The sequence below is a fragment of the Styela clava genome, chromosome 14, assembly GCF_964204865.1.
Source record: "Styela clava chromosome 14, kaStyClav1.hap1.2, whole genome shotgun sequence".
Classification (NCBI taxonomy): Eukaryota; Metazoa; Chordata; class Ascidiacea; order Stolidobranchia; family Styelidae; genus Styela; species Styela clava.
Window position 1 is genome coordinate 10,092,220 of NC_135263.1, and position 134,444 is coordinate 10,226,663.

Sequence of the window (134,444 nt, forward strand, 5' to 3'; positions counted from 1 at the left end):
TAGTTGGAAACTTAGTTGCACTAATAGTATCAGTCGGCTTTAAACTATAATAAATAATTCTTTATGTAAACATTTTAAATATATGTATAAAGAAAAAAATGTATATACAGCGGATCAAGCGCTTCAAACAGCATGGCGAAAATTTGCAACCAAGCTAAGAAGTTATTGAAACTTAGAAATATAACTAACTTCTTTATCATTGAAATTAAAATAAAAAAATACTTTTCACAAAATTTATATTCAATCAAAAGAAAAGGACACAGGGGATCAGTGTAAGGGGCATTTTGGACTTTAATTCTTAGCCTTATTAGCATTGTCAAATGTTTGAAGATTCCACCAGAATATCAAAAACAGGATAGGATTTACATATTTATCCTGGGGGAGGGGAAAGCCGATAAGATGGCTTAACCATATGGCGAACCACTGCAGAATACTTGAATTTTTATTCCTGGAGTTTTAATAAATACCAATTGTGTAATCAGGGAGGTTGTATGCTTGATACATTTTTGCACACAGTGATATCAAAGTTTTTGACTACGGTAGTTGAAAAAGGGTAGATATTTGACATTTTCAAATATTTGCATCTGGGGCAACTAATATACAGTATAAAGCAAAAGATGATCATCAGTACATGTGTTATGTATGATAGATGTTGCTATTACAGACAAAAACATCGCCACTAATATTTCAGAAGAATTTATGGGCATTATTGATAATCATTAACAAAGAAATGACAAATAACTTTTATCTCCACTGTAACTTGCTAGAGACAAAAGCTGAACCATTATAAGACATGAAGGGCATGAGTGTGCCAGACACATAGCAATATTTGTACAGTAATTGGTGCAGCAAAATTGTGTAAAATGTAAAGTAAGGAGATATTATAAATGATTGGGTTGAGGAACTTATCCATAATACTGTAATATAACATAATTGTAAATAAGCAAATACTCAAGAGTTTACTGGAAGGCAAATTGAAAGTAATATGATTATCCCAATCAGTCATTTAGTTTTATTAACAAATTCAGTATCTTCAAATATATCAGATGCAACCAGACATTTGATGAAAATTAATGCATGAAAAAATTTCCAATTTTAATGGAATGTCAAAATATACCATTAGATGGTATCATTTGGGTGGATATTAAATTAAGTAATAATAGCAATTGTTAAATTGCATTAAATTTACATGCGAAGATGAAATTCGAGTGATTTCATTGTCACAAAACACAGTATAATTGGCAAAATGAACTATACAAAGTTACAAATGCTACATGTACAAAGGAATTTTAACACAGACTTAATAGGGAGCATTAAATAGGATTCACTGAAGTCTGTAATTACCATAAAATAAGGGTGCAAATGTAGAATATATAACAGTTGGCGTATAAATTATTGATGTTACAAACCATGACCCAGAGCACAAATGTAAAGGGCAAGATCTACAATTAATGGGCTATATGGATGACTATTAGATCAAGAGGACGCGTAAGATGGCCCTGAGAAGAAAAGAGCTATTAATCAGTTTATATTTGTAAAGACGAAGATGCATACCAAAAATACTTCAAGACTGTCATAGTTAATGACATCTAAAATGGAATAGTTCTTTTTGAAACTTAAGGCATTGAAATTTAAACCTATAACGGGTGAAGATTCCGACAAATGCAAAACATTTTTTCCCAGACTCAATATTTATCAATAACATACCTCATATACCTAAGTTTAAAACATCTATAAGAAGATTCTCTGATCTCATCAGGAATACTATTCCAAATATTCGGACCAGTAATTTTAATGGAGTTGCGGGCCGAACTGGAACTGGTTCGATTGATAAAATATGCTCCTCTATCAGCAAGGCGAGTGTTGTATTCATGGACTTTACTGAAACTTATTTTTTCCTCGTAACACTGCACCTTGTACCGTACACTAATTTCTACTTGAAAGAAATGGAAACTTCATGTACCTATTGACCTACCTATGAGTCATGACAGTATGGCGCAAAAGTATCTCAATTCTGCAATTCAAAAACTGTTGTTAAAAATGCAGAAATGGTTAGTCAACGATAATGAGGGCTCATTTTCAAACTTTGCCATGAGCGACCTTTTACGTGCATAGCCTATGCCCCTGTATTTACAGTAGTAGCCTATTTGTTCAGATTGAGGTTTAGTGGGAGAGTGTGGAATGGGTTTTAATGGGATGGGAAACCAAGATAAAGAGGCGGAAAACCAAGAAAAACTATCATTTGAGAAACTGATTTTATTTGTATTGCAAAATTTAATTTAATTCAGTAATCTATAATGATTCCATACCAAAACCTCAATATTGCAATACCCGAATACGTAAATTTCATTTGACATTTCGACATCAGAATCTATTTGGCAAAAACTGAAAAAAGGAGTTTGAATTGCAAAATTATGGTAGCAATAGGTGTGCCTGGGAGACTGCAAGTATGAATTTACAAATACCATTCTGCCAGTGCCCAGTACTACTGTACTATACCTGCATACAGTATACAGCAGTAATTTCGCAGCTAACAGATTATTTTTATAATTTGAATAAATAATTAAAAGTTGATTTTATGGTTAAAGTTTTTGATGTCAGTTTATTTTCAGTTGTTACCAGAGTTTGGTTTCATCTAAAACATACTAGATCTATATCATAGTGGTGGTAGCGTTAATAAAGTCATATTAGAGATCTTAAATTGTGTCATTTTTCATGTTCCACAACTGCACAAACTTTTTGTTTGTTCAAATATAATTATAAACATTATTCAGTTTTATTTTTTAGTTACAATAGTTAATTAACTAAAATGGCTTCCTTGGCAAGGAATATTTTTAAAATGAATCAAACAAGGTCATTGTGGATAGGAGCTATTTTCAATTCAGAAACGCCAACCGTTAATAAAGAGAGCAGTAAAACGACATCAACGCCACCAGCTACTGCATCAAAAGATAAAACGACTTTTGTAGATCCAACAAAATACAATACTACGGAATATTATTCATACTCGGAATATTCATATTATGACATTGACAGCGATTGCATTCCAAGGCGCGTAAAACAACCAGAAGCACCACAAAAACAGATTTGAAAAAAGACACTGTGAAAAATTATTTATATAGAACTAGCTGTTTTTCATCAGGTTTCATTTTTTGTGTGACTTGTCTGTTATTCATTTATTTCAATTCATATTGTGCGTTCCAGTGCATGGGTTTGATATATTTATCATAATTGTTTCCTTTCGAGGGGACTTTTAGAAAATTGTTGTTTGGATATATTACCTACTTAACAAAATAATTTGCTGTATGTTGTCATACTTCAAGTCTATCAGCATTCAGGCATTGTATTGCTAGTAACCATTCTGCTTGAAATTAATTGTAACTCACAAAGTGTTCCTATCTATTTGTTGTTTAGTTGTTGCTAAAGGTACTCTAGGTGTAAGTTCTTCGTAGTCATGGCGGGCTCTTCTGAAAAAGTGCATTTCATGGCTGACAAAGTGCGGCATAAGAAACGTGATGGTGTTCTATATCTTATGTCTGAACGTATTGCATGGTGTCCTCAAGGAAAAAATCATTTTGAGGCAAGTCACCAGTATGCAGAAATAAAATGTCAAAAAATTAGTCCAGAAAGTAAAGCAAAAATACAATTACAGATTGTGATGTTGAATGGAGAGTCAAAAACGTTTCACTTTGCTGACACAAGTCAGGAAAAAGCAAAAGAACAACGTAATACAATCAAAGATATTTTGTCTGAAATGCTACCGCGATTTCGCAGGAAAATTGACAAAGATTTGGAAGAAAAGAATAAATTATTACAGCAAGATCCAGAATTATTACAAACATATAAAGATTTAGTTGGTTCGCAGGCAATAACACCAGAAGAGTTCTGGGCAACACATGCTGAAAAATTACCTTCTGATAAAGCAAGCCAGTCAAAGCAAAGTGTTGGAGTTTCAGCCTCTTTTCTTGCAGATGTGAAGCCGCAATCAGACGGTTGCAATGGCTTGAGGTACAACTTAACGGCTGACAGAATAGAATCAATTTTTCGTACGTATCCTGCTGTTAAGAAAAAATATCTTGATAAGGTTCCTGATAAAATGACGGAAAAAGAATTTTGGACAATGTTTTTTCAATCTCATTATTTTCATCGGGATAGAGTGAACCAAAACAGCAAAGATTTATTTTCAGATTGTGCAAAAAGAGACGACCAAGATATTCTTTCTTTATTAAAACTTGGCGTGAAAGATCCATTAGTGAACTTACTTGGTCTAAAATATGAAGATCTTTCCAAAGACGAGGGTTATGGGAATAGCAGTGGTCCAGCTCCACAGAATGCAAAAGTAAAACAATCAAGTACACAAATAATGAACAAAGCAATAATAAAAAGATTTAATCATCAAAGTACGATGATTTTATCAACTTCTGCGTCTAGTGATGACAAAGCTTTAAATGGAAATACCGAAAATGGTCAGGAGAATGATGATGGTAGTGTACAAGCAAAAAAGGCAAGATTGATTGATTCAACTTTATATGATGATTTAAGCGCCAGTAAAACTGCCACTGATTCATCTTTAAATTTACAAAATTCAGAACGATATAGTCATGGACCAACATTACTAAGTGAAGTTCATGAAGAACTTGAAGGCAGAGCTATATTGGATGGTTTAAGAGTAATATCAGACCAATGTGCTTCCTATAAACCAAAGCTTGGTCTAGCATTAACTTCAAAAAATGCGAGTTTAGCTCTGTCTGATTTATCTGCCGATGCCAGGTCAAGGGCAAGCATAAGTGATAGTTTTATCGACCAAATATTACCTGGTAACTTACGACTTGATTTGCAATATTTATATGCTTCTGCTTCTGAGCTACTGCGTCATTTTTGGTTGTGCTTTCCAGTGAATACTCCTTTTTTACAAGAAAAAGTTGTTCGTATGAACAACAGTATACACAAATTTCGGGACGAAAGACTTGCTACCTTTAAGCATTCTCTTGTCCAGAATAGAGTTGAAGTTAATGTTGCAAAACATCTAGAAGATATGCTAAACAATGCAATTAATAAATTTAATTCTTGGCAAACTCGTATGACCAAAAAGCGATAGTACATTTTTGAATTTTTTCAATTCGAAAACCAGATGCTAACTATAATCTTATCAAATTTGATAGAATCATGAAGGTTCAAATCATGATTTCTCGAGTCAGGTTTGAATACGATATCCAAAGTTAAGTTAGTATTGTTGAATGGCTCAATTCCTACAAAACAACTGTATTCATGTTATGATTTGTCTCCTGATGCCTTTGTAAAATTGATTTTAGCACATAAATTGACTCAAGTCTTGAATGGCAAATTTCTCACCTTGAAACTTTTTATGATGGTAATAAGATTTGATTCAAGTCAGTTGAAGTTGCCAACTTTGCATTCTGCAAACATACAAATACCTTTGACTTTAGAATACAATTAATTCAGTATTTGAAATTGTCGTCTTTAAGCTACCAAATGTTCAATGTGTGTTTGAAATGTGCTACATGTGTCATTGATGCATCTACAGTTGTTAAATTGGTATTATTAAACAGTTGGTTCGATTTTCTTCAAAAAGTATTTCGTTGAAACAGTTTTTCTTATAGTCAATGAGTTTTTGAGTCAAAATGTAATCTATAGCAAATTATTATGAGTCCTTTTCATGTTTTATTTTATCTATTCATCTGGATAAATTATTAAGACAAAATGTATAAACTGAATTCTTTTCCAAATTCAATTGTAATTAAACAATTTCTTTAAAAATTTTGCAATAGAGTGTCTCCCAGTTTGATATATACTTACACAAATGGCAAATACGAGCTAGACGATATGTAGATGTTTGGAAATATGGTGGTGTACACCTACACTGTATCACATGTATTTCTTTTGTATCATTTCCATCAAAGTTTCCGAGTTATCCCATGGTCATAGCCACTAATATTCATGGCTTAGTTTATCCTAGCATTTGGTAATTTATATTTGTGCTTGATATCTTTTGATACTAACAGTAACACGGATGATATACAAATCTCCTCATAAAATGTAACTACAACTCTACATTGAATTCCATATTATAAAAAATAGAAAGTTGTCATGGCTTCTCGTAGTTCACAACAGCCTGGCCTGTCGTCTCTTGGATTGCAAGATCGACTGCTTGAAGTTGCTGTAGTTGTGGGAATGGATGAAGAAACTGGGCTACATGTCAGGAATATGAATGTATGTTAATGATTTTTGAAATCGCTTATAAGTTCTCATTTTCAAGAAGGTGTAGGTGCACTTTTATGGGTCTCGAATGAGTTTATATTGACTCAAAAATTTTAATAACATCCATAATATCTATTGTTTCATATCTAGAGGTCCACAGAAGGCTCTGCTGAAGAATTGTCTTTATTTGAAACTCATTTTCAAGGTCATTTACTTGACATCTTATCAGGACCCCAAGATGCCACTGGAGGTTTGTTGGTTTCTGTATGTGGTAGTAAACTCTTTCGCTATCTTTTTTATCTCTATCCTTATTTGATGTGGCAATGGTTTGAAAAAGGAATGTCCAAAACTAATTAAATATTTTAATTGATTCATAGTTAATTATATGCGATATAATTAATATAGATGATTTCAAGAACAAATTGAATATTTTCATTCAAAATTGTATCATTATAAACATTTTGTAGCCGATGAATAGACATAAAATATTTATTCACATAGGCAAATTCAATCACTATCAATAATGATCTGCTTTGTGCAGCTAATGGTGGGAATATAAATTGTATTATATAAATAATAAAAAAACTGTACTAATAAACAGTGATTAGAATTAAACAAACCTGGTTAAGATTATTGCGAACTGACTTTGTAACGAAATTGTGTAATCGTAACAAGATTTTATGATTACCCTGTATTACAGAATATATGTAAAATGTAAATGATTCGATTTCAGCTAATCTTGGTTCAAATTTTAATTTAGCTATTTTTGTTCAATATGTATTGACTTAATAAACAAATTACAATATAACAGAAGTACAGAACATGACTATTGTGTACAGTTTGTTATAATTGCCATAGTCTAAAGCAGTGGTTCCCAAACCATATTTCCTTCCGACTTCCTTTGGATATGTTCTAATATTCCGTGACTCTTTTAAATATATATATGAGTTTAAATTAAAACTAGTTGGTTCTACAAAAAAGAATATTAAACTTTGCGCGTTTTCTGCAAAATAGGTATCTTGAATCAATTATTTATTTTCCTGTTATCCATAAAATTGGATTTTTTATAACTGTCCTTAAGCGCCCTATCACTACTATTGAATGAGCACAGTATTTCCTGGCTATAGAGCCGATTTTCTAGATCTAATTTTTTTAATTGATTTACTGGGGTCGTATTTTTTGGTGGATTAGCTTTCGACCAAAGAATTACAGGAGTCAAAATGCATGACTCGTACTTTCATTCGACTCATTTCATAGAAAGTTTGCCTTCTGTAGACTTTAAATTTTCAGATTAACAATTGAATTGTATTAGAACAGCGTTTCCCAACCTTTCTTGGTCGCGGAATGTTTTCTTACCGGCGAAAACCTTTGCGGACTCAAGGAGCGTTTATTGCAAAAGTACTCTGTGTGAAGAAGCAATAAAACCGAACACAACATTAAAATTTCAAAATCGAAAATTCGCCGCAGTTACGCGTTCGTTAAAAGAGCCGACTTTTTTAGTGTATATATATTGACCATTTCTGTCGCACAATATTCAGTCCATGACAACGACGAGAATTTAAAATGTCTTTATATTTTAATTTATTGTGTTCATGGTAACTCGCGGTTGCGTCGACTTACAACAAGATGAAAGCATTACTTCTTTAAAATGCCACGGCAATCTGCGAACATAATGGAGTGAGAATATATTGCCCGATTATATTTAGTTTTGATACATATTTTTTGCGATCTTGCGAATTTGTTATCGTCGTTAGAAAAATTCTACTTTCTGCTGTAAAGTTCCAGAAAGTACAACTTGATTTAGCACTTGTTAAAAATATATTTAAAGTGTATTAGTAAATCAAAAATACATATTCATCGCCTTGCTTTACTATTAGGTTAATTGTGATGATTTTAATCTGCAATTGTGTTGACGAAATAAAAGCAATACTACTCAGAAAATATTAATATGGTAAAGTGCCCGATTATATTTTGTTTTAATTCATATTTCCGTGAATTCGACAAATCTGAGCTGTTCGTACAACACTTGCGGCGCTCCGGTACTGTACGTACCAATGTGGAGACTAAGGCAAAGAATCCTAAGGAAAAATGCCCTGGTGCGTGGGCTATACCACGGTAGCACCCGAAATTTTGCGATTTGCAATGTCAAAAAAACGTTTCCAATCGGTTGCGGACTATCATAAAACAAAACCTATGGTGTTATCCGTTTTATTTTTAGTATTTTGTATCGCCGCAAAATCTGGGTTGCCACCATTGACACCTACCAAAAATAAAATCATTCCTCGTTGTTTGAACTCGCGAACTCTATCGAAGCGTATGCAGACTCGTGTTTTCGTCGGAAGATGTCTTCGTCACCTGTTACCAAATTTTCGATTAGTAAATTGGTATTCTAATAGTTGAATATTCGAATATATGCCTGGTCCTACTCATTAACCAGTAGTTATTGACTCTAATAATGTTTTGTGAATAAACTTGTCTTTTATGTTTTATGTAAATTCTAACGTAAATCGTAACATGGCTGATAGTTAAGATTTGCAAAAACTTTTGCAGCCCGCAGTGAATTTCTGGTTCGTTGCGGACTCATTTAAACGCTTCGTGGACTCATTTGAGACCGCGGACTCGGGTTGGGAAACCCTGTATTAGAAGATGAACACGAGAGTCCTCACAATTGCGCAATTTACACGCAACACTTAAGGCAATGCTTCCCAACCGGGGTAGAATTCTGCCAAGGGAGAAATAGCCGTTCTAAGGGAAGAATTTTTTGGTATATACCTATAGTAAGCACTTCACATTGGTAAAGGGGAATATTTAATAAAAAAAGGGTAGGGAACCACAGAAAGCGAAATTAAAATGCGTGCTGTTAACAACTAAGATGTCATGGTGGTGAAAGTGTTCTGAAGTGGGAGACCGTTGTTTGATTTTGGTATTGATTAACCTGAATCTTTAAATATTGGTTACCATTGTTTTTTGTTTTTAATTTTACACTTATGAACAAATCTATTTTTTCCACCACTGATTGGAATGAATTTTTCAGAAAAAATTCGTACGTAAAATTATCTTGTTCTGCGAGCCCCTGAAATGTGCTGTATGCCATGACCCCCAGGTTGGAAACCACCGGTCTAAATGAACCTAGGTTTATATTTTCGAAGAATATCTACATAAGTTTTATTCCTGACAAACTGAAATATTTTAATTTTTTCTTTCATTTTCAGAAAGTAGTTCTTGGAAGTTATCGTTGAAGATCCCAAAGAAACCAAACAAACCTGAGTACGATCAAACTTATATTTTTAAAAATTTTATAGTTTGAGTGCAAAAAAAAGATCTTATTATTGATTTTTTAAATATTTTATTGAACTTTTTTTTAAGTAAAATTTTTTCCATTTTTTTTTATATATTGGGCCATGGAAATTTCTGTTTTTTCCTGAGATTATATTGAATCGAATATATCAAAGGTAATTAATTATGAACGAACAATTGATATCATTATGCCATGCTTTGTTTATATTTTTTATATTCTACATCTACACTATAATTTCTTATATTCTCAGTAGCTCTTACATTTTAGTGGTCGTCCCTGACTTCGATCAGAGATCAATCTTTGAGTAAATTTTCTTAAATTATTTTTGATCAAAATATTTCAGCTCTCGTTTTAGATTTTGGTATGTATTGTAGCATTGTGGTATTCGTTGCTTGTAAATTGCAGTGCTGCCTAGTTTTTTATTGAATAGCGTGTGTTTTGCATTGTTTTCATTTCCGGTATATCCTGGTTGAATAGGTCTAACATATTTCCAAACATGTGGGAATGTTTATTGAGTCACATGCTATTCCCTATTGTTCATCCTTGTGTCACATAGGTTTGTATGGCGCAAATATATGCCAAAAATATTTATATTATGAAGGTGTCATGTTTGTTTCCGATTCTATTTGAAAAATGTTCACATCCTAGAATTAAATGAATGTTGTTGAATTTTTTTTATTAGTGCCAGACGGCCCAGAATACATCCTAAATTACGGGAATAACATATAAAGTCCTGCTACAATGAAAATTTCAAATATAGTCATTCATTTTATTTTAATCAGTTTTTATTTATGGCCTATTCTCCATTTTAGTATTAAGAATACTAATTACTGTAAATTTAGATAATTTTGTAGTTTTATAATTTGTGCTGTTAATTGGGATTCTGGTATAATAAAAAACCTGCAAACCTTTTGCGAATAACTCTCTTTAAAATTTGTTTCTTGATTTGACTTTGACAATAATGGGACCTCTTGCTGGGACTGTGTTGAAGGATTCTTTCTAACCTAAGTTTTTTTAAATATCGTAGTTAGTAGAAGACATCAAATTCTTCGCAAACTTAGTTAATTTCATTTAAATTTAAATTCCGAAGTTATGCTTCACAGCTTGTTAGGTTTTCCTAATTTGCCGAATATGATTTTAAAAGGACTTCCTAATTTGAAAACCCCAAATTTTATATTTATCTAATGCATCTGAAACAAATAACAGGTCGACTATAGCCGTACCCGACATGGTTGGGTAACCAAATGATTAAGCTGTCTTATCCTCTTTTCGCTCCCCGCAGGATTAAATTAAGAAAATCCTATCCCATCTGTTTGTATCTACACCAGGGGTCACCAACCTTTTCGAGGCGGAGGGCTACTTTCTGGGTACAGATCAAGCTGCGGGCTACCAGTTCAATGTACACTTCTAAAAAGTCAGTTTGCTCGATTAAGCTTCAAATATTGATAATTACTGGTCATACTGGATAGTTATTAGCGCCGTTATTAGGCTTAGTTTGGAACAGACCTGCGGGCGACACGTATGGTCTTCGCGGGCGACTTGGTGCCCGCGGGCAACACGTTGGTGACCCCTGATCTACACGATTGTATTTTTGATTTGGTTTATGATAAAGGCTGCATCACCTCTTTCGCTGTATGATAATAGAATATCGTTTATTGTCATTACAGGCCTGCTAAACATTTAAAAAGAGCTGTGTCTGTGAGACAACTAAGAAAAAAAGCCAACAAACATGAAGAAGTTCCCGTATCAACAGATTTCCTCAGTAATATGCCCAGTTTGTGTCTCCCAGGTGAAGAATTCTTATTTTTGGTGCAATTTCAAAGCAAAAGGTATATTAATACTCCATATAAAAAAATTATGATTATTTGCAGGAGACTCAAAAGTTTATTCAACTCAACCAAAACCAAGGATTCATTCTACTGTTCTGACAGATATTGGGGGTGATCGACATTATGCTTCCATTCTTACTTTCTACAATCAATACTTTGCCATCAAGGTATATGATTATTTTTACTTTTTAAAAATATTGCTATTTATTAATAATTAGTATAGTATATAGCACCAGTATGATATGTTTAGTTAAGTTTACCAATCCTATTATTTGAATGGAAAGAAAATGACAAAAAAATGTTTTCTTATCGCATTAAACTAAACTCGATTTTGCACACCTGAAAAATTTTAAAAATCCCATTGTTGGAAAGTCTGTATGAAAAATGAGGGATGCGTGGAGAGATTATCATTATAGGCTAATTTTGAAGGAATTACAATTCTATATATTTCTGTACCATTTTCTGTTCCTGTTATTTCACTTGCTTCAAATATTCATATCCCAATTCAAAATATCAATACTGTCCGGTTACCACTTTATGTCGGGTGTGGGATTAGACTACTTACCGCGAGGCCTCCAGTAATCATCTTGCACATAATTATATCCCACATGATCAGAACTTATGAATCCGCGATCATCATGATCATATTCCCATCATCTAGCACGATGTGTCTTACCAAACTGAAAAAAATGATTGCAATTCCTAATCTGATCAATGCAAAGTCTAATCTATTCATCTATGCCATCCCTACCCATCCCTATTTCCATCTGATTGCTTATTCTTCTTCAATCATACTATTTCCAGGGGAAGGATAACACATGGAATCTTTCGCTAAAAGAGAAATCACATTCTAGTCACGCTGAAACAAATGGAGATGGTTCTAGCATTGTACAAGTTTGTTATGTTCCCTGCTGTGTGTGCTTCGTCTCTTTAAAACCATATTTCACTGTCTTGAAAGATACATTATCTTGGTGGGTATTGAGAGTTGGTCTACTACAACAGAAGTATCCTACTTTTCCACATGAATAACGCACTTTCATGACTAAATTTCCAAAATTTGGGAATAGTATCATGCATAAGTGTAGGAAAAAAGGCATTTCAAAGATGACTTTCGGCTCCAGAGTTGACAAAAATGTTAATTTGAGATTCTGGTTGTCGGCTTCAGGTCATAAGAAATTTTTACACTGACTCTAGCAATGGCCTATGTGAAAATCAAATGTTTGATTTTGATAACAAAAACTTTGACGTATGCAAGCGTTTTTTATTCTTAAAGTCTATTGTCAAATTGATGCTTTTTGAGTTTCTGTCATAAATTTTGACTTCGATTATCATCATTGAAAGTCTGAAAATTGAACTCCAGGGAATTTGCAAATACGACTCCAATTCCAATATTAATAAAAGCATGCAAAACGCAGACTACAGACTTTGTCTGCACTGCTGCACAATAAGAATCTGAAGGCTGAAGCCTCCTTTGCTTTTCTATCAGCTTCTGTCTGAATCAATCAATTTCTGAGGAATATAGTCATTTTTGATATAATTACTAAGTAATTTGATGACATTGCATATAATGAGTAAACAAATGAAATTAGGAAAATGACATCTTTATGATTCAGAACATAACTTGATTTTTCAAATATAATTTACGCAGCACTCAGTTTTAGCTCTTCTTGCTTATTAATTTTGTGAAGTACTATTTCTATATTGCTTTCAAGTATTCACTGTTAATTCATCACTGTATTCTAAACTTATTTTGCAGTTTTTATAAAGATTTATCCCTGTCTGACAATGGTTTGTTTCGAAAGATTTTGGAAAAATATGTAACAAATTTATCTGTGGTAGTGTGTCCTCCATCTTTTATTAAAGTGGTAGGTATATATTTGATTGAAAAAAAGTTCTATATTTGTATTATTAATTTCATTTGGGCAGAAACTATTTTGGTTATTGTAAAAATTTAATAATCATTTATATACTTTCTTCAGAAATTCAATATAGTTACTTTGCCTATTGTTCTCTTGCCTCCTGATAATCCAGTGAAGACAGACCAGATAGTTGACATTGATTTGAGATTACCGCTCCTTATATTCAAAAAACATCCCGCAACACTACTCAATGTGAGTCTTGTTCATTCTTTCATATTGGTTTATTTTATTACCCTGTACTGTACATCAGTAACAGCTTTGAATTTCAGTAAAAAACAATTTTCTTCAATAAGTTATTCATTATTTTTTTTCTACTAATTTCATTGCTTAGTATTAAGGGACAATTTTATGAATATATATATATCGATGCATTGTAATGATTATTTGATAGTAGTAATAATAATTCCATTGTTTCGAGGTTTTGTAAATGGACTGAAATAAAAACAAAGTCTGTTTAAAAAATTAGGGCGGTGGAAATTTTAGACCAGTGAGACCATTTTAGAAATTTCAACTAAGATACCAGCTCTTGGCCCCCAGAAAACCAAGTTTTGACCACAAAAAAATATGGATTCGGACCACTAAAGTCTCCTTCGATTATCCATTGAGAATGCTTAGTTAGCGTTATTCGAATGTCTGAAATCCTGACTTCTGGTTATCTAAAATTCAGAATTTTTGTTTACGTCCCGACTCCGGACTATGGAGAGATATGAAATCTCACTGTAATATAAATAAAAACAACCAATTCTGGCTGAATGTCTGTGATATAAATTTCAATATTTTTTAGGTATTGGAATGCATTATGCATGAACAAAGGATTGTCTTCTTTTCTTCTGATTATTCATTGCTACCTTTGGTCATGGAAGTAAGTTGAGTATAAAATTTATTTTTGATTTTTCTAGTTTGAGCCAGGCTTTTTACTTAGGTCTTATTGATCATTCACTTGTGATATTGTTACATCACTTGTGTTAATACCATTTAGCCTAAGCAAGAAAAAGTCACTTCAAATATATAGGTACATCTGTCCAAATATGTAAGCTTTTTTATATGTCTTGTAAGATGCTTTTGTGCGAGCAAATTTAAATTACTCTATACTTATAATAATCAACTTCTTTAATTTAATTGGACCTATTTGTACAAAAATCTGTCGCATATAGATACCAGTTGAGTTTTCTCATGTTGTACTGTTATTTCTAATGTTAACTCATTTAATGGTTTGGTAACTTCCGTGAATATCTGTCCGATGTGTTATCATTTGTTCTCCTATTGTAGTATTATGTCTTCCAAACTTTTTTGTTTCAACACTTTACTGCCTGCTTGTTTGACGCCATCTGTTGCATTGTTAATCATAATCGTTATGAATAGTTTACATTATCATTCTCCAGTGCTTTCGATCATATATTCGTCCAATGGAATGGCATCATCAGTACATATCAATACTGTTTTCTGAAATCATGGGTTTTGTTGATTGTCCCGGTATCTTTATGATGGGATGTCATTCAAGCCATAAATCAGAAATTGAAAAGGTATGCATTTTGTAAGTTGTTAAATTGTTTATCTCATTTTAGGTTTTTTTTTTCATTCTCTATAGTAGTTTTCACTGTTTTCCTCTTCTCCTTGCCTTTATCGCTACTTTTTTTGAAGCCACGATCAATGGCAAAAAAATCAAGAAGGAGTAAATCACAAAAATTTTTCGAATCTTGTTATCCCGCTAACGTTCTGACTTGAACTGATGCTTGTTAAACGGTTGGGAGGCAGCCAAGCTGCGTGGTTCGGGTGGCGTCATCTCACCCGGCCGCACGCTCTGCTTGGGTGCCCGAGCAACGAATTTCAATTCAATTACCACATCATTTTCGTTTCCAGTTTTTCTACCTTCGCTTCATTACAATGATAAATTCACCTGACTAGAAATCCTAATTTCCTGTATCGTTTATCCGTTCAAAAATGCCATACAATCTTCCTAGATTGAAAATGATCTTTTTCTGGTTGATCTTGACAATGCAAAAATATATACAACTTCACATTCAACTACAAAAAGTAATGAAGATTTAATGGGACAATTTGCTCTTCGGATGCCTGAATTGGCAGCTTCGAATCTTCTTCGAAGGTAAAAAGCATAAATTGGTCTGAATACTGAATGGTCATTCAGCTGTAAAAAAACTTTTGTTCAGCTTATTTTGTCAGAAACAAAAATATCAACCACGTTACTTACCTTTCATGTCTTACAACCTGGTTCCATATCAATTTTTCCAGCCACAATCTTGCATCGCAATAAGTTTACAAGATAATCAATCGTATATTTTGAACTGGTCATCAAATGAAGAGTCATAATTTGTTATATGATTGTGTCATTGCATCCTCTACACCAACAGGAATTAGAAATTACATTGATTGCCCTGTTTAGAGCAAAAGACCCATTTAAGCATCATACAAAAAAAAATTGTAAAATTGTAACTTTAAAAAAATGTAAACTTTTCCCAGGCTTGGAGAATTAGAGCTCCATAACACTGTTTCATCTGTTTGTGAAGTTAGTCCTGTATCACTAGAAGAAATGAAAGAACAGAACATGCGTTTCCAAGCTTCGATCAACAAAGCCATTCAAGGAATTTTTACAGAGTTTATGGTCGACATATTTGGGTATGCTTCTTCTTTCCTACCTGTATTATTTGTGTTACTCATTGTTCGAGATAATTTAAACAATTGTCGATGTGTTCTCAAAATCATTTCTCATTATTGGGTAAATAGGTTATATAGAAGAGTTGCAGATCTGTGATTTTTATTCATCAATCAACCAGTAGATTTTTCATAGGATTCACTCTGAGCAAGGCTTAAAATATATGTTTAAAACAAATCGAATATTTGAATCTACTCAAAAATATTTATAGTTAATATTTTGAATTCTTGATTTGTTCTTTGTTGAAAATGACCCAATTCAGAATATATTTCATATTCAATATATGATTTCATAAAATTAATATAATATAAATCATCGACCATATTGGACTAAAACCTGAGATACCTAAGTGTATCAATCTCATCACTAGGCCGCTTATTCAACAAAAATGGCATGAATAATCAGTTCTTTGACTATAACAAAGGAGTATAATGCATTGTTATGTTAATTATATATTTAGATCTACTTTGCAATACCTGGATCACGAACATCAACAATTTAGATTGAACAAATTTTTAGAAAGTATTCCGCACACAGACTCCCCTTTCTATATTAAAGTAAGCATTTCTATATCAAATAATATTGACTTTTATTGCTTTAATTCTTGCACCAAGCGGAATTTACTGGTGTATAATACACCACCATAAGTCTTTATTGCTTCAGGAGGTCTTAGCTTATGGATGTTGCCTGTAACTTTACTCAGATAGAAGTTTTCTGAGTCACTCTGAGAGAGTGAGTGTGACTTTGCTTTGAGTAAATTCTCTCAAAACGAATATAGGTACTGTAGATTGAATTGTAACTTTGCTCAGATATGAGTTTTTGGAGTCACTCTGAGAGAGTGAGTGTGACTTTGCTTTGAGTAAATTCTCTCAAAACGAATATAGGTACTGTAGATTGAATTGTAACTTTGCTCAGATATGAGTTTTTGGAGTCACTCTGAGAGAGTGAGTGTGACTTTGCTTTGAGTAAATTCTCTCAAAACGAATATAGGTACTGTAGATTGAATTGTAACTTTGCTCAGATATGAGTTTTTGGAGTCACTCTGAGAGAGTGAGTGTGACTTTGCTTTGAGCAAATTTTCTCAAAACAAATATAAGTACTGTAGATTGAACATTTTTTTTTACATAGCATGAGATTCAAATGATTGATTAGAAAATTTTGAAATATATTCAAAACAAATTACCACAAGAAACAAGTTTTATTATGCACATTCAATCAATGCGATACTTGAGCTCATTTTTGTGCACATAAATCATCATAACCAAATGGTTGAAATAAACAACCATACTTCGCTAATGTTGATTTCAACAAATTCAATCATTTTTGTTAGTTCAGAACGCGAACTGATAAGAAGTAATTTTTTTAGAAAATGAACGCTTAGTTTGAAAATTACTGTTATACAATGTTTGATAATTAATTTCAGGTTGCAAAGTCGTACATGTTTCGTCGATTCGTAAAACAGAGATTGGCTCAACGTACAGATGATTTCAGTTATCTTGCTCAGTCAAGATTAAAGAGAAGAACAGTTTCTAGAGGAACTAGAAGGTTTATCTTGATTGTATCTGATTGATACGTTTATAAAAAAGCAGATTCGTTATGTTTATCTCTGGGACTCTAAGTTTGATAATCTGTCCATATTGTATGGCGAATGACCATCTCACATTAATTGATTGAAGTCAGAATAATTTTATGGAGATTGGGAATTTCTGTTTTTTCTTTGGTCGGAGAAAGCTGTAAATGATCAAGGGTTACCAGAACCAGGTTGTTGTGGCAAAGAATGCAGCAATCTTCTCCCACTGGATTTACACTTGCAGTCCACCCCTGATATTCTGAATGATTCATTCTTGTAATAGGTAGGAATCCATACCATCTTGGGTGAGGTACTGCACATGGGTATTGAATTCTAATAACTTATTACATCAACGTAAATATACACTAACCCAGTAGGCTTATGCAATCATGCTCTTGTATTTAGATATCTACTTTTACAGATGGATAATTAGCAATTTTTTGAAGCATGGACTTTTGTAATTTTTTTTTCTCAAAAAAGTAATCCGTTATAATATGCTTTGTAATACATCTCTAGGGTTCGAATGAATACAGTAGGATCCCCTAATTCTAATGAATGGGAATGGGATCTCATTGATAAGAATGAAAGCATACAGAACAAATCAAGCTTTGATGATCCAGAGGATATATTTTCTGATCCAAATCTTCAATCAGATTATTTTGCGGATCATGATACCGGTCAGAGATCAACACCAAGACAATACTCGTCAGGTAATGTAAAAATTATTGTTTCAATCAAGATTTAAAGAATTGGGATTTATGGGATAGAATTTTTATGCCTAGACTAGGTTTCTACACAGCAATATTCACTGTTCAGTAAATATGAGATACTATTTTATTATATTATTTTCAGTATATTATTTACCGTAGCTAGATTCAATACTGAGTATATCTTGGTACATCCATGACCACAAAACCAGTCTCACAAAACTCTTTCCCTGCAAATTACATTTCAAAAAAAATATTTTTATACGAAAGTCTATTCCATCAAAACTACAATAGCCCAAAAATCCGATTTTGCAAAAATTTTTCATTAGGCTATATGAAATTTCACCTTTTGGCGGTAACATATCGTATTTATGTTCAATGTGTTCTAACCCCCAGGCCGGCCATCACAATATTTTTTTTATTTCAGAAACTTCTGAAATTGAGAATTCATCAGCAAATGACATCTGTGTAACAATACCTTGTTTCCCTGTGCAAGGAACAAATTTCAACTCAAGTGAGATCAAAATATTTTAATATACTTAAAAGTATATTTGTGTTATGTATTGATAACAAATATTTTTCCCCGGGGGAACATTAAATCCGTGTAAGTATTGTTTTCAATCATTCTGACTAATGTCCGCTTTTTTCAGAGCATTTCTATCAGCGATGTGTTGGGAACATCAGTAATGTTTTGGAGAAAGTGAACGCTGATACCAAGATATCACAATCACGTAGATCGAGTTTACGAGCCGGTCTTCTTCTACTTCGTGGATTTTACAGTCTTGCTGCGGAAAACCTTGTTGCTGGTTTTCGGGATCTTCAAGCTACAGCAAAAGAAGATGCAAGATTTTATCCCAACTCGTAAGAATGTTTTCTTAGTCTTCATAGTGTGAATTGATCTACTTTATGGAAAAATTGGGTAAATTAAATGAAAATTAATTAAAAATGAATTATTTGGAACTGGCAGTGGAAAATAAGACTTTCACAAAAAATACTTTTTCTTTAATTACTTCAAAAGATAAACTTCTGTATATCCTTGAATTTCGATTTTTTAGCATTGACCCGCCAAATCTGATCCGTTAGGTAATTTAATCTGGCCCACCACAATCGAACTAAAAGAAAGTTTTGACTTTAGGCTTGTTTTATTCCACTATTACTTTTCAACACTGAATATTTTTCATAAAATGAAACATGTTACGTCACACCTACATGGCTCGCCAGTCTAGGTGGGCAAAATTTTCTGCCTTTGGTCTAAAAACCTTGCCCAACACTGGAATAAACTTTAATTTATACACAGAACACTGAAGAAAATTCACTCAACACTCAATGAACATGAGCTCAAATTACTTCAACAAAATGCTTTGTGCACAAATGTTCCTTCACGTAAAGTTGCAGCTACTCGTACACAATCTAATATGTCGATCAGTATGAGATCGTACTTCACTGACGATAATGTAGCTTTGTATCCTTTAGGTAAGTTGACATGCTTATTTATGTACCATTGAGTCTCACGTTAATCAACATTTACTAGCGTGCAATTGTACATTATGGTTCCTTACAGTCTCAAAAGCTATTCGCATTTTAACGGTCCCTGTAACCTCCATTAGAGATCAATCACTCTAGTTTCTGAGTGAGTGTGCGAAGCCTGACTTTGAGCAATTTCGTATAAAAATGGCTATTAGACTTTATTTCGCTTTTACTGTCAGATGGTTAGAGTTAAGTGTCAGATTGAAAACACAAACTTAAATAAATCTTATTTTAGCTCTAGGAAATAGGAATGTTTATGTCCAAAAGGCTCTTTTTTTTACTCTGCTTTGGAATTAATTTTATGAAGAAGATACTATCTTTCTTACATTAAAAATTCCTAGATTTCTTTACTTAGTCCAGTGGTCACAAACTTTCATCTGTCTGAACGATTTCAATAGTCCGTGGCTTTCTGCCCTTCAATATAAATACCTAGATTTGCTTTCATATCCTGATGTTATTAAGCTGGAATTCTTATATTTACCCAGCGGAAGAAGGATTCAGGATAAAAAGGCCTAATGATATGGCGAACCACAGATACTCGCGCGGTTAGCAGTCCATGCCATGGTTAACCGGTCATTCGTTTCAGATATGTTAGCGTCCAAACCTCTTTTCCGTTAATTCCCATAAATTATTGTTAAGCTTCAATATTTTATTTTTACAGAAGTGGAACCATTCACTTTCATGCTTGAAAGGAACGATGTAACAAACAATGAAAAAGTTATATCTTTGTTATATGAGGCTCTTTGTGATTGTTCAGCATCTCAGAAAGTTGATCATGAATGTTTTAATGCTTTTTTTCAAACATGGCAACAGGTAATAAATTTGAGAACGCCAAGTTCATTTGTCACCTATTTTGAAATTGCATGTTACACACCTCTGATTCAAACCCATCCACCCAAATTGTAATAAAGTGGGCAGGCAGTGTTGAACTGATAAAATTCCGGTCCTTTCAAGAAGTACTTACTCCTCGAATATTGTTAAATATCAGTGACTGCTTGTGTAGGGCTTTGTTCAGAGCAAATGGTGTAAATAAGCATTAAAAAAATATTCGCTTCCAGCTGAAATGGCCTGAACTAGTGGTTCTCAATTGATGGTGCGTGCCCATCGTACCCAGGGGGGGGGGGGGGGGGGGCATAGACAATTTTATGAGGGGGGTGTGAAGCTAATTGAAATTTGATCTTGCACGCCTTATTTTGGATATTCACATTTCTTTATTTTGGATATTTACGTTCCATCCACGTATTTTCACGTGTTTTTTGAATAAAACATACTTCCGCTTTACTATCTGTTATTTGTCGCTTATTGTTAGCTAGTTATTTTTGAAGTGGGCCGCGAGACTTGACAAGTTCTAAAAGAATATTGAGAACCACTTGCGTAAACTGAATAATCTACTATTACAAATACATTCTGAAATATATCAATATTTTCATGTAACACAGAGCTTCTATGGTCCAAATGTTGTCTCTGTGATGTCACAATATCTCTTATTTCTCACTTTTTTTTTAATCATCTTTATCGCAGTTAAAAAACGAATGTACAAAAACTATGAAAAAATTGAGCACTGAGGTACGTTTGCAACCTGATTTGGTCACTAGAAGAATGTCTGATGCGTATGGAGGTAATGATAAGTATTTAACGTTCCATCCAGACGAAAAAATTCTGAAAATATCTGGAATCGAATTATCAAGTAAAGGAAATGGAAGACTTGTTCTCACCACTAGGAGGTATACTCGTCACGTATGAATTTATGATATTTTTAAAATTGGAGCGAATTATCGTTCTTTGCGAATGCGTACTTTTTAAGAAATTATCAGTTGATCTTTATCCTATGACACACGCTTAGTTGGGGGTAAGTTAATAGAATGGGAGTCTGTTGACTTTGTGTTGGAACTGGAAAGTTGTTGGATTCACAGTCAAAATTTTGAAATCTTTGCATTACGAAGTCCCGAGTCAAAATTTCCTCCTCAACACATCCTCTAGTTGAGAGTTTGGTTAAAATTCAACTCGATTGGAACAGTAGAGTTCTCATGATTAAAACAGGAGTTTAAACCAGAAATGCGGATTCTGTGAAAATTTACACAAGACTCCAAACTCTGAACATTTTAAATATGACTCAGACTCATTTTGAGAAACAGCACTCAACCTTAGGGTGAGGCTATTTTCGATTCCAGCTCCAAACTCGAAATTCCAACTTCAAATTTCAACCACTCAAACAATGACTAAGCTTAAAATAACAAATCCCGACACCAGGGAGTTTGAAACCATGAATTATGCTTCGAATCTGAACTCCATTGATTAAAAGCTTTTATTATGAAATCGCTTAAACATTCAAAATCCTATTGTTTTCAGGTTAATTTTTATTGGTGCTGGGAACGAGGAATGCAAGTTGGTGATTCTGCTTAATCAGATTTTATCTGTCAAAGAAGGAAAAATGAAAAATTTTTTGTCAAGCAGTGTAGCTGTGCACATACATTATCAAAGTAGGTTATTACTTATCGATTTTAATCGGTAAGTATGTTGATAGGTATCTGTCTGTCTGTTAGATGCACGCGACATCTCACGAAAGCGAGATTGAATCTGCTCCAGATTTTGCATGTGCATCTATAATATGTCGGACCAGAAGCCTATTGATTTTGGATGAATTATGTCATATAATTAGCGAGGTATTATTTACTTAGTGATGGGACACAAGGTGTCACTATGGTATGGAGTAAGAGCGCTGTTTTGGGGATCCCCTAACTTTCGATCGATAAGTCTTCAGTCTCTGACCGATATTCTCGTTTTGTGTTTATGGCATATGGTGTACTTTGTTCATTCAGCTATAACTGAACTGGACAGTATCATAAATACAGGATCGCGAAATTTTTTAAATTGCAAAAGGAGTTCATGAATGCCTTATATAATTTTGGCCCCACGTGTGTATTAAATGAAGTAAAAAACTTGAACAAACACTTATAAAAATAAACAAACCTGGTTGAGATATATTAATAACTGACTTGTTAACATAATTGTAATGGCCCATCTTCATAAAAACATTAAATATAGAGTCGTGTTTTTTTTTTTCAGATACCCCATCAGAAAGTAATGCTCCTTTTAAAATTGGTCTGAAATTAAATTGCGGAATATGGTTGGCACTTATTAATGAAATGAAGACAGGACAAAGCATATCAAGAGGTTTGTATTTATTATTTCAAATCTGCCAAATAGGACATAACAGAACCTAGGTAATTCGGAATATATTCTAGTGAGAACTCAACTTTTGTGCAAAGCATTCCAAACATACACAAACAGTTCAAGTGTTTTATTTATTTTTTCTGCAATTTCGTAGAAATAATTGAAAAATTTATGGGATCTGTTTTTTTTTTCATGTCCCCCTGTATATAAAATCTTTTTTCGTTTTTTTAAAATACAGAACAACGGGATGACAACATTACATTAAATACTGCGGCACAAAATGTAGTCGTTGCTGATGCTTTTTATGCTGCCACAAATGATGAAGGTAAGAAGCTAAACAAATGTTGCTTCAGCCATATATTGCTTCTTTTTTTGTTATTATGGAATGTGGGGGGAGGGATGTAAACAGAGCCAGTGGAAAAAACGACTCTGACTACAAACTCCTGGTTCTTATAAATTCAAATCCAGCTCACAACCTTATCAAAACTAAATTCTGTCTACAAAAATTTTGATGTTTGCGAGCCTTCTTTAATTGTATGTTAAAATGAATAGTCACTTTAATGCTCTTTTAGTTTTTTGATTTTGATACTATAAGTCTGAGATTGCGATTTCAGACTCTTAATAATGTTAAATGTCTACTCTGACTCCTGTAGCTTTAATATCGATAAAAACGTCCCAGTTTGAATGGTCTGGTTGCAAAATGTAGCAAAGCAATATTCAAATTTTTTTTTTTCCTAGAATTAATGAAACCAGATAAAGCATTGGAATGGGTGAACAAACTCTGTAGATTTGAATCGCTGAGACAAAGTGGAGAACTAAAGATGTTTAGTCTTGAAACTCAAGAAGTGAGTTAATTTTTATAATTGAGAAATTATCACAAAAGTGGCAAATTATCAGTTTATAATGTTGAAATGATGTAATAAAAAGTTCCTGTGACCTCATCAATGATGAGAGTGGTAATCGTTTTCTTCATATCTGTGAATGCTTGTCTAAATCCCTATTTATAGCAAATATGTAAAACGCCATAAAAGAGGCAAAGTCATTTAAGGTTTTACTGTCTGTAGATGTTCCATCAATCAAATTTCGGGAATTTCGGGCTTTGTTAAATTTTCGATTTTCATAGGAAAAGCTGTCATGATGCTTACAAAAAAAATTAACTGTACCAGTATATGAAACAGTAGAAATAGTTTTTATTGTGATTGAATTGGAGCGTGGTGTTGTTCTCTACGACCACTGGGTGGAGGTCAGAGGTCACATAATTTGACTTTCAGAAGGAGTGAAAATCTAGAATTTTATTCTGTTATTCATCTGTCTTTTCCAGAAAGTAGTAATGAGAATGGATCCATCACCAAAGGCAAGTAAGAAGCCTGGAGTCTGCGCAATGTCCTACTCATCTGGAGGTATGTAACAAACAAAATTTGAGGTAAAATATCAGGCCCCGCAAGGCTCTGAGAAAATTTGAAAAAAAAAACTTAAGAAATAGCATTCTAGCTTATACCATTCCTTTTTTTAAGACTGAAGATTTGAAATTGATTTCTTCATTAGTTGCAGAGAAAATCGTTTTTTTTTCACAATGTTCCAACAAAATCCCCATATTCACTTTATATGACAGGTATTGACGAAACACCTCATGTATGGGTTGCACTGGCTTCTGGACAAGTTCGATCCATCGATACCACGAGTTGGACTCTCGATCCTCAACCTATCAAAGACTGGGATGCAAACATGGTATTGTTTTGTGAAATGTATATTGTATTGTTCAGTACATGAATAGGCTGAAATGTATTGAGTCTGTATTCTCCTAAATGAAAAATCACTTGAAACAAGACACTCACTTAAAAGTAAAGGTGACACATTTTTGAGCAATGTTATGGGCAAGCACTGAAACTTCAAGATCTACTGAGATACTATAAAGAGTTGTTGTTAGGTGTTGGGGTGTAATGCATTATGTGCTAGTAAATTCCAAAATATGTGAGACCGGCGAAACCGTTCAGTTAAATGGATAACCATGACCATAAATTGCTAACCATTCATTTGCTCTGATCATTCATACTTCATAAAACATGAAGGTAACTCATAATCACCCTTAACTCCGCTGGAATAATGACTAGTGATTGTATCAAACACCTTACGATTACGAGTTGTGAGTAGTCTAGCAATTCTCTCCTAATCATCTCGCGTTTATTAAGGCTCGTCAACTTCACATAGGTCAGACATAAGTCAGTCAACTATTGAGCTATTCTTTGTTGCATGGTGGCCTAGTGGTTAAAGCTTTACACTTAATTATGATGTTATCGCAGATTACAATGTCGAGTTCAAATCCAATGCTCACCACCTCACTCAGGGCGTAAAAAATTGAGTAGGCAATGCCGGACTGGGAAAGATTTGGTAACTCCTTACCTAGCACTGGCTTCTTGTGCAGAGCCTTCTTAGGAGCAATCATCATGTAAATACGTCATATAAAAAGGGATTCATAACACATCTATAATTGAATATATTTTCTTTGCTGGTATCATTATTAATTTTCTTTTAATTAGAGTTTCCTCTGTGTATTCTTAGATTTGTCTGTGTGTGGTAGAAGGCAAAGAATTATGGATGGGATCAGAAGATACAACTATTTATATACTTTCCATTTCTACAAAGAAAACAACGAGGATTCTAAACGATCATATTGCTCCTGTGAAAGCTATCGCAAATACCGAAGAGTAAGTCATATATATTATTATTATTTTTAGCTACTTCATAGCTATAAAACAATGAAGTGCTGACTCTTGAGTCTGGCTGTATATAAGCAGTCACTGGTATGTAAGTAGCTACTCTTTTTTAAAGAAATATTTCTAGTTTGCAATTGCGTAATTTATTGCACCTGGTGTGAGGCATAAGATTGACCCCAGTATCTTGAAACTTGAATGAAATTGAAAACCTAGTTAGTCCAATACTCTTCAACCACTAGGCCAATTCCTCTCAGACTTTCATGATGAATGACTCAAAGACATCCCATATTCGTTCCACCCTGCTACAATTCATTGTGCATAATTCATGAAGGTTCATGAACGCCACAAAGAATATTTTATGTCATATTAATGAAAGTTATAATTTTAGATTTAACTGGTGAATACTTAATATTGTAACTCTTGCTGCCTTGCGATAGCCCGACTCCCGGAAAACCGCCTGGTTCCCCTGAGGCCCATTGTGAAAAACACTGCACAAGACCATCACGCGCACATAAATGATTACTCTTTCAACTATTCTTCTTTTCAGCAATTCGGTTGCAAGTGCTTCTCTAACTGGAGAAGTTATTATTTGGACTCTTGAACCAACTAAGATTCATTATAAGTTCAATGCCTTCACAGATGGATCTAATCTCACTTCTTTTGTTCCATTCAAAAGTTATCTGTGTTGCTGTGAGTACTTTTATCTTCAATCTTGAAATAAAATCGCTAAACAAGAATAGGAACTAATCTAATGTGTTACATTAGGCTAGACCAGGGGTTCCCAAACTGTGGTACATGTACCCCCAAGGGATACATTTTTTCACTTTTTAAGGGGTATATTAGATTAAGTATAAAATTCATCCTTTCATACCTTCTAATCTGTCTTGAAATATTTTATCAACTAATGAGAATTTGGAGACCTTAGTTTAGCAACTCTATAGAAAGTCAAATTTTCATTCCAGTAGAAGTTTAAATTACAATTACAGTAACTACCGAGTCTACATTCGCAGTTCACCTGACTTATTTTGTTCAACCACAACATGCAAGGCAATTTTGGGGGTACACGAGCGATCTATGAATTGTCCAAAGGGTACCTTATTAACCTTGTGCTAAACTCTGTACAAACAGCCTGCAAATGAAAAAAGCTACTGAGTTTGACAAGGACCAGTACCTTTTTTTTGTCATAAATTTTTCAATTTTTCTTCCTATTGTTAAGGTGTGATAGGTTCGGGCTGACCAATAGACCTACGAGGACCCCCATTACTAGGATCTAAGTGTGACCATTGCGAGAGAATCTAGTTTATACTCTCTTATTTTATCTATTTATGTTTGAAACCAACCTACGTTCATTTTTCAAAATATTTCCAGGTTCTGCACAATATATCATCATATGTAACCATGAAGGGAAACGTCTGCAAAGACTTGAGCTTGGTCAATTTTCAGCTGTTCCTCTCAACCCTAATTTAACCTGTTGTTCGTGGGGATATAACGAAGACAATGAAGTAAGATTTATCATTCTTCAAAGTTTTTTTTATGATTTGCCACTTTCAACAAGGATCCATGCAGACAAAACATTAGGGGTTCTAATGGGTATGCTGGATTCGGTTTTGCAAGTCTTCACACATTGTGTTAATTTTTTTCATATTGTGGTACACCGTTTTTGTTCCCATATTACGCCAGACCCTTGCCCACAAATATCCCTTTATTTTCAACATAAAATGAATTTTGTTTGTAAAGAATATTATCCTTAACATATACTTGCTTCAGATATGGGCTGGTGATTCAAATGGAGCCATTTATTTGTGGGATGTATCATCTCTTGGCTCACGGCGTACTTCTTCATTGACGTCTTTCAGTAAAGTGAAGGATATAAATGTCTTGAAACCTAAATTATCAGGAATGATGAGTGCTGGTCTTGCTATCACTTGCATGAATAATTGTAACAAAAAGGTATTTATATATATTTGTGGAGTTTTTCAGAATTTTATTTTGTGAGTATGTGAATTGATTGGAACCGGAAATTTTTTTCCAAATTACAATGATAGTTTGGATTGGAAAATCAAAAATGAAGGTAAACATTGTCAAAACAAACATAAATTTTGTCAAGAATATATGAAAGTATTAAGATGGTATTATAAATATACAAATATAGTATTTGTTCAACATTGTGGAAAAATATTTTTCGAAACAGAGTATCATTCTAAAAATGATTGAATCAAGGTTATGGAGTTTGAGTCGGAAGTACAAGTTTGGCACGTTGTCGCTGGAGTCTATATGTCAAAATTTTAAATTCTCCAAAGTCTAAATTCTGTATTTTCATTGATGATAATAAAAATCAAAATTTTTTTCATAAATTAAAAAGGCATCAAGTTTGATAAGTTTTCTTAACAGTTTATTCAAGGATGCTCCATATGCCAATCTTTTTGCTATTAAAATTCGATTTTCTCTGAATTTGCAACTAGAATCGGAATCAAAATTTTATTTTCAAATAAAAAGTTTGATGTCATAGCTCAGATTAAAATTACTTGATTATACGAGTCTTCCAATCTCTTTCTGGTTAATAAAGTCTGCTTTTCTGTTGACTTTTCTTAGCTCTGGTTAGGTAACGGAAGAGGAGAAATCATGATATATAACACTAGTGAACAAAAACAAGAAAGTACGTTGAAAGCTCACGATGGTCCTGTTACATCTATGTGCCAACTTGAAAACAGGTATGTAGTTTATAGATTAGTTGTAAACAAAAGTATAGAGAAAAATTCAAACTGATTCAACAATGCGTGTTTTTTTGCATAAAAAAATTTCCTGGTCTGGTTATATTGGTATAAGGGGTGATTTCTAGCTTAAATGCTCTAAGTCAGTAGTTCACAACCTTTTTTCTTCTGTGGCCCATTTTCATTGCACAAAAATTCCCCATTATCTTTCTCATGCAAGGGAAAAACAACTACAAGAAAAGTGAAAAATTGTTTCTGCTAAAATAGACACATTCACTTCAATAATTAGAATGATGATGAATGCCACCCTCTAACAAAAACATTATTATAATTCATTACTACCGACATCAATTTAGCTAAATTTATCAATAACTCTAGCAATCTTCAATAGTTTTGTGGCCCATTTGAATATGTTTTAGTGGCCCAGCAGTGGTTGAGAACCGGTGCTTTAAGTGTAAGCATCCTAACTTTCATCTTTTAACAGATACATGGTCAGTGGATCTGGTGGCGATGATGGTAAAATGGTTGTTTGGAGACAATGATATCAGAGTTGAAACTATTTCTCTATTGGTTTACTGATGGAATTTCATTGATCTTGTTGTTCCCTTTTTGGGATTATGTGAATAGTTCTAATCTTATTGAATTGTTGTGTGATTTTTGTTAGCAATCTTCCTTTTTTTTCAAACTTTGCACTATCTCTTATTCTAATCACTGATATCTAACTGTAATTGTTGCATATAAATATATAATAATTTGACAGAATATTTTTTAAATATGTATAAAATCATGCTCTTTTATAAGAGTCAATCTTAAAAACAATTTTTTTAAGCTGAAAAAATTACAATTTGAGTAATTGGCACTTGTTAAAATTTCAGTGTAGCCGATTTAGATCTAAATTTCTATAAATAATTAGTGATGTTGGTTTTACTGAACAAATTTCATTTATTTTCATATTGCAGCAATGAAGTTACCTGTAAACAATGTTCATCCTATTTTGATGTCAATTTGACTGAGGCTTCTAAATCATAGTCTTAAGTTTGCATATTGCATAATTTTACGCCTTCGAAAATTGTATTGAATTATATGTAATTCCCACTTTTCTTGTACTTTTTTCATTGGTGTCTCAGTTTTTTTTATTTGTCTTGATTAACTGCATGATGAAATGTTGCTGATATTTCTTATAAGAGCTGTGTTAAAAAGTTCATATTTTAGTATATCTGAAAACTTCATTATTATTTAGGCCATCCTGATTGTAACCTATTATGCACAACTATATTTTGTTAGAACAATCAATGACCCCGTTTTTAATTTAGCCACTGGCATATGCCTAGAAACCTTTGTTGTAAGATATGCAACTTCATAAATTAGTCAGATTCTTTATTGTGTAAATTTCCTCATTTTTATTCTGTGCATTCCATTTTTCAAATAAAACCAGTACGACTTATGATTTGTTGCACAAGTACCAGTAGACCAAACAAGCTGTTTGAAGTACATAACTTATTTCCACTATAATTTAAAAATTACTTTGTTTAAATATAAAATATATATATCTTGTATGAATGACAAGACATATAGAAAACAATTTGACAGAATGGATTGTTATTATTGACACCATTAGTGCCTTATGTGTACCTTATGTGTGTATTATTAATGCCTTATGTGTTGTAGAAATTTCTTCTTGCCACTGTGTTTGTGTTGTCAGTACTTCATAGTTCCAGAAACTGCTCCTTTCGTGGTGGTCAGCTGACTGTCGTCGAAATTTGGAATGTAATACAACTTTCTCAGTGAATCAATATATTTAGCAAGATAGCTTTGATTTTTCATATCTTCCAAATTACTTTGACCTATCCAGTAACTATGCAGGATCCTGCAAATTCCCACTAGCATTGCCGGAATAAATTTTGCTTTTTTCTGTAAGTGTTTATGCAATTATTTTTGTTCAATTCTGTAACGATAATATATAAGATTTAGAAATTTTCGTTGCATTGATTTGTTGGCATTGACTATGTAGTTGACTGATCCTGTTTTACTTCTAGCAAACTTCTTCACTGTAGTTCCGTCCTTTCTTGTTGCAAACTAATAAATTAATTGAACTATTTGTGTTTTGGGTTTGTGGAGTTTCTTATCCAAGTCAAGAGTAGCCACCTTGTTGACAAATTGAGTTGATTTTGAAGACTAAGAACTGTTGAACTATTGCGATTTACAAATTCCGAATATATTTATTGCATTAGGACGTTTGAACCAGCCACCTTGTTGACAAATTGAGTCGATTTTGGAGACTAGGAACTGCCACCTTGTTGACAAATTGAGTCGATTTTGAAGACTAGGAACTGTTCAACTATTGCGATTTACAAATTCCGAATATATTTATTGCATTATGACGTTTGATTCAGTTAAAATCTGGTATTTCAGCTCAATGGCATTATTAGGTAACTTAATACAAATTAAAAGTATAATGGCCTCAAACACTAAAATTGTTTGGTCGTTGCTTGAAATTTGATGCGTGGAATTAAGGTAACTAGGGTACTCAAAAATTTTGGCGTACTACTGATAGGGTTGCCAAATATGTGTTAAATCATTCCGGGACACCTTAATGTCTAGAGTTTGAAAATTGATGCAACAGAAGCTTTATTAACAGCGTTATTTTCACAAACTCCAAGCTCCAATAAATAATTTTGTCATATTCAAAGAAACTTGTAAAATGTTGAATCTTTGAGGTATAAATGTAAAATCACTAAAACAGAGAAAATGTACCATTTTTACTAAGTAGATTTAATTATATAACAAAAAACACAAAAAATCAGTCTTTCTGGTATTTAAATTCGTAGTTTTCTTGTGATTTCGGCGCTTTATGAAGATTTGCCTTTGCTGAAAAAATCATAAAACTCATTGCGTGACATATGAAAGTTCAATGCCATCATCAGTTCAGCTTCGACGAGATTGAAGATTAGTTTGTTTCGACTGTTGGTCCAAAGCGTATTCATAAAACTGAACACTCATTCACAATTCGCGTCGTTTTCATTAAAAAAAAAAAAGATTTTCGTGAATTACATCCGTATCCAGTTTTGAACGAAGCCAACACGCTTACATGGCTTTCTATTTTAGAATGTAAAGTAAATTCCGGCACAAACGTAGCGCAGCCCGGGATACGGGACGCCCGAGGTCAATTCCGGGACTGTCCCGGGCATTCCAAGGCGGTTGGTAGCCCTAACTACTGACCATAAATAGAAGAGATTTAACATTTTCGTGTGAACTTTTCATCAGTAGACCTACACTTGAATACGCCAAAAATTATTTGCCATCTATGATAGGAAAAGACGCATTAACAGCCCGACTCTCACTAGTCACCACAACCACAGAACGCGTGAGCAGTGCAGTGCACCAATGTTATACAAACGATTTTACAGTGAAGAACTACCAGCTAAGCTTTTTGTCAAAGAAAAGAGGACTGATACTATAGTATAAAGCAGTGTTCTTCAACCGGGTATACGTATACCCAATGTGTATATGCTCATTGGTATACTTAAGTGTATCCCGGACCATAATTGGGGTATACACCTGATCAACGGTATACGAAGGGTGTACAGCCTAAGTCAGGGATTCTAAACTCTAATATAATAAATATTCAATTGGAGACAACAATGCAAACAACGGCGCGCATAAAATTTCATTCACGCAGAACCGGCGTGTGAGCACATTGTCACATCACAAATTATGGTGGTAATGCAGGCACGTGTCTGGGTTGATGATTCCGGCTGTCGTGCACGTCGCTTGATTTTAGTTGGACAATGTTTTCGTTCAAAGTGACTATATAGTCACTTTGTTTTCGTTGGTGGGGCCGTCAGTCAAATTTACACCATTTACAACTTGCGGACAGTAGACCATTAGATTGCATGATGATATTGAAATATCGTCAGTATAATTTTTTTTTGCAATCTGAATGTTTATTTGTTTAGGCCTTAAATAAAAATTGGTATTTGTAAGGTATACAAAGTTCTCTAAAACTTGTAAAAGGTATACCACGGTAAAAAAATGTTGAAGAACACTGCTATAGAGGTTTAACATTCTCTGTTCTGATGTGCAGTGTGTTGGTAAAAGTTTTCAAACCGCGAGTTACGGGCCATCCCATTCCCAAGCCAGGTCGACTTGCAGCTTGTCCGGGACACAGTAGGCTATATTCCACAAATACCATTGATATGCATCAAAATAGGTTATAAATACAGAATTATGTCCTGACAACATTTGCGTCGACATCAACAGTGCCTAGTTTTAGGTTTTGCCGCAACACACTGGTAAAGTTTAGATTTTTTCAATACACAATTAAGCGGAAATCGTTTTTGGCCGAAATAAATGTAAAACGGCACGTCAGCACGTGCGACACGATTTGTACAAAAATAAAATTCCATCATCATCTGCGCCCTCGTCAACTTTGCGAACGTCAACACTGGTGACGGCATGAATGATTGACGTTTTGGGTGCACAATGAATCATAGGCAGAGCTAAATTCATTCGAATTCAAGAGACCATGGTGGTTGCATGGTTGGTACCATGAAAGCACCAGATATACGAGGGGAAATAGAATCATTTCGTAGTTTACCTCATACAGCTTTACAGGGCGTTTTTTTATGATAGAAAGCAAGCTGGGACACAGAAAGATTTTGAGGTGGACCACAGCCACAGAACCGGTAAAAGTTGCTAGGCTAGTTTTATTTATGTGACTATGGTTAGCTTTGATTGAATGAGTGGCAATGAATGATGATGCTGTTTTTTGTCACCGAGTGATAATTTTCATTCTAAATACTGAAATATTAAAGTGAAAGCAGGAAAGTGTTCCTAGTTTTACCCTAGCAATAAACAGTTAATGGGCCGCAAAAATTTTTGGCCAACAAAAATGGGCCACGAAAAAAAAAAGGTTGAGAGCCACAGGTATAAAGCCTTACAGCTAGCCTATACATTATCCTGTTATCCTATACCACCACTCTGTACCGTAATGGTTTTATTAGTTATGATTTTAACCAACATTATTCTGTTGTTCTGTGTAACAGACGCGAAAAGTCTTGAAATGAAATATGTCTGTATGTAGAGGGATAATCTGAATTTGTGCTTGTAAATGCTGAAATGATCTTGTAACTATAGAACAAAGCACGGTACTGGAATATCAGAATAATAGAAGAAGACGTTCTGCATTATCATCCCAAAAAACACATAAACGTAATTATGAACATATCATTAGAAGAGCATGATGAGAGAAGTTTCCATGGAACTTGGCGAGTGAGTAGAATAAACCTCTGTGCAATTTTTTTTTTTTGAAAGAATTAACTTAATTCGAGGGAACTAGGAAGTCAAGCCGAGATTTTGGCAAATCTATGTTGCTTATTTGTATTAGATAATATTTATTCGGTAAGTGTATCTAGGGAAGTTTATGTTACATTCAAACATATATATCTGTATTATTATATATTGTCTTCAACATGAAACTATTTTTGAAACTATCGAACTTAATAATTTTAGGTGAGTAAACACGTACCACTTCCTCTTGGCAAAACCTTCCAACTTATATTTTGTACGTTATAAACCTTATTTGAGGTTTCGTTTGCTCCCCTGATTTCATAATCAGTTTTTATTTATTTGTTTTTATCTGTCAAATGTATTGTTATGCTGATTATGGAGTCGAAATAAACTTATACTTATACTTGCAATGATATCTCATAGCCTCTAAGACTATACAGTTTATATTATATTATTGCTTTCTTCATGTGTAGATGATAAAATAATAGAAAATTAACTTGTATTTATTCTACTATTTCTATATCTAAGCTTTTCTATTGTGTAATTATAATATACCGGTATGTGTTTCAGCACCCCAATTTTTATGTGAGGTTTGAGTTGTTGGTAAACTTTCATTCCTGGCTGCTTTGAACAAATCCAAAATGAAAAAAAAAAATTCAACTTAATAAATCTTCGCGATGACAAGACAATGAATTCCTTCCTTTCTGGGATAAACTTTTTATAACGGCTTCCTCCACCATCAAGTCCATGTATTCTCTTAAAACATGTTTATGGTTTATCATTTTATGATAAAAGAAGTGGCAGAATATTTTCATTCAAACAAAAAGTTATTTTTGTTGGCAGGTTAACAAGTTTGAAGGATTTGAAGAGGGTGCTACCGCTAGAAACAATGAAAATGAAATTGAAGGGTGAAATTATGATAATACTTTTTGTATGTTCTTGTTGTAGTGAATATGCTCTTGACCTCACAGAAGTCATAGATAAAGCAGTTTATTTAGGCTCACTATAACAGTTAGAAGTTCAAAATTTATTACTGCTATCACAAGTAACAGGATTATATGGATTTAATAGGGTAGTATTGTACAAGGCATGCCCTGCCCAGGATATGGATGTTTCTCCGACCCTTGACCCCAGAAAGTTTTTTCCTATACTTTACTATTGCTAACAATGTCTTGACCTGAGTGTGAGACATCTAACCTGTAATTCAGACATAAAGCAACAGCCATTAGGTGATTGAACTCCCAGAAAGGTTACATTGATATTTTTAGGATTGTGTTAAAAAGATTTATTTTATAAATATTTGATTATGACATCACCACACAACACACCCTGTTTTCATTGTTTATTTTTCTCATTCTATTCTACTCTTGTTTTATACTTAAATTCAGTAATGAAGTTATTTTTGTAGACATTGTCGCAGTGGTATTAGGTTTTCAATATTTGATTTGGCTATATTCAGATATTCATCCAACTGCCCAACTTATTCGAACTGCCCATCATCTTACCTTGGGGTAAAAAATAGGGTAGACTGTGTTTGGACTGGTTACCAGATGAGATTCTCTGGTTTATAATATCATTAAAACGCAGCATTATTGATTTTCTTCTTTTTGATTTGTGACTTTCTTTGCAACCAACTTGTTTTGATGAAATTGTTTTAGAACTGAGTTAACATTGGATGAAGGATATGATGTCAGATGGAAAATACCGACCAACGTTGAGGCAATCCCATTGTTTTCATGTGAATCCTATGAAGTAAGTTATCTTCATTCAAATATCTCCTGCCTTTAAAGGATTGACCTATGAATAATATTCTTACTACGGTAAATTGTATGTCAGGTGTCAACTATGTGGCGCCGGTGAAAAACCAGTTGAATTCTCATGCACCTCATAAAGGTCATTATAATTGAATAGAAATGATATCGATCGTTGCAAAAATGAATAGATAAGGCCATTATAAAATATTATAATACTGTACCTTAAAAATTGTATCATTATTGGACACAAGATGGACCTATGGATAATTTTTCAAAATTTTCCATTTTTAGGGTTATTATTGTAAATAAAATCACCTTTCTTTGCAAATAATGGGGTTATGTCGATTTCAAATTTTGAGTGCCTAAGAGATGGAAGTCTCTATAAAACTAATAATTTTTTTTTCAAATTTTTAAGGGGCCCAAGGTTTTACTCAGTCTTTTACTGCTCAGTCTTTCTAATTCATGGAAACACCTTTACATGAATTTGGTCAAATTCTTTCAACGTTTGACTGAAATTTTGTTGATGTCGTGGTGGCCATATTAGTCATTTGACCTTATTGTCAACTAGGTATTTGACCTTATTCAAACCTTGCTCTATTGTTAAATAACCATTGATTGCCCTTGAATTGTCTATTTGTCCGAAAGAATTCCCAACTTTTTCAAATTTCTGCATTTGAGGTAATTAAATGAACGCATGTGTCATGATGTCATTTTATTTTTATTTTTCTTTAGGTGATATTGACAAATCCAGCCCAGCTAACTTTTGTCAGTAGTTCTGTTGGTCGAATCGGTCCTTTTGCTGCTAAATTTGAAGAAGATGAACTAGAGTTAACCTATGATAAGGCTTTCATATTATATTGCGTAAAGGTTTGTCAAATAATATAAATGATATTTGATTCATTTCTACTACCCAGTTTTCAGAATGCATTGGGAGGGTTTGGTGGCTTATCGGGTAATGCGTCAGACTTTACTATCAAGACATTACAGGTGAATACCTCAAGCTCAACTTTCATGCCCACCACCTCACCCAGGATGTAATGAGTTAAATAGGCGATTCCGAACTGTACCTATTCTTGTCTTTCTAAACCAGTGGTTCTCAACCTTTTTTCTGTTTGTGGCTCATCTTTGTTGCACAAAAATTCTGCAGGCTAAAACTAGGAGAAAAACAAATAATTCCTCCCGTAATATAGTCACTTTCACTTTATTGATTAGATGAGAATTTCCACTCTGCAGCGAACAACAGCAGCATCATTTATTGCTACTGCTATCAAAATATAGTGATACAAATGAAACTGAATTTATCAATAATAACTCTCGCAATTTTTAATAGGTTTGTGGCCCACCTGGAAATGTGCCCGTGGCCCAGCAGTGAGCCATGGCCCACTGGTTGAGAACCAGTGTTCTAAACTGTAGTATCTACCTACCTAGCAAGCAGGCTGCTTGTGCAGAGCCTTGTTTAGAGTGAAAGGTTACGAGAGAGAGAGAGAGAGAGAGAATAAAATAAAAAAACTATTTTATAAAATACAGTGATTTACTGATAGATAGTTATGTTTAACAAATTAATTTATTTTGAGTCTGAAAACTGTCAAGTGTATTTTAATTAAGAATTCATGAAACATATTGTTTTGGTGTAAAAATACCTATTTTTTTTAGTTGAATTAAAATTCATATTAAATTTCACTATGTGGTACATTTATAGTTGCAGTTAGTGCAAATGCATTTACTGAGGTATAAGCAGGGCTGCCATCGATATAAACTCAAAAATAAGTAGGTACATCAGGAAATCATTGAATAACAAAGAACGAAATGTAATAAACAAAATGTATTCATGCCAGTGCGACCAGTATCTAATCATACTTTGCGCTAGAAAAGATTTGCCCCAGCAGTTCTTTATTCTTAGAAACAATCTGTTCCATGTCACTTTTAGGTTAGCAATCAATGAGGTTGTAGCAATCAATGAGGTTGTAATATATCATTTCTAGCAAATCAATCATTCGAATTGACCAATCTAAGGGCCTGGTATTAGAACCTCTTTCTTAGAAAAAAGAACAAAAACAAAGGCTTTAAAATAAGGACAAATTTAAGAAATATGGACATTATGGCAGCCCTGGGTATCAGCGATGACTCTCTCAGAAATTCTACCTTTTAGGACCTTACCTTAACCTGTGGCAAAAGCTGACTTTTCTATTGGTTTCTTTATTTTATCAGGTACCTCAATCAGAGCAAATTCAAGAGTTGCCATTCTCATTTCAACCTGCTTTAGATAATGGGTATTTTTCTGATCTGATCATTACTAGTTCATCAGGAAAAAATGTGAGTCATCAGCTATTTATAGGTGATATAACACTATTGTTGGTAAAATCAGGAAATGACAGGGTCAATAATGTGTTAGTTCATTTTACATTATTTACCGGTAGATATTCGGCTATTTTGATTCGCACCTCTCGATTTGAGCTTATAAACTTTTTTGTTAATGAATAAAACGATCGAGGTACATTCAGTTCTCCTGTAAACTGGTTGTTTTAATATATTAAGTCATAGTACGAATAGTGAAATTTTAGGAAAGCCATTTTAAAAAAAAATGGAAGTAAAAGAATTAAAATAGAATCTGATGATAATTAACCAATTTATTTTTTATAACAACAGTAATTTTCATAAATTTGGTATTTTTCATTATATATCGATAAATCTGAATTGTATTCGAACCAATATTAAATATTCAATGCTATGAAAATTTCATTCATTCATCAGAAATATAAATCACAATATATTGATTTTTGCTTACTTCGGTGCTATCACCTGAATATCATATGTAATCGCAGGTTACACGTATTAGTAACTCATATATATTATTAGATATCAATAACGGGTCCTTGTTTAGAGCAAAACAGTCAAATTAGCCGTTAATTAATTGTACTAATTATATCGCCAGCAAAGGTTTCTATTCTTCCTATTTGATTCAGCGATTTCAATATGAAAGAAAATATCACTGTATTTTCCAATCGCCAACATTTTTTTCGATTACAGTACCCAGCCCACAGAGTAATATTAAAGTTAGGATGTCCAGAACGATCATGGGAATCTCATAGTTCAAAACAATCATCCTATCAAGCCTGCATTCTTGATGGATTATCGGATTCCGCACTCTCAACTGTTCTGCATTATTTATATACGGAATCGTTACCACCTGGTCTCTCAGAGATTGCTTCGAGAGAATGTACCGATGCAATATCAAAGATTTCAGGACTGGAAAAATTAAATCAACTCTGCCAATCGTATTTAGAGAACTATGCAGTACGAACAAGTAAGCAGACTTTGTTTTAATGCGATTAGTATGAGTTGGGATGGAAATTTATGATAATATTTATAGTAGAATGATGATTTCATTTTTCTCTGGAATAAGAAATCCATATTTGATGTTCATATACAGTTTAACATAGTATAAATAAAAAAGTTTCAATATTACGGTCATTCACACTTTTCACTCAGAACTAGGACTGGCACAAGCATCCATGATGCGTGATCTACGATGCATGATGTGTCTGATGATGCATGAGGAGTTACTATTTTTAGAACGACTCGAAACATATTTATACGCATACCGCCCTGAACAAGGCTCTACATCAGTAGCCATAGCTAGGTGAATAGCTACTATAGTTTTGGAGGAACCTTTTTGGTCGGGTTTTATCTTCCAATTTTTTACACCCTGGGTGAGATTGTGGGCATGAGATTTGAACCCATGATTTTAACCCGCGATTCCGTCATAGGTAGTTTAACGCTTACGCCACTATGCCTCAATTTTTCATTCTGATTGAATTTTCATTTCTAGAAATTGAGCATTTATGTGACGAGCTTGAAAACTGTGGTAGAAAAATCAACCAGTTTATTCGGTCCAAACCTGAATCATCACAGATTCAATCTGATTCTGCATCATTGTGGATTGGATTGAAGCAAGCAGTTCGAGAATTTGCTGTCGGTAATATCAACATTTTATTTTTGAGTTTTGATTTTTGTGAAATAGTACAAAATCACTGATTAAATATAGATAAAGAAAGAAGAGCTTAGGAATTATATACCGCGTTTTCTGGTTTGACAAATGAGGAAATTTTTTCTCTGTTTATCCCCATATAAGGTGGTTGACTGTAACACTGAAAGAGAAATATTATCATACTGACCCCATTCCTAACCTGCCTGACATATGTGTATTTATCCTTTATTTCAGCGATTTTGATCGTGCTCCAAATCTGCAAGTTATTTTCGGATCATCGGAATGAACTTTCAAGAGAGGAAAGGCACAGGATAATGAAGCATTGTAAAAATAGGTGATATATTTTATTTGGCGTGTAATAATGGTAATATTAACACATAAATGTATGCAGAAATAAGAAACCGCATTTTAATAAATTCATTCAAACAGATAGACATGTAATACATAGTAAAAGAACACAATAATAAAATAGGTTCACTTGTGACAGAGCAACTCGGTTAACTAGGTTAATTAGACAGTAAACAATATAATTAATTATTTAGTGCTAATTTCTGGGACTAGTGCTTAAATTTAAGTTGATGTGTTTCATCTTGAAATAGTGAATCAAGAATCAACCTGATGAATTGTTGTCTAAAACAGCACAGCGTTCACGCTAATAATTCATCATTGGATATTATATTGTATAAATAATTTAACACTTTTCAATTGAATTAACTTTGAAGATCTGAAATTCTCATTCGCTTTGAGGTATTAATTCTTGAAGTTGAAAAATTAGAAATATTATACAGGTGGAGAGTAAGGCTGACAAAATATCTAGGCAAAAAGCAATAAAGCTTATTGGGAGTTTAAGAAGTTAATTAAAACATAACTGTGTTACATGTGTGCGTTGGGATGGTAGAAATGACTGGTGTCTTCTTTTATACACACACTATTATGACATCATCTCTACACACACCTTTGCATCTAATGCATGTTACTTTTCAGTGCTATAAAAAAAAACTCCCCCCCCCCCCCCCCCCCCAATGAAATACCCATTTCGACACCAACTTCCTTGACAGAATCGAAAATTCTCTGTGATATATAAATATCTCTTCCGATCTGTATGTGGCTCTAGTCACAAAGGCGATTGAATCTTTCTATATATTGTATATTTGGCAGTTATAGTTTTACTTTAAAATATTTTACAGAATTCCCAGTCTGCTTATCTTGACATCAGAATTTTATGAAATCGTGTCTTCTCATCTCAGTAAACAGACTAGTGAAGATCGAACTGAATTTGCATCTTACTTTCTAACTGAGGTATATTAATTATACCAAACTTAGGAATATCAACATTTAATAGCCTTATATTTCTATACTTTTTAAAAGTTAAAATGTTCTAAAAAATAGATTTGGTAGTTAGTAATTAATAAAAAGGGGTTTCAAAAGATTGTGTTATTGTTGATTGCGGCCCAAAAATCACTTTCTTGATTACTTTCATCCTAACGAAACATAGTCATGTGTTTTTGTATTTGATTGGATTGTTTCAAAGTAGCGATTGTGATAAAAGAAATTGTTTCGAGCTTCTTGTTCTGAGCTAGAGCTACTTCCTATCATCAGGTTCATGTCGTTTTGACCAATATTGTTTAATATTAGGATGAAATAGGATTGTAATGTTATATTTATTCATTAGGGAGAGGAAAAGAGATAAGATGGCTTAACTTAATCATAGGGCAAACCATGGCGTCTTGTCTGGTTACCAGTCCAAATCAAATATCAGAAGAATTGGCCATTATTTCTTTCGGATTCATGGATTTTTTTTTGCTCCCTTGTGTTTAGGTTGTTGGATATTTGAAGATATTTATTTTTAATCGTTAATAAATCAATTTCTTAATTACAATTTTGTTTGTTTTCAGGCTGAACCATTATTTGCTGAAGCGAATGAGATCATTTCTGAAATTCGTAAAGCTCTTGAGGTTATCATCAATTCTGATACTATCAACAAACATAGACAGAAGGAAAGCATCATTGCAAAAACCTTGAAAAATGTAAGGAATATAGTAGTGAATACAGTGGCTCCCAACCTTTTTCGATAAATTTCTTTGTTTTCCTATTTTTTGATTCCCCTGCTGTGCATAAAACTAATTTTGTTTGTTGTGCAATCTTCTTTATGAATCTTTAGCTAGTGATGAGCATAACTCGTACTTTTGGGCAATTGAAATAGTTCATGATAGTCGTAGTTGTCATGGATTGAATATTTCATGTGACAGAAAAGTAATTATACACTGGAAAATTCAGCTTTTTCAACGGCGACTGTTTCAGAAGGAATCTGAATTTTCGATTTTGAACCCCACCTCTCAAAATCCTGGCTGCGCGCCTGGATATGTGCACATAAATATGTATTGCAGCAGCTTAAATAAGTAGAGAATATGAGATTTGAAAATAATAGAAATTGAAATCACTGTTTATACTAGCCTGCATATTCCAAACTCTAACTTATTCAGTGAAAATTGACTTTTAGGTGTTTTTCGTTGAGCATGCCGAATTTAAAATATCTTCAATATATAAAAATATTCGACATTTTACCAACAGGCGGTACATATCAAAGAATTGGCAAAGTTACGTCGGGTGCACAGTAAAATTGCTGAATTCATTTTCAATCTTTCTCTGAAGAAAGAACATTTTTCTTCATTATCAAGAGAAGATAAACTCAAAGCTGCTTCCAATGTCATCGAATGTACAACTGATGAGGTAGACATGTTAAAGTGCTTAAGTTCAGGACCCAGTTGGTGCACAAGCCACCCAAAGTCCCATCTAGGGCCCCATCAATTGGGCTTGAACAGAGAAAATTTTGTCATTTCTATCCCAGTATGTGTAAATTCCCTCTTACTTAGACTAAGTCTTGACGAGAGGGAAATTGAAGGAATTTAAAATTCAATATCAAGCATCATTGGTGGTTATTGAACATTGCCCCAAGACTGAGGTGTTAGGCGCCGAGCCTATGATTAAAGTGTTGAACTGTTCACTTGCTGATTTCTTAGATTGACTTCAGTGGCCCCCCTCCTACAACTTCATAAATATTCAAGAAGTTGCGTATTACTAACTCTTTCCAGTCTGGAGACGATCAGGAACCTGGGGGCCATCGAATATCGTCCCAAGACCGAAGTGTTAGGCGCGGAGCCCATGGTTAAAGTGATGGACCGTCCCGTCGCTGATTTTTTAGACTGACTTCAGTGGGACCCCCCCTACTTTACTTCTAGTGTGTGTCTAGTAGAATAATACAAATGAAATATATGTTTTTTTAGTATATCTTATCAAAATCTTATTTTATTAACATTTTTCTATTCAGATTCCAGTTTTTTTGGACAGATTGTCTGACTGGCATGACAATCTTGATATGAAATTATCATGGACAAGATGGAAATATTTTTTCAAAATGGGAGTTGCTAAAGTGGTCAGTGTAAATGTTTTGTGTTTTACCTTATGATATTAGTCTTAATCAGTAATGCGGAGACCGTACATAGCATGCAGCCGTATCGACATTGATTATCGTGTTGCTAAAAATGTTTCGTTGATAATGACAACTGTATAGCACTTTATCTCCGCTCTAGGAGAACCTTATTCTTGGTCGTTCTGTCTGTCTGTGTGTTCAGCTCCAACGTCTAAACTGCTATGCTGATCTAGTTTAAATTTCTCTTGTGGGTTATGCTGTCACCCTAGTAATGTCCGATATCCATATTGGTGTTGTGTTTCCTTGGCATCAACGAAAAAAGCATCTATCATTGAGAAATTGTCTGTTGCCATTATCTCGTAAACTACCCCGAAAACTAAAATTTCAATATCGCTATCCTCCACAGAAATAAGTATGCAATTTTCCATGGGTGGTAACAGTTGGAAACAATCTTTTGATATCAAGACGATACATGAATACTATATTGATATATTATTCATTAGTACAGTTCTGAGACTTGCAATAATAATTTTGTAGAAACATACTTTTTTATTCCCAAATTTCAACAACTGGTATCTGCAGGATATTATGCTAAAAGACGACACAATTTTACAGTTTTTCTCAGAAAACTTTCAATCTTCAATGTTTCCTTTCTAAGTTTTTATATTTCAAAGGCATGGTTCATAGAGAAATCTCGGTACAGCAGACAATCAATGTTAAAGGCACTTGATTCAATTCGTAATTTGGTTCAACGTGAAGATTTTGATGCTGGTCTCGTTTCACTGGGTTTGATTGATAATGTAGAGAAAGCATCATCTCGATGCTCTCAAGGTTTGGACAAAACGAAGGCGCAGCAGGTAGCATTTGCTTAGTAAGATTTGCTAAATGTTTTTGTGGGTTTCTATTAATTTAGCATAATGAGTTTTTAAAATATTACTTATAGAAGACATTTTTGTGAGCCGAATCTTTTTGGTTCGGCATGGCCAGTTGTTTTCTTACACCCTGGGTGGGCATTATCTGTAAAATTTGGTTCAGATCACATTTTTATTTCTAATATAAACAAATTCAAATAAAGTAATCTATTTGGTTTATTCAGATTCATAGAACTACATTCTTTCCTTCCAATTTTTTTAATCTATATTTAATTTATATATTTCATTTTTTAAATTTTTAGTCTCAGGACGTGGAGTCACTGTGTATATCACCAGTACCTCGTGATAGCGTGCTGTCATCTCATGCAAGTCAACTGTTTAATTCTCTTGATTCTGCAAATAATTTCTTGGACATGAAGTTTATTGTTCATTATTTTGAAGGTACGTTATATATATTTCTTGAATATCAATATGGACTATGTGAGATAGTTTGTATAGTCAGCCTATGTTTACATAAATATAAAGAATGATTTTATATATAAAATAGTCACTTGCATGAGTTTAGTCATATCGCCCAAGTAACCAAAGTAGATTATGCAACATTTCAGAAATATACTTTTTTCCCCTTCTGTCATTATGCTCCAAAGGGGCATCTTTTGGTCTTCATCTTTGGTTTCAATGCTGTCCTTTTTTTAGTTATGATTATAGGTAGTGCCTTATGTCCATTTTTATATTTGGCTGTTAGAACTAAACTAGCCTATCTTGGTTTTGTCATTCTCTATTATAATATCTAAACTTACAGATGAAAAACCAATGACAAAAATATTGAAGGCACATCGGGTTATCGTATCATGCAGATGTGATTGGTTCAGAAGAGCATTGTTAAGTGGAATGAAGGAAGACATAAAACGGTTGGTAATCATTCTGACTTTTTTTTAAAATAACTATTGTAAATTATGGTTTTTGTATTTTTATGCTGTATTTGATCACCCAAATTAAGATTTGATTTCATGATGATTTGTGATATTTTTTCATTACGACCCGCTTGGCACGGCCAAATTTTATCGTGACCCTCGTGGAGTAAAAATATGTAATATTTAATAATAAAGAGAATATCAACAAAAAAATCATAACATTGATAATACCTCTAATAAGACTGATGTGCTCGCATATTCTCTCGCAAAAGATCGAATCTTGGTTCTATTTCGACGATGGTGGGTCTCAGCACTGGTTTCGAAATCTTCTCAAATCTGATCGATATTTTGTTTCAACTTAAGTTGTTAATTGACGAAAAAGATTTTACTGTGAACCCCATTGAGCTCTTCCACGACCCACTAGAGAGACGGGACCCCCAGTTTTAAGAACTCTGCCCTCTAAATAAGTATTACCTCCGATGTTGGAACATTTGCTCATTTGCAGTCCCAGTGACTCGAGTGGAGTCGTACTCTGAGTGAATCTAGTCATCTATACAAAATATCTTCACTTCAGACTCAAAATAACTACCAGAGTGAAATTAACTTACCGGTATATATAATTTTAGTGGCCCATGAAATATAAAAAAAATATATTCTGTTGAATACCATTCATCACGGTTAATATTATAGTGAAAATTGAAAATTCACCATATTATTGGAACAGTAGCTGGAAGTAGGCCATATTTGAGCTGTGCATAGAATACAATTTTCATATTTGTCAGATGGAGGAAAAAATTGATAAGATGACTTAATCATATGCTTAGCACAGTGCCGGTACCGTCCAACTCAGCTTGCAATATGGTGCTCCAGTCACTTACACGTTACCGTATTTGTGCCGTAGTTGTCATGGTTATCTGCCAATCGGCGTTCGGAGTCGTTTGCTTAGTGAGTCCGGAAATATCCGGTCTTTTTAAACATATTTCTGCCAATGTTAGTATTTTGGCGTCCGACTCCTCACTTTAGTACTGTACTTAGTTTGATTTTTGTTCTTGTATAACCCAATGTTAGACTATTCATAGGTGTCGTTGCTCGATAACCAATGCTGGTTTATCGCGTCCCCTTTCACCCTGAAATGCATTATTTTCCTCTGTTTTCTTATCTCGTTCTGTATGTACAGTGTGTATTTCTTGGTGATAAATAAATTACTGACTGACTGACTGAGCTAATCTCTCGTCCAGTTATTAGTTTATGATGATTATATATCACTAGTCATATTCAACATTTTTTTTCTCGTTTTCAGTGAAATCAACATATACGAGTGCAATCCTGATTTATTTGAAGATTTTCTTCGTTATTTATACACTGGAAGATTAGATTGCAATAATATAAGTGTGGATACATTGGCTGATATGATCGCACTTTCAGATCAATATGAGGTAAAACATCATACATATTTTTCTATCTCCGGATGTATTTACTTTTAATTACACAATTGTTTTTTGTAGGTGGATTCACTTAAATCTGTATGTGAAGGGGCATTGAAACCTCTGATAACGAATGAAAACGTACTAGAGTTGTTGAGTATCGGAGAACAGTTCAATGCATCATCATTAAGAGTATGTAGAAATTATTACCTGGTACAGTTGAATTACTGCCATGTATAGCTGATTTAAACTTGTAGTTTTACATTAACTATCTCTGTAGCTAAGTGTATTCTCAGTTGAAATCTCTAAGCAGAAGTGTGAAACTCGTCAAAACATTTCATTCTGGTAAATATGTGATGGATGTTATAAACCAAGAAAGTTTCAACTCAAAAAATATGTACTAATATCTTCGTGCTTTTGCCAATATTAGAGTTGAATGAAATTGAAAATAATTCCTTAATATGAGGTCTTTCTTGTTAACTCCTCATCGGCTAAGCCTTCATCAGTGATATGTCGCATACATATGAACAGGTTGAAGATTGCATTCATGAATATCACTTTTTATGTTTCCATTGCTTTCTAATGGGGTTGTGGAACTGGACAAATTTGAATGTTTTTTTTTACTCTGTGTTATTTAGGAATGTTGTATGCATCATATCCTGCTAAATCCCAATATACTGGAATCGGAAATATTCAATGAATTACCGCCCAAGTTACAAATCGAAATTAGAGATTTAACAGAGTGGAATCAAAGGTATGTAAACATCCACCGCCTTTTTGGTGGAGCAAGACCCCAATGAAATATTCAATAGTGCAAATGTTTAATTTAACTGTTTGAATTGTGAAAACTAAATATCTTATTTTCACTATTTTTTATTTCAGAATTATTATTTTTATTTATTCCAAAAATGTCTTTGGGCTCTATGTGGGAATCGTTTTTTTGTGTGCGATGATGTCAAAAATTGCGCACCTTGTGGCCGTTCTGCTTCGTGTTAGTGATCAGGCGAAGTTGTGAAAACTGCGATGCCAATAGCCCACTGTGACAGATTGCATACCCGTACTACCGTTTTGGCGTTCATGTCCATATATTTGAGCAGCGTTCTCTTGTTTTATATATAATTCACCAGTCTATCAATTTCCTTTTGTTGTGTTGATATGAATATGCTTTTATTATCTGAGTTTTGATTTTTAGATATATGATATGATATCTTGGATGTATATTAATATGATTGTTTTTTTGCAGAGATTTAAGAAAAAAATTGCCATCTATGTCAAGTGCTCAACCTAGAACAAAACACCGCAGTCCACTTTCCAGTCAACCTACATCACCTTCAGGTGCGGTAATGTGATATTTCGGTAATGTTGTTGCTGTGATTGACTCGTTACTATCCCTGAAGTTAGATCATTGGGCTTATTAGGTTAGAAATTTTCGGTGGAAATTCCATGCCACCACGTCACCATTTGAGACTAGCTGAAAATAGGCTTGCACGTAATTTACGGATTTACGGAATTACGGAATTATTTCGAGTTACGGAAGCGAAGTTACGAATTACGTAAAGTCGTAATTATTGGTCGAGCGCTTTCGCGATTGAAACGAGCTCTCTTCAGAGCAGTCGATTGTAAAAAATTAAAGTTTAAGTAAAAGAAGTTAGAGTTCCGGTATTCGCAGCCGTTTTTCTCTCTCTTGTTAGGCAGATGGGGAAGGCATAACGCGTCATTTACTGACCTATCGTCAACTTATCTAGGATGGCCAATGTACATATTAACCGTAGATAAGGAATAGAATTGTGTTGAGACCGATGGACGTCAACACACCCGGTTTCAACTTCTTCGGGTGAAATGACTAAAGAATGTAAGAGATCAACTTATAAAACATGATCTATTTGTAAATGCCGTGATAATTAATGTCGCGCGTATCAAACAGCAATATAAAGACGGAAGAGAAATTGCGTAATGAACAACGCAACTTAGTCTTTTCGGCATCGGTAAAGCGATTGAGACGGCAGAGAAACAACAATACGACGGGATTTCACGTGTTTATTCTGCGCGAGATCCATTTTATATTATAAAATCTTGATGTTCTGTTACCGATTTTATCGTTATATATCTGTCCTTGGCATTGCTCAATATGTTTTTCACAATGCCTCGCAATATGTCGGCCAAATATGATTACCTGTCTTTACCAAATGCGGCAAACTTATTTTGATTTATCGTCGACTCGAATACCACCGGCACTCGACCAAACTTGTGTCAATCTTGGCAAATAGGATTGTCGACTTGAGTTAGAAAAATAAATTAATATTTTCATGAGTGCAAAATAAATGTCACAAAATGCATTGTTTTGCGATATAACTTTGTATTTTCGGAGAAGGCATGTCATATAAGTACGGTATTTTAAATAATGCGCAAATAATTAATACTTGATTAAAATTTATCGCAAATAATGTTATAACTTTTAGGCCGCGAAATGATTTAATGTAAAATGAAGCATGGAATTCGGAATATCGTCAATAAGTCGGCATCAATAATTATTATAAAATGCTAACTAAGTAGTAAAGTCGGATATTGTAAAAAACGGTGAAATAACAAGTCTTCGTCGCCAGGCAAGCGAAAGTATAATCAAACGAGAGAATACGCTTGTAGTTGATTAATAAATTAGCAACCCGGAATTTTTATTTAATAAGAAAGTCGTATTAATACGTTCATACGATTTTAAAAAAGTGAACTATCGTTTCTTAAATATATTACCAGTGTTGGTAATGATAAAATTGATCGCATAAAATTTGGTGATATAGTGGATAAAAAAAATCAAAGCTAATACAAAAGATAAAAATCAGAATAAAATTATTTTGAATTCACTCCTTGATATTTGTCTTTAACATCTGTCGCCGGCGTGTAGTACTGCCGGGAATATGAAAACCAAACTTCGATGTCCCATTCGGAATAAAAGTGGATTAAATTGGTTGTTATGATAGGTTTAAATGTGTGAAAAAAATATCGCAATTACGGGGTCGTTACGTAATCGATTTGGCCGTAATTACGGAATTGATTTTTGTCAATTACGTGCAAGCCTAGCTGAAAACTAGAAAGTTTAATATGTGTAGGCTCTGGCCAGTGTGACAAAAAAGACATTTTAGTTCTGTACTTTACCATGGCTAGGCATTACCATAGCACACTAGGGCTAGGAATCATGTTATTTTATAGTTGTGATCGAATCCCTGCATGTTTTCACTCAAGCCAGGTCTTGATTTTGATCGTGTTTTTTTAATTTCAAAATAACCTTTTTCTTATAGAAACAGATGAAGACCTGCGTTCTGAAATGGAAATGATTGATCATTTGACCCACAGACTGCATTTACGACAACGAGTTGATAGCTCGGATTCCGAAGAGGAGGTTAGTAGTTAGATAGTGATCTAGTCTAGATAATTTGGAATTTTGATTTTTAGAGGGGAGCTAGGATATTGTATATTGAGTTGCATGTTTTCTCCTTGTTTACTTCCTACTTTGCATCCGTGTATAGCTGTTGTCACAAGATATAACATAATCTTGATTTGCCTGAAGAAGTTGAACTATGTTGTAAGAATACGATAGGGTTTACACATTTATCGCAAGGGAGATTGAGTCAATATACCATGGCCTCTCGTCTGGTTACGTCCATAATGGGTATGGGATTAGTTGGCCAGTTATTTATTTTCAGAGGCATGGACTTGTTGAAAGCTTACAAATATACACTCGAAAGAGATTATGTTATTCATAATTAGTAAGTGCTTTATATTATCCTGAGCAGTTGATGTTATATTATTAACATTGTTTTTCAGTTTAAGGAAAATGTAAGTTACGTTGAAGGACGCCGCTCTTGCGTCATCGAACTACAATCAATACTTGGGAATGAAATCCCGTCTGACGAACTAGAAAGAATAGCCATGGCTGCCGATTTTGACGTCAACAGAGCACTTAATTTTTATTTTTCCTCCCAAGATTGAATCGCAATATACAGATTTAAAATAGGGATTTAGCCATTAAAATATCTGTTAATATATTTTCCTTTTTGTTCCAAGAGCAGTATTCTAATTTTGTTTTAACTATTTTCAAGCTTGATTGGGTACTCGTAAAGTATGCGTACCAAGATGGTGGACACCGGAACGTAGTATGTGTACCAGTTTAGGGTTAAGCCATAATTTGTTTTCAATTTTCCTTATTTTAGTTCTATTACGAGTTCGGGGACGAGCCAGATGACTACCATAATATTTGTACCTAAAATTATGGCCTAACCCTAAACTGATACACATTCTACGTTACGGTGTCTGCCATCTTGGTACACATACTTCAGGAGCGCCCTTGATTGTATATGGCCCTTCCTTTACCCAGAGATGGAACCATTTCATTCTGTAATTTTTACATTTTAAACTTAGTTATTGTTTTGGTAATTGTTAATAGTATGTATTTTTAGTGAAATTTACAATATTACATTTCAAAATTGAAGATATTCATGGTTTCCACTATGGCACTGCTACTACAAATTATGACGAAAAATACATTTTCAAATTGCTGACTATTTTCAATTTTCTTTATACATCCTGTGTGTAACTCCTGTAACAGTTTGATTGCAATAAAGATTTTTTTCACTGGTGATAAATGCTGAAATATTGTGCTTTTCTAGTATTTTAGGGCCGCAGTACTTGCAAAAATCTTCAACATAAATGATAAAGAAATCGTACCTTGCAATTGCAAAGAATGTATATATACAGCCTCATGACTGACCCCTGGCCTACGCTACGAGATATTGATAGCCTGAATGTAATCGCACATTGTAAAAGTGCATTTTATATGAAATATACTATGTTAATGTCTACATGCCGTGACTGTGTCTAATACATAACTTTGGAAACTCCAAATTTAACGCTTGTTGTCAGCTGCAATGATGCAACGTCTAAAACAAGAACGTTATTGCGGGAACTTCCAGAATACCATCGCTGAATATGGTTTAATTTCAAAAATTCCCATATACCTTGTAAATGTTGTCATAGTGGTCTGTGGTCGGGCGGATCTTGCCTTTCGAGGGCCTTAAGCCCTGAGGACTTCAGTGCCCTATATATAAAAATGTAACTAGGGTTCCATGGATGTTTACAAGAAAATCGATTTCTTTGTTTTATTCTGTAACAATGACCAATCAGCAACGAGTTTACTAGTTCTAAATCAAATACATTAAAAGTCATTATGTCTTCCGGGGAGCTTTAGTTCATTTGCAATAATCAAAAATGAGTTCCACAATCGATGCAACAGACTAGCTCAACCTGTGGGTGGCAAATGATCAAATATTTTTGATGAAAATGATATTTTTGTACTCGTAAACCAGATTGTAAGCTCTAACTCTCAAAAACACTCACAAAATAAGACTAAGATTTTTTGCAAAAGGAAAGTATAGGGAGAATTTTTCTGGGGTCAAGGGTCGAGGTAGCGTCATTCACTACTAATTGAGGGCCAAGTTGTGATTGATTTGCAATAATAGTTCTCATGCCTAAAACATTTTTAGAGGTTTAGGGTGATAAAAATAGGCATAGTTTTATCTCTGCCGGGCCAATATTGTGGTCTATGTTGCTCGACCAACTCGAATTACCCCATTTAACACTCAGTCACCCTTGAAAATCCTATAAAAAATCTGGTACTTCCGAAGTATGCACACCAAAATGTCGCGTACCCTGAACCCTAACCTAGTATACAGCCTGAGTTCAGGTTTGCATCTTTTTCGCTGGGTGGACATTTTATTGATTTTATTCTGTTTAACATGCCATATCGATTTCTGACTTACCATTGAAATTATTAGTCATAATTTTAAACATTTATTCTTTCATTCCGAAACCGCGAGGACCATACATAAGAATATTTGTAAAAAAATATGTCTATTTTTTTCATTTCTCAATAATTACAGAATCGCTGTGAATAATTTATGGGAACTTAAATATGACGTCTCTCATCCTGTTGTCTTTCCTCAATCTCAACGGATATGGTTAACTTCGCTGAATTGGCCATTCCTAACTTAGGCTGTGAGTAATATGTCCATGATTGTTGCATGTCTCTGTACCGAACATTCGCTTATGGAATAACGATGAAAAGAATAGTCTAGACTCCCGTAGTAATTCAATTCTTTCTTGACAGACAGTAGGCTGCGGAACGTACAGTCGCCATTGATGATTTGATAGTGGTATAACCAGCAACAAAGTTTAATCTGAACAAGTCTCCATAAAGAGATGTTGGTTGTTTAATTCGATAAAGTCATACTCACCAATAATAACACTAACAGTGAGACGAAAAAAATAAAAGCAACTTTTTTAAAACAACAATTAGATATTCAATCCGCGAGTCTCGCTGCTCGATAACCAGCTTTGGTTTCTCGCGATACGCAGAAAAACTGTGTGCTCATTGTTTTATTGTAATTTGTGTACAATTGATTTCTGGTTGGTAAAAATAAAATGAACTTACTTGACATTTTATGCTTTTATTTATATATAAAAAAACCATACAGTGCAGTCTGTCTTGATTATAGTCTGCACTGGATAATACTGTAGTATGTGAGTTATAGCACAACTGACAACTGCACATATGACACTGTTGAAGGTGTCTCCTCCGAACATTTTTCCGAGTCGAATCTTAATATTCAAACACGCAAGAATCTAATTCTTCGATAATAATATATCCTAGTCTTTTAGACTTAGCTCGATTTTGCAGTGAGAAAATCTAATGATTTGTTACACATCCTTAATAGCATAAACATTTCCATTCAGTTGTTTTATATTTAAATATTTATAATATGTAAAATGTAACAATGAAATTGTAGCTTGGTTTTGGTCGTATCATATATAATATATCAATAAATAAAGGGGTATGTCTACTACTTAAAAGCAGGCACATATATTATATATGTATACTTATTAAATTAAATTGTTATATATTCTCAAAAGACAGGCAAAAACAAATTTATTCACATCTTCGAATTGTTGTTATTGAAGAATCTACGTGGAATTTAAAATTTGCTGTTCCGAATGATAATGTCTTAATGCATTTCGCTCATAGACGGGGAAAGAAGTGGTAAACTTTTGTTATATATAGTGATAAAGTTTAATATTTTATATAACTTTGAGGTTTATCATACACCAGAACAATCTATCGTCGCGCTGACAACAAGCAAATGGGGATTTACTTGTAGTCCTTATACAAAAATTCCATACTCTACGGTTCGATTTCATACTGAAACATGGGTATAAAATAACTCTGTACTGTAATATATATTAAATTTTCAGTGCGCAAGAAAATAAATAAATATTGGTCAAATATATTGCAAAAACGAAAATACTATATTTTGAACAGAGAAAAACCGTTTTTAGTACATCGAACGGGATCTGTCTATAAGTAGTGAATTGTTTTCAAATAAAACTCATTCAAATGCCGTATTGGAATTATACTCGGTACCAAACAGAGTATTCATCTAAGAGACAAAAAACTATAGTTTTGAACAAAATGACAATATTCCGTGTTTTACAAGACAAGCGCTGTCATTTTTTTCATATCGTCAGGAATTGTAAAAAAAAAATACATGAAAGAAGACCAATTTGTTATGGTCTGATAATTATACTATCGAGAAGTTCAGCTTTCCTGCGTTCCCTTTTATCCCATAAATAATATATATTTCTCTCCAAGTTCGTACACGCGTGTCAGAACATGTAGCTAACTAACCTCACCTCGGCCCCGTCGCTGTCTTTCTTGTAAGAACTTTATTTATTTTTTAATTTGAGAATGGTTCAGATCACAGGCTGAAGGTTCTACTCATGATTTGCTGTTGACGCTTCAGTTTTGTTTGTATAATTGGAATCCACACAATGCCACAAACAAGTAGTAAAAGCCCAATAGACAAAGAAACAGGCCCAGCCATCATGAGAATTTCGTATCCAGCAAAGTGCAGAGCAGCTAAAGCAATACCCACTGCAAATATGAATCCTCCCACAGACATTAACCCAATTGCTTTTGCGTAATACCTTTTTTCTGGGGCCGCATTTCTCACCCCGGCCTTGCTCTCAATTTTGCTAGCAGCCCCAATATTCGTTGTGGCAACACTACTTGGTGCCCGACTCAGATTCGAGACTGTCCGAGTCATGGTGTCTTTTATATTTTTCTTTGGACCGTTGCATACTGAAGTCGATGATGGCGATCCGACGTGTTTTTCAAAGTCGTACGAACGCGTACTTGCTGGCGTAGTAACGCTTTTATCCGTTGTTGGAGAAACTTTGTTCGTGTTCGATCCTGGAGGTGCCATATTTTTATCTGTGATCATAGAAGTGTTTTGATTCTCTATTTCGTTTGGATCAAACGTACAAGTAGGAACATCGGGAGAAGTTGTTGATACTGGTGCGTACAAAACCGTAGAATTGTATACTGATTTTTTCTGATAATTTCTATTATTCGACCTCTGCCGAGCACCAGACAATGCTGTGCCTCCGTTACTCCCAGACTTATCAGAACTTGAGTTATCGTTTCTCTGTCAAGAAAAAAAAGAATCAATAAAAAAGTGTTTTTTGTAACTCGATAACTATAGAACGAACCCAGTAGCAATATACAGATTAGTCCATTCAAACGGCGACTGGGACCATAGATTCACCCCTATTTCGATTTTTAGGCGCAATTTATTGTTTACCTATGACAATTGATCAATCCACTGCCGAAATAGGCGCAATATAAAACACACATGTATCCATTTAGAAATTACGTAGCTGACGAAATAGATATATACTTTTTTATCAAACTTTATTCGTGATATCATAATTATCTCAACTAATATGATTTTTATCGCCATTATCATCGTTACCAGCCAAGAAATCCTTTCCTCTCTCCACGCAAAATTAAAAAAAAATCTTATTCAGACAATTTTGCAAAATATAAAATCACATCGCGCGGCGACGGCCTGTCAATAATACTGGCATCAAACGCAATTGCAATACTTATTTTATCGACATGAAATGAGAAAAGAAATTGTTTACTAATGACTAATTAAATAAAAAAATATATAAATAATACACAACGGCCCAAGATAGAGAGTACAAAAACTCCATCTAATGATGTCACAGAATTTCCTAATGGATCTGACTCACAGCTGCAAAAACGAAAGAGGTTCATGTGGAAAATATCTAATAAATTATTCTCTGATTTTCGTCTGTAAGTAATTCAGCCATTTAATTAAATATTGGCATGGAAGACAAATTTATCTACTGTATGCAATTTACCTTCATTAGAGATTGTTTTGAATATAATCAAAATCGATGGGACTGCTGACAACTTATATTAAAAGAAAATTTATTCAATATTTGTGTTGATGGGTCGTGTGACGAACTGACTATCTTTCTAATATAAGCGACATAAATACTAATAAGGAAGATCAAATTACATCAAATTTGATTCTAAACTTCCATATTCATTTTAGGAGTTTCTAATGCCAGGTCTTTTGTTAATCATGTCGAAGGCGACCGTAGAAACGCAAAATTATTAAATTTTTGCCTAATGTTCGAGTTTTTTAAACAATCTAATCTAAAGTATGGTTTTATGTTCATTTAAATCCAATAAAAGCACAAAAGACGTCACTCACGCCTTTGCTAGGACGTTTCTAGGAAATTTAATATCATTACAAATGTGAATGGGAGGAACATGGCGCATGTGTGTCTTAACAAGAATGAAAAGGCGCCAAAATACAGGGGAACTCCCCAAAATGATCAATTATATGGAAAATCTCCATTATCTTGAAGGAATGCAGTATGCTTTGTCAATGTACTAAAATATCAAGAGCTGCAATTATCTAGAAGTGTCACTCTTCCACTCTGTGGGGGCGAAATTTGAATCAGTTCATCTCAAACATCCAGCAAATCATCTATACGAAAGATATTCCCATATAATTTTTCGATCAAAACTACCGACAACTCCATTTCAATTTTTCTCGGAATAATTGTAAGTGAAAACACATTTCACTAATTATTTGTAGTAAAATAGCATAATCCACCGTTTAATGGACAATTTTCGCGCTATATTCAGTCGCTATTTTCATTGCTCGGGCATTACGATCACATAAATAATTGATTTTTCGCAAACCCGGTCGAAGTTGCATCCCGACACATCGATTCTGTGAATAACACTGATCCGTGATTTCAGAATTGAAAATTATTTCTTTTTACTGGGTGGAATCGCTGAGCACATGAGTAAATCGATTCCCCGTGCGTGGTGAAAATACGATGATGCAATAAGATTCTAAAACAAAATAATAGGGGAATCAGGCCGGTGTGATTCGTATACAGATCATCCGTACATAGTGACAGCACATTTTTGCACGATGCTGATTACTTAAGGATCACGAACACTGGTCTAAAGGTTGAAATATAAATGATAGAAGACTTGCAAGCGATCACTATCACACCAAAACCTATTTATACATTTATTATCGCGACCGACGGCGGGTCATATTGGCGAATATCTGATTATGTGAGATTTTCAAAGCGTTCCAAAATTTTAATAAGCACAGCTCAGAGGAACTACACAAAGCACAAAGCACACAGATTTTCACATTCGCATGAATTTTGTCCGAGATCAGGAATATTTTGGGAGTTTTAAATGTGCACGATACAAAATGTACATAAATGGCTACTTTTTCATACTACTGTATTCTTCTGCGTTTTTCGTGACACATAATAAGAACCTTTTTATTTCGTTGGAAATAGATATAATCTGTCGGTATACACCCTGTACACTTTTCAGATATATATTAGGTAGTTCATGATTGCTTCTATTGGGAGTTACTAAAAAGCCATATTTAATGTAATTTAAAAATAAAATAAATATAACGAATGGAATTAAAAAATAATATATAGTATGGATTTATTTTGACTGACGTGACGAGTTTTATTCGATTATATCGGGCATAACTACTCGAACAGAAAGCATGGTGCATATAGTAGTAAAGCATAGTAAAGCATATAGTATGTCATCAACGTCAAAATTCTTTTTTTTCTGATCTTAAATAATAATTCATCAATATTGATCTATTTTATAATTTCGAACTGTTAACTTCTGATGATATCATTAGATATCAGCAAAATGGAATTGAATAAAGCCAATGTGGAGTTGTATTTTGAGAAACAGTTTCACTTATTCACGAGTAACAAGACCCTGTATAATTGCCACTGACATCGGCATTGCGCATCCAGCACCCTGAGTGATGTACATACACCCTGAGAGTAGACATGGGGTGAAAACCTCAAATAATTATTATCCCAAGAAAATAAGACAATCGAGATGACAGCAATACGCAGACAAAATTTCCTTATCACGTTACAATTTATTGCAAAAAATGGACATTTGTTTAAAATACATTTCTAATATATTATCATGAACGATTACCCCATTAATTGTCACAAATTTATCATCCAAGCTTACATTCGATTCAGATGTCCTTTATAACTGGGTGAACTATATTATTTGGGAATAGTTTTCTATTTTGATCAAACGCACACGCAAGAATAATAAGAATGGAAAAAATTCATAAACTAACTATTTTGCAGCAAATAAAATATAATATATATAACGGGTAAATGTAATGGACGCAACATTAGATCAATAAAATTCCGTATTTCTGGAATATCCCATTATGATCTTCTACCACGATTTTGTAAAAGCTATCTATATCGTAGATTTCAAACTTTCAACAAACAATGTAATAATAAACTACACAGCTGAATAATTGTGAAAGGACAATGAATACCAAACACATAGCTTTTGTGGACGCTGAAATTGAAAATTCGTGAACATCATTAAAAATTCATTTGGAAATAACAGTCTTACCCTCGTTATCAGCAAGATGCGACATTCGAAAATTTATAAATACTCTACCCTGTTGAAAACGCAGGTAAAATTGAAGCTTCAACACAAAGTAACTCAACGGCTGGCAGAACCGTATTACGATAACTTAACGCAATTTATTCTGAAAATGTGATTGCAGTTGTTACAAAAATTATTTTGATTCTAATTCAAAATTATCCAAGTAAGGCTCTGCGATGTCATATATTTATTCATTCATACTATTGACTTTTTCAACGTTTAGTGATTCAATTCCCAATAGGACGCTTGAAATTAGACATATCTATGTCAAAATGCGAAATTTGTTAAGTTTGCTTAAATTCGACAAATTTATAGCAATGATTCACATAAATTAAGATTTGTTTGACGATTGTTAGTTATTAGTTTCTATACTGACAATGGGTTTATGCTATAGATATAATCATCAATATCTCTGAGTTTGTAAACAATGGGCCTGAATCACTCTGACGCCAGTAAATGAGAATTTATGCGACTAAATGATTATTCAAATACCACAATGCCATATTAAATATATCATGAAAAGTCAAGATTACGTTAATACAATTGTATCAACCAAAGCCCACGAATGCTCTCAATCGGCAAAAAATAGCGTTATTCAGTTTGTTATTGGACACGAAATTTTCTTTTAATCTGCAGGAATAATTGCTTTCGAAGCTTCAGTAGTTAGGCTATTACTATTATTTCATTCCAAAATTTCTGTGGGCTCTATCGGATTCGTTTTTCACTTCAAAGTTTGGTGTGATGACGTCATCAAAATTAAAAACTTCACACCATTCTGGGATCTGTTGCTATGAATTTATTATTTTATCCTTCTATTTATTTCACTTTTTTTGTAGTCAATTCATACTTTTTGTATAACTGTATCTCACGGTCAAAACGTATTGCTAGCTTTCAATATCTGGCAACGTACTTACCTTGAAGCTCGATCTAAACTGAACCTGGCCGTCAACACGAAGCGCTTAATAAAGGCCTGGGCAACAATACTTTCAAAATGTTAAAGGAGAAAATAAGACTATGTAATTCATCAATGACGCGATAACCTATTACCCGTTGTCACTGTTCCCAGTAGAATGCTACTAATCTACTATGTCTCACGGAAACAATTCACTCTAAAAATGATACAGTTTTGAACAATTTGTACTGCAGGTCGATTACGCTCATGATGACCTAATAATTTTATAAAATACAAGCCTTGGATTATTCCGGGTTAACAGTTTAAACCAGATTCGACTTGACAAATGAGGCTGTCGAAAGGTCAGACTTCTGAATCGCTAAAAGGCATATTAACACAGGAGTTAACATCAGTGTCATTATTGTTGCTAAAATGACGAAAACTGCAATTTTTGAAAATCAATAATTAAAATAGCGGCAAAGTCTAACCATAAAAATACAGTATAACATTCATCAAATTTGGCGTGCATTTCAATAGCATGTTTCCCCGAGAATAGACTTCCTTGTTTACTTCCGTAACATCGAATAATCAGCAAGATGCAAAAAGTGGCGTAACAATAGACATTTTAGCAGTCGCTCAGACACTTTTTTCACCCGGTCAAATTTTCAGGTTTGTTGTAAACATTAAATCGTTGTCGCATTCATGCTATTTGTTAGTTTTTAGTAGTGGTTTAGTAGTAGCTTACCTTAAACTACCAGGAGTTAGAATTCCAATCGTTACTAAAGAATATTTCAAATTCGCGCTTTCCGATTGGATGAAACGTTACCTGTAGTCTGACATATTCGAATATTTATTTCCGAATCTGATTTTATTTAGTATAACATCATATTATCGTTAACTTTCTTTACGTATAAATTGTGATTGAATAGTAATAAGGAACTTATTGAAAAATGAATTGAGATGGTAAAAATAACAAACATTAAATGAATGCACCGAATACCTGATATATTGGCGCTGAGGAAATTTTTTTTGTTACATAAAGCTACACTCAGTTACATATTTACTTTTATCGCACGTATGTAGGGTGATGTAATTTTTCGAAAATTGGCCTTCAACAACAAATAAACGCTAGTTAAATATGCTTTACTACCAATTTCGCCATGGTTTTTGAAGCAGCAAATTGTAGTCCTATTGAGAGGAAGCATTGCTTATCTATGTTTTCAATAATGAATAATGTAGTTATTATTACAATGATGTTGTATAGGTACTTTAAAGAAACGATTAGGTAATGACTTGTTTCTAAAACTTAACATTTCAAGTCAGGGGTGCACAACCTTTTTTCTTCAGACGGACGCATTACCTTTTTGGTACTCCTGAAGTGCACCAAGTTGTCGCCTAACCTGGTACACAGCCTCAGGTTGTGCGCCATCTTGGTGCGCATACTTCAGGAGTACCAAAAAGGTAATTAGGCTGTTAGGCCGCGGTTATTTAGGCCGTTAACATGGATATATATTATATCGGTAATATTTTTCAAAAAGCTCGTTATTATGCGATCATCGGCATAGAGACGCTAAATATAAATAGAAGGGTGAATCTGCAACTAGAAATTTCCAACTGAAAATAAGGTAGTGAATATTAAGACTCTAAATTTTTTTTCATCATATTATGATGATATATACGCTAATCAGTGTGAAGTATGTTCAATCAAATTTCATTTTGTACTAAATTAAAATGTAAGTTTTGGAATTTTATCGTAGATCTTCGGATTTTTTAACGGCGATAACGAATTCGCAAGATCGCAGGTAAAAGATTCAAAACTAAATGTAATTGGATAAATTTTCCACGTATACCAATGTCCGCTGATTGCCCTGCTATTTTACAGTAAAAAATAATGCTTATATTTTAAGATAGGTCGATTAAATCGGAAGTTATGTCGAACACAATTAAATTTATATAGCAAGATATTTTGAATGCTCGCATTGGTCGTGGATTAGGTATTTTGCCTAACGTAAAAATCCTTATCCACCGAAAAAGTTGGCTCTTTCAACGAGTAGCGTCATCGTTATATCATGTTTCAGGAGCTGCCGTATGGAAAGTTTTGACTCCGATTCTGGCTGGCTGCGCTTCTGGCATTTTAGTGACATGGAGCGATGTTTACAACTGTTACTTTTTATAATCTCGTGTCTAGTTTATTTTCCATTAAATACGTAACAGTCAAGCGCCACAACATAGTATGTTATTAAACATATGTTATTTTACAGTAAAACACATACAACAGCACGGCCGCACATTTCACCTTCGAAGGCCGCAGGTTGTGCACCCCTGTTTTAAGTAGTCGAACAGAATTGAGCGAAACCAATGGTTCCTCTAAAGATGTGATCAATATGAAATATAACAATCCCAAGAGTGTTATGACTTATGAAAAGCTGTAGACGCAATAACGAAAAACGAACGCTTTTAGTTGATGCTGAGACAACGCCGAAGCGTCGATATTTTTTTTTTGAATAGAATCAAGCCGTTTTTTTAAAATTGCTTCGAATTAATGTTGATTCAAATCGCTCCTGAAATTTACATCCCTAACTTGTACACAGCAGCCTAGCTTGCTCACGTTGTGCTGTCTTTCAAATTGGCTTTACGAAGACTCGCGTAGTACTCAATAATACAATTGTTTTAGGTAAAAATAAAACAAGAATACTGCGGTACAGTACTATTCCAGTTATACGATCTCTATGGATGTTTTACAGGGAAAATTATTCCCATACATTACTATTGCAAAATTTCTGATCCATGTTTTTGACTTACAAACTGAATTACATGTTTTATAGCCATCATTAGGATTCTTTACATTCAACTACCTGCTACCGTAGATAAGTTCGGCTTAGTTCATAGCAACTTTGACCGATTAAATTTTAATTACTGCAACTAAACTGAGCAGTGGAGTATTATACTCAAATTGCAATAACACAAATAAAAACTGACGAATTACAAGCAAAACAACAACAAAAATCAATGTTATCAACCATGCCTGAAACTCTGTCTAAGTGAAAAGGTGTCCAAGCAACTGCTAAAATTTCCATTCTTACGTTATCATAGACATTTCGCCCATTGGACGATCTTACAGAAATAAACGTGAAAGAAAAAAGTTTACAAAAAAGGAAATCAATGCTCGGAGAAACTGGCAAAATTCAAGCATTGTTTTCAAGATCATGGCATTTCTCCTCCATCTCATAGTTCCTAAATGAATGAAACGAAAACAAAATACACAATCACATAGTTTCAAATTGCACTTCTTCAGCCTTTTCATTTTTACTCACGGAAAGTAGAGTTATGCGTAGCCTACCGCCCTATCAACACGTCGTTATCGAAGATATGCATTCGCGATGAGAGCTATATGGTCGCTGATGAATAAGTAATTCGAGTGCAAGGGCCAACGTTGCCGGAAATCAATGAAAGCTAGCGTATGTATCAATCATTGTCAATTAAGAACTTTCTATCTAAAATAAGATCGACGTTTTTAAATATACAAACATACATACGCGTTCTTCAATTATAACAATAATAACGTAACGTTACTTTCAGAGTACAGTACAGCAATTCGACATGCTCTAATTGTGTGTGATCATTAATTATCAATTCCCACTATTTTCCTCAGAGCAAGATAACACGAACCTACTCAAAAATGAATGTAACTCATCCACAATTAGAGTCACAGATGAGGTGTCAGAACCACAAAGTAGCCTACTCGCGAGTATTTTACGTAGCAGCTAATCATATGCAGATTAAAGTGAAATTTAAAACACCGTTGCCATTTTTTCTAGGTTTGTACAAGGCCAGAATATCAGATGAACAGTTATAATACATAATATGAATTTGTTATAATATCTTATATTAATCAAAGAAAATGTTATTCTGTCCACATTTAGCCACTATTCACATCAATGACAGTGCATCAAAAAATCTATCTTATTTTTGTTTAAATCACAGCCTATATTAAATTATTATGATTTAGTGTGCGTTACGTCCGGTAAGATCATTTACTTTTTCCGCTTTGAAATTGGAAAAATTTCTTTCTCAGAATTGCATTTTCGGCTGAGTATATATGAAACAGTAGAAAATGGATTGAGGAAGATACAGATCCTAACAATTATTACAAAATACTGAATTCTTTTAGAAAATAAATAAAACTTAAACTGTTCTACTAATATTTTTTCCTCCTCTTATATTTCATGACTCTCGATTTGATTTTAAATAAACTTGTATGAAAAAAACTCCATTCTTAAGAGTGTAAAGTAAAATGTTTAAAATAAATACCGTCGTTATATTCTAAAGATAATACTGTTTATATAATAACACTTAGTTTTAAGGTTAACAACGACGGCCTGATGTCCTAAACAAATAAAATAACGTGATCTCGAAAATGTAAAAATGATTTCAAATACGCCTGTAATAAATATATCGAAATATACGATTCAGCTCTCAGCTTAACACTAAGCTCAAACAATCCTCCTAGATAAAGCAGTTAAGAGTATCGAGTGCCTAAATGGGTTTGTAATCGGGCGTCAAAGCCGCGACGAAATTCATGGTATTATCGCATAGGACAGTAGATGGTCGCTATCTTGTTTTCCTTAATTATTTATATCCGTCAAACCTGCGCTTTAACGAAAGTCAAAAATTGATCAAAGACACCCTCCATTAGGCACACATAATTGAAACGACATGGCCAAACTTGGGCACCCTTTTAGTTAAAATGTTGTCGAGAGAAGCAGAATTGAATTAATCTTTCAAATTCGAACAAATTTTATACCATTATACGGTAAGTTATTGATGCCTTAGTTGGCATGCCTTTGCTAGCGGATAAATTTAATGCTGACCCCTGAATATATAAGGAGGCGTTTGATATATATATATACAAAAATGTTTAAGTTGTGTTTTGTGATTAAAATATCTATATATATATTTAATTATTTATTCGCGTTATTCGAGCGAAGAGCTTTTGTTATGTGCTATATATGTAAATTGCAGTGCAAAGGCATAAATTTAGAATTCTAAGTTAAAGTACCTCGGATTTATTTATTATTCTCGCCCAGAGTGGTACAGGTAGATTTAAGATCGGGCCCGAAAATTCTAGCCCGGCCCGACCCGGGCCCGTGGCTATTAAACCCGACCGGACCCGAGCCCAACTAATTAACTGGATTTGCAGGCCCGACTAAATAACTGGATTTACCTTTACCGGTACTTTTAAAAACGAGATTGTTGTATGCGATGAATTATAATGATGGTTTGAAACAAATACCCCATTTCACGAGTAACCAAACTTGAAATAAGCCCCGAACATTTTGCAATGGTAAAGTATAGGAAGAATATTTTCGGGGGTCAAAGGTCGGGGAAAGGTTCATTACAGCTTTTTCTCTGTTTTATTCAAATTATTTTATAACGAGTATTCCTTAGTTTAGTATTCGCACATGGTTTTGGTAAATATTTTTCATAGAAATATATTTATTTAAAAAAATATATCAGCGATAGACCCGACCCGACCCGAACGTAATGATTGACATTTCAGACCCGACCCGAATTTTAGGACGGGTCGGGCTCAGGGTTCAGATCTTAGCTCTAGTTACAGGTACTGGTGAATATCCTTCGCGGGCGAGAAAATATATTCAATCAGTAAACGAATGGAGACACAAAAATAAAAAAGGAAAAGTGAGAATTGTCTGGTTTTCATATTTAATGAGTTTCCAGTAATTTCAGTGGCTACTCGTAATTTTGCTCAAAGATGATCTTACTCAACGCTAGAGTAAATGCGCGTGAACTCACTCTGAACAAATTCGATTTATAAAATTCACCAACGAAACCCATAACAAAGATAAATATTACCATAGTAACAGATAATAATATTCATCTCCGTGGAGATCCCATGTCAGACAAAAAATGCAAATTAAGTGACTTAAGTTTGTTTTCAGTAAGTAATAATAAACAACGATGAAACCAATATGGTAAAAAGGCGGTGGATGCGTTCAGCGTGCGTGTTACCTAAAAGCGTATTCACTTATGAACCATAGCCATGTTCTCGCGAGGCAATAGTTCAAAGGTAACATCAACAATATTAAAAAAATTATATCAGCATTAAAAAAAAACAATAACATTTCTAAGAAATAGTCAAAACATACTTGCATTATCTTGCTGCTTTTCTGCCGACGATGTAACCTTATATTTGGGAACGAAAACTTCGTCGTCTGAGCTAAGAAAACATTGACATTGAGCCTCAGTCTACTCAACGGTATTTATTTCACTGCAGATCGATTTTAAATCAATTACAGTATATCTTTTTCCAACAAACAGTAAACTTTAGTCTCGGAAGAAATTTTAAAATTTTTTATTGAAATATATTGTTGAAAGACACTCGCCCATCATGTTTGACTTTGATTAGACAAAATGTTCAGTATATAAATATATGTAAAAGTTTGTCGTGTAAGCCTATTTTGTCGAGTATGCAAGCAGAAAAATTATTAAATCCTTAGAATTTATCACATATATATATGGTCAGAATTAATCAGCTTTGGAGTTTTTCATTTTTGTGACTCATGGAAATTGTTAATTTATTTTTATTTTGTTTCATATACTTACGCTACGAAGCACGGATCTTCAAACAATGGAAGGTATTGTTTGTAAGAAAGTGGGAATATATACAATTTTGTACGTTTTGTATATTTCATTGTACAATTTGTAAAAATGGATGATGAGTTCAGTTCATTACTGAGTTGGCACTCGAACATTGAACGCGGATTTTCAACGTTTTATATAAGACAACCGGGCAATTAGAAATATAATGCTATGGAACAAACAATATATAAATAATGTATATGTTACGAGCAAAATTTCATGAGAAATGATATATCAGGAACGGAATTGCGATATGACAAAGCGTACTATTGCTTTTCTGAAGTTGTTGCTTTAATGAACGCCGTGATCGAAAGTATCAAAAGTCAATATCTCCTTTTATTATAAAGTCAAAAGCAAGTTCTCCTCTCTCTGGATATCTATGTTTTCATTGTACATTCTAAAAGTCTAACGAATAAAATAGTCGTATTTTTTGTACATTTACTCGTGTTTTATTTGTGTTTTTTAACACCCATAGCTTCTCCCCGACTTTATTTATTATTTTGCGGCAAAGGATTTGAAGGAAATACCAATATTTTACTGACTTTTGTAGAACGTTTTTCAATAATGTTTCGCAAGACATATCGAAATAATTGAAAATAATATATTTAAACGGACTTCAGTTACTTCTCGTGAGAATTTGAAATTCTCCATTTTTATGAGTGTGGAGTAGAATGTCTAAAATAAATACCTCCGTTCAAATCTAAAGATGATACTGTATATATAAAAGCAATCCGACTTCAGTTACCAGTTTATCATATATATTATACACAAATTTGCAATGTAAAGATTATAATTTACTGTCGAAATAGGAGCACATATTTATACCGTGTTAATATCGAACAGGTAGAAAACTACAATATTACAAATGTTTACATTGCGCCTTCGCTTGACTCTTGGAAGTACAAAATACGTGGATCGATGTGATATGTCAAATCTTGAAGTAATCTCAATCGATATTGGATTCGGCAACAAAAACAAAAATGCAACATATTGACGTCGTTTAATACTTTTATCTTTTCCCCCCAATGTTCGTCCTGGCAATAATAAAATAACACATTATATAGCTCTCTGTCGCTCCCATGTTAAACAATTTCAGAGGCATTCTGAAATATTCATGGCCGCTCTAAAATATATATCGTTCACAACAGTGTTGTTCCTTCCCTTAGCTGCGATCTGACACCTGTATTAGCATTTACGTGTTGGGCTAAGTGTTCACTTTAAAATTCCGGCAATTATTTTAAATTAAAACCAGTATAAAGTTAAATTTATAATTTTTATATAGACGTGACTGCCTCAATGCGAATGATTTTTGTGACCTAACTGACTCAGAAGCACCCCGTCTTTGAACTTGGTACTTGTACTGAAATTTAAGATTATGTGGCAGAATACGAACGATATTGATAATAACAGGTTAGGCCACAACCGAAAGGTCACTCCCTATATGCAATATACAGGACCAAAATTGTAATTTTGGAGTTTTTTCATTTTCAATCTAATATGAAAGTTTAGAAGGTTATTATATTTCAATTCGTTTGTTTGTAAAAATGGTTGAAGCAGACCAATACAAGCACTCTTTACTTTAACGCCAATGGCTGAATATGAATACCTATTTACAATAAGCCTGAAACGTTATCGCCAATCAAAATTTATTTAATAATGTCGTTTATTTCTCCAAATATGTTATATATATACGATATATATTTAGATTTGGCTTTTTGAAATATCGATTTGATAATATAAAAAATCATTTTAATCGAAACCTTGAATTGTATAACCATAAAAGTGGTATAATTATGATGCATGGCCTCATTTATCGAAGCGAATGATATATTTTTGTTCTTTTCTTCTTTATATCTTTTTCTTCTGCATTGCAAAAATCAGTGTGAAATTTCGCTTACACGTAATTTGAGGTGAAACCACTTAATGGACAAAAATATAAAACCAGCAATATACAACTTTAAAAAATAAATGGATTTTAAAACATAGGTAGCCTATTTTTTAAAATTTACGAAGCATGAATACATATCAAGTATTTGCCATACGAGGCCTCGCATATAGCGCATTGCCCGACGCAATCGTTTGCGGCCATCGCGTGGCTGAGAGAAACATCGATTACAAATAGACAATTTGAAAACGCAGTAAATTGACTTTGACACGAAAATGACATTGCGGAGGAGATATTCGTAAAAAATTAATGATGCACCGGAAGACTACATATCGAGATAACAATATATATATAGAATGAATTCCCTTTCTGGTTGGCTATACGAAGAAGAAAATCGGATTTGGAATCGGCAAATAAAAATTTAGTTTGAAAACATTTCAAAAACAATTTAGCAGAACAGATATAAACACTATTCATTAAATAAGTTATCAGAGGTACTTGGACCTCTCTTGTCGTTTCAAATCACTGTGTTATTGGACCGGAGCCATGTCCAGGTAATGAAACAAAAACTGTAAACTTCTCTAACTTGTTGACTGGAAGAATATCAAATTTTGACAAGAAAGTATACATGTTCAAGTATATATTTCCCATAGCGAATCTCTGTGTAGCCGACCACTTGTTGATTTTACCTACCTAATTAGAGTTCTGAGTCAAACCCGATGAAAATCGATTTCTGTAACCTGTGATCTGTCCGTGACTGGAAATATTTTATGACCTTATTGTAGACGTGATTAATCGATTTGCTGTCGTAAACATTAGAGCTAAAATATTTTGTGCAAGTCTGAGTAACAATGTTTTTCATTCAACCAATATTTCATCCAATGAACAAAAATTTTTGATGAGCAATTATTTTCATTATCAGGAATATAAGATATGCCAGTTGTCATAGATTCCACAGAAATATTCACCTTCAACCGGAATGTTAATCTAAATAGTTTCCGTCTATAATTTTCCTTATTCATTAGGAAGATCAATTCAAACTATTCGATTTAGTGTAGACAAATAAATTCTTTGAGTTACAAAAAATATTTGAGACAGTATTACGACGATAGTTACAATGATGAGTTGTGAAATCGAGAATGTTGGTGCTGGAAATAGGAATAGAAATTGGAATATTCGAAACTAGAAAACTGCCGAAGACATTTCAGTCGTCATCTACATGTTCACCAAATCCCTATTTGTATTATTTCCCAGAAAACCCCATATTAAGAAAATTACCTAATCATAGATTTGTTGAATTGCCATTGAGTGTTTGAAAGAAATACACCTAGAACGACATGAAAACTTTATTCTTTTCGAAAAATCAGGCATTCACATTGTTCAGATGATATCCAATACATAAGGTTTGAGATTTACAGTGGATAATATAAAGCAATATGATTTACCGGTGAAAATCTTGATGCTTTCACAAACGAAATATACAGCGGCAAGCCATATGTGATGATTAAAATTTCCCTAAAGTTCCTAGAATTAAATCCTGAATGTACATATATGCATAGGAACCATGGTTTGTGGCAAAGGCACGCGTAATATTTGTCATTTTCAGTTTGAGTGTTCAATAATGTTCCCCCTAAAATGCGCTTGGGTCATTGTGGAAAGTGGAATCTAACTATTATATACTAATTATCATACACCATGTAATAATTTCATAACAAATGAGTTCAATTCAAAATTGTTTTACACAAAGGAAGATTTTCCATTTTTCGAGAATGTCGGATGCGCAGAAATCTGGTTGTAGTTATAGCGGTCGACAGTCAGAGCAATCAGACAGATTATTAACTTTAGCATAACGGAATTTTATGCTATAATCGGGTTCTACAGTCCACAGGCCTACATCATATTAGGGCGCTTCAAGATACCATACGGAATCGGTGATATTAAAATTGTCGATGAGTAAAAATGACTGACCCCACCCTATCAGTTCATCTTTAGCTTCTGCCTGAATGGTTTAATGAGATTTCGGAAACATTAAACTTACTGAAAGCGAAAGCCAAATTCTTCAAGAATATGTCCGAAATGTAAGTACCGACATCCGGGTAACCATTGCTCTGATTCAAATATGTTTTCGGATGGATCGACTTCTTCAAATCGCCATTTCTAGGTATCATTAAATATATGTCATATATATGACATATATACGCTTTTCTGACAATTGAGGCATTCGTTGGGGGCGTTGAGAACATGAATTCACCTATAGTACACCAGCATCACGGGCGCACACAATGGCTCATGGGTGTATTTATGAAATGAAAATATCGACTCAAATTTTCACAAAATCACCCATTTAAATACATAAATATAATCGATAATACACTTATGAAAATTTGCTTTCTTTCTCAGTTATACCGAACAAATGTAGCTAGCTGAAATTTTGGAATAGGTTTACTTCGATAATTATCGGGTATATATATTCATTTTCATGTACCATGGAGTTTTATCACAATTTTGAATTTCTCACACAGAAGTTGTCAGACATTATTATTCTTTATTTGCTGTTGGTGTGGCTGAACATGTCAGAACTGGCACATTTAGACGCAATATATAAGTGCATATTTTGCTTGTACAAAATATGTTTTTGTAACAGGCGATAGAATCCAATATAATATGAATATCGATTTTAGGTGACCGTACATTTGAACCCACGCACATTTGAACCCATGTGTATATCCACGGGTTCAATCTATATGCGGGTGCTAAAACCCATGGGTTAGGGTTAGTATGGGTTCAACTATCCGAAAAACAAAAAAAAAACCATAGGTGCAATAGCATACAGGTGCAATTGTCATGGGTTCAAATGTACGTGGGTTCAAATGTAATGGAACCTCGATTTTATTATGCCAGAGCAATAATAAGCAGCATTGACAGATATTATATTGCAAAAGCGTGTTTTAGAATAAGTTTGACTGAATATCACCAATGTGAAAAAATTCAGTTAGTCAATAAAAGGACCACACAACAGAACAACGGTGTTTTCTAAGTGCTCTCGTGAGTCGTGACTCTAAAGGCGAGTCGCTAAATAGACCGAGGTAACATTTTATTACATTCATCTAAAACTTTCATATTACGGGGGATTTGGCGTCACATTCGTATGACCTCACGGCTGCGTCGTATTAAAAATTTATAGCTCAGAATTAATTCGATTATACGACGTCCCTTGGTGGATATTTTGAGACGTATTTTATTGACTCTCGAACACTCTTATTGTGTTGTGCCGGTGAAAAGTTTTTTGGAATCATGATGGAATAGCTATTTCAAGAATGTTCCAAATTCAGAATTCGGTTATACGTTTTTCATTTTTATGTACAAAATGCTCAACATCTTTAACAAAGTGAGTTAGTACCTGAACCTAAAGCAACTTGCAAATCTGTGGCAACGGCAAGCGGTAGGCTACTATGTTTGACGGGAGCTGAACCAGTCTATGATATTAGTAGGAACCGTTCAGGCTGAGACAAGCTTTGCTGTTGCCTACACATTTCCATTGAAATAATGAGACAAACAAGCCTGGCCTCATACATAATGGAGTTGAAATGCACTTGATAATGTGATCTCAGCCCCCTAAGTTTCCCGCCAAATTCATACCGAATTCCTAAGAATTCCTACCGACATTGACTACTACTAGACTAATCAAGTGGAAAACAAATCTGACCATGACCAATCCCATTTATCACGCTCAAGGCATTGAAAATACTGTACAATGTAATTTAGAACTCTATATTACTCATACTTTGACAGGAAAAGCTGAATATAACTACAGTATACTATTTCAACATGGAAGCAAACAAACAAACCGTTATGTTATGCTTATACAAATACCTACAATAAAGGCTCGCATTTTTTCTTGAATTATTATACTTCACACCAACAAAATATAAATCCTAAAATCAGGCTTACCTTTCCCAGCTTTCGACTTGCTGCTACAGCCCGCATGATGATGGTGATAATCTACAGATAGCCTCCCAATCTTGGCAACTCTTCACCGTAGATATTTCGAGGTGATAAATCCTGCCTTTTTTTCGCTATTATATCTTATGGTTAAAAATCTAACGAATCTGCTCAAAAATATATATTCATGCAAATGAAAATGGAAAACATCGAAACGGAACAAGGTTCGAAATACGACGAAATTTACTCATTCCATTCAATGTCATTACCTCGAAATAATTCAATTTAATACAGTTTAACTATATACAAAATCTGACCTGATTTAAAAAAAAGGAAATACTCCATTATGCACATTCCAACATGCCGAACTTCATGGTTTATTAGTCCGCTATTTCAATTTCATCGCCTTGACTAATTAACTGTAGCGTGAATAGCCTTCAATGAACAAAGTCATTTTGTGGAAAATCGATCGTAATACGTTTAATCCCGTTGCCTCTGTGAAGGTAATTTCATATTCTCTACCGCCCGTTCTAATATTGAAAACAAGCGCTGTCGGCGACGAGCTGAAAGACTTTTTGCACTTTAATATATTTGAAGTGAAGTGCAATGTGCATTTAGTGATTATATAATTTCTACAAGGGAACGTGTTCTCGCTTTGTAACGGTTTTAATTTTTATATTCGCAATTTTCAATTTTACCATTTAGCACGTTGCTTCAGACCATTTTCGGAGAACTATCCACTATAATTTAGAACGTTACAAACTTATTGGATTCGTCTCAATTAATGGTAAAATCGCTCATTTCAACTTTTGAGAGTATGGAGAGATTCTAGTTTTGCCTATTTCCGAAGCGAGTTATTTTTAGTCCAAATGGCTGTTTACGCTCGAATACTGTGTTGATTGACTATGTAACTGCTATTCTTCAAAAATTTGTTCGGAAAACGAAAAAAACTTATTTTGACCATTTCAACAGCAAACCATGGCGTTACACTCCTTCGCCAGTTAGGGGACAAATTCGCAACATAAGCACCTAGCAGTTGAGCTGAAGCAGCATTGAATATGTAGTTAATTTCTCCCGCTTTAGCAAAAACAGTGTGAGATTGTGAGAACATCATGCGCTGATAAAAGTATTTCACCAATCGAACGGAAATAAGTCCGAAAAGTACTTTGGCAAATGAGGATGATCACCATAATAGTATGATGAATTTTCGCATAATAATGGTATTTATTTGGCAATTCTTATCACATTTTGGATATTAATATAATACACAGCTTTCTCGGACGGTAAGACATTATGATCAGTTGCTGTCACCGGATGCTGTCAATGTATCATCTCTCGTACTAACGCTACCAAATATCGATTTCTCTCATTATGAATATTACATGCATGATTTATTCAGAGATATTAACCAATTAAATCGCACCTACAGTATTTGAGTAATACGACTAACGGAAACTACGAGCGTGTTTTCGTACAAACACTAACAAGGCATCTTAAACCATAATATAGTAAATTTCCCATCATTCGCGGAGTACGGTTTCGTTGTTTTCCGAAAAACATTCAAATTATTTTTCCTTTAAAATAAGGGGCTGTAAAAGTAGAAAATTTGAATAAGAAGTTCTTAATCTTGTTACGACTAAATTGCACAATAGCACTTATTGTATTTTCGAAAATATATTTTCAGAAAGTTTTGCCTAGTTATTGAATTGCTTTCGATTTACTTGTATGGCTTCCGTAGCGCATGACCTCTTGCGGGTGATTTTCGAGTGAGTTTCATATATTTAAAATAAAAACGTTGTCATAATAGTTATGATCAGTTATTTACTTTCATAAATTTCAACTAGCTAAACTATAATGTTGAAATCGAGGTAAATTCGAGAACAGAACATCACACACCATAATTGCGCGCAAAAGTTTAATCTTGATATCACAAAGTCATAAATTCATATTCCAATTTCGAACATTAGTAGATTATCGAAAATACGAATATAGTATAATCAACTTGACGTTTTCTCCTGCAGACATACTTTATGTTGATCGCGCTAAAGTTCAAACTAAGCTGTTGCTATCAAGGTTTAGTTGCACAGATTCGACTTTCTTGCAATAACTTTACGCAGGCATCTACCTCAGTTTTGTTATGTAATTTTCTCTGCACCTTCGCATAAAAATTGAGAAATGTATCATTTGATTTATGCCACAATTTGAGCGATCTCTCTCTTACCTTGGTGCACGAGCCCCTGACCACATAATAATCTTAAATGTCATTCGACGCGTTCCGTAAAGTCAGCCGAACACAATGAAAAATCGATTAGCGGTTATACGGGATATAGCATAAGCCAAAAGAGGAGCCAAAATTTATATAAATATTGGACTGTGGCCCGTCTTCGAACGTACGTCAATTATTTGTTCCTAATCTTTAGGCCGCAGTATGCGCAAAATATTCTTTATCTCCGCCAGAGAACGTACGTTTGATTTCAAAGGCGCTCTCTGCCCCGTTATTCATTAGGTAGATTAATATTTAAAATTTTATGAATCTGCCACAGCGCGCCGCGGAAACCATCGCGCCCTGCAAATTTTTTCTTTGTAAGTGTTGTATTAAAATTATCGTAAAGAATAATGGGTTTGAGATAAACTCTAGTTCACGTCAATCATGTCCCTTATTATTCCTTTGCAATAAATTTAGAAAATCGTATCAAAAACGTGTCATAGAAGTCAAACAATTCTCTACTTCTTGGCCTCCTGAATATAAGCTCGCGATATTTTTACATTGCACCAAGCAGGTTACGCAAATTTATTCAGCATTATCAGTCAGTTTTATTTTTGCTACATTATTGTCGTTCCTTTGAAAATTCGTCGAAAAGTGGGAAGCATTATAGAAAAATATTGAAAACCGGCTTGCTGGGCGCACCAACGAGGTTTGTAAATAACAAACTCATTTATGGGTTTATTTTTCAAGATAATATCATTAGGATCCAGAAAACTAATTAGTTACAGATCATCCGCATTTTTTAAATTGAATGATCCCGTCGATGGCGATTTTGCCAAAGGCGAATTGTGCTGTAGCTTTTAATTATATTTGGACGATAAATTTTTAAAATCATATTTACTGTCGATGTTGCTAATATGCATCGTTTACGAAACAAACACTGATATATTATTTAGTTTACTGGATAACTATGCAAGTTTAATTTTATCAATATAAATCGATCTAGTGGCGATTTTGGGGCATAAAGCTAACGGCCTATCTATACTGGCAATATATTTCACACTATTTTCACAAGAGAATAGATTATTGATCGACGCTGAACATAGATCCCCAACGCCCTGATGACAATCAGTTTGTTGTAAGAGTTTTCGACTCAATGAGTTTCAGCGTTCGCTTACTTGAAAATTTTCCATATCGTGAAATAAAGGTTACGGGTCGAACATGTTCCGATTGGTAGCGTCGGTCAACTAACTAAAAGTAATTGCTGATGTTTATCATTGAATAAAGGTTTAAATATACGCAACCTAATTTTATGTTTTTGATTGTCATGACAAAAATAGAATGATTGGACTGTGGCTGCTAGCAACATCTATTAATCTTCAAACGGTCACGTCAACGTGAAATGTGCATTAAAATAAATGCTGTGGCATTCAATACATCTAGTCGTGAAATTGTTCTGTCATAATAAGGTTTCATCAGATTGTTTTGCCACTTCGAGCTTGGTATGACAAAATCATTCCCGTTTATTTTTCGTGCGTTTACTATTCAATTTTAAAAATATAAACGTACGCACATAGTCTAAAATAAAAATAGCGTTGGACTATGCACTTGGGTTACACTCGTAATAAAGGTGATCGAGTCGATCCCCATGAATAATAAATAATTAACTAGTCAAAATTTTCAGCATGTTAATGAGCTATTGATTGCGCTTTACACTAATGACGTTGTATGAAAATGATGCATTGGAAAATTCTATATATATATATAACTTGTTAATTCACATGTTAAAGAGCAAAAACATAATTATTGATAGAATTCTATATATATATTTGTAGACTGTGATCTGACGGTACGGTAAACCGTACTGTACTGCGAACAGATGTGTCCATATATTTGGGCGTAGCTCTCTTGTTATTTATTCTTTTGGTGTTAAAATATGAATATACATATACCTGTAAAATATCCGAAGGAGCGTCACTAAGCGTACGATAGCGATCAATATCACAATTAACAAACTGAGCAATTAGACCAGTGAATTATTTATGTACCGTGCAAATCGCGAGATTGCGATCCCATGCATGATAGTATCATTTCAAGTTGTAGTGTATCCTTCCGCAGATGTATCGATTGCGATTTTTGCAATAACGCGACTGACCAACGTTACTGGTCATGGCGACTACGAGATTGCAGCCGTATATCAACGCGACATTGCTAGCTGAAACGTGTAATCGTAACGCGTTGGTTCTACTGCGATAATTGCTAATAAATCACCCGTTTTGCCAACAATCTTACTATCAGAGCTTATTCTAACTCTATACCCATGTTTTATACCGATTGCGACCCTGAACATGTCATCAAATCCAATTCACCTACGGGCGCTATCCTTTAATATTTCATGGATATTGTGTAATATCCATGTTCAGATTGCAATATAATATTTTCATGTAGCCATATACTATTATACAAACCCTCTTCTAATCAATTTGCTAGTTGACTCTATTGTGCTGATCGTGCTGTGCATTGGCGTTATGGGACTCCGATCACATCATGTGCGAGTGAAAATATTTCCCGCTCTCTCCTCATCCGCTGTAGAAGGCATGTCCAACCTTTTTAATGCCACGGGCCACTTTCAAATGAGGAAGCTCATTGCGGGCTGCAAACTTAAATATATATACCAGTTCTGAATTACGTTAGAATTTGCGCGTCGTGGAATCAAACGCTTGGATTGAACAAAGCTATTGCGAATATCTGAACACAATATGCACGCATTTTTATGCATTGAGTAAATTTCAGAAGTTTTATTTAACGCAAAAAAGCCAGTAGCAAAGATATTGTACAGTACACTTTTTACTTTACTGGCGAAAAAGATGATCAAAGCCTACACGAAAGATAATAATCATAATGAATTGAATTAGGGTTGCAAATTTATTCCTATATTTCCTCGACCAATGATCGCACAATAGTTTTCGATTTTGTTGAGCAAAACTCGCGCTTCTTCTAGAAATAAAAAAAAACATCGATGTCGACCAGAGCGCAAGATTTGGTACATGTGATAACGAGAATCGATATTGGGACGCAGATGGCCTGAACACACAAACCACAATCACGAAACACACCATGCCCTAATACACGGCTCGTTGTAAACGGAGGTTGAATACAACGGGCTGAAATAGACAGATCGTACATATCAGTGCTCACTAGAGCCGAAGTAAATTGAAAGTGATGTCTCTAAATCTTCATTAGTCATGTCTCTCGCGCATTTGAATGAAGAATTTTTTTTTTAATATTATTCTCCCTAATTTTTTATGGAAGGTGTCAATTGTAGCTCAAATTTGTGGGGGACACCGGGTTAAATTTAGTTTATTTAATTTCGGAAAATGCTACGCGGGCCACTCGTAACTCCACGACGGGCCACAAGTGGCCCGCGGGTCACGTGTTGGACGACCCTGCGCTCTAGGCTCGGATGCATTGCGCTTATGTCTGTTACCTTCGCTGTCTTCGCGTGTGAAGTTTCAATATCAATACCTAACCAATACGGAATTTCAGGTCTTATGATCTTGTGACCCCAGTACAACTCATGTCTGATATCCGTGATGATTCATTATTAACCATTTTTAAATTTTAAGGCTGTTCCAGTATTTAACCGATTTAAAATTGAAAAAAATGGCACTTGCTCAATTTTTTATTCAGGTTTATGATTCCGTTTGAAAGGTCAAAAATTAAATACGATTGAATAAATGACTGTCAATATTTGAAAAACTACCCTTATAACGTTAAAATGCACAATATACCCAATCAAACTACTTGAACAGTTTTACCCCAATAATTTTATTACTTCTTAAAAAAGATAAGAAATCGATATATACTGGTATGTCCACAGATTTATCTAGGTCTTTCTAGGCAACAACGAAGGAAGAAGAGTAGGGCATGGGGGCAAAAGCAAACAGGCGGCCGAAGAAAAGAGGGCAGAGCAAACAGTCGACCGAAGAGAAGAAAGGGGCACAGAGTATCGCAGATAGTCAGCGTAAGAGCACAGAGAGTCCAGGTAGAAGGAAAGCCAAGCCTCGCATCCCATCGTCCATATCCGGCCCAGCTGCTATATCTCAAAAGTGAATATCAATGTTATCAGTGGCGGCGCGTGATCATTTTGACAACCGGGGCAAGCTACTGCGGGACCAAGTCACCCCCATCTACGGGGACAGGATGAGCGCTTTAAGTTCTCCCATCATTTTATGAGTATAAAAACCATTCCATCGGTAACAACCAATCGGCAAAAGCGACAATTTTTAACGATAAGAAAGTGTCTTTAAAACCGGTCCAAGTCAAGGGATTAATAAATATAGACATAGTTTATTTTGAAAACTCTTTCAAAAGGAAAGGCAATATTTACCCAGATAAATACAATGTCATATTAACAGAAACTTCGGGAAAGCAGACAAAACCTAAAATAAGGTTTAAAACGTTACTATGAAGAGAGGAAAGGTAATGCAAAGATAAGGACATGCGTCGCTCACTCATAGATATATATGCTGCTAGACTTCTACTGCTTGAACATATATGCAACACGCCGCGGTTTCTTGGAAGCAAAATGCTCAATAACGCGCTGATTAAAGTCATGCATCCCAGAAATAACGTCTCTGTGAATGGATAAAACAGCCAAGGAATTTAATCTATCTTGCTTCATTGTGTTTCTGAGATACGTTTTAATACGCTTCAGCGTACTGAATGTTCGCTCTGCGTCGGCGGAAGAAATAGGCGTCGTCAAAATGATGTCCAGAAATTTTGCAGACGCCGCAAAGGTAGTTACTAGAGTGTTATCTATGAGGAACCCATAGAGCGCGCAAGTTGATGTGATGTTCAAAAAAGTTTGATTGGTGTATATACATCGCAATTCATTTTCCAATTTAGCCACGTTTATCATGGGGTAAAATTTGGAGACAGTAGCCAATAAATGGATGGGAAATTGACGTGCAAATTTTGCAAAATTTTTGGGGTTCATCAAAGAGAACGCGGCAGGGTGTTCAGTGCGCAGACGATCGTCTATTTGATTCACCAGAATGTCACAGCATTCCTTTGCAGACAAAATCAAACGCTGCGTTGTTTGCCCGCGGCGTAAAGAAGCACTCCATGTGTCGTCGTATTTTATTGTTTCCCGGATACGAGATACAGCATCGCAGAAGTCTGAAATACACGACTGCACAGACGCTCCATCCATTAGCCTTGACTGCAATGCGCCGTATAATACATCCACGTGATAGAATATTGTGGAGAAAAAAGCGAGAAAAAATGAAAACTCACCATCTTCTAGCAGACGCTTTAGACCTGCCGCCTCCCTCACAGAGCAGAGCGTTCGTCCCAAACCGGAGAGCTCTGAATGCCATTGAAACACTCAATGAGCTCAGACCTAATTTCGGACGCGCCCTGCACCACGCGTGATTGGAAGTTCCAACGTGTTGGTGCACAAGCTGGGAGACGGCAGCTACATATCTGGCGAAGGAGGTCAGAGCGCTTCGGCGAAACGGAAAAAATGAAGAAAACCCCGAAACATTTGCAAAAAATATACGGACGAGAGGGGGATCAAGACACATATTTTTAATAACGAGGTTAAATTGGTGTGCAAACAATGTAAAAAATGCGCATGAGGAAAATCTTCTTTTATATAAACTTGAACACCATGTTTCGACCCACTCATGACTGCCGCGCCGTCATAAGTTTGAGCTATCAATTTTGACTTCGCGTTGTAAGGCTGTAACACTTCTTTCAGTACAGCCGATATCCCGCAAGCCGTGCGATCAACGATTGGTACAAAGCTGTAAAATCTTTCGGTAGGTTTACCATCTTTCACAAACCGAAAAATCACAGCCAGTTGAGAAACGCACGTGATGTCAGTTGTCTCGTCAGACTGAATCGAAAGGAACTGGCAATTCTCAATTTCCAGAGCCAAATGTTGTAAATAAATTTTATACATTGAGTCGAGCAAATCATTTTGGATATCCTTAGATGTCCCTTTCGAAACACTTGCGGCATCAAGATGATCGATCTCTCAATACTGTATCTAGGGATGCGGTGTATTCCACCATATCCAAAAATACCCCTCTATTAGAAGAGCCAGCCCGTTCATCGTGCCCACGGAAGGACAGCTCGTGACAACCAATGAACTTCAAAACATCTATCAATCGACCGAGAACATGGCGGTTTTTCTCGACGTTTTGGTTGTGCCGACGAATAAAAATGGCGCGTCCTTCATCCAACTGTGCTGCAATATTAACATTTCCGAATGTTCGGTATTTTACTGCATTGTCCAGATGCTCCATAGAAGATTGATGATCCCTGGCACGCTCGGAAAGATGTTTAAGATCTCTAAAACCAAATTTACACCAACGTGAGTCACGAGCGGTAGCAAAAAGTAGGCAATAAAAACAAAAAAGTGCATTTTTGTCCTCGCTGTAACACAACCATTCGTGTTTTTTATACCAAGTTTCTGCGCAGAATGTACGCCGACGCTTTCCTCCGTCATGGGATTGTTCCAGTGAACAATTTTTTGGTTGATAAAGCCCAAGACGTTGTACCTCTAATTTTTGTTCCAGCGGCAGCTGCGAAAACGGAGTGCGAAGTAGTGCATCAACCTTATTCATTATGAGGTCTAAGGCAAAGAAATGCGAAGCCGGAAAGAAGTGAGGAGCTCAAAAGGAATGTGGAAAATCGAAAGCAAATGGACTAAAGGTCTCTAACTGATTCAAATAGCGAAACAAGCGACAAAAACGAAGGCGAGGAAACTATCAACTCTTCAAGCAACCAACGAACGAGAAGGAATGCGTGAATATGTCAACACGTTGTTGTAAGAAACGTCGGCATTGTGTCGTCATAATTTCGGGGCTAGCCCCGATCGGCCCCGATGATTTAGTAAAAGAAACAGAAAACAAACGAGACAAACGCGGCGAGTGGAAGATAAAAGAGAGAATACGATATACAATGAGCAACGGGGGCAAAATCGGCGTCGCCCCGTCGACGTTCGGCGAAGGCTTTGCGAGCGAAAAATGAACCATGTCGGGAGAATATGGCTAGTGTAGACAGTCTGTGCAACCGATATTGAGGTATTTTTCGAATATTTTTTTATTATACCGAAAAAACACCCGGGGCATTGCCCCGGTTGGCCCTATTGACGTGCCGCCACTGAATGTTATATTGGGGGTGTCCCGTGATAGATCAAATGACGACGAACTCGACGGCTAAAATATTTGGAAAACCATCACTGATTTCTAACAATTTTCACCAATAGGATTGAACAATCATATTTCGTTTTTCCTGCTAGTGCGACTTCAGTGATGCTGTTGTAGCGGGCAGGCTACATAAGAATAGTAGGATAGTTAGGATAAGGATAAGAAAAAAGATTTACATATCTATCCCGGGGATGCCATGTCGGGTATGGGATTAGTTTTATTGTTTGTCTTCGGAAGCATGGACTTGGTGGTGGAGTAAGCCGTAACCGACCAGCGGTTACGTTAACCCCCAACGACGGCGAGGAGTCCAGCGATCCTCTCACACATAACCATCCCTGCATGGGATTCGGACCTGCGAACCCACGCAGAGTAATTAGAGGTGCGGTGGCGAGCGTGTCCCTTACGCTTAGCCCGTTGAGCCACACCGCCGCGCCTGTGTATTCTAGTATTCTTCACCACATATTGTTAATAGTGCATGTTATTTGCCTGAAACAAGATCGTTGCTCTAATTCATTCCCTTTATGATATATTTTCCTTCGCTCAGTGCTGCTCGTGTTTATCGTGCGCATTGTTAGTTAGAAATTTGGTTTCATCATATATATTGGGGTTAAGGTTTTAAGTGTATTTCGTTATCTGTTATTTGGATTGTGCATCTAAATATACGAACATTTAGCATTCAATCTATTGTGTGCTTATTGACCTCTGAAGGAGTCAGTTGGGGTTTTACTCCGCTAACGTGTGTTTAATAACAGGGGGGTAAGAACGCGCAGATAGGGTCAACAGTCCCCTATACTGTAATAGGTATCCCTAACCCCTTAATGAGGATGTCCCCATGATAGATCAAATGGCGACGATCTATGGAGCTAAAATACGTGGAAAAACACTATTGACGAAGTGTCTAGTTTCGTGTTTTTGAACATCTTTAATCTTTCTTAATTTAGGGTACATGCTATAACTTGCTCACATGCTCAACCCGTGATAATAAGGTAACAATTGGCAGTAACTAGAGCGCAAGAAGCTAAACACTTGAAGTATTAAACGTACTGTATTAGTATTCATTTACGTTTCACCGTTAAACTATTGCACTAAAAGTCGGCGGGCCATTTTTAATCGTTACAAGTGCCGTAATTAACCCGCGGTTTGGGAACCCCAGGTTCAGGGGCATAACTTGTGTAATTTTTTTAGCTTCCTTTTAATCAGTATTAAGTTAGATCGTTTGTGAGCATTTCTGAGAATAAATAATGTGACCGTCTTTGTTCGTTTTGCCACATTTTGCGCCCTCCAGCAGCGTGCCGCCCGTGGATTTATCTACAAGATCCAATGGGTAGCTACGTCACTGCATCCAAACCTTTATTTAGAAGCCCATTTAGTACCTCGACGTAATAGCAGTTCAATTAGCCTGTAACACGAGCTGCGGTAATTTTATTGGTGGCGAGTTCCCAATTTCATCTACTAAAACGATAAATCCAACTTCCGTGAATAGGTGAGCGGTCAAAAACTGTAATATGCAAAGGTTACCTGTCAATAACCTTCATAAACAGTTCTCTCAGCAGCTAAATAAGCACCCATAAAGTAACCTGGTAGGCACATTCTGATACATTACTACAACTATATACAAACATTTGAAGTAAATGTAGATGATATAAACAATGTATTTACAAAAAGCGCTCCATTGAAATGGAAGCTGTAGGGTACCCACATTTTTGTAACAATATTGAGAAAGTATGAAAAGTGCCATAAGCAAATATTGAGAAGACAAAATTGGCAAATTTATAAGTTTTCAAAGAGTGGGGGTTGCAAGCGCGAAAATAACTTTGGATTAATTCTAGAATTAGATCTGACAAACTTCAAAAATTTTTTTTGTGACATAGCGTTTAACCTTGATTTGCGCTATTTTCACGAAAAGTGAGCGAATTGTATGCCTGTTCCATGATTGAAAATGTCTACACAAAAACAATGACGAGTTGTTTGATGGTGAAATTCTAGACAATTTTGCAGTATATACCAAAGTGGATAAATTTCAGTTTCTAGTCACAGATCCAACTGCCAATACTTTGTCATCCAATAAACACACTGCCTCTCCGGTAAAAAATTAAAAACAAAAGGAAAGCCATCTTGGATTCACTTTTTGTCGTCTGTGCTTACACCAAATTTAGCTTTCATCTTTTCCAAATTTTCTTGCTTCTTTTTAGCATCTTGTTTCTTGAATGTCTGAAAGTGTGTAATTGAACCAAATGTCACTTTTATAATTGGAAAACATTGCAATATAATAATATACATGATCCCAATATAATTGAACTAAATAAATTTGTTCACTGTTCTAATGCAAATGTTGGGTGATTTTATCTATATATTAAATATGCAATATAATATTTAAAGTGGAATGAGTTAATGACTAATAGTTTAAAGGCTAATATAATAAGTAGCAGATTAGAATAAATGAGATATCTGAAAGGTGACACAATCATAAATGATTCAGATATTAGTTCCCTTGCGACAATCTTACGTGAATGTAAAAATAAAGATAAAGTCAGTTCTTCAACCAATGTCATCATTGGTTAAATAAAACCAAACCATATTAAATTAAAAATTATATTATAAAGAATAATATGGATTCATGCTCGATTTCTGGAAGCCAAACGTGGAACACGTACCCTGTTTGGATTGTAATATAAAACTACAAGATATCTGTTGCAAACATTGAAACCAGATAAATGATCACAGGCATTCTTTGCATCAAATATATCTTCATATACAATATATGCAGTTCCCTTTGACTCAGCTGTAGTTCCCCTGTAATGAACAATAAAATAAATAGTCAGTACATTGAATGTTGAAGGGAATAGAAAAGAGAAGTTTTTAATTGTGACGTAATGGGCTGAGATCAATTCCTTGAAATGAACAACAATTACCTTAAGTAAAGCTTAGTGTTCCACACTACATCGGACATAACCATCCTTGGCCAAATATTTAGATTCTTTTTATCTCAATAAATGTATATTTTCAATAAAAATGATATCTTACATTCGTATTTGTCTGATTGCACCGTACTTTCCGAATATATCATACATTTCTTCAGCTGTGATTTTGTATGGTAAATTCCTGACATATAAAATTCTGTTAACTTCTGGTGGAAGTCTCACCTGAAATATAAAAAATATTATATAACAATTGTCATGAAATGGAGTTTTTGTTAATCAAAAATTAAAAAAATTTCAAATTAATATATTATAATTTTGAAAACAGTCATTTACACAAAGTATTCATAAAAATGAATAAAATTTGAAATTGTTGACAACAACGTGCTGATATTTATTTTCTACCTTAGGTGTGGGTCTTGTAAAACTGAAAATTATAGACATGAATGTTATTAGCCGCTATAAATTATAGAATCAACAGAAAAAAGAAGATATTCTTGTGGAGGTAAGAAGGAATACAGAAGGTCGATGTTAAAATTAAAACAGAGTTAACAGCACATTCGATAAATATTATTAAAATTGGTTTAAATATCCATTTGTGTTTGATGAAGCACTCGAAAAAGTTCTAGGGTAAAAAAAAATATTTTAGGTACGGTACCCGTATTTATAGTAATAGGCAGGCATACACAGCTATGCAATTTCATGTCAGTGTGAAAGTGCAATAGATTAAGATATAAAACTGCTTTGGCAGTTTGGTAACGATGGCAGACTTTCAAAATCACAAATTTAGTAGGCTAGTGTCCGAGGGTCGATAAATTATTATTTACTAATTTTACAATTGAATTTATTCATGAGAATTATTACAGTTAATTGATATAGGCTACGGTACCTTAACTTAATTCTGATGTGATAATTCTGTCATAATTCAGTAATTTAAATTCTTTTTGATGACATGGCACTTACTTCAACATTCAACAAAACTAGAATTACAAAACTTTAAAATCTGGAGTGATTGATGAAGTTGCAGTGGAGCTTATTCCAGTCATTTATTACAGACCCCACAGCTGAATGGTAAGTTAGGTCTGTAGGTACGGACACGGTACCGTACTGGTACCGGTATGTATTTCATTATAATTCGCGACGTCTTACGAAAACTATCATATAAAAACTAAAGCAAAATCATTTACAATTTAAAAACTTACATTAGCTCGCCTTGCCGCTTGCATAGCCATCTTGAAATTCAGATATTTGGAATAAACCAGCGAAAACACCTCTGTGAAGCCGAACAACAGACAAGAAATCGTCAAATAGTATTTATGTATAGAAAGATCCTACGCGTAAAATAGGAATGTTCCCATTTAAAACAATCTATTTCAATAGTGCTATAATATGACGCAATAACGCTGGGGAAACGTAACAAGAACGATTCGCGGATGCCCAATGCTGTTAAAAAGTGTCATAAGTTTTACCATTATGTTGTGGTCATTTTGATCATAATTGCCTTCCGTGGATATCGATATTCTAATGGGCAGCTTGTTTTTATAAATGCGTCGATTTGAATCTAATTTTTCCTTTAAACACAGTTGGTAAGATGCCATTTCTAATCTGTTGCCCAATGCTCAACAGGCTTTGTTTGCGCTTAACATCAATTTATTTGCTTGCTCATATTCTCGCTAGCTACTGCGCTTGATATAGTTTTCTCTGTAGTACTGAGTAGGGTTCCAGTAACAAGGCGTCCTGCAATCAATAATTCGGTGTTCTGCAATCTATTTTGGATTTGAAAGAAAATTTAGATCATGGACGATGATATCACAGGGGCCCAAACCTTGGCGGAAAGTCTGAAAGCACAAGTATGTATATGTGGGTTATTTATGCCAATGTCAGAATGTGTTGCATTCTACAGAAATAACAATACAGCAATATGTTAACAATTCTAGCGGTATGTCCAACATATTTACTGTGATATTTTCATGATTTTTTCGCAGGGAATCAAATACATGTTTGGAGTGGTTGGAATTCCTGTCATAGAGGTTGCAATTGCAGCACAGGCAGTCGGCATTCAATACATTGGAATGAGAAATGAACAAGCTGCTGCATATGCTGCTGGTGCTATTGGATATTTGACTGGACGGCCAGGTTCCCTTTTGATCTGATTGTTCAAATTGTTTATCAGTTTTCTGTGGCATGTTTGATCCAGTTTTTCAAAATTTTTGAGAACCAAATTTATTTTATTCCTTATCCATTTGAGTACTTTCAGATCCTTGTACTGCTTATTATTTCACAATTGAATGCATCTAAACAGATAATAATTTTGCTTTGAAAAGGTGGAATATTTATTGTGTGGATGGTACTTTTAAGATAAGGCATAGAAATATCATATTTTTACTGGAAATGTTCAACATTTTCAGTTCAAATAAAAGTTGCTGAAGCATGGAAAATATGCTTCTATTTACTACAGGAGTGGTGACTCCTCTACGGCCCATGGGCCGGGGCCACGGCCCATCTAATTGGGCCACATGGGCCGTGGCCCATAGCTTGATGGGCCGCGGCCCCATCAGGAAAAATTCAATTATCTTAACAAAATTTTCAATTTTTACCAAATTGTCGATATTCGAACCAAAAAAATATACTCCTGTAGTATGTGTACCAGGTTAGGGTTAGGACAAAAAAAATTCAGATTTTTTACATTATAGTTCTATTATGAGTTCGGGGACTGTCTGTGTTAGCCAAGTGAATAGTTTCTTTACACAACTTGATGGGCCGTGGCCCCGGCCCATGGGCCGCAGAGGAGTCACCACTCCCACTCTCTATTTAAGAATTCTAGAAAAATTAGCTATTAACCATAATTTTAACTCAAGCTCAGCGGAGAGAGAGTGGTGAAGAATTATTTGAATTTTTTATGCGCACTGATATTAATGATTTTCTGTAATTCACAGGTGTATGTCTGGTTGTGTCAGGGCCTGGTCTGATACACGCTTTAGGTGGAATGGCAAACGCTCAAGAAAACTGCTGGCCCATGATTACTGTTGGAGGTTCATCTGATCAAGATCAGGAACAGATGGGGGCATTTCAAGAATTTGCCCAGGTATATTAGGGGTTATCATAACAAGGTTATGTCACCATTTTTATAAGTCTAAATTTATAGCTATACTTGTATTTGTCTATGGATTTTGTTTCCTTATAATACGGATTTGGGACTTCAGAATGATTAGGCCTATTCAGTTATATACAGTATATATTTACCCCAATTTATCATCTCCAGGTAGAAGCAAGTCGGATGTATACCAAATTTTCTGCTAGACCATCTAGTCTTGAAGCAATACCATTGGTTGTTGAGAAAGCTGTTAGAACATCTATATATGGAAGACCTGGTGCTTGTTATATTGATATTCCTGGCAATTTTGTAAATGCTTCAGTGAGAAGGGGTGATTGTAGGTAAGCTTCACCAAATTTCTGATTGTTATACATCAGTGTGTAGTAACCTGAAATGAATATTTTCAAGTAAATTATTTTATGGACCATGCCTTCTGTATTGGAGAATTTTCAAGTTATCAGTTTTGGAAATACTCCAACCAAGTCACCGAAGTAGCAAAAAATTGCATTGAAGATAATTTCACACATTCATAGATGCCTTCCTAAAATATTGAAAAATTGACTAGCTTGTTTCTGCAATATGTCAAAATATGGCTGCATTGATACCGAGACAAATATTGTCAATAGATTAATGAATTCTAGTTTGATTTTCACAATGACATTTATTTCATATCTCCATGCCAATGAGGGGCATATTTATCTATATCATTGTTTTTATGAAATCTATTTCAACTCGAAACAGCAGTGACCCAACATGATTTGTGAATCGGGAGGGCAGTAAGTATCAGCTTGATTTGAGACTGATGACTTACTGCTCGCAACTTGGAGATTTAGCAACATTCATTAAATACTGATATTTATGCTTATTTATTATATTCAGACAGTTTCCAATGTGCCCAAATCCATCAGGCTTGAAAGCTGATTTGAATGTTATGAAGAAAGCATGTCAGACATTGATGATTGCTAAAAGACCATTGGTTATCATAGGCAAGGGGGCAGCCTACTCCAGATCTGAAAAAGAAGTGCTGGAATTTGTGGAGAAGCATTCGTTGCCCTTTTTGCCTACACCTATGGGAAAGGGTGTGATACGTGATGACCATCCATTATGTGTATCTGCTGCGAGGTCTAGGTAAGTTACCTCCAATTATTTGATTTTTCAATGGAATGATAGCAAACGAAATTATACAAAATGAAAATATTGGAATATTTCCAGGGCTCTTCAGATGGCAGACTGTATACTGTTGATTGGTGCAAGATTGAACTGGCAACTTCATTTTGGAAGGTAACTATTGTTTATTTTTCAAAATTGACCAACGTTTTTTGGTAGCGCAACCAAAGCACTAACAACAGCTGCAGAAAATTTATTTATTGCAGTAGTGAAACTAGACTTTCCGGCAGTGAGTTATATATAACCTGTCTATCTGCGTACAATTTTTACAAAAAAACGCCTAAAAGCACAATTTAATAATACAGATATTGCTTACATATGCTTCTCTAGACATACATCACAAAATAATAATTTGATTTCATTTTGTCACACTACTGAGTAACAATCCTGTTTCAAAATATATAGAAATTAATAGAATAATACGGTTTTTGCACAAATGCTCCCTGATGTGCCCAAATTGTTCAACTGTCATTACTTTCCAGTTGCCCGTAATTTTTGTTCATCAACCAAATTTGTATCCATAAGTACTGTCATATTTTAGGCCTCCGCGATTTGATGAATATGTAAAAGTGATTCAGATTGATATCTGTGCTGAAGAATTGGGGAATAATGTTCCAAGCAGTATTGGCATCCATGGCAATATATCAGATGTGGTTAAACAGGTATGTTGAAATTTATATATACATATATGCTGAAACTCATGTTCGCATAATACAAATAGCATCGGCGAATTTACTTTCTAGACACATTTTTAAGCATTTGAATTGCTATCCATTAGTTGTGATTTTTTATATCTCACCAAGCAAAGGCTGATGAGTATGTGACGTTTTTATCAGAGATTATTAGTATATCCGTGAATATCATTTGTCATTCAAATTAACTGTTTCTATTTTTTTTTGAAAATTTAGATGCAGCAACACTTTGTTGGAATTCACAGAGGTATCATGTGGAAACATCCAACTGATTCTAAGTGGTGGGAAGCTTTGAACGAGAAAATTGAGAAAAATGATGAGCAAGTTAAGGTATAACAATTAATCGTAATTTAATTCAGATAAATTTTGTAAATGGAATGAATTGTTTGTTATTCATGTTTATGTTGATTGATAGTTTTTTGTAATATATCTTACTTTTTCTTTGTAGGCGATGTGTGCGGATCATTCCGTACCGCTCAGCTACTATGCCGTTTATGATATATTGAACAAGTACTTGCCTAAAGATAGCATCATTATTGGGGAAGGAGCAAATACTATGGACATTGGAAGAACTATGATGAAAAACTATTACCCAAGACATAGGTTTGGAATGATTATTAGACTGTTTTGTACAAGGCAATTGTCTTGTATTGTAATAATACCATAAAATTGATTCAACATATGATTTCTCATAGGCTTGATGCTGGTACTTTTGGAACAATGGGAGTAGGGGTTGGCTTTGCAATTGCAGCTGCTTTATATGCTCAAGATTCTGCAAAACCAGGACAAAAACCTCAAAAAGTGGTAAGCTAGTTTCTTTGGTTTCTCGCGGCTTCCCATCCCCAGTAAAAATGTGTGGTGAATTTTATTTATTTTTCAATTTCGGAAAAAAATAAAATTGACTAGGACTTAGTGAAGGTTGAATTAATTTTTATTACTTTATTTCATTACTTCTTGACGACACAGTGCCAGAATCTAGTAGTTTGGCATTTTGCCTGGTAATCATTGATGAAGGGAAAAAATTATTTTCATTGAAATGTTTGAATGAATTTTAAAATTGAAGAATTAATTCTGGGGTATTCTATATAGGATAGTGTTTGGAATGTAACAGCAAGCAATATAGTGTATTCAACAAATGCATGAAAAGGGACAATTAGTGTCAACTTCAACCATACAAGAATTGTATGGGAATTGTCATGAACTCTGAATTGATATTTACTATTTAGGTATGTGTACAAGGTGACAGTGCTTTTGGATTTTCTGGAATGGAATTAGAGACTGTAGTACGATACAAACTTCCCATTATTTTTGTGGTTGTCAACAACAACGGTATTTACAGTGGTGGACCTAAAATGTTCTGGGATGGACTAAAAACAACAGAAGATGTTGCAACTGGGTAGGTGTATTGGTTTCTTGATGAAATAAAATGAACTGGCTAGATTGGTCTTGACTTGGATGAAAATCAATTCACATTTTCTCTCAATAAATTTTTTACTGAATTTCTTGAACATCTATAATTTAATTGTTAATTTTTACTTTGGTTAGGTCACTTCCGATGTTCTTGACTCCAAATTCTCGTTATGAGCAGATAATGAGTGCTTTCGGAGGAATTGGCTACTATGCAGAAACACCCGATAACTTTGATCAAGCCCTTAACAATGCTTTCAACAAACATGCTGATAATGGGGAGCCCTGTCTAACCAATGTTATGATCGATTTGACTTCTGAGCGAAAGCAGCAAGAATTTCAATGGCTTACAAGAAGTAAAATGTGAACCTAACGGCTGTCAACCAAGTCATGAATAATTCCAATTTAATTTTTTGTTTTAATATACAGAAGTGTTTATCATCTCTTCTATGCAATTGATATTAATTTTAAATCTGCGTTTCCTATTAAATCCTATTTATTATCATTGCAAGTGATATTATCTTTGTAAAGGGGGGGCATTACCACCTGTAGGGCTGAAACAACAACCGTTGATACGGGTGCGACTGCAAGGTATAATTTGGCGTTTTTGGTTGTTTTGCTGTTGTATAGACATTACGATAATAGCATGCATGCAAAAACGCGATTCATTTAAATACCTAGAGCTAGTTTGCCTTTCCAAATTTTTTTTTTACCAGAGCAGTGTTTTCTTGAAGGGTAAATAATTCACAGCTGTCTTGCCTTTCCTTAATAGGCCTGACTAAATATTTCACTAATCTTCTACACAAGCATCAATATATAGGCCCAAAAAATGTTCTAAAACAAAGGAAGAAACCAGGCCTGCCTCAAAACTGGTGATTGATATTTAGTAGCGATTTGAGCTAGAACCAAAAGGTATCTTGAATACCATGATACATACAACACTGTGAAACTTCAGAATGACTATATTTAAAGAAGATGAGAATGAATGTATACTTTCTAAATATTATTTACATAATTTGATGATGGTTCAGGTATAAACGGTCGATGTCGATTGTTTGGTATATTCCCATCATTGTACAGCAATTTGTACAAATATACATAAGCGAATCCTATATTTCAGCGAATTGAATTTGTACAATCTTATACTTGACCCAGTTCACTGTATGATTGAGTCACCACCTACCATGGATAAAGGAAAATTATACACACAACACAATTGCATAGCGGCAGTAGCCATAAAATATGGTATTGGAACTAGCTATCAGATTCATCAAGTTTTTTCTTCCTCTTCTCTTCAATCCAGAGCGTGATTTTATTTTTCAACTCTGTGTTTGGGATAACATCTTGCATTGTAAGAGAAGATCTGTTAAATGGGTCAGTGGGATCACTCATCAGATGTCTTGATATAGTAGATCTGTCTACAACCTGTTTTGATGTTGGTAAAGTCACAGGATCACGCATTAATGTTGACATTAAGGCATCAAAAAATTCATCAGGAGCATCCATAAACATCTCTTCTTCTTCCTCCTCTTGACTGCTAAAGAGTTTGACGCGTTCAGATATTTCCATCATTTTCTGTCGTAACTCTTCATTACCGATACGTCTAAGAACTTGACAGGCCATTGGAAATAACTTATTAGAATATGACCTACCATCTTTTGATATAGCATGGCAAAAATCATCTTTTACGCAAAGGTGGACATATATTTGGCATAAGTCCACTACAAGTACTTTTGGTTTGAACTGGTATTTGGAAAGATCTCGTACCCTTAGCGCACCCATTTTCGGCCCAACTAATTTTAACAAAAAGTCATCAAGCATGGCAGCTACTCTATCAGCCAGAGATGGATGACTAAAAAGTTCTTTGACTTCTTTGGCTTCTGTGAGATAAACCAAGGTGTCTAAAGTGTCATTTGATAATAAATTGTGATATTTTGCCAGCATTCCTAACTGTCTCAACTCCCCTTCTTTTTGCATTTTTTCCTGTTGATTCAATTCTTCCCATTCGCCTGCTGCTTTCTCACGTTCAAGGCCTTTTATTTGTGTCAAGAACCCCATGGCTTCATCCAATAAATAAATAGAATCATTGAGAAGCAGGTTCGTAAATTGCAAAAACAAAGGATGCGAAACCTCATCAATATTACTGATAGCCAATCTTACATGCTTCTTGATCATGTCATTACAAGATTTCTTCTGCCATAGATATTTTAGGATTTGATACAAGGGTTGCCTATAGTGAAACTTTTGCTCAAATTGATTTGGATCGCCAGTAAACTCTATGTCGACAAAAAGCTGAAGAGTAGCAACAGTTAAAAATGGAGAATGTGGGAAAGCATTGAAAATTTCTTCTTTGTTGCTTTTTGAATTATCATCTTCAGATAAAGGCATTACAATTGGTAACACTTCAGCAAGAGAGGCACGCAAATGTGGATTTGACATTCTACTTTTATTTCCCATGTAAATCGTAATAACAAGAAGAATGTCATGGATAAATGGGTTAAACAAGTGCGCCGATGAACGATCGAACCTCCAAATAAACAATAGCATATCGGTAAGGTTTTCCACAACATATTCAGGAATGCAGTAAAGACCTTTAGGCACAGTTTCGCCCTCAGGAAGGGGTAGAACAACTCGTGCCAGTGTATCATTGTTGTCTGACATGGCAATATGATTCAAGTATTGTGCTGTTGTACCATGAAGTCGAATGCACGCTTTGAGAAAAGCGGGCTCAGTTAACACTCCTTTTATACTCAAATAATTACGCATACCCGTCTCGAACCTTTTGACAACAAGAGCTGCGTGTCCATTTGGATCTTGTCCAGAAGCACGAATCTGACGATAAACATCTTCATCACGATTTAAACTTCGATTCAACTTATAAAATTTTTTGATAAGGCCATGGACACTGAGATAAATTGAACGGTGTGTTAAGAAAAAGCACTCTGTGATAAAATTATACGAGTCAGCTATAGTTACTGGCGCTGGTGTATTGTCTTCAGTTGATTGCAACCGGGTATCCTTGTGTAATTGAACGCCATGTACACCCTTGGCATGGGCATCAGGCTGTCCCGTGACATCAATATATGATGAATTAATTTTTAAAAACTTGGGAGGTGTTGATTTCGAGGACCCCTCTTCAATACCTTTTACAACAGTTTTTTCTGAGCAAAAGGGCAAACAAAGACGAAGTAATACGCTGCTAATATTAAGTTGTGTCGCATCTGGACCAAACACATCCATAAAAACATCGACGTGTTCGTGCGACCACATTTTTGCAAGATAACCATGATGAGCAATGGTATTACCAAACCACTGCAAAGTCTTAGAACGGGTAGACTTGTGTTTCAGAAACTGTCTAATAATAGAAAACAGTTGAGAATGGAACCCATCTGTTTTATTCTGAAGATGATATTCCTCATTTTCGACCTCAGTTGGACCCATCCTCGCAACATCTTCAAAAAACAAATACGCTTTTGTTTGTGGATCTGGAACAAGACACGACTTTCCGAATAAAATGTCAAGAAAACTTTTCTTTTGTGTTCCTTCCATAACCAACTTTCCATCTATTTTAGCATCATGATTCAAAGTAACAACTGCTAAGCCAGGATGCTCAGCGAACGTTGACAAAACAGCAAGATGAACGTGTAATCCGGCATCTAATAAATCATCAAGGCCGAGATCATTTGCAAGAACTTCCAGCAATGGTGCAAAAGCGGCTTCCATCAGATCAGGCTCATTCATTGAGAAATAATCAGCAACACTATACAAGCAAAGTCTAGGAGGGCTTGTGGGATCCGAACAATCATTCGATACAAGCATATTATAAAACTGTTGGTGAACCATTCCTTTTTCTTTTCCAATTTCCATAAATAATTCTGGGCTAATAAACGCAGTTGATATATTTCGAACAATCAGTTGACGATAAAATGATATTGTCGATAAAAGATTTGGTGGAATATATTTTTCTTCATGCATTAATCTGTTGAAAGATTGCAATAAATAAACAAGAGGACGATCCTCTTTTGCCTCCTTTTCTGTAGTTTCATTATGTTCTTCTGATCGCTTCACGAGAGATTTTTCAGGGTCTATTAACAAAAGACGGTTGAAGATGAGCTGTTCGACTGTTTCATGCAATGGACCACTTTCATCATTATCCAGTAAAACGCAGAAAGAAGGCAAATCTCTTTTCACTTCCTCACTGGTATTAAGGTGCTGATTATCAGTCAAAAGAAAAATTCTTTCCGCTAAATCATTTTTATGTTGGTTCAACTTTGAGTTCGATAATTCACTTGGAAAAGTCATTTGAGTGACATCTTGAGATTCTTTTTCGCTTTCGATGACTTGTCCCGGCAAATCAATTCCGCTTTCATCAATATGTGAATCAGTTTGAGTTGATAGTTTTGGAACCTCCATAGGTTCATTGCAAGAATTAGCTAGTAAAGCTGCAAATGGGTTGCTTTGCATTTCAGCATTACTACTGCTTGCTCTATTATCCATGCTATTTTTATATTACAGTATAATAATAACTAACAGGGGCTATTCATTAAAAAAGAAATAAAGATTGGCAATAATCATAAATAGTTCCGCAATTTATTTCAATATAATATATAATGGTGGGAAGATAGTTTTGTAAAATTCATACACCTTAGTTTCTTAGAGTAGAACATTTTCCTTATAATCGACATAATAAGATCATAAGAACAAATCACAAGACTTTTGAAGCAAATCATAGTACAATGGGTCAAAAATAACACTGAAGTAAGGTTCTGTTCCATTTCAAAAATAGATCATGAATTTGCCTATACAACAGGATTTTTTAATTCGGTAACACCATTTAACTATGTCGCTGTCCATGGCCTTTCGGCCATGTCAACTGAAAACTGAAGAAAGACAGTATTTCAAAATGAGCTGTTACTTTACAGTGCAACAATACAACTTGAAACATATTGCTTGTTCATTCTTTATCAATTCTTAAGGTCTGAATCTCTGATACAGAAATAGTTAACAGTCAATTGTGAGATGCATGGACTAGAATTCATATATAAAGAAATAGAGGTGGCAAATAGTGCTGAACTGAACAATGGCCTTATCCAAAAAATTTAAAAATGGCATCATTTTTTCTGACGTGCCAGTAACCATTTTTCATGTTCAGAATTAAAGCTGTCAGCATTATGCGGCTCCCTGCCAGATAGGATATACATCCCCCATACATAAACTGCGAATAATACTCCCGAAATAACGACCAATTCTGTTCCAATTGTTGATTTGGGGGGAGGGCTCATCCCTTCTTGCATCTCACCCCCTCCAAATTTTTTTGTATTCTCCCAATATTGTGTCCAAAATTCAGAGTCAGATTCAGCTTTCATGTCTCTGTATGCTTTTCCACCGCCATAAGTACTATAAAAATCACTCCAATCTGTTGAATCATCCCTATTTTTCCGATATGGGCTTTTATAATCCTTTGACCTCTGTATTAAAGGAGATGAGTACATCCTGCTTTTTTTCATCAATTCAAAATTATATGCAGACCTCAGGTTTGGATCAGAAAGAACAGTATATGCTTCATTCAGTTTTACAAACTTTGCATGCATTTCTTCATCACCGTAGTTCTTATCAGGATGATACTTTTTGGACTTAGAAATGAACGCAGTTTTAACTTGGTCTAAATTTGAATCTTCTGGTATATCCAATGTTTCATAATGACTTTGGCTTTTCCACTGACTTATACAGAAGCCCCTAATTGGAAAATATGGTCGGACTTGCATACATGCATTAAAGACGCTATTAAAAGACATGGCATTAATGCATAATGCCTTTATTTAATATAAAGACTTAAATACTTTCTGAGAAAATAATTATACATTTGACAGTATATTGGACTGGCTAATCAACTTCACAGTCTAGTCTAGAATATAATTTATTAATGGTCACATCGATTACTTCTGTGGGGCATTATTTGTTTGAAAAAACTGCCAGACTTCTTGGCATCCCTGGCTGGTTGAACATGACTTCCTCGTCAGTCGTCACCCATTGGCATGGTTTGTTGAATGATTATTAATAAGCTGTCACTTATTGACTGCCATTTTTCTTGGCATAAATACAAAAATTCTTATCTTATCATCAAAAACAAAAAACAAGTGCAATAGATATTTATATTTTTTTCAGCAATATTTGCATCAAGTTGAATGTGGGAGCACCTTGAGATAACATTACATAAATGGCAAAAACAAATAGGTCGTAGACTGAACTTCATTCAAACACTATTTCTTTCATATGTCTAGTATGAAAAGACTGAAAAATAAATTAAATAGGTATAATATTCAAAAAAATTTGATTTTGATTTTATAAAATAATTGGATATCTTTATTTGATCATTACTCACTTTCAGATTATTAGCAAATGCTACTAGTCAGAAGTAGGCTACATGGCGAAAATAAAGAGTAATTTTTTTTTAAATTTTTCGAGATTCTAAATAATAAATCTCAACTATGTGACATATCTATTAAATAGGAAAGAAATATTTTCCTAATTTTTAACAAACAGCATCGACCTATTTCAACATATAAACCCTCTTAGGCATCCTCTAATTTTGGATGCGCAATATTAACACTACCAGAAAATGCTGTTTGTGGCTCATTAGAGTCTGATGGTTCCCTTAATATTTTCTTATGTTTTATTAATTCTGTTCCCTCCCAATTGTCAATATCTGTCCTGTTACGAGAGATTTTAAAAGCCACAAAAAATCTAAAAGAAAGTAACCCCAAAATACATATAACAAACACTTTCATAAGAACATCTGGGTTTTGATTAGAGTTTAAATTAACTTTTCCAGCACCGTGACCTTGTTGTCTATAATAATGAAACCAATAATTAGTTAGTCTGTCACGAGAATGCTCATTGTAGTTCGTTTCATGCCTCCATTCATTTCGCTGTGTTCTAGTATAACGATCATAAGGGTCTCGATAGGGAGGTCTTTGATAATATTCCCAATGCTGATGTCTATTCACATAAGGGTTGTTTCGATATGCAGATGACCAGGCTTCACGTTCATGTGCTGTGTCGAAAGAGCGACGCCTACCTAGTTTATCATCATACTCTTTTCTTGTGACTGTATTACTTAATACAGTATAGGCATCACTTATCTTCAAGAATTGTTGAGCTTTAACTTTATTGTTTGAATGCTTATCTGGATGATATTCCTTGCATAGTTTGAAGTAAGCTTGCTTGACTTCGCTTTGTGTAGCTGTTTGTTTTATTCCCAAAATTTGATAATGATTTTGACTCAATAAACTAGAATAATGAAACATGGCATAGTTTGCTTGACAGCATTGTGATGTTCTTAACAATTTAGCTTTCCATTTACTAAGTTTGAATATCATCTGTAAACATACAATATAATAAACATTACTAACAAGTTTTGATCATTCGTTCATTTGATCATTGCAGCATTGTGATGTAATATTTGTCGTTTGACTGATTTAACTTCAAATTGCACGCTACCATTTTCATGCTAAAACATAATTTGTATTAATCATTGATAAAAACTTCCTCAACCGCTTAACAATTAAAAAAAAACTGTTTCGCTACAGCTTCTTTTAGTTAAATTTGGATCATAATTATTGCTAGCGAGGAGAGCCGCATAAAAACTCTGGCGAGACGCGGTTTGCCCACCATTGCAATAGACCTTATTCAACTAATTTAAAGGAGAATATTTTTAAACTAATACTTCAATAATAATGTAATATGCCTTCTTGGTTGTGCTGTCAGACTATTCTGGGAAGACAGTAATAATTTTAAATGGTGCTGCAATCAGCCTCGGCAGCTCGCGTACATGAAAACTGAACGAAATGGATAATCAATGAAATCATTTAGCTCAACTTTTGATTCCTACATTACCGTAAGTAAGAATACAATTCACAGTATATGTAAAATAAATAAAAGTACAAAATATAGTTCATAGTCCAGTTTACATTCATAATCCAGTTGTTAAATTAGGTTTCATAATTTTTCCAGTTTGTTCCATCAGCGATAATTATCCATAAGAATTATGTTATTTTAATAATTACAATCACATAAAACAATAAAAAAGGGGAAAAAACTTATCATGAGCATAATTTACTATTTTATATAACGCTTCGCATAAATTTTGTAATTCCTTTCCAAAGGGTTTGTTTACTACTGTGGAGTTTTCTATATTTTTTCTATACATTAGGTTAGGGCCATTTTTATCTGCTTTTCTAAGGAGAGCAATATCAGGTCTTTTAATTTCATATATGATAACATTCTTCATGATCCAAATTGCTGAATTGTATATCGCACTATTGATAACAAAAGAATAATTGCATTCAATTTTACAGTAAATATATGGATAAATAAAGGATCATTAAACTTCCATAATATTATTTATTAAACACTCATTCGCTAGGTACCATATGCCTGTCAGCCTGTACGGTACCGGTATCAGGATGTATGTACATCGGACATCGCACATGTCAGAATCAAAAAAGAGTTTGAATAAATAACGGATTGCTAACAAGTAACAAACGATAATGAATAAACGAACATAGAGTTTCATCAGATTCAGAGTCTTGAAACTTTTTATCTTAAAAAGAATGATCTCGTTTCCGAGGGCTCGCGTGCCAAGTTTGGCACGCGTGCCAGGGTTTGCCCACCCCCAAAGCGTATATATAATAGCCCACCCCTGGCCTACTGGCCTAGTCTATCACACTATCACAGCTATTTCTACACTAATTTTTTTATTACTGCAATTAAACTAAAACTCCTTGGAAGACAGAGTGATCATTGAATTATCTGTTTATATTTAAGTTTCCGAAACACAAAAAAACTAACGAATAGAGTTCAAAAACCGCGAAAACGAGGTAATGTTTACGACCACGCTTGAAAATCTGAGTGAAAAAAGTGTCTGAGCGGATGCGAAAAGGGAGCATTGTTACGTCACTTTTTGCATCTCGCTGATTGGCCAATGTCACGAAGTAAACGAGGAAGTAGTCGATGCTCGGGGAAAGGTTTCTTCTTCTTCACAGCCTCTCCTTTATGGACCTTTCCCCGAGCATCGACTTCCTTGTTTACTTCGTGACATTGGCCAATCAGTAAGATGCAAAACGTGACGTAACAATGCCCCATTTTCGTATCCGCTCAGACACTTTTCTCACTCAGACAGATTTTCAAGCGTGGTTGTAAACATTACCTCGTTTTTGCGTTTTTGAACTTTATTCGTTAGTTTTCAAATGTGTTTCGGAAACTTGAATATAAATCAGATAATTCAATGATCACTCTGTCTTCCTAGGAGTTTTGATTCAAATGCAGTAATAAAAATTAGTGTAGAAATAGCTGTGATAGACTAGCGTGAAATTCTTTACCGGTACTTTTAAAAAACAGATTGTTGTATGCGATGAATCATAATGATGGTTTGAAACACATACCCCATTTTACAGGCGCCAACTCGCAAAAGCATTCTTAAAATAGCCCCGAAAATTTTGCAATGGTAAAGTATAGAGAGAATTTTCTGGGGGTCAAAGGTCGGGGAAAGGTCCATGGCCCCTTCCTCTAATTTTTCCCAATGGGCTTATCAAAGCCGTACCAACCGCACTGGTTCCGAGTGGAATAGAGACTACATTTTGAACAATCGGTTCAAATCAACATGAAAGTAAAAGTCGACTTTCATGATACCAATCCGTACAAGCCAATTTTTTCTTAAATATTAATCATATTAATATTAATCAGCTAGCTAAAAAGTTATCACAAACCGTTGGTATTTTTTACAAACTGAGACACATTTTGAATTTTAAAACATCAAAAGCAGTTTACTATAGCTTGTTTCACTCTCGATTACAGTATGGTATTCTTAGTTGGGGATCAGCATATAGGTCTTCATTACAGCCAATCCAAGTTCTACAAAATAAAGCACTAAAGTGCATATCATTTGCTGAGAAAAGTCGCACAACCAACCTCCAACTTTATTGTCAGCACGCAATTCTACAGCTGTCAGAAATGCATACTATGGAAATAGCAAAATTTATGTATCGTCATGAAAATGGTTTTCTTCCCCCTGCTTTTGGTGATTATTTTACAAATTTAAAAGATGTACATAAATACGGTACTAGATCGAAGAAAACCAGGTCTTATTTCCTACCTCAGGTTTCAACTGATACTGGGAAAAAATCCTTAAAATATAATGTTGTCCAGGTTTGGGTTATGTCCCATTCGAAATAAAAAATTCCTCTTCATTACTGTTTTCTAAGAAAATGAAAAAGCCCTTTCTCACAAAATACTCAGAGTAATTGCCTTCTGACTCATTATTGAGAATATAATAATATAATGATAAGTGAAACATGTTTTATTATTTATGTGCTATATTATTGCTATTGCTATATTATTTATTGAACACGTGAGTGTACATAACGATCGTTTTGCGTTTTATGCTGGCACTTCTCTTCTTGTTGTTCCTATTTTAATTCTTCTTGGTATCGTTATAAAAAAAAAAACGCTTTTCCCATTGATTACTGGACCATTTGATTTGAAATTTTCAGTGGTTGAAGATGGAATTTTATCTTAGAAGGGTATTACTTTTATTTATTTCAAATATTTCGGTGAGCTGCATGGGATTCGTTTTTTTGAGTGCGAAATTTGCCACTAGGTGGTGCTACGTGTCCATATATTTAAGCGTAGCTCTCTTGTTTATTTATGTAATGTAATATAGTTCTAGTTCAGTTCAATGATTGAATCTGTGATATTCTTATCGCTATGCATGGGATTCGTTTTTTATTTTTTGAGTGCGAAATTTGCCACTAAGTGGTGCTACGTGTCCATATATTTGAGCGTAGCTCTCTTGTTTATTTATGTAATATAGTTCAGTTCAATGATTGAATCTGTGATATTCTTATCGCCATGCATGGGATTCGTTTTTTATTTTTTGAGTGCGAAATTTGCCACTAAGTGGCGCTACGTGTCCATATATTTGAGCGTAGCTCTCTTGTTTATTTATGTAATTTAATATAGTTCTAGTTTAGTTCAATGATTGAATCTGTGATATTCTTATCGCCATGCATGGGATTCGTTTTTTATTTTTTGTGTGCGAAATTTGCCCCTAAGTGGCGCTACGTGTCCATATATTTGAGCGTAGCTTTCTTGTTTATTTATGTAATGTAATATAGTTCTAGTTTAGTTCAATGATTGAATCTGTGATATTCTTATCGTCATATTGATTATTCATTTTTATATATCGAGACAGGTTTCTCTGGAAGTGAATAGTATTGTGCCAGATCACAGTGTAGTATAATTTTACACATGTCCTCTGAACTACATAATAAACATGATTATATATTGTCGAATCATAGAAAAAAATTATTAGTCGACTCGTTTTTCTGTCTTTTTATATATTTTTAAATTTTATACTGTCACAATCCGATGAATCCATTATTAAAGCTAAATCACAGTGAACAAAATGGTCGGGAGCCTCGGTGACCTGCTAAGGTCTTGCATACTGACCGACACAACTCAATGTTCAAATTATTCACTGCACTGTATTTCGATAAAAATCTGTAATATTGTCTGTTCCTTTTTTTTATTTGAAACATTGTTTTGTGGAAATAAAATCTCTCTCTCTCTTAAAAGCCATAATATTTGGTTTACCACATTTTCGTCTTGTGTGCACTTATATTGTTATTATAATCAAAATTATATATAAGACTGACTGTTCGACAGCGTTAATGTGAAGTTTAAACCAATATATTTTTGGCGACAGATATCTTATTTAAGGTTCGCACATCGTCACGCTAATAACCGAATTGCGTAAGTCTTTCTTGGCGAGTTTTTTTTTTATTAAATAGGTATTTATGTCATGCTGCGCACCTGTCTGTTAACTCAGATTTTATTTTAGAAATTCCGAAACCAATAAAAATTGAGATTAGTATGACATGCACATTTGTGCAATTGTTTCGTCATAATGAATTATCATTGTTACCAAAGGGCTATTGTGACGTCACAAAAGCAAAATAACCTCGGCGAAGTATTTTCTAGTTTTTGCATCTCGGATTCTAGCTTAACGCGTATTAATTTGAATTTATACTACAGTATAGGAAGGCGTACACTTGTGATATTCACTGTCCGAGTCCAATTCACCTGTGTTGGCTTTTATATTGGGTGCATTGCTGTTTTATACTTAATATTTAATCTTAGTCTTATTTCAGTGGGTGTGCAGAACGTGTTATATTGATGAAATATATATTTTTAAACATAAAAAATAAGTTTAATTGAAACTGATTAGCTATTTTGAGAATTAGACATTGTAGATACTGAGAATTACATTCGTTTTTGGAATGCTTAGTTTCAGGACTGGTGCATAGTAAAGTTGCAAAATTGCGTATGTCCCCAAGTCATAGACACATTTCTGCCTAAGTCACAGTGCGCCATTATGACGTCACTTAACTGCGTCATACAAATCAACTAAAATCTGGCTACGATAAAAAAATTGAACCATGGCATATTTTTGACTCTCAATGGCATAACAATATCATTAGAAAGGTTTTTACGTTTTTTCTCAAAACTGCTAAAAATGACTTAGGCAATTCGGTTATTAACGTGACGATAGGTTTGATGTTTACACGCATCATGAAATTCGCTGGCAAACTGTAGAGTAGGAAGAAAGACAAGCGTATTAGAAAGATATCAATGAGATACAGAAGCTTTCCGTTTCCGGACAAATGCATAATGATTTCTTTTAGCTTTACAGGCGCGCCCAAGCGCTAGACTTTGAATGTGCTATAGTTCAATAAGTATGAGGCAGGAGGTGGTAGACATAAGCCTGTGTAGGCAAGAAAAAGTGGAAAAGCATACGGTACAATTTCGACATCAGGTTTTACGTAGAATGTGGTCACAAAAGCATGACCTTGAATTTGTTGTAATTTTCAGTCAAATGACGCTTTGTTGTTAGGCAGATTGGCCTTTCTTTCTATAATATGAACAGAGCCCACTCCCGACATAGGATTAGCTAGCCAGATGGTAGGTTGCAGCGACGAGAAGTTACGCGAACCACACATCGATATTGATAGGTTTGAAATTTTTCAATATTGCTGGTTGCCGTAACCTATTACTCCTATTACTACTACTGCTCCATTATCCACATTCATTAATAGAAAACGATCAGTTGGCTACCTATTCCACGCCGATTGTCGCCTCATGCTATGAGACAATCAGTATTCCGTATATCGGGTAGCGGTATTCACTGTAAACGCCATTTCTGCAACCAGGGGCGGCGGCCTAAAGGAAGGGGCCATGGAGGCTGCAGCCCTTTGTAGGGGGCAGCAGATCTAAGCTGTAGAGATCGCGTTATTGAACATGTTTTTTATTATTATTTCAATTTGAGCTGACATTACGTGTATAATCTTTTGTGACTGATTTTGAAGCAATGGCTGACGCATTTCCCGTCTATGTGCTCGTCTGGTCATTGCGTGATTTACTTAGCGCAATAATACAAACATTTCACTCTAACTTGGCCTTCTCATGGATAACCACATCTATGATTTGTTCATCACCGAATTTTTTTGAGGTTAGGTAAAAGGGGCATCATTATCAGAAACTCGCTCTCGGAAGCAGAAAAGTTTGGCACGCCCCTGCCTGCAACATATATCTAAATGGTGATTATTTCGTCTAAATTAAAACATACACTCTAGATTTGTGTTTTTTTTTTTAAATCGTCTTACACAAGAGAACTTTTATTTATATTTATTATCGAAAATAAGGCAATAATTCAAACTTTGCCGAGCTGCGCAAGTTCGACCCTTTTTATTTTTCGGCACCCTGAAGTGAACTTTAAATGACAAAAGTCTATTGCGGTTAGTTAGAACATAGAACACAGATTACCTATATAGACTTGAGAAATTCAGAGGTATTGGTCGCTTGTTAGTACATTAAGAATTTGTAGTTGACATGATCGCCTGCTGACGTGACTTTTTATAACGCAAGATTAAAACTAGTATATATTGTATTTAAATTGAATTATTTTTGAATCTTGGGTGTATGAAGCAAAGCTATGTCTATAATGAGGTATTTATTAATTGGAGCGGTATTATGCACATGTGCAGGAAGCATGCCAAGTCTTGAAGACCACCATAAACTTCTTCTTCTTTCAATAGATGGAGTGAGGTATGTTAGGGGTGGGTATTAATATTACAGTTCAAAAACCAATGTAATATGACGGGCGTGTTTTACTTGCTCTTGCCAAGCCAATACCGGAAGACGCTTGGGGAATTCAACTTGCATGCTATATCCGTTACGTTACAAGCCTCTTTTGGGTTAGATCAATCCATTGTGAGCGTTAGAGCAATCTTAAGCTGCACTAGTAGGAATATGAAACTAATTAAACCTCAAAACAAATTCAAATTCCTAAATGATGCATAACACTCTTTTCGGACTACTACACAAAAACTTGAAGGTATTTTTGACGTTATTAAAATGTTAAGCAGCGTCTGAACGTGCCACAATTACTACCCGGCGGCCATTAGAAAATCTGTAGTCTAAATTCCTAAAACGAACGAGCGCAGTGGGCTTGCTTTTGTGATACGCATTATGCCTTTGCGATGATCTGATACAATGCTTGAACTAGGTATCTTGTTAATGACGTTTCAAACTTATTATCTGCAGGTGGGATCAAACAGACGATATGAAAGGCTTTCGATATATTCAAGAAAATGGTGTTCGAGCGGAGTACATGATACCGGCTTTTCCTTCACACACCTCTCCTTGTCACATGTCGATAGCAACTGGTAATCTAATACTATAAAAGCAGTAAGAATTATTTACTTGGCCGAATTATCGAAGCGATGAAAATGTTATTTTAATCAGAGTCTTAAACTCAACGGTCTCGAATGAGTTGTAACCTAAAATCATTGCAGGATTGCATACTGAATCTCATGGTGTCGTTCATAACGGCTATTATGATCTGAAAAACAACAGGACAGGACAAACTGGATTCCATGGAGCCCTTTTCATAAGCGAATGGTTCGATAATGGGCAGGAACCAATTTGGATTACTGCATCTTCCCAAGTAAGAATAAACCGATTCCAGTGAGTTTTACTTCCATTGTGTTGATGATATTAGGTGAAGGATAAAAAAGGCAGTGCGTAGGGCATAAGATGTATTTTGAGCGTTTTAAATTAGTACTCCTTCTGTGTTTGGTTTTGGGCCCGCGAGCTTACTTTGAACAAAGTTATAGATAGGAAAATTCTGAAAAAACGGTCCCAAAGCTCCCAACGCCTTTTTTTTTGTAAATAATCTTGTTAAAGTTTTTCTACACATTTGACTATTGTCGGTCATTTGAAAACGCACAACGTCTCTTCGCCTTTATAAGTTTGTTCGTTTTTTTTTAATAAGCAATAAAATTGAATAACAATTAACCAATGCAAAAATTCAAAGGGACTTAAGAGTGGAGGATACCTATATCCAGGTAGTAATTGTACGTACAAAGGGCGGGTGCCAACAAGATCAATTTTAGATGCGTATCCAACGATTCCGACAGAAAATGACTGGCGAAAGAGAATAGATGACGTCATATCATGGTTCAATGACGATGACTTCGACTTCATTGCATTATATTTAGAAGGGGTAAATATATAGTTGTTATATTAATAAAGAACTCACAAGTTTATGATTCACCATTTTCATTCGTTCATCGATGTACCTTACCGTACGATTATCGTTTGTTTTACTTCTTCGTCCAGCCTCTACTGAAAATTGACACTTGATATACAAGCTGTATATACATATACATTTCGAACATTTTAACCAAGGAATTTACACATATATATATAATAACACTGTTTTTAGTTGGATGAAATAAGTCACGAATTTGGACCAAATTCGAAAGAAGTTTATCATGAGAAGCAAGTGGTCGATCGATTTTTACAATATATGTTCAAACAAGTGAAGCTTGCTGGCCTCGAAGACGATCTAAATATAATCATTGTGAGGTAATAACACTGACCTGTTCTATGCAATTCGTCGCGATACCTCAGTGGCCGTATATGTGCACTGATCAGCTTCCCGATCTATACCAATCAGTAGCTCCGCACATCAACGTCACTTGGTTTGTCGTTTCAGGTTTTCAAGTAAAATATACCATATACATTATATTTGGTACTCCATTAGTATGCGAACCAAGATGGCGGACACCGGAACGTAGTATGTGTACCAGGTTAGGGTTAGACCATAATTTCAGGTACAAATACTACGGGAGTCACTTGGCTAGTCCCCAAACTTGTAATAGAACTGAAATAATAAAAATTGGAACAAAATTATGGCCTAACCCTAACCTGGTACACATACTAGGTTCCGGTGTCCGTCATCTTGGTTCACATACCACAGGAGTACAATACATTTTTGTGATTTCGAGGCATTTTACTAGTTTATTAGTGAAGTTCATCAGGCGATTTTTTAATCTCACGCACATCTTCCGTGATACTTATAAAAGTTCTGTTCTGTTCAGCGATCATGGTCAGTTGGACGTCGAAGTGAGCTACGTTGACGAAAAAGGAATCAATCTTACCAGATATATCGATCCAAATTGGATAACCTTCGTATTCAGTTATGGACCTCTTGGACTTATAGAGCCAGTTCCTGAGTTTAAAACTAGGGTCTACGAAACTCTTAAAAGTGAGATTATAGTTCGATCAAGAGTGACTTCGACCAGTTATCGCTAACTGTGCTGTAGAACGAACATATTTCTGATATTAAATTTTTAACAGCAGAAGTTCGTGACAAAACGTCTTTTTTCGTGGAAATTCAGCACCACCATTTTTAGGCTAGTTACATTACATAAATTCAACTACAATGAAAATTCAACATTTTTTACCTGATTTAACTTGCTTTCCTCAACTGTTAAAGGTGCACACAGTCACATGGACGTTTATTATAAAGAAGATATACCGGAACGATATCATTATAAAAATCACGAACGAGTGCCGTCTATTGTAGTCGTAGCTCATCCTGGTTATCAGATGTATGATGTAAGTATTAAATCATAACACACAATTACGGACTTGACTCCCCATAACGAAATACAAACTACGGGAGCAATGCTTCAGTTTGAGACAAGGAAGGTCAAATGACGACATAATGTTTGCAAAATTGCACACTGGAGACCTTGGTTTAGTTATAATTTGATCAAAATGTTTTCCAAGTGTTAAATCCACATATTCAAGATGAAAATTGTTTAATTGCACTGTATAACATACACCGATTGCGGGCGTAAACGACTTTGTGGAAAAAGTCTCGTTGCCAGAATCTTCTTGCTTTAGAATTAATTAATTCTAATTACAGGAACACCCTGGGTTTGAAGCTTTGGGAGGGGATCATGGATATGACAATAGATTGGAGCAAATGAGAGCCATATATTACAGTGTCGGACCTTCGTTTAAAGTGAGTAGTTAACGTAATTAATTTAACTTCAAATTTACAACAGTAACAATTGATATTCAAAATCAGCCCAGAAAATCTATGTGACAATGAGTAATATACTTCGGAAATACTAGCGGGAGTCCGTTTAATATTTGATTTAAAACAAATTTTCTAGTATATATCTTCTTCGCGTTTTTGAGGAAATCGAACCAAGATATTCTTTTTTTGATTCACATACCTAATATTAAATCAAGCAATGTTGTATTTCGTTTTGCATTTTAAATGCGTTATTACTTTCGTAGTGAGCAAACTTCCGAATTCTGGTTTCAGAAAGGAGTTCGTATCACGGAGTTTGAATCAATAAATGTTTATCCTCTGATGTGCTATCTTCTCGGTCTTGATCCTGCGACAAACAACGGAACACTGGATATTTTATACTCAATACTAAAAAAAGACGAAGAAGAACGAAAATTTGATATGAAAAAGACTCTGACTATTTTAGCCTTCACCTGCTTCGTATTATATACTCTTCTTTGATACCCATCTTTAATTTTGCCATGTTTTACTTCGCTGTGATGAACTTTTGATATATGCTAAAATATTTATTTGGGTAAAGGCCTAGATATCTTGACTTTAATAAAGACCATGCCAACATTAGCCAGATATTACCGAGCGTTTTGATTTATCACGCAGGTGTAACTCAATGGCTTGAGAAATACTTCGGCATATTGTCGTATTACAGTGATGGGACGATTCCGTCGTCTGTAACAGTACGGAAACAATATGTTACTCTGACAAAAAAAAATTCCCTATTTTCGCATTTTGAAATTTATTGTATTTTTCTTCCATTACTTATCGATCTTGATCGGTAAGTATTTTGATAGGTATTTGTTTGTCTGTTAGATACACGCGATATCTCACGAAAGCGAGGTTGGGTCTGCTCCAATAGCGACACCGCGTGTCCCATCGCTAATTAATTAATAACTCGCTAATTATACGACATAACTCATCCAAAATCAATAGGCTTCTGGTTCGAGATATGATTGCACATGCAAAATTTGGAGCAGATTCAACCTCGCTCTCGTGAGATATCGCGTAACATACGAAAGTGTCTAACAGACAAATGCCTATCATCATACTTACCGATCGAGATCGATAAGTAATAAACTGATTGATTGAAAAGGATTTCGGCGGTGTGTCGCGCATCCTGCTAAGCGTTGGGAACATGCTTGCCACTCTGAATACCCTGCTGTGTTCGCAGGTTTGAATTATGTTGCTGTACTCCTCGCCGCCGTAGGGTGGTTTACGTTTCAGCTGGTAGGTTATGTCTACCCCTACCATCAAGTCCATGCATGGATTAGGTCCAAAACCAAAAGAAGGAGAACTAATTCTATACACGTTATGGACTGGCAACCGCACCAGAGGTAGTGGTTTGTCATATGAGTAAGCCATCCTTATCGGCTTTCCCTCTTCTCGGAATAAACATGCAAACCCTTACTGATTGATGGAAACACTATTTGCTTAATTCAAAGAGCTTTTTGCATCGCTTCCTAACTTTACATTCCATTTGCCAGGAGTCAAAATTTACACAGAATCAATACAATATAGTAAAACATATTTATATTCAGCAGACCCTTGCTTGTTGAAACGTTCTTAAAAATTAAAATATACCGAGATTACCATGTTTCATTCTACCTGATAGCAAAAAAAAAGTGATACAAAAAAGCGATATTGCTATCTGTTTGTAGAATAAATTGATCGCACAGTCAGTCCTGAATTTACTCTTGCCGAGTTTCGTGAAAGTTCTCTTCTGGTTCCAAGTCTGTGATTTCGTTCGTCTGCAGGAGGACTGTTCAATCCTTCAGCTTCATCCTGTAGGTCTGTTACTTTGACCATAAAATCTGGCTTCCTTCGGTTGCCTCTTTCCAAAAATTGTCTATGGAATAATCAAACACATGATACAGCAAAATTTTCCAACAGTAATTCAAAAAAGTTCAAATTGTATAACAGTTCCAAATAAGGCTTGCATACGCTAAAATTTTAGTTATCAAAATATTGTATTCCAGGATTCTAAGTCAAAGTTTACTTCCGTGTGGAGTTAAAACCCATGCGGGGATGGTTATGTGGGAGAGGATTGCTGGACTCCTCGTCGCCGTAGGGTGGTTCACATAACCGCTTGTCGGTTACGGTTTTCTCCATCATCAAGTCCATACTTCCAAAAACAAATAACTGGCTAACTAATTCCATACCCTACATCGACTGGTAAACGGACGAGAGGCCGTGGTTCGCCATATGATAAAATCCATCTCCCCAGGGATAAATATGTGAATCCTATCCCAGTGATTCCCAAAGTGGGCGATATCGCCCCCCAGTGGGCGAAAACGATACAGAGGGGGCGATTTCGCGTAATCTGTTTTTGTTTGGCGCATCGTGCACCAAATTCTGTACTCTGTGTGCATTCGCAGTCTTGAATCATGTGGGCGATTATTACACGCGAAAGGATTGCTGAACTCGTCTTCGCAGTGAGGTACGGTAGTTTGCGTATCCCAGTGGTCGGCAAAATACGGCCGGGGTAAAATAATCTGGCCCGGACGATTCACTGAATGAACCTTTGACCGCGGAAAATCCTTTGTATATTTTACTATTTTTAAATTTTCGGTGCTTAGTTCAAGAGTGGTTTCGCGAGTTGTTGCCTGTAAAATGGGGTAATTGTTTCAAACTATCATTCTAATTCATACCATTCAACAATCTGTTATTTAAAAGTATCGGAAGGAATTCAGTCGTGCTACTATTGCTATCAAAACAACAAAATCGCCTTTTTATCAGTAAACGGGGTAATTTTAGATATAATAAAAAAACTCGCTGAGGAACACCGAGCTCATCCATCTCATTAAAAAACACTATAAGCTATGATTTTTCTTCCTATTTGGTCTGTAATATATTCGTTTCTGACTACATTTTTTTGTAGTGCCGGGGGGCGATGAAGTTGTATAAACTACTTTAGGGGGGCGATGGTCAAAAAAGTTTGGGAACCACTGTCCTATCCTATTGAGTAGTTCGAATTCGTAGGTTTCCTCTCCACAAAAATGGTAAAACAACTGATATTTGATTCCAATATAAATCAAACTAGGTGCAGTACTGATTCAAGCAATTTTTAAATATATCTGCGTAATTTTCTAAAAGTGTTATTACTTATCGATTTTAATCGGTAAGTATGTTGATAGGTATTTGTCTGAATGTCTGTTAGATGCACGCGATATCTCACGAAAGCGAGATTGAATCTGCTCCAGAGTTTGCATGTGCATTCATCATATCTCGGACCAGAAGCCTATTGATTTTGTGTGAATTATGTCGTATAATTAGCGAGTTATTAATTAATTAGTGATGGAACACAAGGTGTAACTATGGAGTACGAGCGCTGTTTTGGGGGATCCCCTAACTTTCGATCGATAACTTTTCGGTCTCTGATCGATATTCTCGTTTATACAGTTATACCTGAAAGCTTTGGCGCCATGAAGAGGAGACAACTGAGCATCCATTTCATCACTTTTCTTTTTAGATTCAGATTGTTCTCGCCTTTTAACTTCCTCTGGATCCTCAAGAGGATCCCCATCAGCCCTTGGGGTCCATGATTTGGGATCCAAATACCAGGCCCCATACTTGACCTTCACCCAGCTAGGCATGTACTTTTGATTTTCTGCTCCATACTAAAATATAGTTATTATATCTTTTTGAATTCCATCCCTACTGCTGCCAGATTTATATAAGGCATTGCAGACTTTTATTTCGAACAAAACCTCGTGACTGATGTTTTTAGAAACTTTTTGAAATCCCAAATGTTAAAATAGATATTTCTTCAACTGATTTTAAATTCTATTTAAACTAAATTGTCTGGACATCTCTATGGACATATAGTGTTTTTCACACTTATATCATCAGACCTGGATAATCTATGCTATGTAACTATTTTTTAGTGCCATATTCCAAAAAAAGAGAATAACAGACCTTCTTTGCTTCAGTAGATGAGGTAGTAGCTGCAGATGACAGAGCACTTTTTCTTCCCGATCCTATAGGAGATAACCCGGCTGATAATCTTAATTCCATTGGAACATTAGTTAATTCAACAACATGAATAGGAACTGACAATGCAGGCTGAAAATATACACACAAAAAACACAAATAGATATTATATCAAATCAACAAAGTATGAAAAATTGTGATCTACAATTATATTATCTTACCTTAGTCTCATAGCCACTGGCAAATAAACTCATAATAGTTGATTCTTCAACGTTATTGCTTTCTCCACCTAAACCTGCGACCCAATCGCAAAATTCTTTTGTGACCTAAAATAAATAATAAAATTGTTTCAAATAACAAATTCGCTCTTGTCTTGTTCCCTAACATGGATCAATGATAATTGTTAGATAAATGCTAAATTCATGGATGTCCTTTATGTGTTGGAAATATGGCTTGTGTATAAATAATATATGCTTTATTATAGAATCCCTAAAGGTAATTCAAGCTTAACATTAATAATTTAGATAATGTTTCAGATGAATTGGTTGTCATGACGCTATTCACGGATCAGTAGTTTCACAATAAAGTCAGTTGTCACAATAAAAGTAATTATTTCAAACACTAGAAAAGTTGCGCTCATTCTTTACTTCAAAATTGCAATATCTGTGAGTCTAAGAATATTTTATTACTTTGGTGCTGTGAATAATTTTCTCATACTACAACAAACTGATTGATGTTAAATAATGAAGGAAATTTCCATCAAATAAATATTATTATGACTAACTTTTTTAATATGTTCATCTTGTGATGGTGATGTAGGTCTCTTTTTTGAGCCTTTTTTGTCATCTTTTTGTGTCATGTTTCTTTGTAATATCCACTTGTATGGATTTTTTGGTTTATTTTTATCTTGTTGTAATTCAATTCTTAAAAAACAAAAAATTGTAATTTTAGGTTGTTTATGGATGACCATATTATACACAACCTGAAAAAAACTCAACACATTAGAAAGTTGTTTTACATATCGTTCGATATCAGTGGCTGCAAGTATAGGACATTGTACAAAGCGAATGGCGTGAAAAAGCGTCTTACAAAAAAATAGTATTGTTGGAAGGAACCAAAACACTATGCTACCAGTGTCTTTATTAATTAAAGTCCGAAATACGAGATTCCTATGAGTCAATATCTAACATGGAATGATAGTACCAATACTCACAAATCAAAGGAAACTGTGTGTTTGTCTTCTGACGATGTCATAAGGTCTCCAGCAGCACTTCCTTCAATTATTACATCCCTGAAAATGAATGAATATTAACGTTTACAATTAATCAAATCAACTTTGTTTATCTGAGTAAGACCTTGATTACTCTGTAGCCTGATTTACAGAAAAACACTTCATTTGTCATCTTGTGTGAGCCAGACTACAAAGGTGGGTAGTCTTGTTTTGCTATTTTGTTTTCATATCATGCAACCAAAGCTCATGGACCCATGGTTGGAAATCACTGCCAATGCAAGAGAATCAACATTTTTATTGGAAGCATATTCTTGAAGCTTATAATGATGCAACGTCACTCAAATAATATACAGAAATCAAAACACAACTTTCACCTTGTTGCACTGGTTGCTGTTGATTCCTCATCTGTTTCTGCTTCAGGATTCATCTCTGGGTCAAGTATGTTTACTACTTCTTCAAATAACTGAAATATAGAATTAACAATTTGATTTCTTAAGCAATCAGATGGCCAGAACAATCAAATAAAATAAAAGTATTTAACAGGGCGGCATCCCAAGAGAAAAGAAAACCAATAAGGAAGCTCAGTCATATGATGTACCACAGCCCCTAGCCCTATAACCAATCCGGGTTGAGTAAGAAAATGGATAACTATAATTTTTTCAAAAATCTCAGTACCTCAGGAGGCATTCCTTCTTCCAAATGAGGATATAATGCGAGTGGATGTTGAGCAAGTCCAAATTCCATCTCATCAATATAATTTCTTCTCTCTTCTTGTAGTGGGAGAGATTTACTGAACACTCTTTGTTCTTTTGTTAGTCTGCCCAAATACAATCTTTGTTAACTAAATATGCTACAGCAATACAATTTCATTGCTGCCAAAGTTAAGCATCCGGATAATCACAGGATTATTTTATAATATTCATTATATCAGGTATGATGGATCGTATTGAAATAACAGTAAAAACAGTTTCAAATCTTCAGACTTGGAGGCTATTTTTTATTTCTTTTCTGGGCCTATGCGGCCCAATATTTTGCAGTTTTATTTCGAGTGGTCAAAATACTGTTTTGACATTCATCGTTCATGTTCATTCATTTGAGATTCTCTCTCTTGTTGAAAATATCCTTATGTGCCAATATCGTCTACCAAATTCACTCATCAATCAAAGAATTTCGTTAAAGAAACTCAATTTTATAGCAGTACAGTTGGCACTTGATTATCAAGAAGCTTATTTAGTGAAATGCTACATGAGCTCATGGTGCATTATTTTTAATTCTCATTTTAATACCTTTTCTGACATAATCGGTTCATATCGTATTGTATGAGCAGAATTCAAAATTATTGGTCCCAAATTAACTAGTAATTATTAATTAATTTTAATTAATTTCACAGAATATTGTATATTTTGTGACAATACCTGGATTGCACATTGGTGAGGTTGCTGCTCACGGATCGTTTGCTATGACTGATAACAGGTGATATTCCTTTATCTCCCTAGAAATAGAATAGAAGGCTATTATTCATGACAATACAACCTAATATTCCTGTAAAAAAATACTTGAAAATGGAGAGTTACTGAAACTGATCTGAATATGTAAACATTTCTCATGTCATTGAAGTTTTTTTTAAACTTAACATAACTTGACTACTACGACCCACCTCAACTTCATTTCATACTGTCCCATATGATATTAGGGAAATTTTTACCTCCACAATGAATCCATCTCCAACATCTAAAGGTTTCCCATCACGAAAATCATCTACGTTACTTTTAATGAAAACCCAATTTCTTCCAACAAGATTATGCGAAGGATCATTTGGCTTTTTTGATTTTATATATTTCGTTCTCAATCTTTCTTTGTACCTGGAAATAAAAACTAGTAATGAACAACAAAACATAGAACAAATATTGTGTTTTTTGGGTTTGGTTCACATTGGAATTATTCAGCAGACTACTTTTAACTACTGTTTACTAGGGATGGGACGAGTCCGGCATTACAGAGATTCGACGAATCCGAGTAATAGGTCAAGGACTCGAATCGAATCTGCCGAGTCTGTGACGTCATAATGGAAAAGCAGAAAAATGTGTTTTTGACCATGCTACAGCATCGTGCGCCCACAAACATACGTCGTAGCTCATATTTTTTGCCTAATGGTTCCGCAGATAGCTGTTGAATCATTTTAAATATATATTTTTTCTCTTTTTTGGCGGCCATAATACAAACGTAAACGTGGTAAATGTGCGCCTTGGCTGTGAACTGGATTTCCAGCCCACCTTGCGTCAATTCTGGGCGGCTATTCAGAAATTCTTACATGCCAATAGGAACAATAAAAAGCTTTCGACTACAATGCTTTCCCATAATTCCAGATATTTCTAGCCGTAAATTTACTATGTCATGTGCGCATATGGTAGAGAAATGCCACTCGTCGTCAATACAATGTGGTACATCTGCTTGCAATTTAGTAGTTCATGTAAACGTTCTAAAACTCTCCATGCTTTCCATTGCCTTTTTAGCGAAAGGATTGCACGCAATAAACTCAATTTAAAAGAGGTATTGATGAGATTCCCCATTGGGTTGATCCAGAGCATGTTTCATTTTTACGCAAATCAAAAACTCAAAAATATTGCAATACCACATATTTTATTGTGTACCACATGTATACCAAAAAGAATAGATAGTTTGAAGGCGACTGGCGCAACATCATTGTTATAAGCGATCAATAGTTTTTATCTTGCATTATATTATCTGGATATCTGTCGTCGTTTTATTAGGAGTGTTTATAATGCACAGTGCACAAGAAGGATATTGTTACAGATCCAACCTTGAATTTTACCTAGTTAAGGTATGGAGTGGGATTTATAGAGGCAAAAGTACAAACATAGGCGTAAATTAGTAAAAACAGAATTGATTATGGACTCGGTAAAAATGACATGGACTCGAAATCGAATCCGAGTCCAAAAGACTCGAATCCGAGTCCAGATCCGAATCCCAGCCCATCCCTACTGTTTACTGAAACAATTTTTCATACATTCATACAGATTTTAAGCATGCCTTTTATATAGGCCTATTCCTTCCCAAAAATTTAGAAAAATATCCATTGGTGGTATAAGACACATACTATCCTAACCTATTCTTCAATAATAAGTTATTGATTTATTTAAGAATTGTGCAGATACAGAGATATCTTACCATGGCTGTGGACGAATTTTCTTGTCTCCCCTGCCCGGCACCAATAACAAATCATACTTATTCTGCGCCATAATAAAAGATATAACAGGATTACATTTTTTACTTTTACAATACAATAATACCAAACTATACTTCACATGATGACGAAATAAATCTGGTAAAATACACTGCTGGAGGACGTCATGCGAAACGGTATCCATGACGTCCATTATGCCTCACCAGTCACGTTTTGATCACTGAGTGTCGCTACAATCAAATAGCTTGTCGGTGTGTTATTTCCCGTATGTGCTGATGTGGAGTCTTGGACGGCTGCGTGGTTCACGTAACCCTTGGTCTGTTATGGCTCCCTCCGCCATGAAGTCAATGCATCTGAACAAACAACTATCTAACCAGAGCCATCTAACTAATCCCACACCTGACATTGATCGGTAGCCCACGCGTCGTAGGAATAATGCGCCTTATCGGCTTCCCTTCCCCTACCGGTACGGTATGTGAATTCTATTATTTTCTATAATGATAGACAAGCACAGCACCATCTTGTTTTATATTTAGTGAATTTGAGGTCTGCCCGTTGGTCTGTCAGAACGTGAAAAGATTGCCCTGTGTTTCGTCAACGACCAACATACTGTTTCGTGATTCGACGGAAGATGTCGGTATTGAGTCAACTGCAACCCAATAACAAAAGTAAATATCGATCGGGGCAATCGACTCTTAGTAAACTGATAAGGAAGGTGGTACGGTAACGCTGTGTGTTTGGCAGTGTTTTGAATTCTTTTGGCCTCAGCATTACTTCAGTTTTATTGTTTTTGAGCTATTCAGCATGGAAGATAAATCTCACAGTGATAGTTCGCTGTTTAACGTACCACTGAATAGCGAGTCGGGGTCTGGAAGTGACTTGGATTTTGGGGAAATATCGTTAAGTTCTAAAACTACAACATCACCTGTTTCATGCACCTCAATCAATGATGCAGGTAAGAGCTATATTAAATATTATGATACTATAATATCTGAAATGGATAACTGCAAAATCTAAAAGCCATATGATTTTGAGTACAGATTTACAAATATAATATGGTCACTCCAACAAAATTCTAAATCTAGTCTACGGTCAGACGGTATGACATTATTGAGTAATCCAGTTTTTCTCCAATTGTTTTGTATTGCACGATTGGGATGGTTATTTCTGGTTTGGTGCTTTTCACGATGAATGCCTGCTATAGCATATAGCAGCCAATCTTGGAATATTGCTCGGATATTTCACTCAAATACCGAAGTTATTCAAATTATTTGCTTACTTAGAGAAATGAACAAATGGTAGCAAGCGAGGGTTTCTCGGAGAATTAACGATCTTTAAACATATTTATTATAGACGGTGATAATCCTGATGAAGCTGCAGAAAAAGCAAGATTAATATGTCAAGTACTGGAACTCCAGAACACACTTGGAGATTTATCACAGCGAGTTGATTTGGTAAAAGAAGAAAACTTGAAATTGAAATCAGAAAACCAAGTATTAGGACAATATATTGAAAATTTGATGTCAAGTTCATCAGTATTTCAGAACACAAATGCAAAAAATAAGAAAAAGTAATCCCAACTATTTAAAATGTCTTTTGTTTTATCTTGATGATAAAAAGATATCAACTATCACTATCTGATTACAATTCTAACTGGTTTACAGACTTTTCGCGCTACTCCAAAATTTACTGAAAATCATAACTTGCGAGTCTTAATGCTGTTCTCACCTACAATCTTCAAGTTTGTATAAAAGTTGTTCGAAGAAGCAGGTTTTTTGAATACTGATATTTCTCGCTATGAAATTGTCAAATATGGTATAAAGTGATGGTATGGTTCTATATACACTCACTTTTAAAATGTAGAGACAATGAAGTTGCATGTTGATTGTGTATGAATAGATATATATGTAAATAATTTTCTTCATCTTTTTCCATTATAGTTGTATTGTTTGAAGCATATTGTTGTAGAATTTAGTGATTTGATGGATTTTTAGTCTAACTGAAGCTATATTGCAGTATCATTGTGTTTAATCATGTTAGTTTTAATTTTTCACCGACTCTCATGTGAAGCTATTTATTATGAACGATTAAATGTATTACTGTGTTTTAAATGGCTGTCTTGTGTGGTGGAGAGGAACAGTATCCAGATCAGAAACTGTTAAATGTAAGCTCTAATGATATGAATCATGCTCCGATGATTTTATCCAACTGTCATCCCGAAGTATTGGAGCTCTTGTGAGCTTGTATGTGCAAATGTTATATAAATGTTGGGTCTTGTACCTCAAGTACTTCAAGCGCGATCATTTTTGCACATGTCAATTGTAACCCCCACCTGACTACACCAACCAAAAATTATGCCACTGCGGCGTCACAATCACGTCATAGAACTTGCCAAATTATACCTATAATCGCCCAAAATGGCATCTGCACTGACGCTAAAGAACTCACTAACGGCAGCGATTTCTCATATCGGATCGTTGCAACAAGAGAGTAGCTTGCTCGATTTTGTGTGATTGTCTGCGCATCTTGGATGACAGTTCGTATGTGTTGAAGGGCCTTAATTGCATCACTGTGACGTAATTTTTGGATGGCGTAGTCAGGTGGAGGTTAGGATTGACATGTGCAAAAATCGTTATGCTACGCCCACTCGAACTACTTGAGAAACGAAACTACATGAGACCCTAATTGTTTGGATATGATCTTGTGAATCATGTTGGAACTAGTTTATATTCGGTCAACAACATCCAACTCTCTGTAAACCCAGATTACTTAGTACTAGCCGCTTTTGTACTCTTTTTCTGACCCTGTGCCCACTTGTAATGGGAGATGATATTGGCAGCAGAGCACATGTTGAGGAAATACGATGGATGGTTCCATACATTCATGGCAGCGTGATGTGTCTTACAAATGTTTATTCAATAGCTGCGACCAAATTTGCAGTTGCATCATACTGATACCGAAGAAATCTGAAATTCTCAAAGGCCTTCCTACAATAATCTGCATAAAAATCAAGAAATCGTATAATCCTAGAATACTTTTATCTATCATATGAAATTGAAAATATCTTTATCATTTTTTTCTATTTATTTGAATGACAAGCCTTTCTGGCAGGTTTGCTCACTAGCTGAAAAGATATACTTTAGATAAATTAGAATCGACAACAAAAATAATTTTGTTTTTATTTTGCCAGCCTCCACATTTGAGATACCGATGTTCGAGTGCTGTCAATATCACGAATATATGGAACACATTATAACAATATTATACATATTTATCGCCCTGTTATAACATAACTATGACTGGGCTAATCGTTTCTTGATTTCTGCAATTGCTAGACCAGGGTTGAGACCTTTTGGACAAGTTGCAGTACAGTTCATGATAGTGTGACATTTGAAAACAGAAAATGGATCATTTAGTTTTTGAAGCCTTTCTTCAGTGTAGTCATCGCGATTATCAATAATCCACCTATACGCTTGCATCAACACTGCTGGGCCAAGATATTTGTCAGAACTCCACCAGTAACTTGGGCATGATGTAGAACAACAAGCACACAAGATGCATTCATACAGACCATCCAACTTTTGCCTGTCTTCCACCGATTGATAATTTTCAACACCTTTCTTGCTGGCATCCTTTTGCTTCAAGTAGGGCTCGATTGAACGGTATTGAGCGTAAAAATTATTCATATCAGGGACAAGGTCTTTCACAACGAACATATGAGGAAGAGGATAAATCCTTGTTGTCTTTTTCAGGTTTTCATCAATTTTTCTGAATTATATAAAGGCAATATCATCCGGTAAAAATTGGTAAACAACAAAAAGGATAGAGGGGGGATGTTCAAAACAAACTAAATAATATTCAAAGGAATTTGAAATTATAGACTTTAAATTTTCAGAATAATCAGTAGTTTCATAAGAAATGATTGTCTTTTAGGATCTCTCACAGGGCGAATCACAGCCTCCCAAACCATTGCAAGCAAGGTCACCCTGTGTAAAGTCAATTTACCACTCATCAGGGTGGTCCAGGCCCACATGTGACCCGCAGCGTCATTATCTGTGGCCCCCGTCGCCTTTGCTGAAGGGTAATCGAAAATCGTATTTGGTGTTGTTTCGTCATAAAAATAACCAGAAAACTTTTCGACATCTTCAGTCACTAATGTCACTGAATTGATTAGTGTCACGGCTAGCTTAAGCAAGTAGCGAAGTTGAATAGTGTGCCTGGGTAGTCTAAATTGTTCACTGGCTTTCCTTCTTTTTGGTTGGGAATATATTTCAACAGTTATAATAACTAAATTTTAATGTTATGGCCTGAGAATATAATTTTTTCCGGGGATGTTTTGCAACCAACAGTATTTACAAAAATGCTTCTAATATGTTAGAAAAATTACCGTACTTTTCTGTACCTTACATTCAGTAAAATATTATAATCAATCATACAGCAGTTATGGCAAATATAGTCGAAAGCCCCATTTTGCTATCATGTGAGCAATGAGCGTTTCCAAATTTTGCTTTGAGAACCCCCATCGATGTTCGAGAGCGCTTACATTTGCGGGAGAACTTTCTCCGTTGTGAAGAGTTTGAAAATTTTACATTATATGTAGATAAATGTTTCAGCGATTTTTCTGGCGTATTTTGCTTGTTTTAGCTTGATAAATGACAAACAATGACTAATTGTTTGCACTATAAAAGTGTTTGTTTTGTATTGCCCTGTTTACCTATTTCTGACACTATTTCTGACACCCGCAAACAATGCAAAAATAATTTTGTGGCCCGCGAAGGCAACAACCTTGGACCACCCTGATATAAATCTTCCTTGTATCTCCACTGATATGATTAAACTTAATATTGAGAACAGTAAGTATTCTAGCTCTGTTATCAAATAAACAAACTTACGAAAGGCATGCCAGATGATTTCCACCATTGATGTTCATGGCACATGAACCACATATTCCTTCTCTGCAAGATCTCCGAAATGTTAGCGTTGGGTCAATCTCATTTTTAATTTTTATGAGAGCATCAAGAACCATAGGGCCACAGTCGTCCAGATCAACTTCATAAATCTGCATGACTGGTAGTTTTCCTTTTTTCTCAGGATCCCATCGATAAATAGAAAACTTTTTCATACGAGGGGAATCTTGGGTCTTGGCCATAGTAGCAGAAGTTCTCAGAGACGAGAATGACATACCAAGCAGGCTCTGATATGATTTTCGCATCACTGTGCGAGAAATCATCAGGCCAGAAGTCATCTTGACGATAGACAATATTATATCCAATATTTTATGTAATAGAACTGTTAAGAAAACAGAGTTCTTCACATTGAAAATAAAAAATCTTGGAAATCAAAAACTGATACTATTTTGCGCTACCGCCCACTCAAGCAAATGTTAACATGCGAAATCTTATGTGCCTTGCCTCATGTGAATTTGCCATACTTATGCTTGAACATAAATTTATTGGACATTTTATGAACCATGAATCCAACCTTATGGTTATCCGAATTCAAAACTTAACATATATATACAAAATCTCTCATCTAGAATATAATACTATCCTATAACATCTACATTGTGCAATATATGAAGAAAAGTTAAGCCATCCACTAGAATATAAAATAACATCTTCTTATAATGAGCTCACCAGCTCGGTAGGATATTTATAAATAATTGAATTCATAACATTCTGTCAAATAGCTGGACAATCAATTAGTTGAACAATCAATTTTAGTAAATTTGGGTTTTCATTTTCATTACAGCATAATCCTGTAATCAGTTCATACTTTCATAGACAGATTGGGAAAGATGGTCTGAGAGTCTGGAGCCCTGATGTAGGCCTACTAGGTATCTGTCTATACTATGGACACTATAAGATTTAACAATTAAATAGATTGAACACCAGAAACAATGAAACACACATCTGCACATGGTAAACACACACTCAAAATTTCTTTGAATGCTCTCACCAAGCCGCACTGGGACCTACGGTACTGGTACCGACTACCTGCATACAGACGACTACTGCTAAGTCTAAACCTTGTACTGCTTTATGATACAGGTAGCGGTAGTACCGGTATGGCACGGTACCGTACTGCTGTATGACCTTCTTATCATGCTCTATCCGTTTATGAAATTTTGTGCTCAGACACCATTCAGCCATTGTTGTTAACATAAACCACCACATCAAACAGGAAATGGATATTGGTACGGTAGCCTACCACGACAGCCATAAACTTATTTAAAATAATTGCTCTTTCGTCAGATCATTCCAGAATGCCATAAATGTACAATCAGGCCCATCGATTGCGCCTGAGAGCATCCTTAATACCAACCTAAATCAACACATATACTTTGGAATGTTGAAATAGGTGTCATTAGCAATTGTATAAATATAAATTCTGACCGTGAGGTGAAACCACCAGTTATCATCTATCAACTTAGCACTCCAGCAACCTACATTTTTACAAGCCGTACAGGTTACGTACGTCCTAGTTGTTAACACTTAACAACTATTAACGTCGATCGGATTTGATACAAAGGTGTTAGTTATGCAGGTTATGTAACACAACAAAGACGCACAATTTTTCATGGAATATGAAGGTTTAATAATATGTATGTATGTATGTTTATTCGTCTCGTAAAAGCAATATAAAAGAGTAAGTAAATATAAATACTGAAGACGGGATGTATGCACAAGACCATATTGGCCTAAAACACAGATGTGAGGCATACACCCCTTTTGATATATATAAATTATAATAGGGTAAATCAAATATGTACAATATGCTTCTTTATACAGGCAGTTGTGCAAGGAGGGTGGGTGGATGTGGTAACAGGGATAAGGGTAGAGTGTACAAAACTGTTTGTACAAAGGAGTTTGTTAGACAAAACAACATCTATAAATAGAGACACAACACAACATCATGAAATATATGAATATAGTAATAAAAACTTTTTTTTAAAAAAATTAAGAATTTGGATGAATGTACAACACCATTGAGTGATGATACCACATACTATAAAACGCGGGGAATGGTCAAGTTTAAAGGGTGTGTACATATATGGTATGCACCACTCAAGGGCGATAGTGTTATAAGTGGTCTATGGCTGTTCTGGCCAAAATGTGACCCTACAGGTTTTGGTGAAATAGGATAAAGGTACGAGGTGTGGCTAAAAAGAAACGAGACTGACGTCACAGATTGCGCAACACGATTAACCATTGGTAATCAACACTTTTACAGTGTGGTGTAATATGTGTTCTTTGTTCAACAGCTTTTTTGACACAATATCGCAATTATTTTTGCTCTTTAGGAGCCATAGGTGAATGTGATTAATTGCTTGTTGAAAAAAAAATTGCCGTGCGAGATCTGATTGAGTTTTTTGGCGATAGGGGGTTCAATTGCAGAATGACGATTGAGCAATGAATTAACATTAAATTTTGTGTCAAACTTGGAAAAATGCATGTCAACTGGGCAACATTTAATCGTTGAGCTTTCTGCTCCTCAGTCAACAGCCTTGGCACCATTTTGGCACTCACCTTTCACAAGCCAAAAGTGTCAACCAAACTGGTGCGAACCGTTTTTTTTGTCTTTTCCAACTTCGCAATGACGCGAATTGTTGAGCGACGGTCGCTGCGAATCAACTGCCTTTCACAACTGATACCTTTTCGATGTTGGTATCAGTTGTGGAAGTGCAAGGCCTTCCTGACTTCGAATCATCCTCCACATCCTCCCTGAATCCCAGAAATCGCTTGTGCCATTCAAAAACTCTTGTTCTGGACATGGAAGAATCTCCATAAACATCACACAATTTCTTCAAAGTCGCAGTCGCCGTTTTTCCAAGTTTGACACAAAATTTAATGTTAATTCATTGCTCAATCGTCATTCTGCAATTGAACCCCCTATCGCCAAAAAACTCAATCAGATCTCGCACGGCAATTTTTTTTTCGACAAGCAATTAATCACATTCACCTATGGCTCCTAAAGAGCAAAAATAATTGCGATATTGTGTCAAAAAAGCTGTTGAACAAAGAACACATATTACACCACACTGTAAAAGTGTTGCAATGGTTAATCGTGTTGCGCAATCTGTGACGTCAGTCTCGTTTCTTTTTAGCCACACCTCGTATGTATCAAATTACTCACTATTGTAAGGTTTTTTTTGAAATTCTGGATTCAGCCAAAAACGATGAAGTTTAAAAAAAAAATTAATAAAAAGCATTTCCACAAAACCTATTATGGTTGCATTTCAGCCAGAAGATTAGAAAGGTATAAAGGTACAGTGGGATAGGGAATGATAAGTTATAAAGAGAAGCCATTTTACCATGTCATGGATTTTCCAATGTAAATTAGAATAATAAAATTATATGGTGCAGAAGAAAAAGTGTGATTCGGTGATAGGTAGCAACAATGGAAATAAATTGAACAGCATGCTACTCAAACAAAAACCATTGTCCCTACTCCCTACTATTTGTGCATTGAAGTTCCATTGAATTGTACACTATATGAATTCACTTATAACCTAAATTGCTGTTCTTTTGTTGTTGTCTAATTACGCATGATAATGAAATTAGAATGGTGTGCTAGTTATTAATTCAGTCCATTGTTCTATATTGAATCCGGGTGAAGTATCCTGTGGAGTTATTGAAATTGTCAGCTGGTCTATGGTGACTGAAGAGGAGGACAGTTTCCTGATAGTTCATTCAATCCAAATAATCAACAGCTCTCCCTTTCAGTGTTGAATTCACCTTAAAAAAATATTCTCCAAACAGTAACATGTTCAAAGCAGAGAAAATTGCTAATATGATGATAATATATATTGTTTAAGTTTGGAACAAAATTCTGAGTTTGATTTTGAATTTTTTGATGTCATCGGATAGGGAATTCCAAGCTTTTGGTCTACATACTGCGATTGATTCTTGTGAAATACTTTTACTGACAAATGGAATAAAAAAATTATCTTTATTTCTGCTGTTTGAATTTGGGTTTGCTTGGAACAGGCTGTTCAGGCTGGACGGAAGCTCTCCAATGTGACAAGAGAACATCATAGTACATAGTTCGAATTTAGCTAAATCCACAACTCGTAGTAGCCTATGCTCTTTAAATAAGTCATCAATTTTTTCGCGATTACCTCTATGAAAAACTCTTCTAATAAAGCGATTGCAAACACTTTGAATTTTTTTGAGAATGGACGATTGGCGATGAACATAAGCTGAAGCACAATAACGAATATGGCTTTCTATCAGAGAGTGGTATAGAGATATTAAACAAGATGTATTTAAGTTGTTGGCTATTTTCGTAATGGCACTAAGAGACGACCTTGTTTTCGATAGAACCATATTGGTGTGTTGTTTCCAAGACAATTTATCATCGATCATTACACCCAGAAAGCGAGTCTGATTAACTCTTTAATACTACTAACTAATTAATACTTGTGATCAAGTCGAAATTATTGTGAAAGAGAACGAGAGATTTATTGCCACAAAAACAAAATCAACACTATTATAAACATAATACAATAAAAAAAATATTTCAGCAGTAACAACAGTGATTGATTATAGTATTATGCGGGTCGGTGTGCAGTACCGATAAAGGTCATCTAGGCTCCCGATGGACCTTTCCTCGACCTTTGACCCTCGAAAAATTCTTCCTATAGAGGACTTGCACGGGTCACGTGACTTTGTTACTGGACGGCAATAAAACAAAAACGTCCATTTGGCTCCTGTCAGTTGCAAGTCGGATTATACATTTCCGTTTTGTTTGGCTGTTGAAAATGATTATTTCGTATTGTTCCGTTGGCTGTACGTATAGTATAGACAGCGAAATGGATCTTCAGTTGTATTCCACTGATTTCAAAAGATCCGGAACGTCGCGCAATGTGGATATCATCTACGGTATTGCCTATTGGCAGAATTGCTTGGTGTCAAGTCCAGAAGCCATCTCACTTGTGTTTCACTGTTTGCGGACAGCACTTCGTTGATGGTCAGCTCTACTCCCATCGAGGGTGGTTCACATGACCGCTGATCGGTTACGACAATTCCCCACCATCCAAGTCCATGCTTCTGAAAACAAATAACTGGCTCCCCCCCAGATAAATCCTATCCTAATGGTGCTTGTACAACTGATCCAAAATTTCTTTTTATTGTCATTGGTAAAAAAGATATGCTACCCGGAATCAAATTCATTTACGACTAGTGGCTGTGGTGGGATATGGACATAAATTTCACACTCCTTGATCGTTAGATTTTATGAAAACTCTGTACCCATTATCTTACAGATATGGGTGCGACCATGGAATAGATGGATGGCAAAGTATAAGTTACAACAAGACCACAGTGGCACAAGACCTCAGCTTGCGTGACTTGATAATACATCCTCAGTATCCATTTATTGATGCTTATCGTAATGACAAAGTAACTTGTGATTACTGTGGATTGGTGGAGATAAAGTGTCTATTGTGCTTGAACGAAAGCAACTTCAATACGACCCATTCAAGAATTTTTTGTTTTGTTTTGGTGGGTCTGATAGTGAAGGTTTCAGTCTAAAGTTGGACACCGATACTATAACCAAATACAGTTGCCAATGAAACTTAGCGAGGCGTAATATTGCGACTTTGTGATCTGAAAGAAAATTCTGATGGGTAGCCGGCTAGCCGCAACCCTTTGTTTAAAGAATATTATGAGATATGACATAAGAGTCTAAACTTTTATTTGAGAGGGGTGTGACCCAAGCTAATTTGCAAATGGTATTCATGGTACCAAATGTATCACACACTTTACAGTAATTATAAATTATATTTGAAAAATAAAGCACATCAAAAATGTTTTTTCAAAAAACAATTGGTTTTATCTGCAGATACTAGGTTGATATTGAGATTGACCATTTCAATGCTAAATTTTCTTTAGTCAAAAGGCACACTTGATTTGCAAAGATTTGTGAATGCGCACAGTACACTAATTTGTCTAATGTTTCGATTCCATAGGCAGGAGGTTGTGGATCGGTGCTGCTCAGGATGGGATATTTTTGCCTATAAATGCATATTACGTGTTTCACATGAATCCATCGTGCTCAGATTTGACTGTTTTCAAGGTCTGAAGGCTCCAACAGCCTAATTTTATCGGTACACAAGAGAATTTTCAGTGTGGCATGCATGAGTCAGTTGGAGTCACTGACCTCAAGATATCTATAAGCAAGGATAAGATAACCTGGAAGTAACATTCCATAATTTAGAGTAAAAAATGTATCTGCCTCCACAGCCCTTTTAAATGGAAGATATGATGCCTCGGGGGTAATTTTTTATCAAATATTTTACAGTATTATGGTTCTAGTGAAAAGGGGTGTAGGCGGCTTCTTTTAAAGTGTGGTAGGTCTAGTCGAAAGACACATTGAATGTTTATGCTAACAACTGCAAAGTAATATTGCAACGCATTCAAGTTAACAGAATTTGTTGAAATGGTCCTGCCTTTTGCCTTTCTTCAAAATCCCCCTTTTTCTAACTATTCTCTTCCTCTCTGGAGATGGCGAAAATTCAAATATCGATGGGACATATAAGCAGCTGATAATGGGTTATCTTCCCTTTTTCCTGAAAATAAATTAAACACTAATCATCATTTGACAGTGCCAAGTTTGTGTATCAGATCAGTGATAAATCACCTGCTAACTAATAAAACAATCAGACAACACCTTCTGACCATTAATGAAGATTTCTTTCAATTTAAAACGCAACTATGCCTACCAATGTGGGTAGTTTTTAGGATTTATCTGTGGTTGGGGACAGATTGCAAGGGGCAACATCGTACGATTACCATTCTATGTCGGGAATAGTTAGCCAGTTATTTGTTTTAGAAGCATGGACTTGATGGTGGGGGATGTCGTAATCGACCAGCGGTCGTGTGAACCACCCTCAGTGGCAGGAGAGCTGCAATCGCCTCGCACATAACTACGCCCGCATGGGATTGAAACCTGTGAAACTCCCAGGGGAATCAGAGATTCGGTGGCGAGCGTATTCTTAAATGGAGAATTCAATTGAATTCTAGTTATTTTTTGGCGTAAGCACTGGCGTTAAACTTTAGTTATCTATTCAACTTTTTACACTTACTAATAGATTACCTGCTAACTAGGGAAACAATACCTAATGGCAATTATTGATTATTACCTTACACGAGTCAAGTCTGCAAGTAGGCCTACGCCTAGGCCTACCAATAACAGTAGTTTGTCATCTGCTTTCCATTGAAATGAGGGAGCTTATGAATATTTTAAAAAAATGATAACGGCACATTATGACTCACCATCAACGACGTGCTGTCCGCAAACAGTGAAACACAAGTGAGATGGCTTCTGGACTTGACACCAAGCAGTCCTGCCATTCTGCCAATAGATAATATCCACATTGCGCGACGTTCCGGATCTTTTGAAAACGGTGGAATATAACTGAATATCCATTTCGTTGTTTATACTATACGTACAGCCAGCGGAACAATACGAAATAACCATTTTCAACAGCCAAACAAAGCGGAAACGTAAAATCTGACTTGCAACTGACAGGAGCCAAATGGACGTTTTGTTTTATTGCCGTCCAGTAAACAAGGTCACGTGACCCGTGCAAGTCCTCTATACTTTACCATTGCAAAATTTTTTAAGAGTGCTTTTGCGAGTTGGTGCCTGTAAAATGGGGTATGTGTTTCAAACCATCATTATGATTCATCACATACAACAATCTGTTTTTCAAAAGTACCGGTAAAGAATTTTAGCATAGTCTATCACTATCACAGCTATTTCTACACTAATTTTTTATTACAGGAATTAAATTTAAACTCCTAGGAAGACAGAGTGATCATTGAATTATCTGATTTATATTTAGGTTTCCGAACACAACTAACGAATAGAGTTCAAAAACGCGAAAACGAGGTAATGTTCACGACCACGCTTGAAAATCTGGCTGAGTGAGAAAAGTGTCTGAGCGGACGCGAAAAGGGAGCATTGTTACGACACTTTTTGCATCTTGCTGATTGGCCAATGTCACGAAGTAAACAAGGAAGTCGATGCCCGGGGAAAGGTTCATCCCGACCGTTGTGTATATGCTGTATATAAGTTCATCTTGGCATATATTACCATTGGTATAAATATAAATAGGATAAAAAAAAAGATAGGAATGAGTCGCCAATTTAAAGATATAACAAAAACAGCCCTCTATCTGTGCTTAAAATATACCAACAATTTAAGGTCCACGTAGTTAGGATGAAAAGAGTTCTCAACAGAGACGATCGATATGCGACGGCAAATGACACTAATAATATATTTAGCTCTGTAATTAACGGTTTTTATCAACATCTTTTAGAATAGGTATGGAAATATTGTCCGGTACGAGTTGGTTCCTAACTGGAAAGAAATATTAAGTGGTTAGAACTTATAACACATAATATTTAAAAAAACGCTCACGTGTCTAATCTATCAAATAAAAGACCGTTATACCGATTTATATAATCTCCTCAAGCCTGCTATTTAACTTGTCACATCATAGGTATAAAACCTATCTATCCATAATAATTTTAATAACTCAAAGTAGTATAAATATATAAATAAAATAGGACAAATTACTTAATAAACGCCTTATACACGAGAATACTGACTCTCTAATATATTTGTTGAAGGTTTTTCTTTTTATTCTTTTTTCTTATTTTTGTTTTCTTGCCTTAATTCCTTTCTCTCTCACTCTTTCATCTCTTCTCTATTACTCTCTTCTACAATTCTTACTGTTTTATTTTCTTTATCCTGGATGAGACGGACATCACGTGACACGGAGAGTTGGCATGGGTGTGCATCAAGGTGCACTTCTCCAAGATCTCTTTTGTCACGGAAATGTTCGTCGAATCTAGACCTCTGTTTTCTCTTGGTGGTTTATTTTTTTTTACCTCTCTACAGGTTTTAAAGGAAAGAACATCTAACAGCCTCCCCTGAAAAGACGTAAGTTTAAAACAAGGTAAGTGGTCGAGGCCTACTGAATAATAGTAAAAAAGTATTATCAAGTCATTAAAGGCAATTTAGGATTTTGAGAGGTCGTGTATTGTTTGAAGCTGGACATGTCCGAAGAATTAAAACAATCAAATATTTCAAAAGAAGATTTTTTTTGGACACAGACGGGATCAAAAAAGGACAAGAAAAAATATCATCACAGATTGAGCAATAGAGCGCATGACGGTATCATTTGACACCTCAATTAGTTCACGCACGAGAATTCTCGCGATGGAGACATGAAAAAAACAGTAACAATCACTGAATATTGTATAGTTGCTACCAACATTTATAAGTATTTATTTATACATACTTGATGGAAAACTGGGATATTAATATATGACCGCAATTAAATATACAGTTCACTCATTACAAAAAGTACGCAAGATGTCGGAATCTTACGTCGGAATGCATTAAAAAATCAAATGTTGAGAAAAAACAAGTCATCTTGTGTATCCAACGTATTGGGTTGTGAGTACATGACCTATTACAGATGTAAAGTAATTATCCCTAAAAAGGACGGTAACGTTCTATGAAAATCCAATTGCCTTGATTATACATTATTCAGCATACCGTATTACCAGTGGTGGGATTCAAATTTTTTGTCAGCCGGTTCCAACATACAAATGTCATATTTTCAGGTGGTTTTGTTACAAAAAGTCATGTAACGCTAACCGGTTCGCTGATCTCATAAAATTCCGTCAGACGGTTCCATAGAACCGGTGCGAAACGGCTGAATCCCACTACTGCGTATTACCCATATTACTACCAAGACCCCATATGAACTCATATATCATGCAAAATGACAATATAATACTTAGAGAGTTTGACAAAAAAAAATTTCGATTAGTTGTAGATAGGGCTTGTCTAAATTCATGTGGATTACGAGAAATTGATTTGAGTACCAAATAAAGAAAATGACGGTTGTTGCATCCGAGAATTTCCAGGGCTGGTTTGCAGGTTTCTGCGCGACCCTATCGCCGTGAATTAGTCATCAGGCACGACATGCGCGCGTTTGGTCGGATCTCCCTTCCATAATTTATGACAAAAATAGGGTTATTATTCGAAGTGTTCCGGAAAAGACTATTCTGATATATTACGCAAAAACTATCAAAATATACCTCAATTGAAAGGTGTAAACTGGAATGTATTGTAGCTAAAGCAATACTATCAGTGCACAAACAACTAATTGCGAAAAGGACATTCATAATATAAAGATTTCTTTCGATTTGACATGGTGTATGACCATACATAGCTACATTTTCGACATTTGTAGCGGGGTCTTTATTGGTATATTTCTTTACCGTTGAATATATTGTGTTTATAATATTTGCTTGGTGATTCGTTGATACTTCATTTCTGGTCGGATGTCGCGAAGGAGTGTTTTAATATTCCAATATTCTGTTGTCTTATTTTCCACCACTCGTCAGTGTTCTGAAGGCAGTGCCTAATTTGTCATTGTGCAAGCTGACTGAAGCCTACGGCCCTCAAGCCCTGGAAGGCCTCGACAGTTTAAAATCCCCGAAAAAACAATTTGTTTATTTTTCAATTCATTTAATGAGTCTTATCCCAAATATTTACCGCTTAAAAAATGAGATACGGTCAAATAAATAAATTGTTAGAATTTGAAGAACGGATCTAAGAATTTTTTACTATTTCGGATCTTTATTTTATCGTGGACCTGTTTATTTCAATAAATGGATTGATAATTTTATTTTATCAGTAATGTTTTATTTATGAGTAATTGGGTCGTGCCACCCCCATCAACTAAAACGGATATGGCGTCAGATTTCTATGATGTTTTATCACAGTTTAAAGTTTCTTAGAATAAAATTCTACTTACTCCCCAATTTACTTGAGTAGTTAGCATATGCATCATATCTGTAACAAATATTTTGTATTTCATGCAATTTAAAACTTATTCATGATATAGTATTATATTTTACATAAAAACGCGGGAGGTTTATTATGACGCAATAATGGATATTTATGCCTCCTAGATGAAGCGGGGTCTCACAAATGACATAGCCTAGGGCAGTGGTTCTCAACCTTTTATGGCTCGTGCCTCGTGGCCCACTTCTGGCGCCTTATTGCTCTTGCGGACCCCCTGTACGTCATTCCAAAAACTAAACGTGTTGGATTGTATGATGTTTTACGACATTTTATGGAATGCAAAAACAAACCACAGACAAGAAAGGCCAAGTTTTTTATTATACAATCAATTGGAATCTCGAGCTTGTCTGACGTGGTTCCTGATATTAGGCACCGTCTTTGATATAGCAAGACGAATGTCACTGTCAACCTTGAGACGGTTTTGATGCTAACAAGATCAGAAAAAACAGATTTGCACAAATAGGTTTGTAACAAATTGAACAAGCAGAACTGAGGTCAACGTCTTTCACCTGCGCCTAATTTTGTCACTTCACTATGCTCTGGGTGTGTCTGCTGCAAGTGACGCTTAAGCTTTGATGGCTTCGTTGCTGAGGACAGCATAACATAAAACGCATTGCGGTTTTTCCTTGCCACCCTCTCACACTGAGGTAAACGCCATTTCAAGATAACTTTCCAAGTACTTTTTTGATTTAGCCATGCTTGTTAAGTTTTAGTAAGCAACACAATCTTCTTTGTTACACGTTGGATATAGAACAACTAGATAGGCTACTTCGCTTCAAATAAGAACGTGACCAACGACCACATGCCCTTGAAATCACTGTAGCTGCGTTCTCGTATTTATCATTGTGATGTCAGAACTCGTATTTGTCACAATAGGTCTACGGGAGGTAAATCGAAATAGTTTTTGTAGGCTATTGTCACATTTTCATAGGCAGCAAATGTCCGAGCGTGTTACAAAAAAAAAAAAAAACGATAATAAACTGCAAATAATTTCCTAAAATCTTAATTTAATCGCGGAACCCCTGGAAATTCTTCGCGGACCACCGGGGGACCACTGGCCTAGCGCCTAGGCAGTGTTTCTTAAACTGTGTGCCGCGGCACACTAGTGAGAGATTCTCAAGTGTGCCGCGCAGCTTTTTGAAATTCTAGAAAATAAGCTGTTTGTATTACACATAGATATACATGCAACTTGTGAGATTTGAATATCCATAATTAATATTTAGACCAGTGGTTCTTAAACTTTTTGAGCCGCGCCCCCCTTTGAAAAATTGTTTAGGCATAAAACGCTTCGGAGTACAACTTCGCCATTCACTGTCGTATGTATAAAGCCAAATAGTGGTTGGTCATCATACATTCTCGTTTTCCCCCTCAGTTTGCAACACCTGGTAAAGTCAAACTAATTTTCAAGTAAAACTAAACACGCAATAAACCTATGCTTTAATGTATTTTCTGCTTAAACGTTTACATAAGATACGTGAATTTCAATCAATTGTTTACTTCATCACTATTGAGCGATGCCAAAATTATTTGCTGTGTGTTAAAAATATGCAACGATTACAGACTTCCTGGCTGCTTAATGTTTCAAACAAAATGGAGAAGTACAAATGAATTTATGTAAATTTAAAAGCAGTTCATTTTTTAATAGTTATTATGCATGTGGACGTTTCCCCGGCCCTTGACCGCTGAAAAATGAAGTCGCTAAGGCGTTGCGTTTGCATTTTGTTTAAATCTCGATTGTTTTCGTTAGCGTGGCGTGCTATTTCGGCCGTAAAAATCTTGATTTCGGTGTTTATTCTCATTTCCCTCGACATATTCTTGTGTCGCGAAGACGATTATAATTACTTTTTTTGTTCTCGAATGGAACCATGACACCTCTGAAGTAAACGAGTTAGCTGTTATTATATAATCATCAGCGACGAGATGCCCCCCAGTTTAAGAACCACTGATTTAGACTGATAATATTATTGCATTTGCCTTGTCGTTGTAGTAAGAATTGCATTGTGATGTCATAGTGTTTTGTAAAAAAAAGACCCCACCTTCCACCATGTTCATTTGCGCGTTCAGTTAGGCCAGTGGTCGGCAAAATTTATGTACTTGCGGGCTGAATATACACAATTCTTTCGCTTACGAACAATCGCCACATTTAATATATTATCCAACAATATATTGATTTTATTTTCTTATTCTCAATATGAAAGATGATGTGGTTATGGCAACTTAGTTGCCCGCAGTACGTCGTTCAAATGACGATCTGGCAAGCGAGGACGAAGTTTGCCGACCCCCGAGTTGGGCTATGGGTAAGCAAGTTTGGTCGAGTTTTGGCTTTCTGCTTACAAATTCTATTCAATCATCGGTGCAAAGTCCATCGAAATAATCTATCCATTTGCATCTACATGGCTGTGTTAAGCCGTATTTTTTGCTCTGGCTGTAATCAAAAGCAAAAAAAGAGAGCGACCGACCCTCGTTTCTCAAAACAGGCACAAACATCGCATTAACATTTTGTAGAATAATTTGCCCAAGTCTAGCTCAAATTTCTCACAAGTGTGCCGCGAGATTTTTTCTATTTGCTTAGTGTGCCGCGAGCAAAAATAGTTTGAGAACCTCTGGCCTAGGCACTAGGGCCCCGCATTCTAAATCAGCTTTTTCTGAATGTGAAGGTTTGTGTAAAACTTTTAGCGCC

The 134,444-nt window shown here is 35.0% G+C and overlaps 11 protein-coding genes across 12 annotated transcripts; 6 read left to right on the forward strand and 5 right to left on the reverse strand.

Annotated features, from left to right (window-relative positions):
• Window positions 1-1,953: 1,953 nt before the first annotated feature.
• LOC120340438 (general transcription factor IIH subunit 1-like) lies at window positions 1,954-6,026 on the forward strand. Its single transcript, XM_039408693.2, has one exon. The coding sequence runs from the start codon at window positions 3,455-3,457 to the stop codon at window positions 5,096-5,098; it is 1,644 nt and encodes a 547-aa protein (XP_039264627.2). The 5' UTR covers window positions 1,954-3,454; the 3' UTR covers window positions 5,099-6,026.
• Window positions 6,027-6,089: 63 nt separating this feature from the next.
• Window positions 6,090-30,437, forward strand: LOC120340437 (DENN domain-containing protein 3-like). Of its 2 annotated transcripts, XM_078120333.1 has the most exons (33): window positions 6,090-6,231; window positions 6,370-6,469; window positions 9,432-9,486; window positions 9,861-9,878; window positions 11,185-11,306; window positions 11,389-11,513; window positions 12,151-12,317; window positions 13,103-13,211; window positions 13,326-13,457; window positions 14,050-14,127; window positions 14,648-14,788; window positions 15,227-15,369; window positions 15,744-15,899; window positions 16,397-16,493; window positions 17,360-17,481; window positions 18,023-18,216; window positions 18,641-18,727; window positions 18,864-19,074; window positions 19,511-19,686; window positions 20,402-20,553; window positions 21,262-21,464; window positions 22,090-22,220; window positions 22,807-22,914; window positions 23,153-23,239; window positions 23,653-23,759; window positions 24,236-24,314; window positions 24,527-24,642; window positions 25,474-25,619; window positions 26,176-26,318; window positions 26,997-27,130; window positions 27,396-27,578; window positions 28,221-28,339; window positions 28,824-30,437. In XM_078120333.1, the coding sequence occupies exons 1-33, from the start codon at window positions 6,109-6,111 to the stop codon at window positions 28,879-28,881; spliced, it is 4,122 nt and encodes a 1,373-aa protein (XP_077976459.1). In that variant the 5' UTR covers window positions 6,090-6,108; the 3' UTR covers window positions 28,882-30,437. The 2 variants fall into 2 exon arrangements, with proteins under 2 accessions (XP_077976459.1, XP_039264626.2); XM_039408692.2 differs by lacking the exon at window positions 9,861-9,878.
• Window positions 30,438-33,384: 2,947 nt separating this feature from the next.
• Window positions 33,385-50,616, forward strand: LOC120341379 (uncharacterized). The gene is made up of 21 exons (XM_039409871.2): window positions 33,385-33,610; window positions 34,472-34,536; window positions 35,287-35,380; window positions 36,115-36,249; window positions 37,591-37,695; window positions 38,410-38,686; window positions 39,212-39,358; window positions 39,605-39,704; window positions 40,558-40,669; window positions 41,266-41,397; window positions 41,942-42,100; window positions 42,699-42,803; window positions 43,475-43,657; window positions 43,975-44,113; window positions 44,475-44,583; window positions 45,887-46,022; window positions 46,092-46,202; window positions 46,649-46,764; window positions 47,254-47,345; window positions 49,304-49,404; window positions 49,830-50,616. Exons 1-21 carry the CDS (start codon window positions 33,557-33,559, stop codon window positions 49,992-49,994), a joined length of 2,637 nt encoding a protein of 878 aa, XP_039265805.2. The 5' UTR covers window positions 33,385-33,556; the 3' UTR covers window positions 49,995-50,616.
• Window positions 50,617-52,625: 2,009 nt separating this feature from the next.
• Window positions 52,626-71,460, reverse strand: LOC120340775 (uncharacterized). The gene is made up of 2 exons (XM_039409134.2): window positions 71,307-71,460; window positions 52,626-54,541 (listed from the first exon to the last, which is right to left on the reverse strand). The coding sequence occupies exons 1-2, from the start codon at window positions 71,340-71,342 to the stop codon at window positions 53,813-53,815; spliced, it is 765 nt and encodes a 254-aa protein (XP_039265068.1). The 5' UTR covers window positions 71,343-71,460; the 3' UTR covers window positions 52,626-53,812.
• A 10,897-nt stretch (window positions 71,461-82,357) lies between these two features.
• LOC120340787 (splicing factor 3B subunit 6-like) lies at window positions 82,358-84,987 on the reverse strand. Its single transcript, XM_078120253.1, has 4 exons — window positions 84,844-84,987; window positions 83,748-83,866; window positions 83,378-83,516; window positions 82,358-82,934 (listed from the first exon to the last, which is right to left on the reverse strand). The coding sequence occupies exons 1-4, from the start codon at window positions 84,871-84,873 to the stop codon at window positions 82,845-82,847; spliced, it is 378 nt and encodes a 125-aa protein (XP_077976379.1). The 5' UTR covers window positions 84,874-84,987; the 3' UTR covers window positions 82,358-82,844.
• Window positions 84,988-85,434: 447 nt separating this feature from the next.
• LOC120341709 (2-hydroxyacyl-CoA lyase 1-like) lies at window positions 85,435-90,519 on the forward strand. Its single transcript, XM_039410294.2, has 12 exons — window positions 85,435-85,491; window positions 85,627-85,777; window positions 86,578-86,726; window positions 86,904-87,076; window positions 87,615-87,863; window positions 87,948-88,016; window positions 88,444-88,564; window positions 88,811-88,924; window positions 89,043-89,197; window positions 89,290-89,398; window positions 89,821-89,990; window positions 90,140-90,519. Exons 1-12 carry the CDS (start codon window positions 85,438-85,440, stop codon window positions 90,366-90,368), a joined length of 1,743 nt encoding a protein of 580 aa, XP_039266228.2. The 5' UTR covers window positions 85,435-85,437; the 3' UTR covers window positions 90,369-90,519.
• Window positions 90,520-90,859: 340 nt separating this feature from the next.
• LOC120341707 (ubiquitin conjugation factor E4 A-like) lies at window positions 90,860-95,115 on the reverse strand. Its single transcript, XM_078120252.1, has 2 exons — window positions 94,711-95,115; window positions 90,860-94,672 (listed from the first exon to the last, which is right to left on the reverse strand). The coding sequence occupies exon 2, from the start codon at window positions 94,496-94,498 to the stop codon at window positions 91,256-91,258; it is 3,243 nt and encodes a 1,080-aa protein (XP_077976378.1). The 5' UTR covers window positions 94,499-94,672; window positions 94,711-95,115; the 3' UTR covers window positions 90,860-91,255.
• Window positions 95,116-103,998: 8,883 nt separating this feature from the next.
• LOC120340943 (ectonucleotide pyrophosphatase/phosphodiesterase family member 7-like) lies at window positions 103,999-108,077 on the forward strand. Its single transcript, XM_039409344.2, has 9 exons — window positions 103,999-104,164; window positions 104,663-104,784; window positions 104,914-105,065; window positions 105,435-105,623; window positions 105,846-105,988; window positions 106,504-106,670; window positions 106,902-107,023; window positions 107,337-107,435; window positions 107,745-108,077. Exons 1-9 carry the CDS (start codon window positions 104,052-104,054, stop codon window positions 107,949-107,951), a joined length of 1,314 nt encoding a protein of 437 aa, XP_039265278.2. The 5' UTR covers window positions 103,999-104,051; the 3' UTR covers window positions 107,952-108,077.
• Window positions 108,078-109,012: 935 nt separating this feature from the next.
• On the reverse strand, window positions 109,013-116,046 carry LOC120340697 (protein FAM47E-like). The gene is made up of 11 exons (XM_039409035.2): window positions 115,855-116,046; window positions 114,371-114,527; window positions 114,081-114,157; window positions 113,341-113,482; window positions 113,040-113,128; window positions 112,648-112,725; window positions 112,219-112,357; window positions 111,656-111,760; window positions 111,420-111,566; window positions 110,910-111,121; window positions 109,013-109,350 (listed from the first exon to the last, which is right to left on the reverse strand). The coding sequence occupies exons 1-11, from the start codon at window positions 115,923-115,925 to the stop codon at window positions 109,149-109,151; spliced, it is 1,419 nt and encodes a 472-aa protein (XP_039264969.2). The 5' UTR covers window positions 115,926-116,046; the 3' UTR covers window positions 109,013-109,148.
• Window positions 116,047-116,436: 390 nt separating this feature from the next.
• Window positions 116,437-117,981, forward strand: LOC120340699 (short coiled-coil protein B-like). Its single transcript, XM_039409037.2, has 2 exons — window positions 116,437-116,825; window positions 117,224-117,981. The coding sequence occupies exons 1-2, from the start codon at window positions 116,675-116,677 to the stop codon at window positions 117,442-117,444; spliced, it is 372 nt and encodes a 123-aa protein (XP_039264971.1). The 5' UTR covers window positions 116,437-116,674; the 3' UTR covers window positions 117,445-117,981.
• Window positions 117,982-119,032: 1,051 nt separating this feature from the next.
• LOC120340698 (succinate dehydrogenase [ubiquinone] iron-sulfur subunit, mitochondrial-like) lies at window positions 119,033-121,178 on the reverse strand. Its single transcript, XM_039409036.2, has 2 exons — window positions 120,763-121,178; window positions 119,033-119,638 (listed from the first exon to the last, which is right to left on the reverse strand). Exons 1-2 carry the CDS (start codon window positions 121,113-121,115, stop codon window positions 119,164-119,166), a joined length of 828 nt encoding a protein of 275 aa, XP_039264970.1. The 5' UTR covers window positions 121,116-121,178; the 3' UTR covers window positions 119,033-119,163.
• Between the last annotated feature and the right edge of the window lie 13,266 nt (window positions 121,179-134,444).

Excerpts from the sequence above, each read along its gene's own strand:
- LOC120340775 (XM_039409134.2), bottom strand. The coding sequence starts at position 71,342 with ATGCGGGCTGTAGCAGCAAGTCGAAAGCTGGGAAAG. Across the intron at positions 54,542-71,306 it reads CAAGTCGAAAGCTGGGAAAG|AGAAACGATAACTCAAGTTC; the intron begins GTAAGCCTGATT and ends TTTTCTTGACAG.
- LOC120341379 (XM_039409871.2), top strand. The coding sequence starts at position 33,557 with ATGAACATATCATTAGAAGAGCATGATGAGAGAAGTTTCCATGGAACT. Across the intron at positions 42,101-42,698 it reads TCGAATGTACAACTGATGAG|ATTCCAGTTTTTTTGGACAG; the intron begins GTAGACATGTTA and ends TTTTCTATTCAG. Across the intron at positions 46,023-46,091 it reads CACTTTCAGATCAATATGAG|GTGGATTCACTTAAATCTGT; the intron begins GTAAAACATCAT and ends TGTTTTTTGTAG.
- LOC120340437 (XM_078120333.1), top strand. The coding sequence starts at position 6,109 with ATGGCTTCTCGTAGTTCACAACAGCCTGGCCTGTCGTCTCTTGGATTG. Across the intron at positions 11,307-11,388 it reads GCCCAGTTTGTGTCTCCCAG|GAGACTCAAAAGTTTATTCA; the intron begins GTGAAGAATTCT and ends GATTATTTGCAG. Across the intron at positions 14,789-15,226 it reads ATAAATCAGAAATTGAAAAG|ATTGAAAATGATCTTTTTCT; the intron begins GTATGCATTTTG and ends CAATCTTCCTAG.
- LOC120340438 (XM_039408693.2), top strand. The coding sequence starts at position 3,455 with ATGGCGGGCTCTTCTGAAAAAGTGCATTTCATGGCTGACAAAGTGCGG.
- LOC120340699 (XM_039409037.2), top strand. The coding sequence starts at position 116,675 with ATGGAAGATAAATCTCACAGTGATAGTTCGCTGTTTAACGTACCACTG. Across the intron at positions 116,826-117,223 it reads CACCTCAATCAATGATGCAG|ACGGTGATAATCCTGATGAA; the intron begins GTAAGAGCTATA and ends TATTTATTATAG.
- LOC120341709 (XM_039410294.2), top strand. The coding sequence starts at position 85,438 with ATGGACGATGATATCACAGGGGCCCAAACCTTGGCGGAAAGTCTGAAA. Across the intron at positions 86,727-86,903 it reads CATTTCAAGAATTTGCCCAG|GTAGAAGCAAGTCGGATGTA; the intron begins GTATATTAGGGG and ends TATCATCTCCAG. Across the intron at positions 88,017-88,443 it reads TGGCAACTTCATTTTGGAAG|GCCTCCGCGATTTGATGAAT; the intron begins GTAACTATTGTT and ends GTCATATTTTAG.
- LOC120341707 (XM_078120252.1), bottom strand. The coding sequence starts at position 94,498 with ATGGATAATAGAGCAAGCAGTAGTAATGCTGAAATGCAAAGCAACCCA.
- LOC120340943 (XM_039409344.2), top strand. The coding sequence starts at position 104,052 with ATGTCTATAATGAGGTATTTATTAATTGGAGCGGTATTATGCACATGT. Across the intron at positions 104,785-104,913 it reads TCACATGTCGATAGCAACTG|GATTGCATACTGAATCTCAT; the intron begins GTAATCTAATAC and ends AAATCATTGCAG. Across the intron at positions 107,024-107,336 it reads CTGGTTATCAGATGTATGAT|GAACACCCTGGGTTTGAAGC; the intron begins GTAAGTATTAAA and ends TTCTAATTACAG.
- LOC120340697 (XM_039409035.2), bottom strand. The coding sequence starts at position 115,925 with ATGGCGCAGAATAAGTATGATTTGTTATTGGTGCCGGGCAGGGGAGAC. Across the intron at positions 113,483-114,080 it reads CTCACCAATGTGCAATCCAG|ACTAACAAAAGAACAAAGAG; the intron begins GTATTGTCACAA and ends GTATTTGGGCAG. Across the intron at positions 111,122-111,419 it reads CATCTACTGAAGCAAAGAAG|TATGGAGCAGAAAATCAAAA; the intron begins GTCTGTTATTCT and ends ACTATATTTTAG.
- LOC120340787 (XM_078120253.1), bottom strand. The coding sequence starts at position 84,873 with ATGGCTATGCAAGCGGCAAGGCGAGCTAAT. Across the intron at positions 83,517-83,747 it reads GCAATCAGACAAATACGAAT|GGGAACTACAGCTGAGTCAA; the intron begins GTAAGATATCAT and ends TGTTCATTACAG. Across the intron at positions 82,935-83,377 it reads TATATTACAATCCAAACAGG|ACATTCAAGAAACAAGATGC; the intron begins GTACGTGTTCCA and ends ACACACTTTCAG.
- LOC120340698 (XM_039409036.2), bottom strand. The coding sequence starts at position 121,115 with ATGACTTCTGGCCTGATGATTTCTCGCACAGTGATGCGAAAATCATAT. Across the intron at positions 119,639-120,762 it reads AATCATCTGGCATGCCTTTC|AAAAATTGATGAAAACCTGA; the intron begins GTAAGTTTGTTT and ends TATATAATTCAG.